A 144,179-nucleotide genomic window follows, 5' to 3' on the forward strand; every position below is an offset into this window, starting at 1 on the left:
TTAGGTCTTTGGGCAGCAGCATTATCTCGAACTTACACAGCGTCCCGAACAAAAGACCTAAGCCAATCTCCACAAAGGGCGGCAGCCCCTCCATCACACTGATCCACCCACAGAATTCTGCCCAGTTACCTTGGATCCACCAGCCACAACAAGCCTCGTGGTACACACCAAGATTCCACCTAGAATCCATCCGGTAACTGCCATCCCCAATGGTTGCTGAATATTGTCAGTGTTGGGGGAGGGGCTGCATCAAATGAGAGGTTCCTAAGTTAAATGTGACTCTATCCACTAGCGTGCCATTGTCCTTTTATCTTCCCTCTTTCCTTTGGTTCAGATCTGTATATACAGTACAAACGGAGGGAAGTGTGTCCATTTTTAGTTTATGGTTTCACACGTCTTGAAACTTTCTAACAGCTCACAGTACACAGAGACCCCACTAAAGGAAACTCATGTTTGTGTAATATCCATTCACCCAGAATACATATCCGTCTGTTGCTTTCTGCTGAAACACCCACGCTCTCAGAAAATGGATCCATTTGTTTCATGGGGGCTGAAATTCCGAGAAATGAAACCAATCCCAATGTGCACTTTACTGTCTGTCTCGTTTGCTCTTAGTACAGTTTTGCAGAGCTACTTGTCTTTGTTGTAGGCTTATGCCGTTTCTTCTCTACTTAGGGTAGAATATGGCATTCATTCTTGCTTTTGGAAGAATTGTAATTCTATATCACGGACTATGACCAAATCTTATTCAAAATCGGCATTTGGGTTAGGTCACAATATGCTCTTTTGAATCAATATTTATGAAGATTAATGCACGCGTCTGTGTTCTGAATACAAGTGTGTTGAGTACATTTAAGCTGCGATACTGGGTCGATGCATGCTGAATGATACTTGACATCAATTTGAGTATTTTGTTTTGAATACTCATGGTTTCTTTGGTATATGTCAGGCAACCGTACCCTTTTGGTGTCTGTCTGTTTGTTTGATTGTTTGTTTGTTTGCTTGTTGTTGATTTTGCAAACACATTAGGCCATGCATCACTCCGTTTGCTTCAATCAGAGAGTCATATATGTGAATCACTTAAGATAGTGCTTAAAATCACCTATGATTTCCTGCTACCCTCTCCCATCTTATGGCTTTGATGTCCTCCTTGCCTTCTTCTTGTTTCTTGTTTGTAACTCACGCTCTTCTTGCATTTCCAGTAATGGTTTTTCTTATTTCCATTTCATCTTGCTACTTTTCTATTCAGGGTAGAATTCTCAATCTTTCTTTTAGGATAAGTTTTGAACTGCTGAATTCTTTTAAGCTTTGCTGGTCTGTGAATTTCCCTAGCTCTGCCATTATTAGAAATGGCAGTCATGTGGCATAGGCTACCCATGATTACAGCTTTATCTCATTCAGGATATGGCCTATGTCCTTGCCCTCCTCCCTGTTCTGCAATATTTCGGCCGAGATACGAGCTGAAACCCCTCTGGAGGTTCTGTTGTGACTAAATTGCTTTCCTCTAGATGCATTTTAAATCACTGGGGTGATCATGAACTTTGTTGATTTGAATTATACAGCTGCAAGTAGGTCTATTGGGATTCCACCTCCTTTGGATGCTGTGTAGTTCCTGAATTCGTATAGATGATTCTTTCTTGTCTTTCAGCAAGTTTCAGTCTGACTTTTCTACAATTACATTTTCAGGCATTTTTTTTTTTGTTAATCTTGCTTTTCCATCTGGGGCTCTTACCAATCATACTCTTTCATGATTTGTCTTAGCCCAGGCTTCAACAGCAATGTTTGCATTGGTTTGCACTTCTTTTTCTATGTCTTCTTCTGATCGAGGGATTTCTGTTCCCCTGTCTTCACAGTCTTTCACGAGTCCGTCTGAATTTTCAAGACTGCTTTGGACTGACTTTAACCCTGGTATTGTCTCATCCTTGGGTTTTCTGATATTGTTTGGCTCGTTTTTAGAGTTTCTCTTCCCCTTTCCTGGTATACTGCCTTTTGTGATTCTGAGACACTGTTGTACTTCATGTTTTCCTCACCTCAGTTTTCAATACTTGCTCTGGTAGTGTTTTGCAGTCTAGATGTTTGAAAGCTTATTTTTTGGGCCTTCTAATTCTTTGGAACTGAAAATGGTACTTCCTGTTTCTTTTACTATACTTCTTTATCTCTACTGGTTAAGTAATATCAGGTATCTAATATAGATTTATAGGGCTTTGTTAAGTGAAAATTTTAGACCATTGTGTGTACAAAGTTCCATGATATTTCTGTGAGGACAATTTTCCCTAGGCATTGATGCCATGTCCTGTTCCTGTGTGTGTTGTCTGGTATATCTCTAATTGCTGGTGTTGCCTTTGTTGTGATGAGCACACCATATTATTTCAATTAGTAAAACTTCGTTTTATTGCACTTACCTCACCATTCTGAAAGTGCAGAGTACACTTCCTCTTCTGGAAATGAAGCTTAAAGGTTTTCAGCTCGGCATTCTGCTGTACGTCATATTGGAGTCTTTCCAAAGCAGAAAACTGAGAGTGCGCTTGTGCTTTCTATTGCCATGGGAATGTCCCAATGTTACCAGTTCTTCCCAGAGCTTCTCTGTCTACAGAAACACCAGTGGAAACATATGTATGGATGTCATACATCAGGGCCTGCTGGAATGATCCCGCAGACCGATCTTTGTTTCCTCTGGGCAGTACCATGTCAGTGCCATCCAAAATGTAGCATCTGCATTTGGGAGATAATGCTGAAGGGAATGCTTCAACTTCTCACGTCGTGGACTTTGACCACTCTTCCTTGATCCCTCATCCTTGGGTCATGGGTGCACGAATGCAACCACAGAGCTGTACCGAATTCTCTTCCTCAAACCAATCCGTAATCCCTGTCCAGGTTATGACTGTATCAGATCCTGAAGCTTTTAATACTGATTTCAAACCCAAGGGCCACTGAATCCCTCAGACCAGATGCACGGCTTCTGTAGTTGAGCCCCACACGTGCTCTATTGGCAAAATGCCAAATTGATCCTGGGCCTGCAAGATGCAGTGGATGTGGCCATGGCACATATCGAAAAACTCAACCTCACACGCCAATGTGGTTGCTTTCTTACTGGGGTAACAGGTCGGTTTGCTCTCTTGATAGAACCCACCACAACCCACAACACACTCCAGATCCCTGAGACTGAGCGTGTGCCATTATCTGTAGCTCTATACCTCATTTTCCGCTGCCTCTGCTAGCTCAAATTTGGCAGATCGGATCTTGGTCTCAGAATCAATTGTGGGGATATTTTGTGCTGATTTCTATGAGTTATGTCAGCCAAGCATCTGCTGTGCACTCTTCTAACACTCAGCGCATTACCTACAGTCCCATGTGTGCTGTCCGCTTGAGAGTGTGCGTCCAACTAAAACAGAGTTTCACCTTTGCTGCTCCATCAGCAGAGGTCAGATCCTGCACAGATTTCCATTCTCTACTTTGCCTTCTCCTGCTTCCAGGTTTCCTGAGGCCTCATCCTGTCTTTGGAAGTAACAGACCACTCTTCGGAAAGTGTCCTGTGCCAAGGGTTGGGTGAGTGGAAGTTTACATTGCTGTGTACATGGGAGGGAGTGAGCGCAATTTGCGCTGGTTCTCTGCCAACTGGGCATCGATAAATCAACACTTTCCAGATGTAATTCACAGAAATGTGATGTTTGTTTAGCTCTGTTTTCTATAAAGCCATGGTTGGAGGGATTGTCCGAAGACTCCAATTTTGACATTGTGTTGATAACACAGTTGCAGTTTTTAAGAAGGTTAATAGAATTGATTTACATGTTTTGGGATTTATATGAGAATGAAGTTAGTGTTTGAAACGTACTAAATTTACCTAGAAGTCAGACTTGTCAATTTTTGTAACATTATGTCAGCTCTAAGAAAAATGTAGACAGATAGAAAGTAAAATCGCAGTCCAAAATGTTGAAGGGGACATGTCAACTCTTTACTGTTGAAGCCTCCAACACCAACAGGAACCATGAAGTACCTATTGAAACCATGAAATAACCGAGAACCTGGGTTTCCGTTGTGCATGTGGTGCCCTATACTCCCAAAGACACATACTGGCCAATGTTGGCATTTCAAGGGGTAACATTCCTCTCTAGGAAAGTACAAGAAAAACCAAACAAAATATATACATTTAGGCTTGATTCCAAAAGCACATACAGGCATTTTAGCTATGAGAACCCTGCTGCAGCTATGCTAGGCTATTGAAAAGCAGGTGTTCTTCTATCAGTGATGAGAACGCTTAATCATCCGATCATGTTGGGTAAAGCAATTTAACACAACCAAGTCTGCACCCCCAATATATCGTGCACCCGGTGCTTGACTGAAGAGAAAGACGGTCCACCAAACCTGTGTCTTTAAAGCCTTTCACGACTTTTACAGTTCAGGTCACTATCTGACATAATATTTACCTATATATACTGTCTTGAAAAACTGAGGCCTAGTACATATTCAAGTTCAGTCAAAGATTCCTCTCACTTACCACACTCCCTTCACCCCAGACAAGACATAAACCCAGCATTTGCTGAATCTAGGGGAAGGTCATCATTTCTTTGTGTGAGCTAAGTATTCAATTCCTAACTATTTTAGGCGAGAGTATTTGACCTTTAAGGAGTTCACAGTTGTTCACAGAGTGTGAAGATGGAGGAACTCTGATTCTAGGAGGGGCTTGCTCTTCTCCTACTGGCTTCATTGCAGCTCAGGTTCTGATCATTTAAAATGGATGCCTGAGTGGAGGGGAGGGAAGAGCAAGTGCTTGATAGCAAGGCCCAAACCTGGGAAAAGGCTTACCTGGGCTTGGTGCATTTTGGTCTGAATGGTTTGTAAATGCCCCTTGGGACCTGTGGATTCTCATGACCTCTTCCAAGAACATGAGCGCTTTTATCATCTCTGCCATCTCTTCTCTTTTAGACGTCAGGAATCTTGGAGCCGTTCTTGGAGCAGAGAATGGAGTGACTTTCTCAAGTGCACGTTGACACTCCGAAAGTTTCTGCCAGTATCACAGAGGTTCAGTATGTCTCATGAATGTCTTTCGAGCCTGGTATTATCTAGAGATGTCTCCATGCCGGTATTCTCCATTGTAGCGGAACAACTCTCATCAATATGTTCGCATCTCTCCTCAATCAGTGCAGCCAGCTTTTCTGCCAGCTTCTCTTCATGTCTCCCATAAAGTCGACTTCAACAGGACTGGGCAAGTCTGAAAGTACCTCGGAGCCTCACCAGTAAGCTGATGACAGGCAGTTCTTCCACTGTCTGCCCTCTCAGATTCTGGAAATTTACCCGTGAACTTAGGTCTTTGGGCAGCAGCATTATCTCGAACTTACACAGCGTCCCGAACAAAAGACCTAAGCCAATCTCCACAAAGGGCGGCAGCCCCTCCATCACACTGATCCACCCACAGAATTCTGCCCAGTTACCTTGGATCCACCAGCCACAACAAGCCTCGTGGTACACACCAAGATTCCACCTAGAATCCAACCGGTAACTGCCATCCCCAATGGTTGCTGAATATTGTCAGTGTTGGGGGAGGGGCTGCATCAAATGAGAGGTTCCTAAGTTAAATGTGACTCTATCCACTAGCGTGCCATTGTCCTTTTATCTTCCCTCTTTCCTTTGGTTCAGATCTGTATATACAGTACAAACGGAGGGAAGTGTGTCCATTTTTAGTTTATGGTTTCACACGTCTTGAAACTTTCTAACAGCTCACAGTACACAGAGACCCCACTAAAGGAAACTCATGTTTGTGTAATATCCATTCACCCAGAATACATATCCGTCTGTTGCTTTCTGCTGAAACACCCACGCTCTCAGAAAATGGATCCATTTGTTTCATGGGGGCTGAAATTCCGAGAAATGAAACCAATCCCAATGTGCACTTTACTGTCTGTCTCGTTTGCTCTTAGTACAGTTTTGCAGAGCTACTTGTCTTTGTTGTAGGCTTATGCCGTTTCTTCTCTACTTAGGGTAGAATATGGCATTCATTCTTGCTTTTGGAAGAATTGTAATTCTATATCACGGACTATGACCAAATCTTATTCAAAATCGGCATTTGGGTTAGGTCACAATATGCTCTTTTGAATCAATATTTATGAAGATTAATGCACGCGTCTGTGTTCTGAATACAAGTGTGTTGAGTACATTTAAGCTGCGATACTGGGTCGATGCGTGCTGAATGATACTTGACATCAATTTGAGTATTTTGTTTTGAATACTCATGGTTTCTTTGGTATATGTCAGGCAACCGTACCCTTTTGGTGTCTGTCTGTTTGTTTGATTGTTTGTTTGCTTGTTGTTGGTTTTGCAAACACATTAGGCCATGCATCACTCCGTTTGCTTCAATCAGATAGTCATATATGTGAATCACTTAAGATAGTGCTTAAAATCACCTATGATTTCCTGCTACCCTCTCCCATCTTATGGCTTTGATGTCCTCCTTGCCTTCTTCTTGTTTCTTGTTTGTAACTCACGCTCTTCTTGCATTTCCAGTAATGGTTTTTCTTATTTCCATTTCATCTTGCTACTTTTCTATTCAGGGTAGAATTCTCAATCTTTCTTTTAGGATAAGTTTTGAACTGCTGAATTCTTTTAAGCTTTGCTGGTCTGTGAATTTCCCTAGCTCTGCCGTTATTAGAAATGGCAGTCATGTGGCATAGGCTACCCATGATTACAGCTTTATCTCATTCAGGATATGGCCTATGTCCTTGCACTCCTCCCTTTTCTGCAATATTTCGGCCGAGATACGAGCTGAAACCCCTCTGGAGGTTCTGTTGTGACTAAATTGCTTTCCTCTAGATGCATTTTAAATCACTGGGGTGATCATGAACTTTGTTGATTTGAATTATACAGCTGCAAGTAGGTCTATTGGGATTCCACCTCCTTTGGATGCTGTGTAGTTCCTGAATTCGTATAGATGATTCTTTCTTGTCTTTCAGCAAGTTTCAGTCTGACTTTTCTACAATTACATTTTCAGGCATTTTTTTTTTTGTTAATCTTGCTTTTCCATCTGGGGCTCTTACCAATCATACTCTTTCATGATTTGTCTTAGCCCAGGCTTCAACAGCAATGTTTGCATTGGTTTGCACTTCTTTTTCTATGTCTTCTTCTGATCGAGGGATTTCTGTTCCCCTGTCTTCACAGTCTTTCACGAGTCCGTCTGAATTTTCAAGTCTGCTTTGGACTGACTTTAACCCTGGTATTGTCTCATCCTTGGGTTTTCTGATATTGTTTGGCTGGTTTTTAGAGTTTCTCTTCCCCTTTCCTGGTATACTGCCTTTTGTGATTCTGAGACACTGTTGTACTTCATGTTTTCCTCACCTCAGTTTTCAATACTTGCTCTGGTAGTGTTTTGCAGTCTAGATGTTTGAAAGCTTATTTTTTGGGCCTTCTAATTCTTTGGAACTGAAAATGGTACTTCCTGTTTCTTTTACTATACTTCTTTATCTCTACTGGTTAAGTAATATCAGGTATCTAATATAGATTTATAGGGCTTTGTTAAGTGAAAATTTTTGACCATTGGGTGTACAAAGTTCCATGATATTTCTGTGAGGACAATTTTCCCTAGGCATTGATGCCATGTCCTGTTCCTGTGTGTGTTGTCTGGTATATCTCTAATTGCTGGTGTTGCCTTTGTTGTGATGAGCTCACCATATTATTTCAATTAGTAAAACTTCGTTTTATTGCACTTACCTCACCATTCTGAAAGTGCAGAGTACACTTCCTCTTCTGGAAATGAAGCTTAAAGGTTTTCAGCTCGGCATTCTGCTGTACGTCATATTGGAGTCTTTCCAAAACTGCAAACTGAGAGTGCGCTTATGCTTTCTATTGCCATGGGAATGTCCCAATGTTACCAGTTCTTCCCAGAGCTTCTCTGTCTACAGAAACACCAGTGGAAACATATGTATGGATGTCATACATCAGGGCCTGCTGGAATGATCCCGCAGACCGATCTTTGTTTCCTCTGGGCAGTACCATGTCAGTGCCATCCAAAATGTAGCATCTGCATTTGGGAGATAATGCTGAAGGGAATGCTTCAACTTCTCACGTCGTGGACTTTGACCACTCTTCCTTGATCCCTCATCCTTGGGTCATGGGTGCACGAATGCAACCACAGAGCTGTACCGAATTCTCTTCCTCAAACCAATCCGTAATCCCTGTCCAGGTTATGACTGTATCAGATCCTGAAGCTTTTAATACTGATTTCAAACCCAAGGGCCACTGAATCCCTCAGACCAGATGCACGGCTTCTGTAGTTGAGCCCCACACGTGCTCTATTGGCAAAATGCCAAATTGATCCTGGGCCTGCAAGATGCAGTGGATGTGGCCATGGCACATATCGAAAAACTCAACCTCACACGCCAATGTGGTTGCTTTCTTACTGGGGTAACAGGTCGGTTTGCTCTCTTGATAGAACCCACCACAACCCACAACACACTCCAGATCCCTGAGACTGAGCGTGTGCCATTATCTGTAGCTCTATACCTCATTTTCCGCTGCCTCTGCTAGCTCAAATTTGGCAGATCGGATCTTGGTCTCAGAATCAATTGTGGGGATATTTTGTGCTGATTTCTATGAGTTATGTCAGCCAAGCATCTGCTGTGCACTCTTCTAACACTCAGCGCATTACCTACAGTCCCATGTGTGCTGTCCGCTTGAGAGTGTGCGTCCAACTAAAACAGAGTTTCACCTTTGCTGCTCCATCAGCAGAGGTCAGATCCTGCACAGATTTCCATTCTCTACTTTGTCTTCTCCTGCTTCCAGGTTTCCTGAGGCCTCATCCTGTCTTTGGAAGTAACAGACCACTCTTCGGAAAGTGTCCTGTGCCAAGGGTTGGGTGAGTGGAAGTTTACATTGCTGTGTACATGGGAGGGAGTGAGCGCAATTTGCGCTGGTTCTCTGCCAACTGGGCATCGATAAATCAACACTTTCCAGATGTAATTCACAGAAATGTGATGTTTGTTTAGCTCTGTTTTCTATAAAGCCATGGTTGGAGGGATTGTCCGAAGACTCCAATTTTGACATTGTGTTGATAACACAGTTGCAGTTTTTAAGAAGGTTAATAGAATTGATTTACATGTTTTGGGATTTATATGAGAATGAAGTTAGTGTTTGAAACGTACTAAATTTACCTAGAAGTCAGACTTGTCAATTTTTGTAACATTATGTCAGCTCTAAGAAAAATGTAGACAGATAGAAAGTAAAATCGCAGTCCAAAATGTTGAAGGGGACATGTCAACTCTTTACTGTTGAAGCCTCCAACACCAACAGGAACCATGAAGTACCTATTGAAACCATGAAATAACCGAGAACCTGGGTTTCCGTTGTGCATGTGGTGCCCTATACTCCCAAAGACACATACTGGCCAATGTTGGCATTTCAAGGGGTAACATTCCTCTCTAGGAAAGTACAAGAAAAACCAAACAAAATATATACATTTAGGCTTGATTCCAAAAGCACATACAGGCATTTTAGCTATGAGAACCCTGCTGCAGCTATGCTAGGCTATTGAAAAGCAGGTGTTCTTCTATCAGTGATGAGAACGCTTAATCATCCGATCATGTTGGGTAAAGCAATTTAACACAACCAAGTCTGCACCCCCAATATATCGTGCACCCGGTGCTTGACTGAAGAGAAAGACGGTCCACCAAACCTGTGTCTTTAAAGCCTTTCACGACTTTTACAGTTCAGGTCACTATCTGACATAATATTTACCTATATATACTGTCTTGAAAAACTGAGGCCTAGTACATATTCAAGTTCAGTCAAAGATTCCTCTCACTTACCACACTCCCTTCACCCCAGACAAGACATAAACCCAGCATTTGCTGAATCTAGGGGAAGGTCATCATTTCTTTGTGTGAGCTAAGTATTCAATTCCTAACTATTTTAGGCGAGAGTATTTGACCTTTAAGGAGTTCACAGTTGTTCACAGAGTGTGAAGATGGAGGAACTCTGATTCTAGGAGGGGCTTGCTCTTCTCCTACTGGCTTCATTGCAGCTCAGGTTCTGATCATTTAAAATGGATGCCTGAGTGGAGGGGAGGGAAGAGCAAGTGCTTGATAGCAAGGCCCAAACCTGGGAAAAGGCTTACCTGGGCTTGGTGCATTTTGGTCTGAATGGTTTGTAAATGCCCCTTGGGACCTGTGGATTCTCATGACCTCTTCCAAGAACATGAGCGCTTTTATCATCTCTGCCATCTCTTCTCTTTTAGACGTCAGGAATCTTGGAGCCGTTCTTGGAGCAGAGAATGGAGTGACTTTCTCAAGTGCACGTTGACACTCCGAAAGTTTCTGCCAGTATCACAGAGGTTCAGTATGTCTCATGAATGTCTTTCGAGCCTGGTATTATCTAGAGATGTCTCCATGCCGGTATTCTCCATTGTAGCGGAACAACTCTCATCAATATGTTCGCATCTCTCCTCAATCAGTGCAGCCAGCTTTTCTGCCAGCTTCTCTTCATGTCTCCCATAAAGTCGACTTCAACAGGACTGGGCAAGTCTGAAAGTACCTCGGAGCCTCACCAGTAAGCTGATGACAGGCAGTTCTTCCACTGTCTGCCCTCTCAGATTCTGGAAATTTACCCGTGAACTTAGGTCTTTGGGCAGCAGCATTATCTCGAACTTACACAGCGTCCCGAACAAAAGACCTAAGCCAATCTCCACAAAGGGCGGCAGCCCCTCCATCACACTGATCCACCCACAGAATTCTGCCCAGTTACCTTGGATCCACCAGCCACAACAAGCCTCGTGGTACACACCAAGATTCCACCTAGAATCCAACCGGTAACTGCCATCCCCAATGGTTGCTGAATATTGTCAGTGTTGGGGGAGGGGCTGCATCAAATGAGAGGTTCCTAAGTTAAATGTGACTCTATCCACTAGCGTGCCATTGTCCTTTTATCTTCCCTCTTTCCTTTGGTTCAGATCTGTATATACAGTACAAACGGAGGGAAGTGTGTCCATTTTTAGTTTATGGTTTCACACGTCTTGAAACTTTCTAACAGCTCACAGTACACAGAGACCCCACTAAAGGAAACTCATGTTTGTGTAATATCCATTCACCCAGAATACATATCCGTCTGTTGCTTTCTGCTGAAACACCCACGCTCTCAGAAAATGGATCCATTTGTTTCATGGGGGCTGAAATTCCGAGAAATGAAACCAATCCCAATGTGCACTTTACTGTCTGTCTCGTTTGCTCTTAGTACAGTTTTGCAGAGCTACTTGTCTTTGTTGTAGGCTTATGCCGTTTCTTCTCTACTTAGGGTAGAATATGGCATTCATTCTTGCTGTTGGAAGAATTGTAATTCTATATCACGGACTATGACCAAATCTTATTCAAAATCGGCATTTGGGTTAGGTCACAATATGCTCTTTTGAATCAATATTTATGAAGATTAATGCACGCGTCTGTGTTCTGAATACAAGTGTGTTGAGTACATTTAAGCTGCGATACTGGGTCGATGCGTGCTGAATGATACTTGACATCAATTTGAGTATTTTGTTTTGAATACTCATGGTTTCTTTGGTATATGTCAGGCAACCGTACCCTTTTGGTGTCTGTCTGTTTGTTTGATTGTTTGTTTGCTTGTTGTTGGTTTTGCAAACACATTAGGCCATGCATCACTCCGTTTGCTTCAATCAGATAGTCATATATGTGAATCACTTAAGATAGTGCTTAAAATCACCTATGATTTCCTGCTACCCTCTCCCATCTTATGGCTTTGATGTCCTCCTTGCCTTCTTCTTGTTTCTTGTTTGTAACTCACGCTCTTCTTGCATTTCCAGTAATGGTTTTTCTTATTTCCATTTCATCTTGCTACTTTTCTATTCAGGGTAGAATTCTCAATCTTTCTTTTAGGATAAGTTTTGAACTGCTGAATTCTTTTAAGCTTTGCTGGTCTGTGAATTTCCCTAGCTCTGCCGTTATTAGAAATGGCAGTCATGTGGCATAGGCTACCCATGATTACAGCTTTATCTCATTCAGGATATGGCATATGTCCTTGCACTCCTCCCTTTTCTGCAATATTTCGGCCGAGATACGAGCTGAAACCCCTCTGGAGGTTCTGTTGTGACTAAATTGCTTTCCTCTAGATGCATTTTAAATCACTGGGGTGATCATGAACTTTGTTGATTTGAATTATACAGCTGCAAGTAGGTCTATTGGGATTCCACCTCCTTTGGATGCTGTGTAGTTCCTGAATTCGTATAGATGATTCTTTCTTGTCTTTCAGCAAGTTTCAGTCTGACTTTTCTACAATTACATTTTCAGGCATTTTTTTTTTTGTTAATCTTGCTTTTCCATCTGGGGCTCTTACCAATCATACTCTTTCATGATTTGTCTTAGCCCAGGCTTCAACAGCAATGTTTGCATTGGTTTGCACTTCTTTTTCTATGTCTTCTTCTGATCGAGGGATTTCTGTTCCCCTGTCTTCACAGTCTTTCACGAGTCCGTCTGAATTTTCAAGTCTGCTTTGGACTGACTTTAACCCTGGTATTGTCTCATCCTTGGGTTTTCTGATATTGTTTGGCTGGTTTTTAGAGTTTCTCTTCCCCTTTCCTGGTATACTGCCTTTTGTGATTCTGAGACACTGTTGTACTTCATGTTTTCCTCACCTCAGTTTTCAATACTTGCTCTGGTAGTGTTTTGCAGTCTAGATGTTTGAAAGCTTATTTTTTGGGCCTTCTAATTCTTTGGAACTGAAAATGGTACTTCCTGTTTCTTTTACTATACTTCTTTATCTCTACTGGTTAAGTAATATCAGGTATCTAATATAGATTTATAGGGCTTTGTTAAGTGAAAATTTTTGACCATTGGGTGTACAAAGTTCCATGATATTTCTGTGAGGACAATTTTCCCTAGGCATTGATGCCATGTCCTGTTCCTGTGTGTGTTGTCTGGTATATCTCTAATTGCTGGTGTTGCCTTTGTTGTGATGAGCTCACCATATTATTTCAATTAGTAAAACTTCGTTTTATTGCACTTACCTCACCATTCTGAAAGTGCAGAGTACACTTCCTCTTCTGGAAATGAAGCTTAAAGGTTTTCAGCTCGGCATTCTGCTGTACGTCATATTGGAGTCTTTCCAAAACTGCAAACTGAGAGTGCGCTTATGCTTTCTATTGCCATGGGAATGTCCCAATGTTACCAGTTCTTCCCAGAGCTTCTCTGTCTACAGAAACACCAGTGGAAACATATGTATGGATGTCATACATCAGGGCCTGCTGGAATGATCCCGCAGACCGATCTTTGTTTCCTCTGGGCAGTACCATGTCAGTGCCATCCAAAATGTAGCATCTGCATTTGGGAGATAATGCTGAAGGGAATGCTTCAACTTCTCACGTCGTGGACTTTGACCACTCTTCCTTGATCCCTCATCCTTGGGTCATGGGTGCACGAATGCAACCACAGAGCTGTACCGAATTCTCTTCCTCAAACCAATCCGTAATCCCTGTCCAGGTTATGACTGTATCAGATCCTGAAGCTTTTAATACTGATTTCAAACCCAAGGGCCACTGAATCCCTCAGACCAGATGCACGGCTTCTGTAGTTGAGCCCCACACGTGCTCTATTGGCAAAATGCCAAATTGATCCTGGGCCTGCAAGATGCAGTGGATGTGGCCATGGCACATATCGAAAAACTCAACCTCACACGCCAATGTGGTTGCTTTCTTACTGGGGTAACAGGTCGGTTTGCTCTCTTGATAGAACCCACCACAACCCACAACACACTCCAGATCCCTGAGACTGAGCGTGTGCCATTATCTGTAGCTCTATACCTCATTTTCCGCTGCCTCTGCTAGCTCAAATTTGGCAGATCGGATCTTGGTCTCAGAATCAATTGTGGGGATATTTTGTGCTGATTTCTATGAGTTATGTCAGCCAAGCATCTGCTGTGCACTCTTCTAACACTCAGCGCATTACCTACAGTCCCATGTGTGCTGTCCGCTTGAGAGTGTGCGTCCAACTAAAACAGAGTTTCACCTTTGCTGCTCCATCAGCAGAGGTCAGATCCTGCACAGATTTCCATTCTCTACTTTGCCTTCTCCTGCTTCCAGGTTTCCTGAGGCCTCATCCTGTCTTTGGAAGTAACAGACCACTCTTCGGAAAGTGTCCTGTGCCAAGGGTTGGGTGAGTGGAAGTTTACATTGCTGTGTACATGGGAGGGAGTGAGCGCAATTTGCGCTGGTTCTCTGCCAACTGGGCATCGATAAATCAACACTTTCCAGATGTAATTCACAGAAATGTGATGTTTGTTTAGCTCTGTTTTCTATAAAGCCATGGTTGGAGGGATTGTCCGAAGACTCCAATTTTGACATTGTGTTGATAACACAGTTGCAGTTTTTAAGAAGGTTAATAGAATTGATTTACATGTTTTGGGATTTATATGAGAATGAAGTTAGTGTTTGAAACGTACTAAATTTACCTAGAAGTCAGACTTGTCAATTTTTGTAACATTATGTCAGCTCTAAGAAAAATGTAGACAGATAGAAAGTAAAATCGCAGTCCAAAATGTTGAAGGGGACATGTCAACTCTTTACTGTTGAAGCCTCCAACACCAACAGGAACCATGAAGTACCTATTGAAACCATGAAATAACCGAGAACCTGGGTTTCCGTTGTGCATGTGGTGCCCTATACTCCCAAAGACACATACTGGCCAATGTTGGCATTTCAAGGGGTAACATTCCTCTCTAGGAAAGTACAAGAAAAACCAAACAAAATATATACATTTAGGCTTGATTCCAAAAGCACATACAGGCATTTTAGCTATGAGAACCCTGCTGCAGCTATGCTAGGCTATTGAAAAGCAGGTGTTCTTCTATCAGTGATGAGAACGCTTAATCATCCGATCATGTTGGGTAAAGCAATTTAACACAACCAAGTCTGCACCCCCAATATATCGTGCACCCGGTGCTTGACTGAAGAGAAAGACGGTCCACCAAACCTGTGTCTTTAAAGCCTTTCACGACTTTTACAGTTCAGGTCACTATCTGACATAATATTTACCTATATATACTGTCTTGAAAAACTGAGGCCTAGTACATATTCAAGTTCAGTCAAAGATTCCTCTCACTTACCACACTCCCTTCACCCCAGACAAGACATAAACCCAGCATTTGCTGAATCTAAGGGAAGGTCATCATTTCTTTGTGTGAGCTAAGTATTCAATTCCTAACTATTTTAGGCGAGAGTATTTGACCTTTAAGGAGTTCACAGTTGTTCACAGAGTGTGAAGATGGAGGAACTCTGATTCTAGGAGGGGCTTGCTCTTCTCCTACTGGCTTCATTGCAGCTCAGGTTCTGATCCTTTAAAATGGATGCCTGAGTGGAGGGGAGGGAAGAGCAAGTGCTTGATAGCAAGGCCCAAACCTGGGAAAAGGCTTACCTGGGCTTGGTGCATTTTGGTCTGAATGGTTTGTAAATGCCCCTTGGGACCTGTGGATTCTCATGACCTCTTCCAAGAACATGAGCGTTTTCATCATCTCTGCCATCTCTTCTCTTTTAGACGTCAGGAATCTTGGAGCCGTTCTTGGAGCAGAGAAAGGAGTGACTTTCTCAAGTGCACGTTGACACTCCGAATGTTTCTGCCAGTATCACAGAGGTTCAGTAGGTCTCATGAATGTCTTTCGAGCCTGGTATTCTCTAGAGATGTCTCCATGCCGGTATTCGCCATTGTAGCGGAACAACTCTCATCAATATGTTCGCATCTCTCCTCAATCCGTGCAGCCAGCTTTTCTGCCAGCTTCTCTTCGTGTCTCCCATAAAGTCGACTTCAACAGGACTGGGCAAGTCTCAAAGTACCTCGGAGCCTCACCAGTAAGCTGATGACAGGCAGTTCTTCCACTGTCTGCCCTCTCAGTTTCTGGAAACTTACCCGTGAACTTAGGTCTTTGGGCAGCAGCATTATCTCGAACTTACACAGCGTCCCGAACAAAAGACCTAAGCCAATCTCCACAAAGGGTGGCAGCCCCTCCATCACACTGATCCACCTACAGAATTCTGCCCAGTTACCTTGGATCCACCAGCCACAACAAGCCTCGTGGTACACACCAAGATTCCACCTAGAATCCAACCGGTAACTGCCATCCCCAATGGTTGCTGAATATTGTCAGTGTTGGGGGAGGGGCTGCATCAAATGAGAGGTTCCTAAGTTAAATGTGACTCTATCCACTAGCGTGCCATTGTCCTTTTATCTTCCCTCTTTCCTTTGGTTCAGATCTGTATATACAGTACAAACGGAGGGAAGTGTGTCCATTTTTAGTTTATGGTTTCACACGTCTTGAAACTTTCTAACAGCTCACAGTACACAGAGACCCCACTAAAGGAAACTCATGTTTGTGTAATATCCATTCACCCAGAATACATATCCGTCTGTTGCTTTCTGCTGAAACACCCACGCTCTCAGAAAATGGATCCATTTGTTTCATGGGGGCTGAAATTCCGAGAAATGAAACCAATCCCAATGTGCACTTTACTGTCTGTCTCGTTTGCTCTTAGTACAGTTTTGCAGAGCTACTTGTCTTTGTTGTAGGCTTATGCCGTTTCTTCTCTACTTAGGGTAGAATATGGCATTCATTCTTGCTGTTGGAAGAATTGTAATTCTATATCACGGACTATGACCAAATCTTATTCAAAATCGGCATTTGGGTTAGGTCACAATATGCTCTTTTGAATCAATATTTATGAAGATTAATGCACGCGTCTGTGTTCTGAATACAAGTGTGTTGAGTACATTTAAGCTGCGATACTGGGTCGATGCGTGCTGAATGATCCTTGACATCAATTTGAGTATTTTGTTTTGAATACTCATGGTTTCTTTGGTATATGTCAGCCAACCGTACCCTTTTGGTGTCTGTCTGTTTGTTTGATTGTTTGTTTGTTTGCTTGTTGTTGGTTTTGGAAACACATTAGGCCAGGCATCACTCCGTTTGCTTCAATCAGAGAGTCATATATGTGAATCACTTAAGATAGTGCTTAAAATCACCTATGATTTCCTGCTACCCTCTCCCATCTTATGGCTTTGATGTCCTCCTTGCCTTCTTCTTGTTTCTTGTTTGTAACTCACGCTCTTCTTGCATTTCCAGTAATGGTTTTTCTTATTTCCATTTCATCTTGCTACTTTTCTATTCAGGGTAGAATTCTCAATCTTTCTTTTAGGATAAGTTTTGAACTGCTGAATTCTTTTAAGCTTTGCTGGTCTGTGAATTTCCCTAGCTCTGCCGTTATTAGAAATGGCAGTCAGGTGGCATAGGCTACCCATGATTACAGCTTTATCTCATTCAGGATATGGCCTATGTCCTTGCACTCCTCCCTGTTCTGCAATATTTCGGCCGAGATACGAGCTGAAACCCCTCTGGAGGTTCTGTTGTGACTAAATTGCTTTCCTCTAGATGCATTTTAAATCACTGGGGTGATCATGAACTTTGTTGATTTGAATTATACAGCTGCAAGTAGGTCTATTGGGATTCCACCTCCTTTGGACGCTGTGTAGTTCCTGAATTCGTATAGATGATTCTTTCTTGTCTTTCAGCAAGTTTCAGTCTGACTTTTCTGCAATTACATTTTCAGGCATTTTTTTTTTTTGTTAATCTTGCTTTTCCATCTGGGGCTCTTACCAATCATACTCTTTCATGATTTGTCTTACCCCAGGCTTCAACAGCAATGTTTGCATTGGTTTACACTTCTTTTTCTATGTCTTCTTCTGATCGAGGGATTTCTGTTCCCCTGTCTTCACAGTCTTTCACGAGTCCGTCTGAATTATCAAGTCTGCTTTGGACTGACTTTAACCCTGGTATTGTCTCATCCTTGGGTTTTCTGATATTGTTTGGCTCGTTTTTAGAGTTTCTCTACCCCTTTCCTGGTATAATGCCTTTTGTGTTTCTGAGACACTGTTGTACTTCATGTTTTCCTCACCTCAGTTTTCAATACTTGCTCTGGTAGTGTTTTGCAGTCTAGATGTTTGAAAGCTTATTTTTTGGGCCTTCTAATTCTTTGGAACTGAAAATGGTACTTCCTGTTTCTTTAACTATACTTCTTTATCTCTACTGGTTAAGTAATATCAGGTATCTAATATAGATTTATAGGGCTTTGTTAAGTGAAAATTTTAGACCATTGGGTGTACAAAGTTCCATGATATTTCTGTGAGGACAATTTTCCCTAGGCATTGATGCCATGTCCTGTTCCTGTGTGTGTTGTCTGGTATATCTCTAATTGCTGGTGTTGCCTTTGTTGTGATGAGCACACCATATTATTTCAATTAGTAAAACTTCGTTTTATTGCACTTACCTCACCATTCTGAAAGTGCAGAGTACACTTCCTCTTCTGGAAATGAAGCTTAAAGGTTTTCAGCTCGGCATTCTGCTGTACGTCATATTGGAGTCTTTCCAAAACAGCAAACTGAGAGTGCGCTTGTGCTTTCTATTGCCATGGGAATGTCCCAATGTTACCAGTTCTTCCCAGAGCTTCTCTGTCTACAGAAACACCAGTGGAAACATATGTATGGATGTCATACATCAGGGCCTGCTGGAATGATCCCGCAGACCGATCTTTGTTTCCTCTGGGCAGTACCATGTCAGTGCCATCCAAAATGTAGCATCTGCATTTGGGAGATAATGCTGAAGGGAATGCTTCAACTTCTCACGTCGTGGACTTTGACCACTCTTCCTTGATCCCTCATCCTTGGGTCATGGGTGCACGAATGCAACCACAGAGCTGTACCGAATTCTCTTCCTCAAACCAATCCGTAATCCCTGTCCAGGTTATGACTGTATCAGATCCTGAAGCTTTTAATACTGATTTCAAACCCAAGGGCCACTGAATCCCTCAGACCAGATGCACGGCTTCTGTAGTTGAGCCCCACACGTGCTCTATTGGCAAAATGCCAAATTGATCCTGGGCCTGCAAGATGCAGTGGATGTGGCCATGGCACATATCGAAAAACTCAACCTCACACGCCAATGTGGTTGCTTTCTTACTGGGGTAACAGGTCGGTTTGCTCTCTTGATAGAACCCACCACAACCCACAACACACTCCAGATCCCTGAGACTGAGCGTGTGCCATTATCTGTAGCTCTATACCTCATTTTCCGCTGCCTCTGCTAGCTCAAATTTGGCAGATCGGATCTTGGTCTCAGAATCAATTGTGGGGATATTTTGTGCTGATTTCTATGAGTTATGTCAGCCAAGCATCTGCTGTGCACTCTTCTAACACTCAGCGCATTACCTACAGTCCCATGTGTGCTGTCCGCTTGAGAGTGTGCGTCCAACTAAAACAGAGTTTCACCTTTGCTGCTCCATCAGCAGAGGTCAGATCCTGCACAGATTTCCATTCTCTACTTTGCCTTCTCCTGCTTCCAGGTTTCCTGAGGCCTCATCCTGTCTTTGGAAGTAACAGACCACTCTTCGGAAAGTGTCCTGTGCCAAGGGTTGGGTGAGTGGAAGTTTACATTGCTGTGTACATGGGAGGGAGTGAGCGCAATTTGCGCTGGTTCTCTGCCAACTGGGCATCGATAAATCAACACTTTCCAGATGTAATTCACAGAAATGTGATGTTTGTATAGCTCTGTTTTCTATAAAGCCATGGTTGGAGGGATTGTCCGAAGACTCCAATTTTGACATTGTGTTGATAACACAGTTGCAGTTTTTAAGAAGGTTAATAGAATTGATTTACATGTTTTGGGATTTATATGAGAATGAAGTTAGTGTTTGAAACGTACTAAATTTACCTAGAAGTCAGACTTGTCAATTTTTGTAACATTATGTCAGCTCTAAGAAAAATGTAGACAGATAGAAAGTAAAATCGCAGTCCAAAATGTTGAAGGGGACATGTCAACTCTTTACTGTTGAAGCCTCCAACACCAACAGGAACCATGAAGTACCTATTGAAACCATGAAATAACCGAGAACCTGGGTTTCCGTTGTGCATGTGGTGCCCTATACTCCCAAAGACACATACTGGCCAATGTTGGCATTTCAAGGGGTAACATTCCACTCTAGGAAAGTACAAGAAAAACCAAACAAAATATATACATTTAGGCTTGATTCCAAAAGCACATACAGGCATTTTAGCTATGAGAACCCTGCTGCAGCTATGCTAGGCTATTGAAAAGCAGGTGTTCTTCTATCAGTGATGAGAACGCTTAATCATCCGATCATGTTGGGTAAAGCAATTTAACACAACCAAGTCTGCAACCCCAATATATCGTGCACCCGGTGCTTGACTGAAGAGAAAGACGGTCCACCAAACCTGTGTCTTTAAAGCCTTTCACGACTTTTACAGTTCAGGTCACTATCTGACATAATATTTACCTATATATACTGTCTTGAAAAACTGAGGCCTAGTACATATTCAAGTTCAGTCAAAGATTCCTCTCACTTACCACACTCCCTTCACCCCAGACAAGACATAAACCCAGCATTTGCTGAATCTAGGGGAAGGTCATCATTTCTTTGTGTGAGCTAAGTATTCAATTCCTAACTATTTTAGGCGAGAGTATTTGACCTTTAAGGAGTTCACAGTTGTTCACAGAGTGTGAAGATGGAGGAACTCTGATTCTAGGAGGGGCTTGCTCTTCTCCTACTGGCTTCATTGCAGCTCAGGTTCTGATCCTTTAAAATGGATGCCTGAGTGGAGGGGAGGGAAGAGCAAGTGCTTGATAGCAAGGCCCAAACCTGGGAAAAGGCTTACCTGGGCTTGGTGCATTTTGGTCTGAATGGTTTGTAAATGCCCCTTGGGACCTGTGGATTCTCATGACCTCTTCCAAGAACATGAGCGCTTTCATCATCTCTGCCATCTCTTCTCTTTTAGACGTCAGGAATCTTGGAGCCGTTCTTGGAGCAGAGAATGGAGTGACTTTCTCAAGTGCACGTTGACACTCCGAATGTTTCTGCCAGTATCACAGAGGTTCAGTAGGTCTCATGAATGTCTTTCGAGCCTGGTATTCTCTAGAGATGTCTCCATGCCGGTATTCTCCATTGTAGCGGAACAACTCTCATCAATATGTTCGCATCTCTCCTCAATCCGTGCAGCCAGCTTTTCTGCCAGCTTCTCTTCGTGTCTCCCATAAAGTCGACTTCAACAGGACTGGGCAATTCTCAAAGTACCTCGGAGCCTCACCAGTAAGCTGATGACAGGCAGTTCTTCCACTGTCTGCCCTCTCAGATTCTGGAAACTTACCCGTGAACTTAGGTCTTTGGGCAGCAGCATTATCTCGAACTTACACAGCGTCCCGAACAAAAGACCTAAGCCAATCTCCACAAAGGGCGGCAGCCCCTCCATCACACTGATCCACCCACAGAATTCTGCCCAGTTACCTTGGATCCACCAGCCACAACAAGCCTCGTGGTACACACCAAGATTCCACCTAGAATCCAACCGGTAACTGCCATCCCCAATGGTTGCTGAATATTGTCAGTGTTGGGGGAGGGGCTGCATCAAATGAGAGGTTCCTAAGTTAAATGTGACTCTATCCACTAGCGTGCCATTGTCCTTTTATCTTCCCTCTTTCCTTTGGTTCAGATCTGTATATACAGTACAAACGGAGGGAAGTGTGTCCATTTTTAGTTTATGGTTTCATACGTCTTGAAACTTTCTAACAGCTCACAGTACACAGAGACCCCACTAAAGGAAACTCATGTTTGTGTAATATCCATTCACCCAGAATACATATCCGTCTGTTGCTTTCTGCTGAAACACCCACGCTCTCAGAAAATGGATCCATTTGTTTCATGGGGGCTGAAATTCCGAGAAATGAAACCAATCCCAATGTGCACTTTACTGTCTGTCTCGTTTGCTCTTAGTACAGTTTTGCAGAGCTACTTGTCTTTGTTGTAGGCTTATGCCGTTTCTTCTCTACTTAGGGTAGAATATGGCATTCATTCTTGCTGTTGGAAGAATTGTAATTCTATATCACGGACTATGACCAAATCTTATTCAAAATCGGCATTTGGGTTAGGTCACAATATGCTCTTTTGAATCAATATTTATGAAGATTAATGCACGCGTCTGTGTTCTGAATACAAGTGTGTTGAGTACATTTAAGCTGCGATACTGTGTCGATGCGTGCTGAATGATCCTTGACATCAATTTGAGTATTTTGTTTTGAATACTCATGGTTTCTTTGGTATATGTCAGCCAACCGTACCCTTTTGGTGTCTGTCTGTTTGTTTGATTGTTTGTTTGTTTGCTTGTTGTTGGTTTTGGAAACACATTAGGCCAGGCATCACTCCGTTTGCTTCAATCAGAGAGTCATATATGTGAATCACTTAAGATAGTGCTTAAAATCACCTATGATTTCCTGCTACCCTCTCCCATCTTATGGCTTTGATGTCCTCCTTGCCTTCTTCTTGTTTCTTGTTTGTAACTCACGCTCTTCTTGCATTTCCAGTAATGGTTTTTCTTATTTCCATTTCATCTTGCTACTTTTCTATTCAGGGTAGAATTCTCAATCTTTCTTTTAGGATAAGTTTTGAACTGCTGAATTCTTTTAAGCTTTGCTGGTCTGTGAATTTCCCTAGCTCTGCCGTTATTAGAAATGGGAGTCAGGTGGCATAGGCTACCCATGATTACAGCTTTATCTCATTCAGGATATGGCCTATGTCCTTGCACTCCTCCCTGTTCTGCAATATTTCGGCCGAGATACGAGCTGAAACCCCTCTGGAGGTTCTGTTGTGACTAAATTGCTTTCCTCTAGATGCATTTTAAATCACTGGGGTGATCATGAACTTTGTTGATTTGAATTATACAGCTGCAAGTAGGTCTATTGGGATTCCACCTCCTTTGGACGCTGTGTAGTTCCTGAATTCGTATAGATGATTCTTTCTTGTCTTTCAGCAAGTTTCAGTCTGACTTTTCTACAATTACATTTTCAGGCATTTTTTTTTTTGTTAATCTTGCTTTTCCATCTGGGGCTCTTACCAATCATACTCTTTCATGATTTGTCTTACCCCAGGCTTCAACAGCAATGTTTGCATTGGTTTGCACTTCTTTTTCTATGTCTTCTTCTGATCGAGGGATTTCTGTTCCCCTGTCTTCACAGTCTTTCACGAGTCCGTCTGAATTATCAAGTCTGCTTTGGACTGACTTTAGCCCTGGTATTGTCTCATCCTTGGGTTTTCTGATATTGTTTGGCTCGTTTTTAGAGTTTCTCTTCCCCTTTCCTGGTATACTGCCTTTTGTGATTCTGAGACACTGTTTTACTTCATGTTTTCCTCACCTCAGTTTTCAATACTTGCTCTGGTAGTGTTTTGCAGTCTAGATGTTTGAAAGCTTATTTTTTGGGCCTTCTAATTCTTTGGAACTGAAAATGGTACTTCCTGTTTCTTTTACTATACTTCTTTATCTCTACTGGTTAAGTAATATCAGGTATCTAATATAGATTTATAGGGCTTTGTTAAGTGAAAATTTTAGACCATTGGGTGTACAAAGTTCCATGATATTTCTGTGAGGACAATTTTCCCTAGGCATTGATGCCATGTCCTGTTCCTGTGTGTGTTGTCTGGTATATCTCTAATTGCTGGTGTTGCCTTTGTTGTGATGAGCACACCATAATATTTCAATTAGTAAAACTTCGTTTTATTGCACTTACCTCACCATTCTGAAAGTGCAGAGTACACTTCCTCTTCTGGAAATGAAGCTTAAAGGTTTTCAGCTCGGCATTCTGCTGTACGTCATATTGGAGTCTTTCCAAAACAGCAAACTGAGAGTGCGCTTGTGCTTTCTATTGCCATGGGAATGTCCCAATGTTACCAGTTCTTCCCAGAGCTTCTCTGTCTACAGAAACACCAGTGGAAGCATATGTATTGATGTCATACATCAGGGCCTGCTGGAATGATCCCGCAGACCGATCTTTGTTTCCTCTGGGCAGTACCATGTCAGTGCCATCCAAAATGTAGCATCTGCATTTGGGAGACAATGCTGAAGGAAATGCTTCAACTTCTCACGTTGTTGACTCTGACCACTTTCACTTAATCTTTCATCTTTTTTGTCATGGGTGCACGAATGCAAACACAGAGCTGTACCGAATTCTCTACCTCAAACCAATCCGTAATCCCTGTCCAGATTATGACTGTAGCAGATCCAAAAGCTTTTAATACTGATTTCAAACCCAAGGTCCACTGAATAGCTCAGACCAGATGCATGGCTTCTCTATTTGAGCCCCACACGTGCTCTATTGGCAAATTACCAATTTGATCCTGGGCCTGCAAGATGCAGTGGATGTGGCCATGGCACATATCAAAAAACTCAACCTCACACGCCAATGTGGTTGAATTCTTACTGGGGTAACAGGTCGGGTTGCTCTCTTGATAGAACACACCACAACCCACAACGCACCCCAGATCCCTGAGACCCAGAATGTGCCATTATCTGTAGCTCTATACCTCATTTCCAAATGCCTCTGCTAGCTCAAATTTGGCACATCGGATATTGGTTTCAGAATCTATTGTGGGGATATTTTGTGCTGATTTCTAGGACTTATGTCAGCCAAGAATCTGCTGTGCACTCTTCTAACACTCAGCACATTACCTACACTCCCATGTGTGCTGTCCGCTTGAGAGTGTGCGTCCAAGTAAAACAGAGTTTCACCTTTGCTGCTCCATCAGCAGAGGTCAGGTCCTGCACTGATATCAATTCTCTACTTTGCCTTCTCCTGCTTCCAGGTTTTCTGAGGCCTCAGCCTGCCTTTGGAAGTAACAGACCACTCTTCAGAAAGTGTCCTGTGCCAAGGGCTGGGTGAGTGGAAGTTTACATTGCTGTGTACATGGGAGTGAGTGAGCGCAGTTTGCACTGGTTCTCTGCCAACTGGGTATCGATAAATCAACACTTTCCAGATGTAATTCACAGAAATGTATTGTTTGTTAGCTCTGTTTTCAATAAAGCCATGGTTGGAGGTAATCTCCGAAGACTACAATTTTGACATTGTGTTGATAACACAGTTGCAGTTTTTAAGAAGGTCAATAAAATTGATTTACATGTTTTGGGATTTATATGAAAATGAAGTTAGTGTTTGAAACGTACTAAATTTACCTAGAAGTCACACTTGTCAATTTTTGTAACATTATGTCAGCTCTAAGTAAAATGTAGACAGATAGAAAGTAAAATCACAGTCCAAATTGTTGAAGGGGACATGTCAACTCTTTACTGTTGAAGCCTCCAACACCAACAGGAACCATGAAGTACCTATTGAAACCATGAAATAACCGAGAACCTGGATTTCCATTGTGCATGTGGTACCCTATAGTCCCAATGAAACATACTGGTCAATGTTGGCATTTCAAGGGGTAACATTCCTCTCTAGGAAAGTACAAGAAAAAACAAACAAAATATATACATTTAGACTTGATTCCAAAAGCACATACAGGCATTTTAGCTATGAGAACCCTGCTGCAGCTATGCTAGGCTATTGAAAAGCAGGTGTTCTTCTATCAGTGATGAGAACGCTTAATCATCCGATCATGTTGGGTAAAGCAATTTAACACAACCAAGTCTGCACCCCCAATATATCGTGCACCCGGTGCTTGGCTGAAGACAAAGACTGTCCACCAAAACTGTGTCTTTAAAGGCTTTCACGACTTTTACAGTTCAGGTCACTATCTGGTATAATATTTACTTATACTGTCTTGAAACACTGAGCCCTAGTACATATTCAAGTTCAGTCAAAATTCCTCTCACTTACCACACTCCCTTCACCCCAGACAAGACATAAACCCAGCATTTGCTGAATCTAAGGGAAGGTCATCATTTCTTGGTGTGAGCTAAGTATTCAATTCCCAACTATTTTAGGCGAGAGTATTTGACCTTTCAGGAATTCACTGTTGTTCACAGAGTGTGAAGATGGAGAAACTCTGATTCTAGGAGGGGCTTGCTCTTCTCCTACTGGCTTCATTGCAGCTCAGGTTCTGATCCTTTAAAATGGATGCCTGAGTGGAGGGGTGGGAAGAGCAAGTGCTTGATAGCAAGGCCCAAACCTGGGAAAAGGCTTACCTGGGCTTGGTGCATTTTGGTCTGAATGGTTTGTAAATGCCCCTTGGGACCTGTGGATTCTCATGACCTCTTCCAAGAACATGAGCGCTTTTATCATCTCTGCCATGTCTTCTCTTTTAGACGTCAGGAATCTTGGAGCCGTTCTTGGAGAAGAGAATGGAGTGACTTTCTCAAGTTCACGTTGAAACTCTGAATGTTTCTGCCAGTATCACAGAAGTTCAGTAGGTCTCATAAATGTCTTTCGAGCCTGGTATTCTCTAGAGATGACTCCATGCCGGTATTCTCCATTGTAGCGGAACAACTCTCATCAATATGTTCGCATCTCTCCTCAATCCGTGCAGCCAGCTTTTCTGCCAGCTTCTCTTCGTGTCTCCCATAAAGTCGACTTCAACAGGCCTGGGCAAGTCTGAAGGTACCTCGGAGCCTCACCAGTAAGATGATGACAGGCCAATCTTCCACTGTCTGCCCTCTCAGTTTCTGGAAACTTACCCGTGAACTTAGGTCTTTGGGCAGCAACATAATCTCGAAATTATATAGCGTCCCGAACAAAATAATTAAGCCAATCTCCACAAAGGGCGGCAGCCCCTCCATCACACTGATCCACCCACAGAATTCTGCCCAGTTACCTTGGATCCACCAGCCACAACAAGCCTCGTGGTACACACCAAGATTCCAACTAGAATCCAACCGGTAACTGCCACCCCAATGGTTGCTGAATATTGTCATTGTTGGGGGAGGGGCTGCATCAAACGAGAGGTTCCTAAGTTAAATGTGATTCTATCCACTAGCGTGCCACTGTCCTTTTATCTTCCCTCTTCCCTTTGGTTCAGATCTGTATATACAATACAAAAGGAGGGAAGTGTGTCCATTTTTAGTTTATGGTTTCACACGTCTTGAAACTGTCTAACAGCTCACAGTACACAGAGACCCCACTAAATGAAACTCATGTTTGTGTAATATCCGTTCACTCAGAATACATATCCGTCTGTTGCTTTCTGCTGAAACACCCACGCTCTCAGTAAATGGATCCACTTTTTTCATGGGGGCTGAAATTCCGAGAAATGAAACCAATCCCAATGTGCACTTTACTGTTTGTCTCGTTTGCAGTTAGTACACTTTTGCAGAGCTACATGTCTTTGTTATATGCTTATGTCGTTTCTTCTCTACTTAGGGTAGAATATGGCATTCATTCTTGCTATTAGAAGAATTGTACGTCTTTATCAAGGACTATGATCAAATCTTATTCAAAATCGGCATTTGGGTTAGATCACGATATGCTCTTTTGAATCAATATTTATGAATATTAATGCACGCGTCTGTGTTTTGAATACAAGCGTGTTGAGTATATTTAAGTTGCTATAGTGGGTCGGTGACTGCTGAATGATCCTTGACATCACTTTGAGAAATTTGTTTTGAATACTCATGGTTTCTTTGGTATATGTCAGCCAACCGTACCCTTTTGGTGTCTGTTTGTTTGTTTGATTGTTTGTTTGTTTGCTTGTTGTTGGTTTTGCAATCACATTAGTCCATGCATCACTCCGTTTGCTTCAATCAGAGGGTCATATATGTGAATCACTTAAGATAGTGCTTAAAATCACCTATGATTTCCTGCTACCCTCTCCCATCTTATGGCTTTGATTTCCTCCTGGCCTTCTTCTTCTTTCTTGTTTGTAACTCACACTCTTCTTGCATTACCAATGATGTTTTTTCTTATTTCCATATCATCTTGCTACTTTTGTATTCAGGGTAGAATTCTCAATCTTATTTTAGGATAAGTTTTGCACTGCTGAATTCTTTTAAGCTTTGATGGTCTGTGAATTTCCCTAGCTCTGCCGTTATTAGAAATGGCAGTCATGAGGCAAAGGCTACCCATGATTACAGCTTTTTCCCATTCAGGATATGGCCTATGTCCTTGCACTCCTCCCTGTTCTGCAATATTTCTGCCGAGATATGAGCTGAAACCCCTCTGGAGGTTCTGTTGTGACTAAATTGTTTCCTCTAGATGCATTTTAAATCACTGGGGTGATCATGAACTTTGTTGATTTGAATTATAGAGCTGCAAGTAGGTCTATTGGGATTCCACCTCCTTTGGACGCTGTGTAGTTCCTGAAATCGTATAGATGATACTTTCTTCACTTTCAGCAAGTTTCAGTCTGACTTTTCTACAATTATCTTTTCAGACTTTTTTTTGTTAATCTTGCTTTTCCATCTGGGACACTTATTAATCATACTCTTTCATGATTTGTCTTATCCCAGGCTTCAACAGCAATGTTTGCATTGGTTTGCACTTCTTCTTCTATGACTTCTTCAGATCGAGGGATTTCTGTTCCCCTGTCTTCACAGTTTTTCAATAGTCCATCTGCATTATCAAGTCTGCTTTGGACTGACTTTAGTCCTGGTATTGTCTCATCCTTGTGTTTTCTGTTATTATTTGGCTCGTTTGTCGAGTTTCTCTTCCCATTTCCCGGTATACTGCCTTTTGTGATTCTGAGACACTGTTGTACTTCATGTTTCCCTCACCTCAGTTTTCAATACATGCTCTGGTAGCGTTTTGCAGTCTAGATGTTTGAAAGCTTATTTTTTGGGCCTTCAAACTCTTTGGAAGTGAAAATGGTACTTAATGTTTCTTTTACTATACTTCTTTATTTCTACTTGTCAAGTAATAGCAGGTATCTAATATAGATTTATAGGGGTTTGTAAAGTGAAAATTTTAGGCCATTTGGTGTACAAAGTTCCATGATATTTCTGTGAGGACAATTTTCCCTAGGCATTGATGCCATCTCCATTTCCTGTGTGTGTTGTCTGGTACATCTCTAATTGCTGGTGTTGCCTTTGTTGTGATGATCACACCATATTATTTCAATTAGTAAAACTTCGTTTTATTGCACTTAACTCACAATTCTGAAAGTGTAGAGTATACTTCGTCTTCTGGAAATGAAGCTTAAAGCTTTTCAGCTCGGCATTCTGCTGTATGTCATCTAGGAGTCTTTCCAAAACAGCAAACTGAGAGTGCGCTTGTGCTTTCTATTGCCATGGGAATGTCCCAATGTTACCAGTTCTTCCCAGAGCTTCTCTGTCTACAGAAACAGCAGTTGAAATATACGTATGGATGTCATACATCAGGGCCTACTGGAATGATCCCGCAGACCAATCTTTGTGTCCTCTGGGCAGTACCATGCCAGTACCAACCAAAATGTAGCATCTGCATTTGGGAGATAATGCTGAAGGAAATGCTTCAACTTCTCACATTGTGGACTTTGAACACTCTCCCTTGATCCCTCATCCTTGGGTCATGGGTGCACCAATGCAACCACAGAGCTGTAACGAATTCTCCTCCTCAAACCAATACGTAATCCCTGTCCAGGTTATGACATTAGCAGATCCTAAATCGTTTAATACAGATTTCAAACCCAATGGCCACTGAATCCCTCAGACCAGATGCAAGGCTTCTTCTAGTTGAGCCCCACATGTGCTATAATGGCAATTTGCCAAATTGATCCTGAGCCTGCAAGATGCAGTTGATGTGGCCATGGCACATATCGAAATACTCAACCTCACACGGCAATGTGTTTGCTTTCTTACTGGGGTATCAGGTCGTTTTGTTCTATTGATAGAACCCACCACAACCCACAACGCACTCCAGATCCCTGAGACCCAGCGTGTGCCATTTTCTGTAGCTCTATACCTAATTTTCCGCTGCCTCTGCTAGCTCAAATTTGGCAGATCGGATCTTGGTCTCAGAATCAATTGTGGGGATATTTTGTGCTGATTTCTAGGAGTTATGTCAGCCAAGCATCTGCTGTGCACTCTTCTAACACCCAGGGCAAAACCTACAGTCCCATGTGTGCTGTCCGCTTGAGAGTGTGCGTCCAAGTAAAACAGAGTTTCACCTTTGCTGCTCCATCAGCAGAGGTCAGATCCTGCACAGATTTCCATTCTCTACTTTGCCTTCTCCTGCTTCCAGGTTTTCTGAGGCCTCAGCCTGTCTTTGGAATTAACAGACCACACTTCGGAAAGTGTCGTGTTCCAAGGGCTGGGGGAGTGGAAGTTTACATTCCTGTGTACATGGGAGGGAGTGAGCGCAGGTTGCACTGGTTCTCTGCCAACTGGGCATCGATAAGTCATCACTTTCCAGATGTAATTTGCAGAAATGTGATGTTTGTTTAGCTCTGTTTTCTATAAAGCCATGGTTGGAGGGATTGTCCGAAGACTCAAATTTTGACATTGTGTTGATAACACAGTTCCAGTTTTTAAGAAGGTCAATAGAATAGATTTACATGTTTTGGGATTTATATGAAAATGAAGTTAGTGTTTGAAACGTACTATATTTACCTAGAAGTCAGACTTGTCAATTCTTGGAAAATTATGTCAGCTCTAAGAATAATGTAGACAGATAGAAAGTAAAATCGCAGTCCAAAATGTTGAAGGGGACATGTCAACTCTTTACGGTTGAAGCCTCCATCACCAACAGGAACCATGAAGTACATATTGAAACCATGAAATAACCGAGATCCTGGGTTTCCGTTGTGCCTGTGGTGCCCTATAGTCCCAATGACACATACTGGCTAATGTTGGCATTTCCAGGGGTAACATTCCTCTCTAGGAAAGTACAAGAAAAACCAAACAAAATATATACATTTAGGCTTGATTCCAAAAGCACATACAGGCATTTTAGCTATGAGAACCCTGCTGCAGCTATGCTAGGCTATTGAAAAGCAGGTGTTCTTCTATCAGAGATGAGAACGCTTAATCATCAGATCATGTTGGGTAAAGCAATTTAACACAACCAATTCTGCACCCCCAATATATCGTGCACCCAGTGCTTGGCTGAAGAGAAAGACTGTCCACCAAAACTGTGTCTTTAAAGGCTTTCACGACTTTTACAGTTCAGGTCACTATCTGACATAATATTTACCTATACTGTCTTGAAAAACTGAGGCCTAGTACATATTCAAGTTCAGTCAAAGTTTCCTCTCACTTACCATACTCCCTTCACCCCAGACAAGACATAAACCCAGCATTTGATGAATCTAGGGGAAGGTCATCATTTCTTGGTGTGAGCTAAGTATTCAATACCCAACTATTTTAGGCGAGAGTATTTGACCTTTCAGGGTTCACTGTTGTTCACAGAGTGTGAATATGGAGTAAATCTGATTCTAGGATGGGCTTGCTCTTCTCCTATTGGCTTCATTGCAGCTCAGGTTCTGATCTTTTAAAATGGATGCCTGAGTGGAGGGGAGGGATTAGCAAGTGCTTGATAGCAAGGCCCAAACCAGGGAAAAGGCTTACCTGGGCTTGGTGCATTTTGGTCTGAATAGTTTGTAAATGCCCCTTGGGACCTGTGGATTCTCATGACCTCTTCCAAGAACATGAGTTCTTTTATCATTTCTGCCATCTCTTCTCTTTTAGACGTCAGGAATCTTGGAGCCGTTCTTGGAGCAGAGAATGGAGTGACTTTCTCAAGTGCATGTTGACACTCCGAATGTTTCTGCCAGTATCACAGAGGTTCAGTAGGTCTCATGAATGTCTTTCGAGCCTGGTATTCTCTAGAGATGTCTCCATGCCGGTATTCTCCATTGTAGTGGAACAACTCTCATCAATATGTTCGCATCTCTCCTCAATCCGTGCAGCCAGCTTTTCTGCCAGCTTCTCTTCGTGTCTCCCATAAAGTCGACTTCAACAGGACTGGGCAAGTCTGAAGGTACCTCGGTGCCTCACCAGTAAGCTGATGACAGGCAGATCTTCCACTGTCTGCCATCTCAGGTTCTGGAAACTTACCCGTGAACTTAGGTCTTTGGGCAGCAGCATTATCTCGAAATTACACAGCGTCCCGAAAAAAAGAATTAAGCCAATCTCCACAAAGGGCGGCAGCCACTCCATCACACTGATCCACCCACAGAATTCTGCCCAGTTACCTTGGATCCACCAGCCACAACAAGCCTCGCGGTACACACCAAGTTTCCACCTAGAATTCAACCGGTATCTGCCATCCCCTATGGTTGCTGAATATTGTCTGTGTTGGGGAGGGGCTGCATCAAACGAGAGGTTCCTAAGTTAAACGTGATTCTATCCACTAGCGTGCCACTGTCCTTTTATCTTCCCTCTTACCTTTGGTTCAGATCTGTTTATACAGTACAAACGAAGGGAAGTGTGTCCATTTTTAGTTTATGGTTTCACACGTTTTGAAACTTTCTAACAGCTCAAAGTACACAGAGACCCCACTAAATGAAACTCATGTTTGTGTAATATCCATTCACCCAGAATACATATCCGTCTGTTGATTTCTGCTGAAAAACCCACGCTCTCAGTAAATGGATCCACTTTTTTCATAGGGTCTGAAATTCCTAGAAATGAAACCAATAACAATGTGCACTTTACTGTCTGTCTCGTTTGCTCTTAGTACAGTTTTGCAGAGCTACGTGTCTTTGTTATAAGCTTATGCTGTTTCTTCTCTACTTAGGGTAGGATATGGCATTCATTCTTGCTGTTGGAAGAATTGAAAGTCTATATCACGGACTATGACTAAATCTTATTCAAATTCGGCATTTGGGTTAGGTCACGATATGCTTTTTTGAATCAATATTTATGAATATTAATGCACACGTCTGTGTTCTGAATACAAGTTTGTTGAGAATATTTAAGCTGCGATACTGGTTCGGTGCATGCTGAATGATCCTTGACATCAATTTGTGTATTTTGTTTTGAAAAATCATGGAATCTTTGGTATATGTCAGCCAACTGTACCCTTCTGGTGTCTCTCTGTTTGTTTGATTGTTTGTTTGTTTGCTTGTTGTTGGTTTTGCCAACACATTAGGCCATGCATCCCTCCGTTTGCTTCAATCAGAGAGTCATATATGTGAATCACTTAAGATAGTGCTTTAATTCACCTATGATTTCCAGCTAACCTCTCCCATCTTTTGGCTTTGATGTCCTCCTTGCCTTCTTCTTGTTTCTTTTTTGTAACTCACGCTTTTCTTGCATTTCAAATGATGGTTTTTCTTATTTCCATTTCATCTTGCTACTTTTCTCTTCAGGGTATAATTCTCAATCTTTCTTTTAGGATAAGTTTTGAACTGCTGAATTCTTTTAAGCTTTGCTGCTCTGTGAATTTCCCTAGCTCTGCTGTTATTAGAAATGGCAGTCATGTGGCATAGGCTACCCATGATTACAGCGTTTTCTGATTCAGGATATGGCCTATATCCTTGCACTCCTTCCAGTTCTGCAATATTTCTGCCGAGATATGAGCAGAAACCCCTCTGGAGGTTCTGTTGTGACTAAGTTGCTTTCCTCTAGATGCATTTTAAATCACTGGGGTGATCATGAAATTTGTTGATTTGAATTATACAGCTGCAAGTAGGTCTATTGGGATTCCAACTCCTTTGGACACTGTGTAGTCCCTGAAATCGTATAGATGATTCTTTCTTGTCTTTCAGCATGTTTCAGTGTGACTTTTCTACAATTATCTTTGCAGGCTTTTTTTTGTTAATCTTGCATTTCCATCTGGGACACTTACGAATCATACTCTTTCATGTTTTGTCTTACCCCAGGCTTCAACAGCAATGTTTGCATTGGTTTGCACTTCTTTTTCTATGTCTTCTTCTAATCGACGGATTTCTGTTCCCCTGTCTTCACAGTCTTTCACGAGTCCGTCTGCATTATCAAGTCTGCTTTGGACTGACTTTAGCCCTGGTATTGTCTCATCCTTGTGTTTTCTGATAACATTTGGCTCGTTTTTAGAGTTTCTCTTCACCTTTCCCTGTTTAATGCCTTATGTAATTCTGAGACACTGTTGTACTTCATGTTTTCCTCACCTCAGTTTTCAATACTTGCTCTGGTAGATTTTTCTGTCTAGATGTTTGAAAGCTTATTTTATGGGCCTTCAAACTCTTTGGAAGTGAAAATGGTACTTCCTGTTTCTTTTTCTATACTTCTTTTTCTCTACTGGTCAAGTAATATCAGGTATCTAATATAGATGTATACGGCTTTGTTAAGTGAAAATTTTAGACCATTCGGTGTACAAAGTTCCATGATATTTCTGTGAGGACAATTTTCCCTAGGCATTGAAGCCAAGTCCTCTTCCTGTGTGTGTTGTCTGGTATATCTCTAATTGCTGGTGTTGCCTTTGTTGTGATGAGCACACAATATTATTTCAATTAGTAAAACTTCGTTTTATTGCACTTACCTCACAATTCTGAAAGTGCAGTGTACTCTTCCTCTTCTGGAAATGAAGCTTAAAGGTTTTCAGGTCGGCATTCTGCTGTACGTCACCTTGGAGTCTTTCCAAAACAGCAAACTGGGAGTGCGCTTGTGCTTTCTATTGCCATGGGAATGTCCCAATGTTACCAGTTCTTCCCAGAGATTCTCTGTATACAGGAACACCAGTGGAAAAATATGTATGGATGTCATACATCAGGGCCTGCTGGAATGATGCCGCAGACCGATCTTTGTGTCCTCTGGGCAGTACCATGTCAGTGCCATCCAAAATGAAGCATGTGCATTTGGGGGATAATGCTGAAGGAAATGCTTCAACTTCTCACGTTGTGGACTTTGAACACTCTCCCTTGATCCCTCATCCTTGGGTCATGGGTGCACCAATGCAACCACAGAGCTGTACCCAATTTTCCTCCTCAAACCAATCCGTAATCCCTGTCCAGGTTATGATGGTAGCAGATCCTAAAACTTTTAATACTGATTTCAAACCCAAGGGCCACTGAATCCCTCAGACCAGATGCACGGCTTCTCTAGTTGAGCCTCACACGTGATCTATTGGCAAAATGCCAAATTGATCCTGGGCCTGCAAGATGCAGTGGAAGTGACCATGGCAGATATCGAAAAACTCAATCTCAGACGCCAATGTGGTTGCTTGCTTACTGGGGTTACAGGTCGGTTTGCTCTCTTGATAGAACCCACCAGAACCCACAACGCACTCCAGATACCTGAGATTCAGCGTGTGCCATTTTCTGTAGCTCTATACCTCATTTTCCACTGCCTCTGCTAGCTCAAATTTTGCAGATCGGATCTTGGTCTCAGAATCAATTGTGGGGATATTTTGTGCTGATTTCTAGGAGTTATGTCAGCAAAGCATCTGCTGTGCACTCTTCTAACACTCAGCGCATTACCTACAGTCCCATGTGTGCTGTCCGCTTCAGAGTGTGCGTCCAAGTAAAACAGAGTTTCACCTTTGCTGCTCCAACAGCAGAGGTCAGATCCTGCACAGATTTCCATTCTCTACTTTGCCTTCTCCTGCTTCCAGGTTTTCTGAGGCCTCAGCCTGTCTTTGGAAGTAACAGACCACTCTTCGGAAATTGTCCTGTGGCAAGGACTGGGTGAGTGGAAGTTTACATTGCTGTGTACATGGAAGGGAGTGAGCGCAGGTTGCACTTGTTCTCTGCCAACTGGGCATCGATAAATCAACACTTTCCTGATGTAATTCACAGAAATGTGATGTTTGTTTAGCTCTGTTTTCTATAAAGCCATGGTTGGAGGGATTGTCCGAAGACTCCAATTTTGACATTGTGTTTATAACACAGTTGCAGATTTTAAGAACGTCAATAAAATTGATTTACACGTTTTGGGATTTATGTGAAAATGAAGTTAGTGTTTGAAACGTACTAAATTTACCTAAAAGTAAGACTTGTCAATTTATGTAACATTAAGTCAGCTTTAAGAAAAATGTAGACTGATAGAAACTAAAATCTCAGTCCAAAATGTTGAAGGGGACATTTCAAATCTTTACGGTTGAAGCCTCCAACACCAACAGGAACCATGAAGTACATATTGAAATCAAGAAATAACCGAGAACCTGGATTTCCGTTGTGCATGGTGCCCTATAATCCCAATGACACATACTGGCCTATGTTGGCATTTCAAGGGGAAACAATTCTCTCTAGGAAAGTACAAGAAAAACCAAACAAAATATATACATTTAGGCTTGATTCCAAAAGCACATAAAGGCATTTTAGCTATGAGAACCCAGCTGCAGCTATGTTAGGCAATTGAAAACAGGTGTTCTTCTATCAGAGATGAGAACGCTTAATCATCCGATCATGTTGGGTAAAGCAATTTAACACAACCAATTGTGAACCCCCAATATATCGTGCACCCGGTGCTTGGCTGAAATGAAATAGGGTCCACCAAACGTGTGTCTTTAAAGGCTTTCACGAATTTTACAGTTCAGGTGACTATCTGACATAATAATTGCCTATACTGTATTGAAACACTGAGGCCTAGTACATATTCAAGTTCACTCAAAGATACCTCTCACTTACCAAAATCCCTTCACCCCAGACAAGACATAAACCCAGCATTTGCTGAATCTAGGGGAAGGTCATCATTTCTTGGTGTGAGCTAAGTAATCAATTCCCAACTATTTTAGGCGAGAGTATTTGACCTTTCAGGGGTTGACTGTTGTTCATAGAGTGTGAAGATGGAGGAACTCTGATTCTAGGAGGGGCTTGCTCTTCTCCTACTGGCTTCATTTCAGCTCAGGTTCTGATCTTTTAAAATGGATGCCTGAGTGGAGGGTAAGGAAGAGCATGTGCTTGATAGCAAGGCCCAAACATGGGAAAAGGCTAACCTGGGCTTGGTGCATTTTGGTCTGAATGGATTGTAAATGCCCCTTGGGACCTGTGGATTCTCATGACCTCTTCCAAGAACATGAGCGCTTTTAACATCTCTGCCATCTCTTCTCTTTTAGACGTCAGGAATCTTGGAGCCGTTCTTGGAGCAGAGAATGGAGTGAATTTCTCAAGTGCACGTTTACACTCCGAATGTTTCTGCCAGTATCACAGAGGTTCAGTAAGTCTCATGAATGTCTTTCGAGCCTGGTATTCTCTAGAGATGTCTCCGTGCCGGTATTCTCCATTGTAGCAGAACAACACTCATCAATATATTCGCATCTCTCCTCAATACGTGCAGCCAGCTTTTCTGCCAGCTTCTCTTCGTGTCTCCCATAAAGTCGACTTCAACAGGACTGGGCAAATCTGAAAGTACCTCGGAGCCTCACCAGTAAGCTGATGACAGGCATATCGTCCACTGTCTGCCCTCTCAGGTTCTGGAAACTTACCCGTGAACTTAGGTCTTTGGGCAGCAGCATTATCTCGAACTTAAACAGCGTCCCGAACAAAAGACATAAGCCAATCTCCACAAAGGGCGGCAGCCCCTCCATCACACTGATCCACCCACAGAATTCTGCCCAATTACCTTGGATCCACCAGCCACAACAAGCCTCGCGGTACACACCAAGATTCCACCTAGAATCCAACCGGTAACTGCCATCCCCAAAGGTTGCTGAATATTGTCAGTTTTGGGGGAGGGGCTGCATCAAACGAGAGATTCCTAAGTTAAATGTGATTCTATCCACTAGCGTTCCATTGTCCTTTTGTCTTCCCTCTTTCCTTTGGTTCAGATCTGTGTATACTGTACAAACGGTGGGAAGTGTGTCCATTTTTATTTTATGGTTTCACACGTCTTGAAACTTTCTAACAGCACACAGTACACAGAGACCCCACTAAAGGAAACTCATGTTTGTGTAATATCCATTCACCCAGAATACATATCGGTCTGTTGGTTTCTGCTGAAACACCCACGCTCTCAGAAAATGGATCCACTTGTTTCATGGGGGCTGAAATTCCGAGAAATGAAACCAATCCCAGTGTGCACTTTACTGTCTGTCTCTTTTGCTCTTAGTACACTTTTGCAGAACTACTTGTTTTGTTATAGGCTTATGCAATTTCTTCTCTACTTAGGGTAGAATATGGCATTCATTCTTGCTGTTGGAAGAATTGTAAATCTATATCACGGACTATGACCAAATCTTATTCAAAATCGACAATTGGGTTAGGTCACGATATGCTCTTTTGGATCAATATTTATGAATATTAATGCACGTGTCTGTGTTCTGAATACAAGTGTGTTGAGTACATTTAAGCTGTGATACTGGGTCGGTGGGTGCTGAATGACCCTTGACATCACTTTGAGTATTTTGTTTTGAATACTCATGGTTTCTTTGGTATATGTCAGCCAACCGTAACCTTTTGGTGTCTCTCTGTTTGTTTGATTGTTTGTTTGTTTGCTTGTTTTTGTTTTTGCAAACACAATAGGACATTCATCAGTCCGTTTGCATCAATCAGAGAGTCATATATGTGAATCAGTTAAGATAGTGCTTAAAATCACCTATGATTTCCTGCTACCCTCTCCCATTTTATGGCTTTGATGTCCTCCTTGACTTCTTCTTGTTTCTTGTTTGTAACTCACGCTCTTTTTGCATTTCCAACAATGGTTTTTCTTATTTCCATTTCAGCCTGCTACTATTCTATTCAGGGTAGAATTCTCAATCTTTCTTTTAGGATCTGTTTTGTACTGCTGAATTCTTTAAGTTTTGTTGGTCTGTGAATTTCCCTAGCTCTACCGTTATTAGAAATTGCAGTCATGTGGCAAAGGCTACCCATGATTACAGCTGTTTCTCATTCAGGATATGGCCTATGTCCTTGCACTCCTCCCTGTTCTGCAACATTTCTGCCGAGATATGGGCTGAAACCCCTCTGGAGGTTCTGTTGTGACTAAATTGCTTTCTTCTCGATGCATTTTAAATCACTGGGGTGATCATGAACTTTGTTGATTTGAATTATACAGCTGCAAGTAGGTCTATTGGGATTCCAAATTTTTGGATGCTGTGTAGTTCCTGAATTCGTATAGATGATTCTTTCTTGTTTTTCAGCAAGTTTCAGTCTGACTTTTATACAATTATCTTTACAGGCTTTTCTTGTTAATCTTGCTTTTCCATCTGGGAATCTTAAGAATCATACTCTTTCATGCTTTGCCTTACCCCAGGCTTCAACATCAATGTTTGCATTGTTTTGCACTTCTTTTTCTATGTCTTCTTCTGATCGAGGGATTTCTGTTCCCTTGTCTTCACAGTCTTTCACGAGTCCGTCTGCATTATCAAGTCTGCTTTGGACTGACTTTAGCCCTGGTATTGTCCCATCCTTGGGTTTTCTGATATTGTATGGCTAGTTTTTACAGTTTCTCTTCCCCTTTCCTGGTATACTGCCTTTTGTGTTTCTGAGACAATGTTGTACTTCATGTTTTCCTCACCTCAGTTTTCAATACTTGCTCTGGTAGCGTTTTGCAGTCTAGATGTTTGAAAGCTTATTTTTTGTGTCTTCAAACTCTTTGGAACTGAAAATGGTGCTTCCTGTTTCTTTTACTATACTTCTTTATCTCTACTGGTCAAGTAATATCAGGTATCAAATATAGATTTATAGGGCTTAGTTAAGTGAATATTTTAGACCATTGGGTGTACAAAGTTCCATGATATTTCTGTGAGGACAATTTTCCCTAGGCATTGATGCCATGTCCTGTTCCTGTGTGTGTTGTCTGGTATATCTCTAATTGCTGGTGTTACCTTTGTTGTGATGAGCACACCATATTATTTCAATTAGTAAAACTTCGTTTTATTGCACTTACCTCACCATTCTGAAAGTGCAGAGTACACTTGCTCTTCTGGAAATGAAACTTAAAAGTTTTCAGCTCGGCATTCGGATGTACGTCTTATTGGAGTCTTTCCAAAACAGCAAACTGAGAGTGCGCTTGTGCTTTCTATTGCCATGTGAATGTCCCAATGTTACCAGTTCTTCCCAGAGTTTCTCTGTATACAGAAACACCAGTGGAAACATATGTATGGATGTCATACATCAGGGCCTGCTGGAATGATCCCGTGGACCGATCTTTGTGTCCTCAAGGCAGTACCAAGTCAGTGCCATCCAAAATGTAGCATCTGTATTTGGGAGATAATGCTGAAGGAAATGCTTGAACTTCTCACGTTGTGGACTTTGACCACTCTTCCTTGATCCCTCATCCTTGGGTCATGGTTGCACGAATGCAACCACAGAGCTCTTCCTCAAACCAATCCATAATCCCTGTCCAGGTTACGACTGTAGCAAATCCTGAAGCTTTTAATACTGAATTCAAACCCAAGGGCCACTGAATCCCTCAGACCAGATGCACAACTTCTCTAGTTGAGCCCCACACGTGCTCTATTGGCAAAATGCCAAATTGATCCTGGGCCTGCAAGATGCAGTGAATGTGGCCATGGCAAATATCGAAATACTCAACCTCACACGCCAATGTGGTTGCTTTCTTACTGGGGTATCAGGTCGGTTTGCTCTCTTGATTGAACCCACCACAAACGACAACACACTCCAGATCACTGAGACACAGCGTGTGCCATTATCTGTAGCTCTATACCTCATTTTCCGCTGCCTCTGCTTGCTCAAATTTGGCCGATCGGATATTGGTCACAGAATCAATTGTGGGGATATTTTGTGCTGATTTCTAGGAGTTATGTCAGCCAAGCATCTGCTGTGCACTCTTCTAACACTCAGCGCATTACCTACAGTCCCATGTGTGCTGTCCGCTTGAGAGTGTGCGTCCAAGTAAAACAGAATTACACATTTGCTGCTCCATCAGCAGAGGTCAGATCCTGCACAGATTTCCATTCTCTAATTTGCCTTCTCCTGCTTCCAGGTTTCCTGAGGCCTCAGCCTGTCTTTGGAAGTAACAGACCTCTCTTCAGATATTGTCCTGTGCCAAGGGCTGGGTGATTGGAAGTTTACATTGCTGTGAACATTGTAGGGAGTGAGCGCACTTTGCACTGGTTCTCTGCCAACTGGGCATCGATAAATCAACACTTTCCAGTTGTAATTCACAGAAATGTGATGTTTGTTTAGCTCTGTATTCTATAAAGCTATGGTTGGAGGGATTGTCCGAAGACTACAATTTTTACATTGTGTTAATAACAGAGTTGAAGTTTTTAAGAAGGTTAATAGAATTGATTTACATGTTTTGGGATTTATATGAAAATGAAGTTAGTGCTTGAAACGTACTAAATTTACCTAGAAGACCAACTTGTCAATTTTTGTAACATTATGTCAGCTCTAAGAAAAATGTACACTGATAGATAGTAAGATCGCAGCCCAAAATTTTGAAGGGGACATGTCAACTCCATACTTTTGAAGCCTCCAACACCAACAGGAACCATGAAGTACCTATTGAAACCATGAAATAACCGAGAACCTGGATTCCCGTTGTGCATATGGTGCCCTATTGTCCCAGTGACACATACTGGCCAATGTTGGCATTTCAAGGAGTAACATTCCTCTCTAGGAAAGTACAAGAAAAACCAAACAAAATATATACATTTAGGCTTGATTCCAAAAGCACATACAGGCATTTTAGCTATGAGAACCCTGCTGCAGCTATGCTAGGCTATTGAAAAGCAGGTGTTTTTCTATCAGTGATGAGAACGCTTAATCATCCGATCATGTTGGGTAAAGCAATTTAACACAACCAAGTCTGCACCCCCAATATATCGTGCACCCGGTGCTTGAATGAAGAGGAGCACGGTACTCAAAAACTGTGTCTTTAAAGGCTTTCACGACTTTTACAGTTCAGGTCACTATCTGACATGATATTTACCTATATATACTGTCTTGAAAAACTGAGGCCTAGTACATATTCAAGTTCAGTCAAAGATTCCTCTCACTTACCACACTCCCTTCACCCCAGACAAGACATAAACCCAGCATTTGCTGAATCTAGGGGAAGGTCATCATTTCTTATTGTGAGATTAGTATTCAATTCCCAACTATTTTAGGGGAGAGTATTTGACCTTTCAGGGTTTCACTGTTTTTCACAGAGTGTGAAGATGGAGGAACTCTGATTCTAGTAGGGACTTGCACTTCTCCTACCAGCTTCATTGCAGCTCAGGTTCTGATCCTTTAAAATGGCTGCCTGAGTGGTGGGGAGGGAAGAGCAAGTGCTTGATAGCAAGGCCCAAACCTGGGAAAAGGCTTACCTGGGCTTGGTGCATTTTGGTCTGAATGGTTTGTAAATGCCCCTTGGGACCTGTGGATTCTCATGACCTCTTCCAAGAACATGAGCGCTTTCATCATCTCTGCCATCTCTTCTCTTTTAGACGTCAGGAATCTTGGAGCCGTTCTTGGAGCAGAGAATTGAGTGACTTTCTCAAGTGCACGTTGACACTCCGAATGTTTCTGCCAGTATCACAGAGGTTCAGTAGGTCTCATGAATGTATTTCGAGCCTGGTATTCTCTAGAGATGTCTCCATGCAGGTATTCTCCATTGTAGCAGAACAAATCTCATCAATATGTTCGCATCTCCCCTCAATCCGTGCAGCCAGCTTTTCTGCCAGCTTCTCTTCGTGTCTCCCATAAAGTCGACTTCAACAGGACTGGGCAAGTCTGAAAGTACCTTGGAGCATCACCAGTAAAATGATGTCAGGCAGATCTTCCACTGTCTGCCCTCTCAGGTTCTGGAAACATACCCGTGAACTTAGGTCTTTGGGCAGCAGCATTATCTCGAAATTACACAGCGTCCTGAACAAAAGACCTAAGCCAATCTCCAAAAAGGGCGGAAGTCCCTCCATCACACTGATCCACCCACAGAATTCTGCCCAATTACCTTGGATCCACCAGCCACAACAAGCCTCACGGTACACACCAAGATTCCTCCTAGAATCCAACCGGTAACTGCCATCCCCAATGGTTGCTGAATAGTGTCACTGTTGGGGGAGGGGCTGCATCAATCAAGAGGTACCTAAGTTAAATGTGATTCTATCCACTAGCGTTCCATTGTCCTTTTGTCTTCCCTCTTTCCTTTGGTTCAGATCTGTTTATACAGTACAAACGGTGGGAAGTGTGTCCATTTTTATTTTATGGTTTCGCACGTCTTGAAACTTTCTAACAGCTCACAGTACAGAGAGACCCCACTAAAGGAAACTCATGTTTTTGAAATAACCATTCACCCAGAATACATATCGGTCTGTTGCTTTCTGCTGAAACACCCACGCTCTCAGAAAATGGATCCACTTTTTTCATGGGGGCTGAAATTCCGAGAAATGAAACCAATCCCAATGTGCACTTTACTGTCTGTCTCGTTTGCACTTTGTACAGTTTTGCAGAGCTACTTGTCTTTGTTATAGGCTTATGCCGTTTCTTCTTTACTTAGGGTAGAATATGGCATTCATTCTTGCTGTTGAAAGAATTGTAAGTCTATATCACGGACTATGACCAAATCTTATTCAAAATCGGCATTTGGGTTAGGTCACGATATGCACTTTTGAATCAATATTTATGAATTTTAATGCACGCGTCTGTGGTCTGAATACATGTTTGTTGAGTACATTTAAGCTGCGATTGTGGGTCGATTAGTGCTGAATGACCCTTGACATCTATTTGAGTATTTTGCTTTGAATACTCATGGTTTCTTTGGTATATGTCAGCCAACCATACACTTTAGGTTTCTCAGTGTTTGTTTGTTTGTTTGTTTGCTTGTTGTTGGTTTGCAGACACATTAGGCCATGCATCACTCCGTTTGCTTCAATCAGAGAGTCATATATGTGAATCACTTTAGATAGTGCTTAAAATCACCTATGATTTCCTGCTACCCTCTCCCATCTTATGGCTTTGATGTCCTCCTTGCCTTCTTCTTGTTTCTTGTTTGTAACTCACGCTCTTCTTGCATTTCCAATAATGGTTTTTCTTATTTCAATTTCATCTTGGTACTTTACTATTCAGGGTAGAATTCTCAATCTGTCTTTTAGGATAAGTTTTGAACTGCTGAATTCTTTTAAGATTTGCTGGTCTGTGAATTTCCCTAGCTCTGCCGTTATTAGAAATGGCAGTCATGTGGCATAGGCTACCCATGATTACAGCTGTATCTCATACAGGATATGGCCTATGTCCTTGCACTCCTGCCTGTTCTGCAATATTTCTGCCGAGATATGGGCTGAAACCCCTCTGGAGGTTCTGTTGTGACTAAATTGCTTTCCTCTAGATGCATTTTAAATCACTGGGGTTATCATGAACTTTGTTGATTTGAATTATACACCAGCAAGTAGGTCTATTTGGATTCCACCTCTTTTGGACGCTGTGTAGTTCCTGAATTCGTATAGATGATTCTTTCTTGTCTTTCAGCAAGTTTCAGTCTGACTTTTCTACAATTATCTTTTCAGGCTTTTTTTGTTAATCTTGCTTTTCCATCTGGGACTCTTACGATTCATACTCTTTCATGATTTATCTTACCCCAGGCTTCATCAGCAAAGTTTGCATTGGTTTGCACTTCTTTTTCAATGTCTTCTTCTCATAGAGGGATTTCTGTTCCCCTGTCTTCACAGTCTTTCACGAGTCCGTTTGCATTATCAAGTCTGCTTTGGATTGACTTTAGCCCTGGTATTGTCTCATCCTTAAGTTTTTTGATATTGTTTGTCTCGTTTATAGAATTTCTCTTCCCCTTTCCTGGTATACTGCCTTTGTGATTCTGAGACACTCTTGTACTTCATGTTTTCCTCACCTCAGTTTTCAATACTTGCTCTTTAACGTTTTAAATTCTAGATGTTTGAAAGCTTATTTTTTGGGGCTTCAAACTCTTTGGAACTGAAAATTGTTCTTCCTGTTTCTTTTTCTATACTTCTTTACCTCTTCTTGTTAAGTAATATCAGGTATCTAATATAGATATATAGGGCTTTGTTAAGTGAAAATTTTAGACCATTGGGTGTAAAAAGATCCATGATATTTCTGTGAGGACAATTTTCCCTAGGAATTGATGCCATGTCCTCTTCCTGTGTTTGTTGTCTGGTATATCTCTAATTGCAGGTGTTGCCTTTGTTGTGATGAGCACAACATATTATTTCAATTAGTAAAACTTCGTTTTATTGCACTTACCTCACAATTCTGAAAGTGCAGAGTACACTTCCTCTTCTGGAAATGAAACTTAAAAGTTTTCAGCTCGGCATTCGGCTGTACGTCATATTGGAGTCTTTCCAAAACAGCAAACTGAGAGTGCGCTTGTGCTTTCTCTTGCCATGGGAATGTCCCAATGTTACCAGTACTTCCCAGAGATTCTCTGTCTACAGAAACACCACTGGAAACTTATGTATGGATGTCATACATCAGGGCCTGCTGGAATGATCCCGCAGACCGATCTTTGTGTCCTCTGGGCAGTACCATGTCAGTGCCATCCAAAATGTAGCATCTGCATTTGGGAGATAATGCTGAAGGAAATTCTTCAACTTCTCACGTTGTGGACTTTGACCACTCTTCCTTGATCCCTCATCCTGGGGTCATGGGTGCATGAAAGCAACCACAGAGCTGTACTGAATTCTCTTCCTCAAACCAATCCGTAATCCCTGTCCAGGTTATGACTGTATCAGATCCTGAAGCTTTTAATACTGATTTCAAACCCAAGGGACACTGAATCCCTGAGACCAGATGCACGACTTCTCTAGTTGAGCCCCACACGTGCTCTAATGTCAAAATGCCAAATTGATCCTGGGCCTGCAAGATGCAGTTAATGTGGCCATGGCACATATCGAAAATCTCAACCTCACACGCCAATGTGGTTGCTTTCTTACTGGGGAAACAGGTCGGTTTGCTCTCTTGATAGAACACACCACAAACCACAGCACACTCCAGATCCCTGAGACACAGCGTGTGCCATTATCTGTAGCTCTATACCTCATTTTCCGCTGCCTCTGCTAGCTCAAATTTGGCGGAACGGATATTGGTCTCAGAATCAATTGTGGGGATATTTTGTGCTGATTTCTAGGAGTTATGTCAGCCAAGCATCTGCTCTGCACTCTTCAAACACTCAGCGCATTACCTACAGTCCCATGTGTGCTGTCCGCTTGAGAGTGTGCGTCCAAGTAAAACAGAAATTCACCTTTGCTGCTCCATCAGCAGAGGTCAGATCCTGCACAGATTTCCATTTTCTACTTTGCCTTCTCCTGCTTCCAGGTTTCCTGAGGCCTCAGCCTGTCTTTGGAAGTAACAGACCACTCTTCAGAAATTGTCCTGTGCCAAGGGCTGGGTGAGAGGAAGTTTACAATGCTGTGTTCATGGGAGGGAGTGAGCGCAGGTTGCACTGGTTCTCTGCCAACTGGGCATCGATAAATCAACACATTCCAGTTGTAATTCACAGAAATGTGATGTTTGTTTAGCTCTGTTTTCTATAAAGCCATGGTTGGAGGGATTGTCCGAAGACTCCATTTTTGACATTGTGTTGATAACACAGTTGCAGTTTTTAAGAAGGTTAATAGAATTGGTTTACATGTTTTGGGATTTATATGTAAATGAAGTTAGTGTTTGAAACGTACTAAATTTACCTAGAAGTCCGACTTGTCAATTTTTGTAACATTATGTCAGCCCTAAGAAAAATGTAGAGAGATAGAAAGTAAAATCGCAGTCCAAATTGTTGAAGGGGACATGTCAACTCTTTACTGTTGAAGCCTCCAACACCAACAGGAACCATGAAGTACCTATTGAAACCATGAAATAACCAAGAACCTGGGTTTCCGTTGTGCATGTGCAGCCCTAAACTCCCAATGACACATACTGGACAATGTTGGCATTTCCAGGGGTAACATTCCTCTCTAGGAAAGTACAAGAAAAACCAAACAAAATATATACATTTAGGCTTGATTCCAAAAGCACATACAGGCATTTTAGCTATGAGAACCCTGCTGCATCTATGCTAGGCTATTGAAAAGCAGGTGTTCTTCTATCAGAGATGAGAACGCTTAATCATCCGATCATGTTGGGTAAAGCAATTTAACACAACCAATTCTGCACCCCCAATATATCGTGCACCCAGTGCTTGGCTGAAGAGAAAGACTGTCCACCAAAACTGTGTCTTTAAAGGCTTTCACGACTTTTACAGTTCAGGTCACTATCTGACATAATATTTACCTATACTGTCTTGAAAAACTGAGGCCTAGTACATATTCAAGTTCAGTCAAAGATTCCTCTCACTTACCATACTCCCTTCACCCCAGACAAGACATAAACCCAGCATTTGATGAATCTAGGGGAAGGTCATCATTTCTTGGTGTGAGCTAAGTATTCAATACCCAACTATTTTAGGCGAGAGTATTTGACCTTTCAGGGTTCACTGTTGTTCACAGAGTGTGAATATGGAGTAAATCTGATTCTAGGATGGGCTTGGTCTTCTCCTATTGGCTTCATTGCAGCTCAGGTTCTGATCTTTTAAAATGGATGCCTGAGTGGAGGGGAGGGATTAGCAAGTGCTTGATAGCAAGGCCCAAACCAGGGAAAAGGCTTACCTGGGCTTGGTGCATTTTGGTCTGAATAGTTTGTAAATGCCCCTTGGGACCTGTGGATTCTCATGACCTCTTCCAAGAACATGAGTTCTTTTATCATTTCTGCCATCTCTTCTCTTTTAGACGTCAGGAATCTTGGAGCCGTTCTTGGAGCAGAGAATGGAGTGACTTTCTCAAGTGCATGTTGACACTCCGAATGTTTCTGCCAGTATCACAGAGGTTCAGTAGGTCTCATGAATGTCTTTCGAGCCTGGTATTCTCTAGAGATGTCTCCATGCCGGTATTCTCCATTGTAGTGGAACAACTCTCATCAATATGTTCGCATCTCTCCTCAATCCGTGCAGCCAGCTTTTCTGCCAGCTTCTCTTCGTGTCTCCCATAAAGTCGACTTCAACAGGACTGGGCAAGTCTGAAGGTACCTCGGTGCCTCACCAGTAAGCTGATGACAGGCAGATCTTCCACTGTCTGCCATCTCAGGTTCTGGAAACTTACCCGTGAACTTAGGTCTTTGGGCAGCAGCATTATCTCGAAATTACACAGCGTCCCGAAAAAAAGAATTAAGCCAATCTCCACAAAGGGCGGCAGCCACTCCATCACACTGATCCACCCACAGAATTCTGCCCAGTTACCTTGGATCCACCAGCCACAACAAGCCTCGCGGTACACACCAAGTTTCCACCTAGAATTCAACCGGTATCTGCCATCCCCTATGGTTGCTGAATATTGTCTGTGTTGGGGAGGGGCTGCATCAAACGAGAGGTTCCTAAGTTAAACGTGATTCTATCCACTAGCGTGCCACTGTCCTTTTATCTTCCCTCTTACCTTTGGTTCAGATCTGTTTATACAGTACAAACGAAGGGAAGTGTGTCCATTTTTAGTTTATGGTTTCACACGTTTTGAAACTTTCTAACAGCTCAAAGTACACAGAGACCCCACTAAATGAAACTCATGTTTGTGTAATATCCATTCACCCAGAATACATATCCGTCTGTTGATTTCTGCTGAAAAACCCACGCTCTCAGTAAATGGATCCACTTTTTTCATAGGGTCTGAAATTCCTAGAAATGAAACCAATAACAATGTGCACTTTACTGTCTGTCTCGTTTGCTCTTAGTACAGTTTTGCAGAGCTACGTGTCTTTGTTATAAGCTTATGCTGTTTCTTCTCTACTTAGGGTAGGATATGGCATTCATTCTTGCTGTTGGAAGAATTGAAAGTCTATATCACGGACTATGACTAAATCTTATTCAAATTCGGCATTTGGGTTAGGTCACGATATGCTTTTTTGAATCAATATTTATGAATATTAATGCACACGTCTGTGTTCTGAATACAAGTTTGTTGAGAATATTTAAGCTGCGATACTGGTTCGGTGCATGCTGAATGATCCTTGACATCAATTTGTGTATTTTGTTTTGAAAAATCATGGAATCTTTGGTATATGTCAGCCAACTGTACCCTTCTGGTGTCTCTCTGTTTGTTTGATTGTTTGTTTGTTTGCTTGTTGTTGGTTTTGCCAACACATTAGGCCATGCATCCCTCCGTTTGCTTCAATCAGAGAGTCATATATGTGAATCACTTAAGATAGTGCTTTAATTCACCTATGATTTCCAGCTAACCTCTCCCATCTTTTGGCTTTGATGTCCTCCTTGCCTTCTTCTTGTTTCTTTTTTGTAACTCACGCTTTTCTTGCATTTCAAATGATGGTTTTTCTTATTTCCATTTCATCTTGCTACTTTTCTCTTCAGGGTATAATTCTCAATCTTTCTTTTAGGATAAGTTTTGAACTGCTGAATTCTTTTAAGCTTTGCTGCTCTGTGAATTTCCCTAGCTCTGCTGTTATTAGAAATGGCAGTCATGTGGCATAGGCTACCCATGATTACAGCGTTTTCTGATTCAGGATATGGCCTATATCCTTGCACTCCTTCCAGTTCTGCAATATTTCTGCCGAGATATGAGCAGAAACCCCTCTGGAGGTTCTGTTGTGACTAAGTTGCTTTCCTCTAGATGCATTTTAAATCACTGGGGTGATCATGAAATTTGTTGATTTGAATTATACAGCTGCAAGTAGGTCTATTGGGATTCCAACTCCTTTGGACACTGTGTAGTCCCTGAAATCGTATAGATGATTCTTTCTTGTCTTTCAGCATGTTTCAGTGTGACTTTTCTACAATTATCTTTGCAGGCTTTTTTTTGTTAATCTTGCATTTCCATCTGGGACACTTACGAATCATACTCTTTCATGTTTTGTCTTACCCCAGGCTTCAACAGCAATGTTTGCATTGGTTTGCACTTCTTTTTCTATGTCTTCTTCTAATCGACGGATTTCTGTTCCCCTGTCTTCACAGTCTTTCACGAGTCCGTCTGCATTATCAAGTCTGCTTTGGACTGACTTTAGCCCTGGTATTGTCTCATCCTTGTGTTTTCTGATAATATTTGGCTCGTTTTTAGAGTTTCTCTTCACCTTTCCCTGTTTAATGCCTTATGTAATTCTGAGACACTGTTGTACTTCATGTTTTCCTCACCTCAGTTTTCAATACTTGCTCTGGTAGATTTTTCTGTCTAGATTTTTGAAAGCTTATTTTATGGGCCTTCAAACTCTTTGGAAGTGAAAATGGTACTTCCTGTTTCTTTTTCTATACTTCTTTTTCTCTACTGGTCAAGTAATATCAGGTATCTAATATAGATGTATACGGCTTTGTTAAGTGAAAATTTTAGACCATTCGGTGTACAAAGTTCCATGATATTTCTGTGAGGACAATTTTCCCTAGGCATTGAAGCCAAGTCCTCTTCCTGTGTGTGTTGTCTGGTATATCTCTAATTGCTGGTGTTGCCTTTGTTGTGATGAGCACACAATATTATTTCAATTAGTAAAACTTCGTTTTATTGCACTTACCTCACAATTCTGAAAGTGCAGTGTACTCTTCCTCTTCTGGAAATGAAGCTTAAAGGTTTTCAGGTCGGCATTCTGCTGTACGTCACCTTGGAGTCTTTCCAAAACAGCAAACTGGGAGTGCGCTTGTGCTTTCTATTGCCATGGGAATGTCCCAATGTTACCAGTTCTTCCCAGAGATTCTCTGTATACAGGAACACCAGTGGAAAAATATGTATGGATGTCATACATCAGGGCCTGCTGGAATGATGCCGCAGACCGATCTTTGTGTCCTCTGGGCAGTACCATGTCAGTGCCATCCAAAATGAAGCATGTGCATTTGGGGGATAATGCTGAAGGAAATGCTTCAACTTCTCACGTTGTGGACTTTGAACACTCTCCCTTGATCCCTCATCCTTGGGTCATGGGTGCACCAATGCAACCACAGAGCTGTACCCAATTTTCCTCCTCAAACCAATCCGTAATCCCTGTCCAGGTTATGATGGTAGCAGATCCTAAAACTTTTAATACTGATTTCAAACCCAAGGGCCACTGAATCCCTCAGACCAGATGCACGGCTTCTCTAGTTGAGCCTCACACGTGATCTATTGGCAAAATGCCAAATTGATCCTGGGCCTGCAAGATGCAGTGGAAGTGACCATGGCAGATATCGAAAAACTCAATCTCAGACGCCAATGTGGTTGCTTGCTTACTGGGGTTACAGGTCGGTTTGCTCTCTTGATAGAACCCACCAGAACCCACAACGCACTCCAGATACCTGAGATTCAGCGTGTGCCATTTTCTGTAGCTCTATACCTCATTTTCCACTGCCTCTGCTAGCTCAAATTTTGCAGATCGGATCTTGGTCTCAGAATCAATTGTGGGGATATTTTGTGCTGATTTCTAGGAGTTATGTCAGCAAAGCATCTGCTGTGCACTCTTCTAACACTCAGCGCATTACCTACAGTCCCATGTGTGCTGTCCGCTTCAGAGTGTGCGTCCAAGTAAAACAGAGTTTCACCTTTGCTGCTCCAACAGCAGAGGTCAGATCCTGCACAGATTTCCATTCTCTACTTTGCCTTCTCCTGCTTCCAGGTTTTCTGAGGCCTCAGCCTGTCTTTGGAAGTAACAGACCACTCTTCGGAAATTGTCCTGTGGCAAGGACTGGGTGAGTGGAAGTTTACATTGCTGTGTACATGGAAGGGAGTGAGCGCAGGTTGCACTTGTTCTCTGCCAACTGGGCATCGATAAATCAACACTTTCCTGATGTAATTCACAGAAATGTGATGTTTGTTTAGCTCTGTTTTCTATAAAGCCATGGTTGGAGGGATTGTCCGAAGACTCCAATTTTGACATTGTGTTGATAACACAGTTGCAGATTTTAAGAACGTCAATAAAATTGATTTACACGTTTTGGGATTTATGTGAAAATGAAGTTAGTGTTTGAAACGTACTAAATTTACCTAAAAGTAAGACTTGTCAATTTATGTAACATTAAGTCAGCTTTAAGAAAAATGTAGACTGATAGAAACTAAAATCTCAGTCCAAAATGTTGAAGGGGACATTTCAAATCTTTACGGTTGAAGCCTCCAACACCAACAGGAACCATGAAGTACATATTGAAATCAAGAAATAACCGAGAACCTGGATTTCCGTTGTGCATGGTGCCCTATAATCCCAATGACACATACTGGCCAATGTTGGCATTTCAAGGGGAAACAATTCTCTCTAGGAAAGTACAAGAAAAACCAAACAAAATATATACATTTAGGCTTGATTCCAAAAGCACATAAAGGCATTTTAGCTATGAGAACCCAGCTGCAGCTATGTTAGGCAATTGAAAACAGGTGTTCTTCTATCAGAGATGAGAACGCTTAATCATCCGATCATGTTGGGTAAAGCAATTTAACACAACCAATTGTGAACCCCCAATATATCGTGCACCCGGTGCTTGGCTGAAATGAAATAGGGTCAACCAAACGTGTGTCTTTAAAGGCTTTCACGAATTTTACAGTTCAGGTGACTATCTGACATAATAATTGCCTATACTGTATTGAAACACTGAGGCCTAGTACATATTCAAGTTCACTCAAAGATACCTCTCACTTACCACACTCCCTTCACCCCAGACAAGACATAAACCCAGCATTTGCTGAATCTAGGGGAAGGTCATCATTTCTTGGTGTGAGCTAAGTAATCAATTCCCAACTATTTTAGGCGAGAGTATTTGACCTTTCAGGGGTTGACTGTTGTTCATAGAGTGTGAAGATGGAGGAACTCTGATTCTAGGAGGGGCTTGCTCTTCTCCTACTGGCTTCATTTCAGCTCAGGTTCTGATCTTTTAAAATGGATGCCTGAGTGGAGGGTAAGGAAGAGCATGTGCTTGATAGCAAGGCCCAAACATGGGAAAAGGCTAACCTGGGCTTGGTGCATTTTGGTCTGAATGGATTGTAAATGCCCCTTGGGACCTGTGGATTCTCATGACCTCTTCCAAGAACATGAGCGCTTTTAACATCTCTGCCATCTCTTCTCTTTTAGACGTCAGGAATCTTGGAGCCGTTCTTGGAGCAGAGAATGGAGTGAATTTCTCAAGTGCACGTTTACACTCCGAATGTTTCTGCCAGTATCACAGAGGTTCAGTAAGTCTCATGAATGTCTTTCGAGCCTGGTATTCTCTAGAGATGTCTCCGTGCCGGTATTCTCCATTGTAGCAGAACAACACTCATCAATATATTCGCATCTCTCCTCAATACGTGCAGCCAGCTTTTCTGCCAGCTTCTCTTCGTGTCTCCCATAAAGTCGACTTCAACAGGACTGGGCAAATCTGAAAGTACCTCGGAGCCTCACCAGTAAGCTGATGACAGGCATATCGTCCACTGTCTGCCCTCTCAGGTTCTGGAAACTTACCCGTGAACTTAGGTCTTTGGGCAGCAGCATTATCTCGAACTTAAACAGCGTCCCGAACAAAAGACATAAGCCAATCTCCACAAAGGGCGGCAGCCCCTCCATCACACTGATCCACCCACAGAATTCTGCCCAATTACCTTGGATCCACCAGCCACAACAAGCCTCGCGGTACACACCAAGATTCCACCTAGAATCCAACCGGTAACTGCCATCCCCAAAGGTTGCTGAATATTGTCAGTTTTGGGGGAGGGGCTGCATCAAACGAGAGATTCCTAAGTTAAATGTGATTCTATCCACTAGCGTTCCATTGTCCTTTTGTCTTCCCTCTTTCCTTTGGTTCAGATCTGTGTATACTGTACAAACGGTGGGAAGTGTGTCCATTTTTATTTTATGGTTTCACACGTCTTGAAACTTTCTAACAGCACACAGTACACAGAGACCCCACTAAAGGAAACTCATGTTTGTGTAATATCCATTCACCCAGAATACATATCGGTCTGTTGGTTTCTGCTGAAACACCCACGCTCTCAGAAAATGGATCCACTTGTTTCATGGGGGCTGAAATTCCGAGAAATGAAACCAATCCCAGTGTGCACTTTACTGTCTGTCTCTTTTGCTCTTAGTACACTTTTGCAGAACTACTTGTTTTGTTATAGGCTTATGCAATTTCTTCTCTACTTAGGGTAGAATATGGCATTCATTCTTGCTGTTGGAAGAATTGTAAATCTATATCACGGACTATGACCAAATGTTATTCAAAATCGACAATTGGGTTAGGTCACGATATGCTCTTTTGGATCAATATTTATGAATATTAATGCACGTGTCTGTGTTCTGAATACAAGTGTGTTGAGTACATTTAAGCTGTGATACTGGGTCGGTGGGTGCTGAATGACCCTTGACATCACTTTGAGTATTTTGTTTTGAATACTCATGGTTTCTTTGGTATATGTCAGCCAACCGTAACCTTTTGGTGTCTCTCTGTTTGTTTGATTGTTTGTTTGTTTGCTTGTTTTTGTTTTTGCAAACACAATAGGACATTCATCAGTCCGTTTGCATCAATCAGAGAGTCATATATGTGAATCAGTTAAGATAGTGCTTAAAATCACCTATGATTTCCTGCTACCCTCTCCCATTTTATGGCTTTGATGTCCTCCTTGACTTCTTCTTGTTTCTTGTTTGTAACTCACGCTCTTTTTGCATTTCCAACAATGGTTTTTCTTATTTCCATTTCAGCCTGCTACTATTCTATTCAGGGTAGAATTCTCAATCTTTCTTTTAGGATCTGTTTTGTACTGCTGAATTCTTTAAGTTTTGTTGGTCTGTGAATTTCCCTAGCTCTACCGTTATTAGAAATTGCAGTCATGTGGCAAAGGCTACCCATGATTACAGCTGTTTCTCATTCAGGATATGGCCTATGTCCTTGCACTCCTCCCTGTTCTGCAACATTTCTGCCGAGATATGGGCTGAAACCCCTCTGGAGGTTCTGTTGTGACTAAATTGCTTTCTTCTCGATGCATTTTAAATCACTGGGGTGATCATGAACTTTGTTGATTTGAATTATACAGCTGCAAGTAGGTCTATTGGGATTCCAAATTTTTGGATGCTGTGTAGTTCCTGAATTCGTATAGATGATTCTTTCTTGTTTTTCAGCAAGTTTCAGTCTGACTTTTATACAATTATCTTTACAGGCTTTTCTTGTTAATCTTGCTTTTCCATCTGGGAATCTTAAGAATCATACTCTTTCATGCTTTGCCTTACCCCAGGCTTCAACATCAATGTTTGCATTGTTTTGCACTTCTTTTTCTATGTCTTCTTCTGATCGAGGGATTTCTGTTCCCTTGTCTTCACAGTCTTTCACGAGTCCGTCTGCATTATCAAGTCTGCTTTGGACTGACTTTAGCCCTGGTATTGTCCCATCCTTGGGTTTTCTGATATTGTATGGCTAGTTTTTACAGTTTCTCTTCCTCTTTCCTGGTATACTGCCTTTTGTGTTTCTGAGACAATGTTGTACTTCATGTTTTCCTCACCTCAGTTTTCAATACTTGCTCTGGTAGCGTTTTGCAGTCTAGATGTTTGAAAGCTTATTTTTTGTGTCTTCAAACTCTTTGGAACTGAAAATGGTGCTTCCTGTTTCTTTTACTATACTTCTTTATCTCTACTGGTCAAGTAATATCAGGTATCAAATATAGATTTATAGGGCTTAGTTAAGTGAATATTTTAGACCATTGGGTGTACAAAGTTCCATGATATTTCTGTGAGGACAATTTTCCCTAGGCATTGATACCAGGTCCTGTTCCTGTGTGTGTTGTCTGGTATATCTCTAATTGCTGGTGTTACCTTTGTTGTGATGAGCACACCATATTATTTCAATTAGTAAAACTTCGTTTTATTGCACTTACCTCACCATTCTGAAAGTGCAGAGTACACTTGCTCTTCTGGAAATGAAACTTAAAAGTTTTCAGCTCGGCATTCGGATGTACGTCTTATTGGAGTCTTTCCAAAACAGCAAACTGAGAGTGCGCTTGTGCTTTCTATTGCCATGTGAATGTCCCAATGTTACCAGTTCTTCCCAGAGTTTCTCTGTATACAGAAACACCAGTGGAAACATATGTATGGATGTCATACATCAGGGCCTGCTGGAATGATCCCGTGGACCGATCTTTGTGTCCTCAAGGCAGTACCAAGTCAGTGCCATCCAAAATGTAGCATCTGTATTTGGGAGATAATGCTGAAGGAAATGCTTGAACTTCTCACGTTGTGGACTTTGACCACTCTTCCTTGATCCCTCATCCTTGGGTCATGGTTGCACGAATGCAACCACAGAGCTCTTCATCAAACCAATCCATAATCCCTGTCCAGGTTACGACTGTAGCAAATCCTGAAGCTTTTAATACTGAATTCAAACCCAAGGGCCACTGAATCCCTCAGACCAGATGCACAACTTCTCTAGTTGAGCCCCACACGTGCTCTATTGGCAAAATGCCAAATTGATCCTGGGCCTGCAAGATGCAGTGAATGTGGCCATGGCAAATATCGAAATACTCAACCTCACACGCCAATGTGGTTGCTTTCTTACTGGGGTATCAGGTCGGTTTGCTCTCTTGATTGAACCCACCACAAACGACAACACACTCCAGATCACTGAGACACAGCGTGTGCCATTATCTGTAGCTCTATACCTCATTTTCCGCTGCCTCTGCTTGCTCAAATTTGGCCGATCGGATATTGGTCACAGAATCAATTGTGGGGATATTTTGTGCTGATTTCTAGGAGTTATGTCAGCCAAGCATCTGCTGTGCACTCTTCTAACACTCAGCGCATTACCTACAGTCCCATGTGTGCTGTCCGCTTGAGAGTGTGCGTCCAAGTAAAACAGAATTACACATTTGCTGCTCCATCAGCAGAGGTCAGATCCTGCACAGATTTCCATTCTCTAATTTGCCTTCTCCTGCTTCCAGGTTTCCTGAGGCCTCAGCCTGTCTTTGGAAGTAACAGACCTCTCTTCAGATATTGTCCTGTGCCAAGGGCTGGGTGATTGGAAGTTTACATTGCTGTGAACATTGTAGGGAGTGAGCGCACTTTGCACTGGTTCTCTGCCAACTGGGCATCGATAAATCAACACTTTCCAGTTGTAATTCACAGAAATGTGATGTTTGTTTAGCTCTGTATTCTATAAAGCTATGGTTGGAGGGATTGTCCGAAGACTACAATTTTTACATTGTGTTAATAACAGAGTTGAAGTTTTTAAGAAGGTTAATAGAATTGATTTACATGTTTTGGGATTTATATGAAAATGAAGTTAGTGCTTGAAACGTACTAAATTTACCTAGAAGAACAACTTGTCAATTTTTGTAACATTATGTCAGCTCTAAGAAAAATGTACACTGATAGATAGTAAGATCGCAGCCCAAAATTTTGAAGGGGACATGTCAACTCCATACTTTTGAAGCCTCCAACACCAACAGGAACCATGAAGTACCTATTGAAACCATGAAATAACCGAGAACCTGGATTCCCGTTGTGCATATGGTGCCCTATTGTCCCAGTGAAACATACTGGCCAATGTTGGCATTTCAAGGGGTAACATTCCTCTCTAGGAAAGTACAAGAAAAACCAAACAAAATATATACATTTAGGCTTGATTCCAAAAGCACATACAGGCATTTTACCTATGAGAACACTGCTGCAGTTACGCTAGGCTATTGAAAATCAGGTGTTCTTCTATCAGTGATGAGAACGCTTAATCATCCGATCATGTTGGGTAAAGCAATTTAACACAACCAAGTCTGCACCCCCAATATATCGTGCACACGGTGCTTGACTGAATATAAAGACGGTCCACAAAACTGTGTCTTTAAAGGCTTTCACGACTTTACAGTTCAGTTCACTATCTGACATAATATTTACCTATATATACTGTCTTGAAAAACTGAGGCCTAGTACATATTCAAGTTCAGTCAAAGATTCCTCTCACTTACCACACTCCCTTCACCCCAGACAAGACATAAACCCAGCATTTGCTGAATCTTAGGGAAGGTCATCATTTCTTTGTGTGAGATATATATTCAAATCCCAACTATTAATGGCGAGAGTATTTGACCTTTCAGGAGTTCACTGTTGTTCACAGAGTGTGAAGATGGAGGAAATCTGATTCTAGGAGGGGCTTGCTCTTCTCCTACTGGCTTCATTGCAGCTCAGGTTCTGATCCTTTAAAATGGATGCCTGAGTGGAGGGGAGGGAAGAGCAAGTGCTTGATAGCAAGGCCCAAACCTGGGAAAAGGCTTACCTGGGCTTGGTGCATTTTGGTCTGAATGGTTTGTAAATGCCCCTTGGGACCTGTGGATTCTCATGACCTCTTCCAAGAACATGAGCATTTTGTCATCTCTGCCATCTCTTCTATTTTAGACATCAGGAATCTTGGAGCCGTTCTTGGAGCAGAGAATTGAGTGACTTTCTCAAGTGCATGTTGACACTCCGAAAGTCTCTGCCAGTATCACAGAGGTTCAGTAGGTCCCATGAATGTCTTTCGAGCCTGGTATTCTCTAGAGATGTCTCCGTGCCGGTATTCTCCATTGTAGCGGAACAACTCTCATCAATATGTTCGCATCTCTCCTCAATCCGTGCAGCCAGCTTTTCTGCCAGCTTCTCTTCGTGTCTCCCATAAAGTCGACTTCAACAGGACTGGGCAAGTCTGAAAGTACCTCGGAGCCTCACCAGTAAGCTGATGACAGGCAGATCTTCCACTGCCTGCCCTCTCAGGTTCTGGAAAATTACCCGTGAACTTAGGTCTTTGGGCAGCTGCATTGTCTCGAAATTACACAACGTCCTGAACAAAAGACTTAAGCCAATCTCCACAGAGGGCGGCAGCCCCCCCATCACACTGATCCACCCACAGAATTCTGCCCAGTTACCTTGGATCCACCAGCCACAACAAGCCTCGTGGTACACACCAAGATTCCACCTAGAATCCAACCGGTATCTGACATCCCCAACGGTTGCTGAATATTGTCAGTTTTGGGGGAGGGGCTGCATCAAACGAGAGGTTCCTAAGTTAAATATGATTCTATCCACTAGCGTGCCACTCTCCTTTTATCTTCCCTCTTTCCTTTGGTTCAGATCTGTCTATACAGTACAAACGGTGGGAAGTATGTCCATTTTTAGTTAATGGTTTCACACGTCTTGATACTTTCTAACAGCTCACAGTACACAGAGACCCCTCTAAATGAAACTCATGTTTGTGTAATATCCATTCACCCAGAATACATATCGGTCTGTTGCTTTCTGCTGAAACACCCACGCTCTCAGAAATGGATCCATTTGTTTCATGGGGGCTGAAATTCCGAGAAATGAAACCAATCCCAATGTGCACTTTACTGTCTGTCTCGTTTGCTCTTAGTACAGTTTTGCAGAGCTACTTGTTTTTGTTATAGGCTTATGCCGTTTCTTCTCTACTTACGGTAGAATATGGCAGTCATTCTTGCTGTTGGAAAAATTGTAAGTCTATATCACGGACTATGACCAAACCTTATTCAAAATCGGCATTTGGGTTAGGTCACGATATGCTCTTTTGAATCAATATTTATGAATATTAATGCACACGTCTGTGTTCTGAATACAAGTGTGTTGAGTATATTTAAGCTGCGATTGTGGGTCGATTCGTGCTGAATGATACTTGACATCACTTTGAGTATTTTGTTTTGAATACTCATGGTTTCTTGGGTATATGTCAGCCAACCGTACCCTTTTGTTGTATCTCTGTTTGTTTGTTTGTTTGTTTGTTTGCTTGTTGTTGGTTTTGCAAACACATTAGGCCATGCATCACTCCGTTTGCTTCAATCAGAGATTCATATATGTGAATCACTTAAGATTGTGCTTAAAATCACCTATGATTTCCTGCTAACCTCTCCCATCTTATGGCTTTGATGTCCTCCTTGCCTTCTTCTTGTTTCTTGTTTGTAACTCACGCTCTTCTTGCATTTCCAATAATGGTTTTTCTTATTTCCAATTCATCTTGCTACTTTTCTATTCAGGGTAGAATTCTCAATCTTTCTTTTAGGATAAGTTTTGAACTGCTGAATTCTTTTAAGTTTTGCTGGTCTGTGAATTTCCCTAGCTCTGCCGTTATTAGAAATGGCAGTCATGTGGCATAGGCTACCCATGATTACAGCTTTTTCTCATTAAGGATATGGCCTATGTCCTTGCAGTCCTCCCTGTCCTGCAATATTTCTGCCGAGATATGAGCTGAAACCCCTCTGGAGGTTCTGTTGTGACTAAATTGCTTTCCTCTGGATGCATTTTAAATCACTGGGGTGATCTTGAAATTTGTTGATTTCAATTATATAGCTGCAAGTAGGTCTATTGGGTTTCCACCTCTTTTGGACACTGTGTAGTTCATGAATTCGTATAGATGATTCTTTCTTGTCTTTCAGCAAGTTTCAGTCAGACTTTTCTACAATTATCTTTTCAGGCTTTTTTTGTTAATCTTTCATTTCCATCTGGGACTCTTACGAATCATACTCTTTCATGCTTCGAATTACCCCAGGCTTCAACAGCAATGTTTGCATTGTTTTTCACTTCTTTTCCTATGCCTTCTTCTGATCGAGGGATTTCTGTTCCCCTGACTTCACAGACTTTCACGAGTCTGTCTGCATTATTAAGTTAGCTTTGGATTGACTTTAGCACTGGTATTGTCTCATCCTTGGGTTTTCTAATATTTTTTGGCTCGTGTTTAGGGTTTCTCTACAACTTTCCTGGTATACTGCCTTTTGTGATTCTGAGACATTGTTGTACTTCATGTTTTCCTCACCTCAGTTTTCAATACATGCTCTGTTAGCGTTTTGCAGTCTAGATGTTTGAAAGCTTAATTTTTGGGGCTTCAAACTCTTTGGAACTAAAAATGGTGCTTCCTGTTTCTTTTACTATACTTCTTTAAATCTACTCATCAAGTAATATCAGGTATCTAATATAGATTTATAGGGCTTTGTTAAGTGAAAATTTTAGACCATTATGTGTACAAAGTTCCATGATATATCTATGAGGACAATTATCCCTTGGCATTGATGCCATGTCCTTTTCCTGTGAGTGTTGTCTGGTATATATCTAATTGCTGGTGTTGCCTTTGTTGTGATGAGCACATCATATTATTTCAATTAGTAAAACTTCGTTTTATTGCACTTACCTCACAATTCTGAAAGTGCAGAGTACACTTCCTCTTCTGGAAATGAAGCTTAAAGCTTTTCAGCTCGGCATTCGGCTGTACGTCAGATTGGAGTCTTTCCAAAACAGCAAACTGAGAGTGCGCTTGTGCTTTCTATTGCCATGGGAATATCCCAATGTTACCAGTTCTTCCCAGAGTTCTCTGTCTACAGAAACACCAGTGGAAACATATGTATGGATGTCATACATCAGGGCCTGCTGGAATGATCCCGCAGACCGATCTTTGTGTCCTCTGGGCAGTACCATGCCAGTACCAAACAAAATGTAGCATCTGCATTTGGGAGATAATGCTGAAGGAAATGCTTCAACTTCTCACGTTGCGGACTTTGACCACTCTTCCTTGATCCCTCATACTTGGGTCTTGGGTACACGAATGCAACCACAGAGCTGTACCGAATTCTCTTCCTCAAACCAATCCATAATCCCTGTCCAGGTTATGACTGTAGAAGATCCTGAAACTTTTAATACTGATTTTTAACGCAAGGGCCACTGGATCCATCAGACCAGATGCAAGGCGTCTCTAGTTGAGCCCCACACGTGCTCTATTGGCAAAATGCCAAATTGATCCTGGGCCTGCAAGATGCAGTTAATGTGGCCATGGCACATATCGAAAAACTCAACCTCACACGCCAATGTGGTTGCTTTCTTACTGGGGAAACAGGTCGGTTTGCTCTCTTGATAGAACACACCACAAACCACAGCACACTCCAGATCCCTGAGATACAGCGTGTGCCATTATCTGTAGCTCTATACCTCATTTTCCGCTGCCTCTGCTAGCTCAAATTTGGCGGAACAGATATTGGTCTCAGAATCAATTGTGGGGATATTTTGTGCTGATTTCTAGGAGTTATGTCAGCCAAGCATCTGCTGTGCACTCTTCTAACACTCAGCGCATTACCTACAGTCCCATGTGTGCTGTCCGCTTGAGAGTGTGCGTCCAAGTAAAACAGAAATTCACCTTTGCTGCTCCATCAGCAGAGGTCAGATCCTGCACAGATTTCCATTTTCTACTTTGCCTTCTCCTGCTTCCAGGTTTCCTGAGGCCTCAGCCTGTCTTTGGAAGTAACAGACCACTCTTCAGAAATTGTCCTGTGCCAAGGGCTGGGTGAGAGGAAGTTTACAATGCTGTGTACATGGGAGGGAGTGAGCGCAGGTTGCACTGGTTCTCTGCCAACTGGGCATCGATAAATCATCACTTTCCAGTTGTAATTCACAGAAATGTGATGTTTGTTTAGCTCTGTTTTCTAAAAAGCCATGGTTGGAGGGATTGTCCGAAGACTCCATTTTTGACATTGTGTTGATAACACAGTTGCAGTTTTTAAGAAGGTTAATAGAATTGATTTACATGTTTTGGGATTTATATGAAAATGAAGTTAGTGTTTGAAACGTACTAAATTTACCTAGAAGTCCGACTTGTCAATTTTTGTAACATTATGTCAGCTCTAAGAAAAATGTAGACAGATAGAAAGTAAAATCGCAGTCCAAATTGTTGAAGGGGACATGTCAACTCTTTACTGTTGAAGCCTCCAACACCAACAGGAACCATGAAATACCTATTGAAACCATGAAATAACTGAGAACCTGGGTTTCCGTTGTGCATGTGGTGCCCTAAACTCCCAATGAGACATACTGGCCAATGTTGGCATTTCCAGGGGTAATATTCCTCTCTAGGAAAGTGCAAGAAAAACCAAACAAAATATATACATTTAGGATTGATTCCAATAGCACATACAGGCATATTAGCTATGAGAACCCTGCTGCAGGTATGCTAGGCTATTGAAAAGGAGGTGTTCTTCTATCAGTGATGAGAACGCTTAACCTTCCGAACATTTTGGGTAAAGCAATTTAACACAACCAAGTCTGCACCCCCAATATATCGTGCACCCGGTGCTTGGCTGAAGAGGAAGACGGTCCAACAAAACTTTGTCTTTAAAGGCTTTCACGACATTTACATTTCAGGTCACTATCTGACATATTATTTACCAATACTGTCTTGAAACACTGAGGCCTAGTACATATTCAAGTTCAGTTAAAGATTCCTCTCACTTACCACACTCCCTTCACCCCAGACAAGACATAAACCCAGCATTTGCTGAATCTAGGGGAAGGTCATCATTTCTAGGTGTGAGCTAAGTATTCAATTCCCAAATATTTTAGGCGAGAGTGTTTGACCTTTCAGGATTTCACTGTTTTTTACAGAGTGTGAAAATGGAGGAACTCTGATTCTAGGAGGGGCTTGCTCTTCTCCTACTGGCTTCATTGCAGCTCAGGTTCTGATCCTTTAAAATGGATTCAAGAGTGGAGGGGAGGGAAGAGCAAGTGATTGATAGCAAGGCCCAAACCTGGGAAAAGGCTTACCTGGGCTTGGTGCATTTTGGTCTGAATGGTTTGTAAATGTCCCTTGGGACCTGTGGATTCTCATGACCTCTTCCAAGAACATGAGCGCTTTTATCATCTCTGCCATCTCTTCTCTTTTAGACGTCAGGAATCGTGGAGCCGTTCTGGGAGCAGAGAATTGAGTGACTTTCTCAAGTGCACGTTGAAACTCTGAATGTTTCTGCCAGTATCACAGAGGTTCAGTAGGTCTCATGAATGTCTTTTGAGCCTGGTATTCTCTAGAGATGTCTCCATGCCGGTATTCTCCATTGTAGCGGAACAACTCTCATCAATATGTTCGCATCTCTCCTCAATCCGTGCAGCCAGCTTTTCTGCCAGCTTCTCTTCGTGTCTCCCATAATGTCGACTTCAACAAGACTGGGCAAGTCTGAAAGTACCTCGGAGCCTCACCAGTAAGCTGATGACAGACAGATATTCCACTGTCTGCCCTTTCAGATTTTGGAAACTTACCCGTGAACTTAGGTCTTTGGGCAGCAGCATTATCTCGAACTTACAAAGCGTCACGAACAAAAGACTTAAGCCAATCTCCACAAAGGGCAGCAGCCCCTCCATCACACTGATCCACCCACAGAATTCTGCCCAGTTACCTTGGATACACCAGCCACAACAAGCCTCGCGGTACACACCAAGATTCCACCTAGAATTCAACCGGTAACTGCCATCCCCAATGGTTGCTGAATATTGTCATTGTTGGGGGAGGGGCTGCATCAAACGAGAGTTTCCTAAGTTAATGTGATTCTATCTACTAGCGTTCCCCTGTCCCTTTATCTACCCTCTTCCCTTTGGTTCAGATCTGTATATACAGTACAAACGGAGGGAAGTGTGTCCATTTTTAGTTTAAGGTTTCACAGGTCTTGAAACTTTCTAACAGCTCACAGTACACAGAGACCCCACTAAAGGAAACTCATGTTTGTGTAATATCCATTCACTCAGAATACATATCAGTCTGTTGCTATCTGCTGTAACACCCACGCTCTCAGAAAATGGATCCAATTATTTCATGGGGGCTGAAATTCCGAGAAATGAAACCAATCCCAATGTGCACTTTACTATCTGTCTCGTTTGCTCTTACTACAGTTTTGCAGAGCTACTTGTCTTTGTTATAGGCTTATGCCGTTTCTTCTCTACTTAGGGTCGTATATGGCATTCATTCTTGCTGTTGGAAGAATTGTAAGACTATATCACGGACTGTGACCAAATCTTATTCAAAATCGGCATTTGGGTTAGGTCACGATATGCTCTTTTGAATCAATATTTATGAATATTAATGCACGCGTCTGTGTTCTGAATGCAAGTGTGTTTAGTACATTTAAGATGCGATACTGGGTTTGTGCGTGCTGAATGATCCTTGACATCACTTTGAGTATTTTGTTTTGAATACTCATGGTTTCTTTGGTATATGTCAGCCAACCGTAACATTTTGGTGTCTGTTTGTTTGTTTGATTGTTTGTTTGTTTGCTTGTTGTTGGTATTGCAAACACTTTAGGCCATGCATCACTCCGTTTGCTTCATTCAGAGAGTCATATATGTGAATCACTAAAGATAGTGCTTAAAATCACCTATGATTTCCTGCTACCCTCTCCCATATTATTGCTTTGATGTCCTCCTTGCCTTCTTCTTTTTTCTTGTTTGTAACTCACGCTCTTCTTGCATTTCCAATAATGGTTTTTCTTATTTCCATTTCATCTTGCTACTTTTCTATTCAGGGTAGAATTCTCAATATTTCCTTTAGGATAAGTTTTGAAGTGCTGAATTCTTTTAAGCTTTGCTGGTCTGTGAATTTCCCTTGCTCTGCCGTTATTAGAAATGGCAGTCATGTGGCATAGGCTACCCATGATTACAGCTTTTTCTCTTTCAGGATATGGCCTATGTCCTTGCACTCCTCCCTGTTCTGCAATATTTCTGCCAAGATATGAGCTGAAACCCCTCTGGAGGTTCTGTTGTGACTAAATTGCTTTCCTCTAGATGTATTTTAAATCACTGGGGTGATCATGAACTTTGTTGATTTGAATTATACAGCTGCAAGTAGGTCTATTGGAATTCCACCTCCTTTGGACGCTGTGTAGATCCTGAATTCGTATGGATGATTCTTTCTTGTCTTTCAGAAAGTTTCAGTATGACATTTCTACAAATATCTTTTCAGGCTTTTTTGTGTTAATCTTGCTTTCCATCTGGGACTCTTAAGAATCATACTCTTTCATGCTTTCTCTTACCCGAGGCTTCAACAGCAATGTTTGCATTGGTTTGCACTTCTTTTTCTACGTCTTCTTCTGATCGAGGGATTTCTGTTCCCCTGTCTTCACAGTCTTTCACGAGTCCGTCTGCATTATCAAGTCTGCTTTGGACTGACTTTAGCCCTGGTATTGTCTCATCCTTGGGTTTTCTGGTATTATTTGGCTCATTTTTAGAGTTTCTCTTCCCCTTTCCCTGTATACTGCCTTTTGTGATTCTAAGACACTCTTGTACTTCATGTTTTCCTCACCTCAGTTTTCAATAATTGCTCTGGTAGCGTTTTACAGTCTAGATATATGAAAGCTTATATTTCAGACCTTCAAACTCTTTGGAAGTGAAAATGGTACTTCCTGTTTCTTTTACTATACTTCTTTACATCTACTGGTCAAGTAATATCAGGTATCTAATATAGATTTCTAGGGCTTTGTTAAGTGAAAATTTTAGACCATTTTTTGTATAAAGTTCCATGATATTTCTGTGAGGACAATTTTCCCTAGGAATTGATGCCATCTCCTGATCCTGTGTGTGTTGTCTGGTACATCTCTAATTGCTGGTGTTGCCTTTGTTGTGATGAGCACACCATATTATTTCAATTAGTAAAACTTCGTTTTTTTGCACTTACCTCACAATTCTGAAAGTGCAGTGTACACTTCCTCTTCTGGAAATGAAGCTTAAATGTTTTCAGCTTGGCATTCTGCTGTACGTCATCTTGGAGTCTTTCCAAAACAGCAAACTGAGAGTGCGCTTGTGCTTTCTATTGCCATGGGAATGTCCCAATGTTACCAGTTCCTCCCAGAGCTTCTCTGTCTTCAGAAACAGCAGTGGAAACATATGTATGGATGTCATACATCAGGGCCTGCTGGAATGATCCCGCAGACCGATCTTTGTGTCCTCTGGGCAGTACCATGGCAGTGCCATCCAAAATGTAGCATCTGCATTTGGGAGATAATGCTGAAGGAAATGCTTCAACTTCTCACGTTGTGGACTTTGACCACTCTTCCTTGATCCCTCATCCTTGGGTCATGGGTGCACGAATGCAACCACAGAGCTGTACCGAATTCTCCTCCTCAAACCAAACGTTAATCCCTGTACAGGTTATGACTGTAGCAGATCCTAAACCTTTTAATACTGATTTCAAAACCAAGGGCCACTGAATCCCTCAGACCAGATGCACGGTATCTCTGTTTGAGACCCACACGTGCTCTATTGGCAAAATGCCAAATTGATCCTGGGCCTGCAAGATGCAGTGGATGTGGCCATGGCATATATCAAAAAACTCAACCTCACACGCCAATGTGGTTGCTTTATTACTGGGGTAACAGGTCGGTTTGCTCTCTTGATAGAACCCACCACAACCCACAACACACTCTAGAGCCCTGAGACTCAGCGTGTGCCATTATCTGTAGCTCTATACCTCATATTCCGCTGCATATGTTAGCTCAAATTTGGCAGATCGGATCTTGGTCTCAGAATCAATTGTGGGGATAATTTGTGCTGATTTCTAGGAGTTATGTCAGCCAAGCATCTGCTGTGCACTCTTCTAACACTCAGCGCATTACCTACAGTCCCATGTGTGCTGTCCGCTTGAGAGTGTGCGTCCAAGTAAAACAGAGTTTCACCTTTGCTGCTCCATCAGCAGAGGTCAGATTCTGCACAGATTTCCATTCTCTAATTTGCCTTCTCCTGATCCAGGTTTTCTGAAGCCTCAGGCTGTCTTTGGATGTAACAGACCACTCTTCGGATAGTGTCCTTTGCCAAGGGCTGGGTGAGTGGAAGTTTACATTGCTGTGTACATGGGAGGGAGTGAGCGCAGGTTGCACTGGTTCTCTGCCAACTGGGCATCGATAAATAAACACTTTCCAGATGTAATTCACAGAAATGTGATGTTTGTTTAGCTCTGTTTTCTATAAAGCCATGGTTGGAGGGATTGTCCGAAGACTCCAATTTTGACATTGTGTTGATAACACAGTTGCAGTTTTTAAGAAGGTCAATAGAATTGATTTACATGTTTTGGGATTTATATGAAAATGAAGTTAGTGTTTGAAAAGTAGTAAATTTACCTAGAATCCGACTTGTCAATTTTTGTAACTTTATGTCAGCTGTAAGAAAAATGTAGACAGATAGAAAGTAAAATTGCAGTCCAAAATATTGAAGGGGACATGTCAAATCTTTACTATTGAAGCCTCAAACACCAACAGGAACCATGAAGCACCTATTGAAAACATGAAATAACCGAGAACCTGGGTTTCCGTTGTGCATGTGGTGCCCTATACTCCCAATGACACATACTGGCCAATGTTGGCATTTCAAGGGGTAACATTCCTCTCTAGGAAAGTACAAGAAAAACCAAAAAAATATATACATTTAGGCTTGATTCCAATAGCACATACAGGCATTTTAGCTATGAGAACCCTGCTGCAGGTATGCTAGGCTATTGAAAAGGAGGTGTTCTTCTATCAGTGATGAGAACGCTTAATCATCCGAACATTTTGGGTAAAGCAATTTAACACAACCAAGTCTGCACCCCCAATATATCGTGCACCCGGTGCTTGGCTGAAGAGAAAAACTGTCCACCAAATCTGTGTCTTTAAAGGCTTTCACGACTTTCACAGTTAAGGTCACTATCTGACATAATATATACTTATACTGATTTGAAACACTGAGGCCTAGTACATATTCAAGTTCAGTCAAGATTCCTCTCACTTACCACACTCCCTTCACCCCAGACAAGACATAAACACAGCATTTGCTGAATCTAGGGGAAGGTCATCATTTCTTTGTGTGAGCTAAGTATTCAATTCCCAACTATTTTAGGCGAGAGTATTTGACCTTTCAGGAGTTCACTGTTGTTCACAGAGTGTGAAGATGGAGGAACTCTGATTCTAGGAGGGGCTTGCTCTTCTCCTACTGGCTTCATTGCAGCTCAGGTTCTGTTCATTTAAAATGGATGCCTGAGTGGAAGGGAGGGAAGAGCATGTGCTTGATACCAAGGCCCAAACCTGGGAAAAGGCTTACCTGGGCTTGGTGCATATTGGTCTGAATGGTTTGTAAATGCCCCTTGGGACCTGTGGATTCTCATGACCTCTCCAAGAACATGAGCGCTTTTATCATCTCTGCCATCTCTTCTCTTTTAGACGTCAGGAATCTTGGAGCCGTTCTTGGAGCAGAGAATTGAGTGACTTTCTCAAGTGCACGTTTACACTCCGAATGGTTCTGCCAGTATCAAAGAGTTTCAGTAGGTATCATGAATGTCTTTCGAGCATGGTATTCTCTAGAGATGTCTCCATGCCGGTATTCTCCATTGTAGCGGAACAACTCTCATTAATATGTTCGCATCTCTCCTCAATCTTTGCAGCCAGCTTTTCTGCCAGCTTCTCTTCGTGTCTCCCATAAAGTTGACTTCAATAGAACTGGGCAAGTCTGAAGGTACCTCGGAGCCTCACCAGTAAGCTGATGACAGGCAGATCTTCCACTGTCTGCCCTCTCAGGTTCTGGAAACTTACCCGTGAACTTAGGTCTTTGGGCAGCAAGATTATCTCGAACTTACACAGCGTCCCGAACAAAAGACCTAGCCAATCTCCACAAAGGGCGGCAGCCCATCCATCACACTGATCCACCCACAGAATTCTGCCCAGTTACCTTGGATCCACCAGCCAAAATAAGCCTCGTGGTACACACCAAGATTCCACCTAGAATCCAACCGGTAACTGCCATCCCCCATGGTTGCTGAATATTGTCAGTTTTGGGGGAGGGGCTGCATCAAACGAGAGTTTCCTAAGTTAAATGTGATTCTATCCACTAGCGTACCACTCTCCTTTTATCTTCCCTCTTCCCTTTGGTTCAGATCTGTATATACAGTACAAACGGAGGGAAGTGTGTCCATTTTAATTTATGGTTTCACACGTCTTGAAACTTTCTAACAGCTCAAAGTACACAGAGACCCCACTAAAGGAAACTCATGTTTGTGTAATATCCATTCACTCAGAATACATATCCGTCTGTTGATTTCTGCTGAAACACCCACGCTCTCAATAAATGGATCCACTTGTTTCATGGGGGCTGAAATTCCGAGAAATGAAACCAATCCCAATGTGCACTTTAATGTCTGTCTCGTTTGCTCTTACTACAGTTTTGCAGAACTACTTGTCTTTGTTATAGGCTTATGCCATTTCTTCTCTACTTAGAGTAGAATATGGCATTCATTCTTGCTGTTGGAAGAATTGTAAGTCTCTGGCACGGACTATGACCAAATCTTATTCAAAATTGGCATTTGGGTTAGGTCACGATATGCTCTTTTGAATCAATATTTATGAATATTTATGCACACGTCTGTGTTCTGAATACAAGTGTGTTGAGTATATTTAAGCTGCGATACTGGGTCGGTGCGTGCTGAATGATCCTTGATATCACTTTGAGTATTTTGTTTTGAACACTGATGGTTTCTTTGGTATATGTCAGCCAACCGTACCCTTTTGGTGTCTGTTTGTTTGTTTGATTGTTTGTTTCCTTGTTGTTGCTTTTGCAAACACTTTAGGCCATGCATCACTCCGTTTGCTTCAATCAGAGTCATATATGTGAATCACTTAAGATAGTGCTTGAAATCACCTATGATTTCCTGCTACCCTCTCCCATCTTATGGCTTTGATGTCCTCCTTGCATTCTTCTTGTTTCTTGTTTGTAACTCACGCTCTTCTTGCATTTCCAATAATGGTTTTTCTTATTTCCATTTCATCTTGCTACTTTTCTATTCAGGGTAGAATTCTCAATCTTTCTTTTAGGATATGTTTTGAACTGCTGAATTCTTTTAAGCTTTGCTGGTCTGTGAATTTCCCTAGCTCTGCCGTTATTAGAAATGGCAGTCATGTGGCATAGGCTACCCATGATTACAGCTTTTTCTCATTCAGGATATGGACTATGTCCTTGCACTCCTCCGTGTTCTGCAATATTTCTGCCAAGATATGAGCTGAAACCCCTCTGGAGGTTGTGTTGTGACTAAATTGCTTTCCTTTAGATGCATTTTAAATCACTGGGGTTATCATGAACTTTGTTGATTTGAATTATACAGCTGCAAGTAGGTCTATTGGGATTCCACCTCCTTTGGACGCTGTGTAGTTCCTGAATTCGTATAGATGATTCTTTCTTGTCTTTCAGCAAGTTTCAGTCTGACTTTTCTACAAATATCTTTTCAGGCTTTTTTTTGTTAATCTTGCTTTTCCATCTGGGACTCTTACGAATCATAGTCTTCCATGCTTTGTCTTACCCCAGGCTTCAACAGCAATGTTTGCATTGGTTTGCACTTCTTTTTCTATGTCTTCTTCTGATCGAGGGATTTCTGTAACCCTGTCTTCACAGTATTTCACGAGTCCGTCTGCATTATCAAGTCAGCTTTGGACTGAATTTAGCCGTGGTATTGTCCCATCCTTGGGTTTTCTGGTATTATTTGGCTCGTTTATAGAGTTTGTCTTCCCCTTTCCTGGTATACTGCCTTTTGTGATTCTTAGACACTGTTGTACTTCATGTTTTCCTCACCTCAGTTTTCAATAATTGCTCTGGTAGCGTTTTACTGTCTAGATATGTGAAAGCATATTTTTCAGACCTTCAAACTCTTTGGAAGTGAAAATGGTACTTCCTGTTTCTTTTACTTATTTACATCTACTGGTCAAGTAATATCAGTTATCAAATATAGATTTCTAGGGCTTTGTTAAGTGAAAATTTTAGAACATTGTGTGTACAAAGTTCCATGATATTTCTGTGAGGACAATTTTCCCTAGGCATTGATGCCATCTCCTGATCCTGTGTGTGTTGTCTGGTACATCTCTAATTGCTGGTGTTGCCTTTGTTGTGATGAGCACACCATACTACTTCAATTAGTAAATCTTCGTTTTATTGCACTTACCTCACTATTCTGAAAGTGCAGAGTACACTTCCTCTCTGGAAATGAAGTTTAAAGCTTTTCAGCTCGGTATTCTGCTGTACGTCAGATTGGAGTCCTTCCAAAACAACAAACAGAGAGTGCGCTTGTGCTTTCTATTGCCATGGGATTGTCCCAATGTTACCAGTATTTCCCAGAGTTTCTCTGTCTACAGAAACAGCAGTGGAAACATATGTATGGATGTCATACATCAGGGCCTGCTGGAATGATCCCGCAGACCGAACTTTGTGTCCTCTGGGCAGTACCATGTCAGTGCCATCCAAAATGTAGCATCTGCATTTGGGAGATAATGCTGAAGGAAATGCTTCAACTTCTCACGTTGTGGACTTTGACCACTCTTCCTTGATCCCTCATCCTTGGGTCATGGGTGCACGAATGCAACCACAGTGCTGTACCGAATTCTCCTCCTCAAACCAATCCGTAATCCCTGTCCAGGTTATGACCGTAGCAGATCCTAAAGCTTTTAATACTGATTTCAAACCCAAGGGCCACTGAATCCCTCACACCAGATGAACGGCTTCTTCTAGTTGAACCCCACACGTGCTCTAATGGCAAATTGCCAAATTGATCCTGGGCCTGCAAGATGCATTGGATGTGGCCATGGCACATATCGAAAACTCAACCTCACACGCCAATGTTGTTGCTTTATTACTGGCGTAACAGGTCGGTTTGCTCTCTTCATAGAACCCACCACAACCCACAACGCACTCCAGATCCCTGAGACTCAGCGTGTGCCATTATCTGTATCTCTATACCACATTTTCCGCTGCCTCTGCTAACTCAAATTTGGCAGATAGTATCTTAGTCTCAGAAGCAATTGTGGGATATTTTGTGCTGATTTCTAGGAGTTATGTCAGCCAAGAATCTGCTGTGCAATCTTCTAACACTCAGCGCATTACCTACAGTCCCATGTGTGCTTTCCGCTTGAGAGTGTGCGTCCAAGTAAAACAGAGTTTCACCTTTGCTGCTCCATCAGCAGAGGTCAGATCCTGCACATATTTCCATTCTCTACTTTGCCTTCTCCTGCTTCCAGGTTTTCTGAGGCCTCAGCCTTTCTGACCACTATTCGGAAAGTGTCCTGTGCCAAGGGCTGGGTGAGTGGAAGTTTACATTGCTTTGAACATGGGAGGGAGTGAGCGCAGGTTGCACTGGTACTCTGCCAACTGGGCATCGATAAATCAACACTTTCCAGATGTAATTCACAGAAATGTGATGTTTGATTAGCACTGTTTTCTATAAAGCCATGGTTGGAGGGATTGTCCGAAGACTCCAATTTTGACATTGTGTTGATAACACAGTTGCAGTTTTTAAGAAGGTCAATAGAATTGATTTACATGCTTTGGGATTTATATGAAAATGAAGTTAGTGTTTGAAACGTAGTAAATTTACCTAGAATCCGACTTGTCAATTTTTATAACTTTATGTTAGCTCTAAGAAAATGTAGACAGATAGAAAGTAAAATTGCAGTCCAAAATGTTGAAGGGGACATGTCAACATTTTACTATTGAAGCCTCAAACTCCAACAGGAACCATGAAGTACCTATTGAAACCATGAAATAACCGAGAACCTGGGTTTCCGTTGTGCATGTGGTGCACTATACTCCCAATGACACATACTGGCCAATGTTGGCATTTCAATGGGTAATATTCCTCTCTAGGAAAGTACAAGACAAACCAAACAAAATATATACATTTAGGCTTGATTCCAAAAGCACATACAGGCATTTTACCTGTGAGAACCCTGCTGCAGCTATGCTAGGCTATTGAAAAGCAGGTGTTATTCTATCAGTGATGAGAACGCTTAATCATTCGATCATGTTGGGTAAAGCAATTTAACACAACCAAGTCTGCACCCCCAATATATCGTGCACCTGGTGCTTGGCTGATGAGACTGTGGGTCCACCAAACCTGTGTTTTTAAAGGCTTTCACGACTTTTACTGTCCAGGTCACTATCTGACATAATATTTACATATACTGTCTTAAAACACTGAGGCCTAGTACAAATTCAAGTTCAGTCAAGATTCCTCTCACTTACCACACTCCCTTCACCCCAGACAAGACATAAACCCAGCATTTGCTGAATCTAGGGGAATGTCATCATTTCCTTGTGTGAGCTAAGTATTCAATTCCCAACTATTTTAGGCGATAGTATTTGACCTTTCAGGAGTTCACTGTTGTTCACAGAGTGTGAAGTTGGAGGAACTCTGATTCTAGGATGGGCTTGCTCTTCTCCTACTGGCTTCATTGCAGCTCAGGTTCTGATCCTTTAAAATGGATGACTGAGTGGAGGGGAGGTAAGAGCAAGTGCTTGATAGCAAGGCCCAAACCTGGGAAAAGGCTTACCTGGGCTTGGTGCATTTTGGTCTGAATGGTTTGTAAATGCCCCTTGGGACCTGTGGATTCTCATGACCTCTTCCAAGAACATGAGCACTATTATCATCTCTGCCATCTCTTCTCTTTTAGACGTCAGGAATCTTGGAGCCGTTCTTGGAGCAGAGAATTGAGTGACTTTCTCAAGTTCACGTTGACAATCCGAATGGTTCTGCCAGTATCACAGAGGTTCTGTAGGTCTCATGAATGTCTTTCGAGCCTGGTATTCTCCAGAGATGTCTCCATGCCGGTATTCTCCATTGTAGTGGATCAACTCTCATCAATATGTTCGCATCTCTCCTCAATCTGTGCAGCCAGCTTTTCTGAAAGCTTCTCTTCTTGTCTCCCATAAAGTCGAATTCAACAGGACTGGGCAAGTCTGAAAGTACCTCGGAGCCTCACCAGTAAGCTGATGACAGGCAGATCTTCCACTGTCTGCCCTCTCAGGTTCTGGAAACTTACCCGTGAAGTTAGGTCTTTAGGCAGCAGCATTATCTCGAACTTACACAGCATCCCGAACAAAAGACATAAGCCAATATCCACAAAGGGCGGCAGCCCCTCCATCACACTGATCCACCCACAGAATTCTGCCCAGTTACTTTGGATCCACAAGCCACAACAAGCCTCGCGGTACACACCAAGATTCCACCTAGAATCCAACCGGTAACTGCCATCCCAAATGGTTGCTGAATATTTTCAGTGTTGGGGGAGGGGATGCATCAAACGAGAGGTTCCTAAGTTAAATGTGATTCTGTCCACTAGCGTGCCACTGCCCTTTTTTCTTCCTTCTTCCCTTTGGTTCCGATCTGTATAAACAGTTCAAACAGAGGGAATTGTGTCAATTTTTATTTTATGTTTTCACACGTCTTGAAACTTTCTAGCAGCTCACAGTACACAGAGACCCCACTAAAGGAAACTCATGTTTGTGTAATATCCATTCACTCAGAATACATATCCGTCTGTTGATTTCTGCTGAAACACCCACGCTCTCAGAAAATGGATCCACTTGTTTCATGGGGGCTGAAATTCCGAGAAATGAAACCAATCCCAATGTGACTTTAATGTCTGTCTCGTTTGCTCTTAGTACAATTTTGCAGAGCTACTTGTCTTTGTTATAGGCTTATGCCGTTTCTTCTCTACTTAGGGAAGAATATGGCATTGATTCTTGCTTTTGGAAGAATTGTAAGTCTATATCACGGACTATGACCAAATCTTATTCAAAATCGACATTTGGGTTAGGTCAAGATATGCTCTTTTGAATCAATATTTATGAATATTAATGCACACGTCTGTGTTCTGAATACAAGTGTGTTGAGTACATTTAAGCTGCGATACTGGGTCGGTGCGTGCTGAAAGATCCTTGACATCACTTTGAGTATTTTGTTTTGAATACTCATGGTTTCTTTGGTATATGTCAGCCAACCGTACCCTTTTGGTGTCTGTTTGTTTGTTTGATTGTTTGTTTGCTTGTTGTTGGTTTTGCAAACACATTAGTCCATGCATCACTCCGTTTGCTTCATTCAGAGAGTCATATATGTGAATCACTTAAGATAGTGCTTAAAATCACCTATGATTTCCTGCTACCCTCTCCCATCTTATGGCTTTGATGTCCTCCTTGCCTTCTTCTTGTTTCTTGTTTGTAACTCACGCTCTTCTTGCATTTCCAATAATGGTTTTTCTTATTTCCATTTCATCTTGCTAGTTTTCTATTCAGGGTAGAATTCTCAATCTTTCTTTTAGGATAAGTTTTGCACTGCTGAATTCTTTTAAGCTTTGCTGGTCTGTGAATTTCCCTAGCTCTGCCGTTATTAGAAATGGCAGTCATGTGGCATAGGCTACCCATTGTTACAGCTTTTTCTCATTCAGGATATGGCCTATGTCCTTGCACTCCTCCCTGTTCTGCCATATTTCTGCCGAGAAATGAGCTGAAAACCCTCTGGATGTTCTGTTGTGACTAAGTTGCTTTCCTCTAGATGCATTTTAAATCACTGGGGTGATCATGAACTTTGTTGATTTGAATTATAGAGCTGCAAATAGGTCTATTGGGATTCCACCTCCTTTGGACGCTGTGTAGTCCTTGAAATCTTATAGATGATCCTTTCTTGTCTTTCAGCAAGTTTCAGTCTGAATTTTCTACAATTATCTTTTCAGGCTTTTTTGTGTTAATCTTGCTTTTCCATCTGGGACTCTTAGGAATCATACTCTTCCATGCTATGTCTTAACCCAGGCTTCAACAGCAATGTTTGCTTTTGTTTGCACTTCTTTTTCTATGTCTTCTTCTGATTGAGGGATTTCTGTTCCCCTGTCTTCACAGTATTTCACGAGTCCGTCTGCATTATCAAGTCAGCTTTGGACTGACTTTAGCCCTGGTATTGTCTCATCCTTGGGTTTTCTGGTATTATTTGTTTCGTTTTTAGAGTTTCTCTTCCCCTTTCCTGGTATAATGCCTTTTGTGATTCTGAGACACTTTTGTACTTCATGTTTTCCTCACCTCAGTTTTCAATACTTGCTCTGGTAGCTTTTTGCAGTCTAGATGTTGGAAAGCTTATTTTTTGGGCCTTCAATCTCTTTGGAAGTGAAAATGTTACTTCCTGTTTCTTTTACTATACTTCTTTATCTCTACATGTCAAGTAATATCAGGTATCTAATATAGATTTATAGGGCTTTTTTAAGTGAAAATTTTAGAACATTGGGTGTACAAAGTTCCATGATATTTCTGTGAGGACAATTTTCCCTAGGCATTGATGCCATGTCCTGTTCCTAAGTGTGTTGTCTTGTATATCTCTAATTGCTGGTGTTGCCTTTGTTGTGATGAGCACACCATATTATTTCAATTAGTAAAACTTCGTTTTATTGCACTTACCTCATAATTCCGAAAGTGCAGATTACACTTCCTCTTCTGGAAATGAAGCTTAAAGATTTTCAGCTCGGCATTCTGCTGTACTTCATCTTGGACTCTTTCCAAATAGCAAACTGAGAGTGCGCTTGTGCTTTCTATTGCCATGGGAATGTCCCAATGTTACCAGTTCTTCCCAGAGCTTCTCTGTCTACAGAAAGCCCAGTGGAAACATATGTATGGGTGTCATACATCAGGGCCTGCTGGAATGATCCTGCAGACCGATGTTTGTGTGCTCTGGGCATTACCATGTCAGTGCCATCCAAAATGTAGCATCTGCATTTGGGAGACAATGCTGAAGGAAATGCTTCAACTTCTCACGTTGTTGACTCTGACCACTTTCACTTAATCTTTCATCGTTTTTGTCATGGGTGCACGAATGCAAACACAGAGCTGTACCGAATTCTCTACCTCAAACCAATCCGTAATCCCTGTCCAGATTATGACTGTAGCAGATCTAAAAGCTTTTAATACTGATTTCAAACCCAAGTTCCACTGAATAGCTCAGACCAGATGCATGGCTTCTCTATTTGAGCCCCACACGTGCTCTATTGGCAAATTACCAATTTGATCCTGGGCCTGCAAGATGCAGTGGATGTGGCCATGGCACATATCAAAAAACTCAACCTCACACGCCAATGTGGTTGAATTCTTACTGGGGTAACAGGTCGGGTTGCTCTCTTGATAGAACACACCACAACCCACAACGCACCCCAGATCCCTGAGACCCAGAATGTGCCATTATCTGTAGCTCTATACCTCATTTCCAAATGCCTCTGCTAGCTCAAATTTGGCACATCGGATATTGGTTTCAGAATCTATTGTGGGGATATTTTGTGCTGATTTCTAGGACTTATGTCAGCCAAGAATCTGCTGTGCACTCTTCTAACACTCAGCACATTACCTACACTCCCATGTGTGCTGTCCGCTTGAGAGTGTGCGTCCAAGTAAAACAGAGTTTCACCTTTGCTGCTCCATCAGCAGAGGTCAGGTCCTGCACTGATATCAATTCTCTACTTTGCCTTCTCCTGCTTCCAGGTTTTCTGAGGCCTCAGCCTGCCTTTGGAAGTAACAGACCACTCTTCAGAAAGTGTCCTGTGCCAAGGGCTGGGTGAGTGGAAGTTTACATTGCTGTGTACATGGGAGTGAGTGAGCGCAGTTTGCACTGGTTCTCTGCCAACTGGGTATCGATAAATCAACACTTTCCAGATGTAATTCACAGAAATGTATTGTTTGTTAGCTCTGTTTTCAATAAAGCCATGGTTGGAGGTAATCTCCGAAGACTACAATTTTGACATTGTGTTGATAACACAGTTGCAGTTTTTAAGAAGGTCAATAAAATTGATTTACATGTTTTGGGATTTATATGAAAATGAAGTTAGTGTTTGAAACGTACTAAATTTACCTAGAAGTCACACTTGTCAATTTTTGTAACATTATGTCAGCTCTAAGTAAAATGTAGACAGATAGAAAGTAAAATCACAGTCCAAATTGTTGAAGGGGACATGTCAACTCTTTACTGTTGAAGCCTCCAACACCAACAGGAACCATGAAGTACCTATTGAAACCATGAAATAACCGAGAACCTGGATTTCCATTGTGCATGTGGTACCCTATAGTCCCAATGAAACATACTGGTCAATGTTGGCATTTCAAGGGGTAACATTCCTCTCTAGGAAAGTACAAGAAAAAACAAACAAAATATATACATTTAGGCTTGATTCCAAAAGCACATACAGGCATTTTAGCTATGAGAACCCTGCTGCAGCTATGCTAGGCTATTGAAAAGCAGGTGTTCTTCTATCAGTGATGAGAACGCTTAATCATCCGATCATGTTGGGTAAAGCAATTTAACACAACCAAGTCTGCACCCCCAATATATCGTGCACCCGGTGCTTGGCTGAAGACAAAGACTGTCCACCAAAACTGTGTCTTTAAAGGCTTTCACGACTTTTACAGTTCAGGTCACTATCTGGTATAATATTTACTTATACTGTCTTGAAACACTGAGCCCTAGTACATATTCAAGTTCAGTCAAAATTCCTCTCACTTACCACACTCCCTTCACCCCAGACAAGACATAAACCCAGCATTTGCTGAATCTAAGGGAAGGTCATCATTTCTTGGTGTGAGCTAAGTATTCAATTCCCAACTATTTTAGGCGAGAGTATTTGACCTTTCAGGAATTCACTGTTGTTCACAGAGTGTGAAGATGGAGAAACTCTGATTCTAGGAGGGGCTTGCTCTTCTCCTACTGGCTTCATTGCAGCTCAGGTTCTGATCCTTTAAAATGGATGCCTGAGTGGAGGGGTGGGAAGAGCAAGTGCTTGATAGCAAGGCCCAAACCTGGGAAAAGGCTTACCTGGGCTTGGTGCATTTTGGTCTGAATGGTTTGTAAATGCCCCTTGGGACCTGTGGATTCTCATGACCTCTTCCAAGAACATGAGCGCTTTTATCATCTCTGCCATCTCTTCTCTTTTAGACGTCAGGAATCTTGGAGCCGTTCTTGGAGAAGAGAATGGAGTGACTTTCTCAAGTGCACGTTGAAACTCTGAATGTTTCTGCCAGTATCACAGAAGTTCAGTAGGTCTCATAAATGTCTTTCGAGCCTGGTATTCTCTAGAGATGACTCCATGCCGGTATTCTCCATTGTAGCGGAACAACTCTCATCAATATGTTCGCATCTCTCCTCAATCCGTGCAGCCAGCTTTTCTGCCAGCTTCTCTTCGTGTCTCCCATAAAGTCGACTTCAACAGGCCTGGGCAAGTCTGAAGGTACCTCGGAGCCTCACCAGTAAGATGATGACAGGCCAATCTTCCACTGTCTGCCCTCTCAGTTTCTGGAAACTTACCCGTGAACTTAGGTCTTTGGGCAGCAACATAATCTCGAAATTATATAGCGTCCCGAACAAAATAATTAAGCCAATCTCCACAAAGGGCGGCAGCCCCTCCATCACACTGATCCACCCACAGAATTCTGCCCAGTTACCTTGGATCCACCAGCCACAACAAGCCTGTGGTACACACCAAGATTCCAACTAGAATCCAACCGGTAACTGCCACCCCAATGGTTGCTGAATATTGTCATTGTTGGGGGAGGGGCTGCATCAAACGAGAGGTTCCTAAGTTAAATGTGATTCTATCCACTAGCGTGCCACTGTCCTTTTATCTTCCCTCTTCCCTTTGGTTCAGATCTGTATATACAATACAAAAGGAGGGAAGTGTGTCCATTTTTAGTTTATGGTTTCACACGTCTTGAAACTGTCTAACAGCTCACAGTACACAGAGACCCCACTAAATGAAACTCATGTTTGTGTAATATCCGTTCACTCAGAATACATATCCGTCTGTTGCTTTCTGCTGAAACACCCACGCTCTCAGTAAATGGATCCACTTTTTTCATGGGGGCTGAAATTCCGAGAAATGAAACCAATCCCAATGTGCACTTTACTGTTTGTCTCGTTTGCAGTTAGTACACTTTTGCAGAGCTACATGTCTTTGTTATATGCTTATGTCGTTTCTTCTCTACTTAGGGTAGAATATGGCATTCATTCTTGCTATTAGAAGAATTGTACGTCTTTATCAAGGACTATGATCAAATCTTATTCAAAATCGGCATTTGGGTTAGATCACGATATGCTCTTTTGAATCAATATTTATGAATATTAATGCACGCGTCTGTGTTTTGAATACAAGCGTGTTGAGTATATTTAAGTTGCTATAGTGGGTCGGTGACTGCTGAATGATCCTTGACATCACTTTGAGAAATTTGTTTTGAATACTCATGGTTTCTTTGGTATATGTCAGCCAACCGTACCCTTTTGGTGTCTGTTTGTTTGTTTGATTGTTTGTTTGTTTGCTTGTTGTTGGTTTTGCAATCACATTAGTCCATGCATCACTCCGTTTGCTTCAATCAGAGGGTCATATATGTGAATCACTTAAGATAGTGCTTAAAATCACCTATGATTTCCTGCTACCCTCTCCCATCTTATGGCTTTGATTTCCTCCTGGCCTTCTTCTTCTTTCTTGTTTGTAACTCACACACTTCTTGCATTACCAATGATGTTTTTTCTTATTTCCATATCATCTTGCTACTTTTGTATTCAGGGTAGAATTCTCAATCTTATTTTAGGATAAGTTTTGCAATGCTGAATTCTTTTAAGCTTTGATGGTCTGTGAATTTCCCTAGCTCTGCCGTTATTAGAAATGGCAGTCATGAGGCAAAGGCTACCCATGATTACAGCTTTTTCCCATTCAGGATATGGCCTATGTCCTTGCACTCCTCCCTGTTCTGCAATATTTCTGCCGAGATATGAGCTGAAACCCCTCTGGAGGTTCTGTTGTGACTAAATTGTTTCCTCTAGATGCATTTTAAATCACTGGGGTGATCATGAACTTTGTTGATTTGAATTATAGAGCTGCAAGTAGGTCTATTGGGATTCCACCTCCTTTGGACGCTGTGTAGTTCCTGAAATCGTATAGATGATACTTTCTTCACTTTCAGCAAGTTTCAGTCTGACTTTTCTACAATTATCTTTTCAGACTTTTTTTTGTTAATCTTGCTTTTCCATCTGGGACACTTATTAATCATACTCTTTCATGATTTGTCTTATCCCAGGCTTCAACAGCAATGTTTGCATTGGTTTGCACTTCTTCTTCTATGACTTCTTCAGATCGAGGGATTTCTGTTCCCCTGTCTTCACAGTTTTTCAATAGTCCATCTGCATTATCAAGTCTGCTTTGGACTGACTTTAGTCCTGGTATTGTCTCATCCTTGTGTTTTCTGTTATTATTTGGCTCGTTTGTCGAGTTTCTCTTCCCATTTCCCGGTATACTGCCTTTTGTGATTCTGAGACACTGTTGTACTTCATGTTTCCCTCACCTCAGTTTTCAATACATGCTCTGGTAGCGTTTTGCAGTCTAGATGTTTGAAAGCTTATTTTTTGGGCCTTCAAACTCTTTGGAAGTGAAAATGGTACTTAATGTTTCTTTTACTATACTTCTTTATTTCTACTTGTCAAGTAATAGCAGGTATCTAATATAGATTTATAGGGGTTTGTAAAGTGAAAATTTTAGGCCATTTGGTGTACAAAGTTCCATGATATTTCTGTGAGGACAATTTTCCCTAGGCATTGATGCCATCTCCATTTCCTGTGTGTGTTGTCTGGTACATCTCTAATTGCTGGTGTTGCCTTTGTTGTGATGATCACACCATATTATTTCAATTAGTAAAACTTCGTTTTATTGCACTTAACTCACAATTCTGAAAGTGTAGAGTATACTTCGTCTTCTGGAAATGAAGCTTAAAGCTTTTCAGCTCGGCATTCTGCTGTATGTCATCTAGGAGTCTTTCCAAAACAGCAAACTGAGAGTGCGCTTGTGCTTTCTATTGCCATGGGAATGTCCCAATGTTACCAGTTCTTCCCAGAGCTTCTCTGTCTACAGAAACAGCAGTTGAAACATACGTATGGATGTCATACATCAGGGCCTGCTGGAATGATCCCGCAGACCGATCTTTGTGTCCTCTGGGCAGTACCATGCCAGTACCAACCAAAATGTAGCATCTGCATTTGGGAGATAATGCTGAAGGAAATGCTTCAACTTCTCACATTGTGGACTTTGAACACTCTCCCTTGATCCCTCATCCTTGGGTCATGGGTGCACCAATGCAACCACAGAGCTGTAACGAATTCTCCTCCTCAAACCAATACGTAATCCCTGTCCAGGTTATGACATTAGCAGATCCTAAATCGTTTAATACAGATTTCAAACCCAATGGCCACTGAATCCCTCAGACCAGATGCAAGGCTTCTTCTAGTTGAGCCCCACATGTGCTATAATGGCAATTTGCCAAATTGATCCTGAGCCTGCAAGATGCAGTTGATGTGGCCATGGCACATATCGAAATACTCAACCTCACACGCCAATGTGTTTGCTTTCTTACTGGGGTATCAGGTCGGTTTGTTCTATTGATAGAACCCTCCACAACCCACAATGCACTCCAGATCCCTGAGACCCAGCGTGTGCCATTTTCTGTAGCTCTATACCTAATTTTCCGCTGCCTCTGCTAGCTCAAATTTGGCAGATCGGATCTTGGTCTCAGAATCAATTGTGGGGATATTTTGTGCTGATTTCTAGGAGTTATGTCAGCCAAGCATCTGCTGTGCACTCTTCTAACACCCAGGGCAAAACCTACAGTCCCATGTGTGCTGTCCGCTTGAGAGTGTGCGTCCAAGTAAAACAGAGTTTCACCTTTGCTGCTCCATCAGCAGAGGTCAGATCCTGCACAGATTTCCATTCTCTACTTTGCCTTCTCTTGCTTCCAGGTTTTCTGAGGCCTCAGCCTGTCTTTGGAATTAACAGACCACACTTCGGAAAGTGTCGTGTTCCAAGGGCTGGGGGAGTGGAAGTTTACATTGCTGTGTACATGGGAGGGAGTGAGCGCAGGTTGCACTGGTTCTCTGCCAACTGGGCATCGATAAGTCATCACTTTCCAGATGTAATTTGCAGAAATGTGATGTTTGTTTAGCTCTGTTTTCTATAAAGCCATGGTTGGAGGGATTGTCCGAAGACTCCAATTTTGACATTGTGTTGATAACACAGTTGCAGTTTTTAAGAAGGTCAATAGAATAGATTTACATGTTTTGGGATTTATATGAAAATGAAGTTAGTGTTTGAAACGTACTATATTTACCTAGAAGTCAGACTTGTCAATTCTTGGAAAATTATGTCAGCTCTAAGAATAATGTAGACAGATAGAAAGTAAAATCGCAGTCCAAAATGTTGAAGGGGACATGTCAACTCTTTACGGTTGAAGCCTCCATCACCAACAGGAACCATGAAGTACATATTGAAACCATGAAATAACCGAGATCCTGGGTTTCCGTTGTGCCTGTGGTGCCCTATAGTCCCAATGACACATACTGGCTAATGTTGGCATTTCCAGGGGTAACATTCCTCTCTAGGAAAGTACAAGAAAAACCAAACAAAATATATACATTTAGGCTTGATTCCAAAAGCACATACAGGCATTTTAGCTATGAGAACCCTGCTGCATCTATGCTAGGCTATTGAAAAGCAGGTGTTCTTCTATCAGAGATGAGAACGCTTAATCATCCGATCATGTTGGGTAAAGCAATTTAACACAACCAATTCTGCACCCCCAATATATCGTGCACCCAGTGCTTGGCTGAAGAGAAAGACTGTCCACCAAAACTGTGTCTTTAAAGGCTTTCACGACTTTTACAGTTCAGGTCACTATCTGACATAATATTTACCTATACTGTCTTGAAAAACTGAGGCCTAGTACATATTCAAGTTCAGTCAAAGATTCCTCTCACTTACCATACTCCCTTCACCCCAGACAAGACATAAACCCAGCATTTGATGAATCTAGGGGAAGGTCATCATTTCTTGGTGTGAGCTAAGTATTCAATACCCAACTATTTTAGGCGAGAGTATTTGACCTTTCAGGGTTCACTGTTGTTCACAGAGTGTGAATATGGAGTAAATCTGATTCTAGGATGGGCTTGCTCTTCTCCTATTGGCTTCATTGCAGCTCAGGTTCTGATCTTTTAAAATGGATGCCTGAGTGGAGGGGAGGGATTAGCAAGTGCTTGATAGCAAGGCCCAAACCAGGGAAAAGGCTTACCTGGGCTTGGTGCATTTTGGTCTGAATAGTTTGTAAATGCCCCTTGGGACCTGTGGATTCTCATGACCTCTTCCAAGAACATGAGTTCTTTTATCATTTCTGCCATCTCTTCTCTTTTAGACGTCAGGAATCTTGGAGCCGTTCTTGGAGCAGAGAATGGAGTGACTTTCTCAAGTGCATGTTGACACTCCGAATGTTTCTGCCAGTATCACAGAGGTTCAGTAGGTCTCATGAATGTCTTTCGAGCCTGGTATTCTCTAGAGATGTCTCCATGCCGGTATTCTCCATTGTAGTGGAACAACTCTCATCAATATGTTCGCATCTCTCCTCAATCCGTGCAGCCAGCTTTTCTGCCAGCTTCTCTTCGTGTCTCCCATAAAGTCGACTTCAACAGGACTGGGCAAGTCTGAAGGTACCTCGGTGCCTCACCAGTAAGCTGATGACAGGCAGATCTTCCACTGTCTGCCATCTCAGGTTCTGGAAACTTACCCGTGAACTTAGGTCTTTGGGCAGCAACATTATCTCGAAATTACACAGCGTCCCGAAAAAAAGAATTAAGCCAATCTCCACAAAGGGCGGCAGCCACTCCATCACACTGATCCACCCACAGAATTCTGCCCAGTTACCTTGGATCCACCAGCCACAACAAGCCTCGCGGTACACACCAAGTTTCCACCTAGAATTCAACCGGTATCTGCCATCCCCTATGGTTGCTGAATATTGTCTGTGTTGGGGAGGGGCTGCATCAAACGAGAGGTTCCTAAGTTAAACGTGATTCTATCCACTAGCGTGCCACTGTCCTTTTATCTTCCCTCTTACCTTTGGTTCAGATCTGTTTATACAGTACAAACGAAGGGAAGTGTGTCCATTTTTAGTTTATGGTTTCACACGTTTTGAAACTTTCTAACAGCTCAAAGTACACAGAGACCCCACTAAATGAAACTCATGTTTGTGTAATATCCATTCACCCAGAATACATATCCGTCTGTTGATTTCTGCTGAAAAACCCACGCTCTCAGTAAATGGATCCACTTTTTTCATAGGGTCTGAAATTCCTAGAAATGAAACCAATAACAATGTGCACTTTACTGTCTGTCTCGTTTGCTCTTAGTACAGTTTTGCAGAGCTACGTGTCTTTGTTATAAGCTTATGCTGTTTCTTCTCTACTTAGGGTAGGATATGGCATTCATTCTTGCTGTTGGAAGAATTGAAAGTCTATATCACGGACTATGACTAAATCTTATTCAAATTCGGCATTTGGGTTAGGTCACGATATGCTTTTTTGAATCAATATTTATGAATATTAATGCACACGTCTGTGTTCTGAATACATGTTTGTTGAGAATATTTAAGCTGCGATACTGTTTCGGTGCATGCTGAATGATCCTTGACATCAATTTGTGTATTTTGTTTTGAAAAATCATGGAATCTTTGGTATATGTCAGCCAACTGTACCCTTCTGGTGTCTCTCTGTTTGTTTGATTGTTTGTTTGTTTGCTTGTTGTTGGTTTTGCCAACACATTAGGCCATGCATCCCTCCGTTTGCTTCAATCAGAGAGTCATATATGTGAATCACTTAAGATAGTGCTTTAATTCACCTATGATTTCCAGCTAACCTCTCCCATCTTTTGGCTTTGATGTCCTCCTTGCCTTCTTCTTGTTTCTTTTTTGTAACTCACGCTTTTCTTGCATTTCAAATGATGGTTTTTCTTATTTCCATTTCATCTTGCTACTTTTCTCTTCAGGGTATAATTCTCAATCTTTCTTTTAGGATAAGTTTTGAACTGCTGAATTCTTTTAAGCTTTGCTGCTCTGTAAATTTCCCTAGCTCTGCTGTTATTAGAAATGGCAGTCATGTGGCATAGGCTACCCATGATTACAGCGTTTTCTGATTCAGGATATGGCCTATATCCTTGCACTCCTTCCAGTTCTGCAATATTTCTGCCGAGATATGAGCAGAAACCCCTCTGGAGGTTCTGTTGTGACTAAGTTGCTTTCCTCTAGATGCATTTTAAATCACTGGGGTGATCATGAAATTTGTTGATTTGAATTATACAGCTGCAAGTAGGTCTATTGGGATTCCAACTCCTTTGGACACTGTGTAGTCCCTGAAATCGTATAGATGATTCTTTCTTGTCTTTCAGCATGTTTCAGTGTGACTTTTCTACAATTATCTTTGCAGGCTTTTTTTTGTTAATCTTGCATTTCCATCTGGGACACTTACGAATCATACTCTTTCATGTTTTGTCTTACCCCAGGCTTCAACAGCAATGTTTGCATTGGTTTGCACTTCTTTTTCTATGTCTTCTTCTAATCGACGGATTTCTGTTCCCCTGTCTTCACAGTCTTTCAGGAGTCCGTCTGCATTATCAAGTCTGCTTTGGACTGACTTTAGCCCTGGTATTGTCTCATCCTTGTGTTTTCTGATAACATTTGGCTCGTTTTTAGAGTTTCTCTTCACCTTTCCCTGTTTAATGCCTTATGTAATTCTGAGACACTGTTGTACTTCATGTTTTCCTCACCTCAGTTTTCAATACTTGCTCTGGTAGATTTTTCTGTCTAGATGTTTGAAAGCTTATTTTATGGGCCTTCAAACTCTTTGGAAGTGAAAATGGTACTTCCTGTTTCTTTTTCTATACTTCTTTTTCTCTACTGGTCAAGTAATATCAGGTATCTAATACAGATGTATACGGCTTTGTTAAGTGAAAATTTTAGACCGTTCGGTGTACAAAGTTCCACGATATTTCTGTGAGGACAATTTTCCCTAGGCATTGATGCCAAGTCCTCTTCCTGTGTGTGTTGTCTGGTATATCTCTAATTGCTGGTGTTGCCTTTGTTGTGATGAGCACACAATATTATTTCAATTAGTAAAACTTCGTTTTATTGCACTTACCTCACAATTCTGAAAGTGCAGTGTACTCTTCCTCTTCTGGAAATGAAGCTTAAAGGTTTTCAGGTCGGCATTCTGCTGTAAGTCACCTTGGAGTCTTTCCAAAACAGCAAACTGGGAGTGCGCTTGTGCTTTCTATTGCCATGGGAATGTCCCAATGTTACCAGTTCTTCCCAGAGATTCTCTGTATACAGGAACACCAGTGGAAAAATATGTATGGATGTCATACATCAGGGCCTGCTGGAATGATGCCGCAGACCGATCTTTGTGTCCTCTGGGCAGTACCATGTCAGTGCCATCCAAAATGAAGCATGTGCATTTGGGGGATAATGCTGAAGGAAATGCTTCAACTTCTCACGTTGTGGACATTGAACACTCTCCCTTGATCCCTCATCCTTGGGTCATGGGTGCACCAATGCAACCACAGAGCTGTACCCAATTTTCCTCCTCAAACCAATCCGTAATCCCTGTCCAGGTTATGATGGTAGCAGATCCTAAAACTTTTAATACTGATTTCAAACCCAAAGGCCACTGAATCCCTCAGACCAGATGCACGGCTTCTCTAGTTGAGCCTCACACGTGATCTATTGGCAAAATGCCAAATTGATCCTGGGCCTGCAAGATGCAGTGGAAGTGACCATGGCAGATATCGAAAAACTCAATCTCAGACGCCAATGTGGTTGCTTGCTTACTGGGGTTACAGGTCGGTTTGCTCTCTTGATAGAACCCACCAGAACCCACAACGCACTCCAGATACCTGAGATTCAGCGTGTGCCATTTTCTGTAGCTCTATACCTCATTTTCCACTGCCTCTGCTAGCTCAAATTTTGCAGATCGGATCTTGGTCTCAGAATCAATTGTGGGGATATTTTGTGCTGATTTCTAGGAGTTATGTCAGCAAAGCATCTGCTGTGCACTCTTCTAACACTCAGCGCATTACCTACAGTCCCATGTGTGCTGTCCGCTTGAGAGTGTGCGTCCAAGTAAAACAGAGTTTCACCTTTGCTGCTCCAACAGCAGAGGTCAGATCCTGCACAGATTTCCATTCTCTACTTTGCCTTCTCCTGCTTCCAGGTTTTCTGAGGCCTCAGCCTGTCTTTGGAAGTAACAGACCACTCTTCGGAAATTGTCCTGTGGCAAGGACTGGGTGAGTGGAAGTTTACATTGCTGTGTACATGGAAGGGAGTGAGCGCAGGTTGCACTTGTTCTCTGCCAACTGGGCATCGATAAATCAACACTTTCCTGATGTAATTCACAGAAATGTGATGTTTGTTTAGCTCTGTTTTCTATAAAGCCATGGTTGGAGGGATTGTCCGAAGACTCCAATTTTGACATTGTGTTGATAACACAGTTGCAGATTTTAAGAACGTCAATAAAATTGATTTACACGTTTTGGGATTTATGCGAAAATGAAGTTAGTGTTTGAAACGTACTAAATTTACCTAAAAGTAAGACTTGTCAATTTATGTAACATTAAGTCAGCTTTAAGAAAAATGTAGACTGATAGAAACTAAAATCTCAGTCCAAAATGTTGAAGGGGACATTTCAAATCTTTACGGTTGAAGCCTCCAACACCAACAGGAACCATGAAGTACATATTGAAATCAAGAAATAACCGAGAACCTGGATTTCCGTTGTGCATGGTGCCCTATAATCCCAATGACACATACTGGCCAATGTTGGCATTTCAAGGGGAAACAATTCTCTCTAGGAAAGTACAAGAAAAACCAAACAAAATATATACATTTAGGCTTGATTCCAAAAGCACATAAAGGAATTTTAGCTATGAGAACCCAGCTGCAGCTATGTTAGGCAATTGAAAACAGGTGTTCTTCTATCAGAAATGAGAACGCTTAATCATCCGATCATGTTGGGTAAAGCAATTTAACACAACCAATTGTGAACCCCCAATATATCGTGCACCCGGTGCTTGGCTGAAATGAAATAGGGTCCACCAAACGTGTGTCTTTAAAGGCTTTCACGAATTTTACAGTTCAGGTGACTATCTGACATAATAATTGCCTATACTGTATTGAAACACTGAGGCCTAGTACATATTCAAGTTCACTCAAAGATACCTCTCACTTACCAAAATCCCTTCACCCCAGACAAGACATAAACCCAGCATTTGCTGAATCTAGGGGAAGGTCATCATTTCTTGGTGTGAGCTAAGTAATCAATTCCCAACTATTTTAGGCGAGAGTATTTGACCTTTCAGGGGTTGACTGTTGTTCATAGAGTGTGAAGATGGAGGAACTCTGATTCTAGGAGGGGCTTGCTCTTCTCCTACTGGCTTCATTTCAGCTCAGGTTCTGATCTTTTAAAATGGATGCCTGAGTGGAGGGTAAGGAAGAGCATGTGCTTGATAGCAAGGCCCAAACATGGGAAAAGGCTAACCTGGGCTTGGTGCATTTTGGTCTGAATGGATTGTAAATGCCCCTTGGGACCTGTGGATTCTCATGACCTCTTCCAAGAACATGAGCGCTTTTAACATCTCTGCCATCTCTTCTCTTTTAGACGTCAGGAATCTTGGAGCCGTTCTTGGAGCAGAGAATGGAGTGAATTTCTCAAGTGCACGTTTACACTCCGAATGTTTCTGCCAGTATCACAGAGGTTCAGTAAGTCTCATGAATGTCTTTCGAGCCTGGTATTCTCTAGAGATGTCTCCGTGCCGGTATTCTCCATTGTAGCAGAACAACACTCATCAATATATTCGCATCTCTCCTCAATACGTGCAGCCAGCTTTTCTGCCAGCTTCTCTTCGTGTCTCCCATAAAGTCGACTTCAACAGGACTGGGCAAATCTGAAAGTACCTCGGAGCCTCACCAGTAAGCTGATGACAGGCATATCGTCCACTGTCTGCCCTCTCAGGTTCTGGAAACTTACCCGTGAACTTAGGTCTTTGGGCAGCAGCATTATCTCGAACTTAAACAGCGTCCCGAACAAAAGACATAAGCCAATCTCCACAAAGGGCGGCAGCCCCTCCATCACACTGATCCACCCACAGAATTCTGCCCAATTACCTTGGATCCACCAGCCACAACAAGCCTCGCGGTACACACCAAGATTCCACCTAGAATCCAACCGGTAACTGCCATCCCCAAAGGTTGCTGAATATTGTCAGTTTTGGGGGAGGGGCTGCATCAAACGAGAGATTCCTAAGTTAAATGTGATTCTATCCACTAGCGTTCCATTGTCCTTTTGTCTTCCCTCTTTCCTTTGGTTCAGATCTGTGTATACTGTACAAACGGTGGGAAGTGTGTCCATTTTTATTTTATGGTTTCACACGTCTTGAAACTTTCTAACAGCACACAGTACACAGAGACCCCACTAAAGGAAACTCATGTTTGTGTAATATCCATTCACCCAGAATACATATCGGTCTGTTGGTTTCTGCTGAAACACCCACGCTCTCAGAAAATGGATCCACTTGTTTCATGGGGGCTGAAATTCCGAGAAATGAAACCAATCCCAGTGTGCACTTTACTGTCTGTCTCTTTTGCTCTTAGTACACTTTTGCAGAACTACTTGTTTTGTTATAGGCTTATGCAATTTCTTCTCTACTTAGGGTAGAATATGGCATTCATTCTTGCTGTTGGAAGAATTGTAAATCTATATCACGGACTATGACCAAATCTTATTCAAAATCGACAATTGGGTTAGGTCACGATATGCTCTTTTGGATCAATATTTATGAATATTAATGCACGTGTCTGTGTTCTGAATACAAGTGTGTTGAGTACATTTAAGCTGTGATACTGGGTCGGTGGGTGCTGAATGACCCTTGACATCACTTTGAGTATTTTGTTTTGAATACTCATGGTTTCTTTGGTATATGTCAGCCAACCGTAACCTTTTGGTGTCTCTCTGTTTGTTTGATTGTTTGTTTGTTTGCTTGTTTTTGTTTTTGCAAACACAATAGGACATTCATCAGTCCGTTTGCATCAATCAGAGAGTCATATATGTGAATCAGTTAAGATAGTGCTTAAAATCACCTATGATTTCCTGCTACCCTCTCCCATTTTATGGCTTTGATGTCCTCCTTGACTTCTTCTTGTTTCTTGTTTGTAACTCACGCTCTTTTTGCATTTCCAACAATGGTTTTTCTTATTTCCATTTCAGCCTGCTACTATTCTATTCAGGGTAGAATTCTCAATCTTTCTTTTAGGATCTGTTTTGTACTGCTGAATTCTTTAAGTTTTGTTGGTCTGTGAATTTCCCTAGCTCTACCGTTATTAGAAATTGCAGTCATGTGGCAAAGGCTACCCATGATTACAGCTGTTTCTCATTCAGGATATGGCCTATGTCCTTGCACTCCTCCCTGTTCTGCAACATTTCTGCCGAGATATGGGCTGAAACCCCTCTGGAGGTTCTGTTGTGACTAAATTGCTTTCTTCTCGATGCATTTTAAATCACTGGGGTGATCATGAACTTTGTTGATTTGAATTATACAGCTGCAAGTAGGTCTATTGGGATTCCAAATTTTTGGATGCTGTGTAGTTCCTGAATTCGTATAGATGATTCTTTCTTGTTTTTCAGCAAGTTTCAGTCTGACTTTTATACAATTATCTTTACAGGCTTTTCTTGTTAATCTTGCTTTTCCATCTGGGAATCTTAAGAATCATACTCTTTCATGCTTTGCCTTACCCCAGGCTTCAACATCAATGTTTGCATTGTTTTGCACTTCTTTTTCTATGTCTTCTTCTGATCGAGGGATTTCTGTTCCCTTGTCTTCACAGTCTTTCACGAGTCCGTCTGCATTATCAAGTCTGCTTTGGACTGACTTTAGCCCTGGTATTGTCCCATCCTTGGGTTTTCTGATATTGTATGGCTAGTTTTTACAGTTTCTCTTCCCCTTTCCTGGTATACTGCCTTTTGTGTTTCTGAGACAATGTTGTACTTCATGTTTTCCTCACCTCAGTTTTCAATACTTGCTCTGGTAGCGTTTTGCAGTCTAGATGTTTGAAAGCTTATTTTTTGTGTCTTCAAACTCTTTGGAACTGAAAATGGTGCTTCCTGTTTCTTTTACTATACTTCTTTATCTCTACTGGTCAAGTAATATCAGGTATCAAATATAGATTTATAGGGCTTAGTTAAGTGAATATTTTAGACCATTGGGTGTACAAAGTTCCATGATATTTCTGTGAGGACAATTTTCCCTAGGCATTGATGCCATGTCCTGTTCCTGTGTGTGTTGTCTGGTATATCTCTAATTGCTGGTGTTACCTTTGTTGTGATGAGCACACCATATTATTTCAATTAGTAAAACTTCGTTTTATTGCACTTACCTCACCATTCTGAAAGTGCAGAGTACACTTGCTCTTCTGGAAATGAAACTTAAAAGTTTTCAGCTCGGCATTCGGATGTACGTCTTATTGGAGTCTTTCCAAAACAGCAAACTGAGAGTGCGCTTGTGCTTTCTATTGCCATGTGAATGTCCCAATGTTACCAGTTCTTCCCAGAGTTTCTCTGTATACAGAAACACCAGTGGAAACATATGTATGGATGTCATACATCAGGGCCTGCTGGAATGATCCCGTGGACCGATCTTTGTGTCCTCAAGGCAGTACCAAGTCAGTGCCATCCAAAATGTAGCATCTGTATTTGGGAGATAATGCTGAAGGAAATGCTTGAACTTCTCACGTTGTGGACTTTGACCACTCTTCCTTGATCCCTCATCCTTGGGTCATGGTTGCACGAATGCAACCACAGAGCTCTTCCTCAAACCAATCCATAATCCCTGTCCAGGTTACGACTGTAGCAAATCCTGAAGCTTTTAATACTGAATTCAAACCCAAGAGCCACTGAATCCCTCAGACCAGATGCACAACTTCTCTAGTTGAGCCCCACACGTGCTCTATTGGCAAAATGCCAAATTGATCCTGGGCCTGCAAGATGCAGTGAATGTGGCCATGGCAAATATCGAAATACTCAACCTCACACGCCAATGTGGTTGCTTTCTTACTGGGGTATCAGGTCGGTTTGCTCTCTTGATTGAACCCACCACAAACCACAACACACTCCAGATCACTGAGACACAGCGTGTGCCATTATCTGTAGCTCTATACCTCATTTTCCACTGCCTCTGCTTGCTCAAATTTGGCCGATCGGATATTGGTCACAGAATCAATTGTGGGGATATTTTGTGCTGATTTCTAGGAGTTATGTCAGCCAAGCATCTGCTGTGCACTCTTCTAACACTCAGCGCATTACCTACAGTCCCATGTGTGCTGTCCGCTTGAGAGAGTGCGTCCAAGTAAAACAGAGTTTCACATTTGCTGCTCCATCAGCAGAGGTCAGATCCTGCACTGATATCAATTCTCTACTTTGCCTTCTCCTGCTTCCAGGTTTTCTGAGGCCTCAGCCTGTCTTTGGAAGTAACCGACCACTCTTCGGAAATTGTCCTGTGCCAAGGGCTGGGTGAGTGGAAGTTTACATTGCTGTGTACATGGGAGTGAGTGAGCGCAGGTTGCACTGGTTCTCTGCCAACTGGGTATCGATAAATCAACACTTTCCAGATGTAATTCACAGAAATGTATTGTTTGTTAGCTCTGTTTTCAATAAAGCCATTGTTGGAGGTAATCTCCGAAGACTACAATTTTGACATTGTGTTGATAACACAGTTGCAGTTTTTAAGAAGGTCAATAAAATTGATTTACATGTTTTGGGATTTATATGAAAATGAAGTTAGTGTTTGAAACGTACTAAATTTACCTAGAAGTCACACTTGTCAATTTTTGTAACATTATGTCAGCTCTAAGTAAAATGTAGACAGATAGAAAGTAAAATCACAGTCCAAATTGTTGAAGGGGACATGTCAACTCTTTACTGTTGAAGCCTCCAACACCAACAGGAACCATGAAGTACCTATTGAAACCATGAAATAACCGAGAACCTGGATTTCCATTGTGCATGTGGTGCCCTATAGTCCCAATGTAACATACTGGCCAATGTTGGCATTTCAAGGGGTAACATTCCTCTCTAGGAAATTACAAGAAAAAACAAACAAAATATATACATTTAGACTTGATTCCAAAAGCACATACAGGCATTTTAGCTATGAGAACCCTGCTGCAGCTATGCTAGGCTATTGAAAAGCAGGTGTTCTTCTATCAGTGATGAGAACGCTTAATCATCCGATCATGTTGGGTAAAGCAATTAAACACAACCAAGTCTGCACCCCCAATATATCGTGCACCCGGTGCTTGGCTGAAGACAAAGACTGTCCACCAAAACTGTGTCTTTAAAGGCTTTCACGACTTTTACAGTTCAGGTCACTATCTGGTATAATATTTACTTATTCTGTCTTGAAACACTGAGCCCTAGTACATATTCAAGTTCAGTCAAAATTCCTCTCACTTACCACACTCCCTTCACCCCAGACAAGACATAAACCCAGCATTTGCTGAATCTAAGGGAAGGTCATCATTTCTTGGTGTGAGCTAAGTATTCAATTCCCAACTATTTTAGGCGAGAGTATTTGACCTTTCAGGAATTCACTGTTGTTCACAGAGTGTGAAGATGGAGAAACTCTGATTCTAGGAGGGGCTTGCTCTTCTCCTACTGGCTTCATTGCAGCTCAGGTTCTGATCCTTTAAAATGGATGCCTGAGTGGAGGGGTGGGAAGAGCAAGTGCTTGATAGCAAGGCCCAAACCTGGGAAAAGGCTTACCTGGGCTTGGTGCATTTTGGTCTGAATGGTTTGTAAATGCCCCTTGGGACCTGTGGATTCTCATGACCTCTTCCAAGAACATGAGCGCTTTTATCATCTCTGCCATCTCTTCTCTTTTAGACGTCAGGAATCTTGGAGGCGTTCTTGGAGAAGAGAATGGAGTGACTTTCTCAAGTGCACGTTGAAACTCTGAATGTTTCTGACAGTATCACAGAGGTTCAGTAGGTCTCATAAATGTCTTTCGAGCCTGGTATTCTCTAGAGATGACTCCATGCCGGTATTCTCCATTGTAGCGGAACAACTCTCATGAATATGTTCGCATCTCTCCTCAATCCTTGCAGCCAGCTTTTCTGCCAGCTTCTCTTCGTGTCTCCCATAAAGTCGACTTCAACAGGCCTGGGCAAGACTGAAGGTACCTCGGAGCCTCACCAGTAAGATGATGACAGGCCAATCTTCCACTGTCTGCCCTCTCAGTTTCTGGAAACTTACCCGTGAACTTAGGTCTTTGGGCAGCAACATAATCTCGAAATTATATAGCGTCCCGAACAAAATAATTAAGCCAATCTCCACAAAGTGCGGCAGCCCCTCCATCACAATGATCCACCCACAGAATTCTGCCCAGTTACCTTGGATCCACCAGCCACAACAAGCCTCGTGGTATAGACCAAGATTCCAACTAGAATCCAACCGGTAACTGCCACCCCAATGGTTGCTGAATATTGTCATTGTTGGGGGAGGGGCTGCAACAAACGAGAGGTTCCTAAGTTAAATGTGATTCTATCCACTAGCGTGCCACTGTCCTTTTATCTTCCCTCTTCCCTTTGGTTCAGATCTGTATATACAATACAAAAGGAGGGAAGTGTGTCCATTTTTAGTTTATGGTTTCACACGTCTTGAAACTGTCTAACAGCTCACAGTACATAGAGACCCCACTAAATGAAACTCATGTTTGTGTAATATCCGTTCACTCAGAATACATATCCGTCTGTTGCTTTCTGCTGAAACACCCACGCTCTCAGTAAATGGATCCACTTTTTTCATGGGGGCTGAAATTCCGAGAAATGAAACCAATCCCAATGTGCACTTTACTGTTTGTCTCGTTTGCAGTTAGTACACTTTTGCAGAGCTACATGTCTTTGTTATATGCTTATGTCGTTTCTTCTCTACTTAGGGTAGAATATGGCATTCATTCTTGCTATTAGAAGAATTGTACGTCTTTATCAAGGACTATGATCAAATCTTATTCAAAATCGGCATTTGGGTTAGATCACGATATGCTCTTTTGAATCAATATTTATGAATATTAATGCACGCGTCTGTGTTTTGAATACAAGTGTGTTGAGTATATTTAAGTTGCTATAGTGGGTCGGTGACTGCTGAATGATCCTTGACATCACTTTGAGAAATTTGTTTTGAATACTCATGGTTTCTTTGGTATATGTCAGCCAACCGTACCATTTTGGTGTCTGTTTGTTTGTTTGATTGTTTGTTTGTTTGCTTGTTGTTGGTTTTGCAATCACATTAGTCCATGCATCACTCCGTTTGCTTCAATCAGAGGGTCATATATGTGAATCACTTAAGATAGTGCTTAAAATCACCTATGATTTCCTGCTACCCTCTCCCATCTTATGGCTTTGATTTCCTCCTGGCCTTCTTCTTCTTTCTTGTTTGTAACTCACACTCTTCTTGCATTACCAATGATGTTTTTTCTTATTTCCATATCATCTTGCTACTTTTGTATTCAGGGTAGAATTCTCAATCTTATTTTAGGATAAGATTTGCACTGCTGAATTCTTTTAAGCTTTGATGGTCTGTGAATTTCCCTAGCTCTGCCGTTATTAGAAATGGCAGTCATGAGGCAAAGGCTACCCATGATTACAGCTTTTTCCCATTCAGGATATGGCCTATGTCCTTGCACTCCTCCCTGTTCTGCAATATTTCTGCCGAGATATGAGCTGAAACCCCTCTGGAGGTTCTGTTGTGACTAAATTGTTTCCTCTAGATGCATTTTAAATCACTGGGGTGATCATGAACTTTGTTGATTTGAATTATACAGCTGCAAGTAGGTCTATTGGGATTCCACCTCCTTTGGACGCTGTGTAGTTCCTGAAATCGTATAGATGATACTTTCTTCACTTTCAGCAAGTTTCAGTCTGACTTTTCTACAATTATCTTTTCAGACTTTTTTTTGTTAATCTTGCTTTTCCATCTGGGACACTTATTAATCATACTCTTTCATGATTTGTCTTATCCCAGGCTTCAACAGCAATGTTTGCATTGGTTTGCACTTCTTCTTCTATGACTTCTTCAGATCGAGGGATTTCTGTTCCCCTGTCTTCACAGTTTTTCAATAGTCCATCTGCATTATCAAGTCTGCTTTGGACTGACTTTAGTCCTGGTATTGTCTCATCCTTGTGTTTTCTGTTATTATTTGGCTCGTTTGTCGAGTTTCTCTTCCCATTTCCCGGTATAATGCCTTTTGTGATTCTGAGACACTGTTGTACTTCATGTTTCCCTCACCTCAGTTTTCAATACATGCTCTGGTAGCGTTTTGCAGTCTAGATGTTTGAAAGCTTATTTTTTGGGCCTTCAAACTCTTTGGAAGTGAAAATGGTACTTAATGTTTCTTTTACTATACTTCTTTATTTCTACTTGTCAAGTAATAGCAGGTATCTAATATAGATTTATAGGGGTTTGTAAAGTGAAAATTTTAGGCCATTTGGTGTACAAAGTTCCATGATATTTCTGTGAGGACAATTTTCCCTAGGCATTGATGCCATCTCCATTTCCTGTGTGTGTTGTCTGGTACATCTCTAATTGCTGGTGTTGCCTTTGTTGTGATGATCACACCATATTATTTCAATTAGTAAAACTTCGTTTTATTGCACTTAACTCACAATTCTGAAAGTGTAGAGTATACTTCGTCTTCTGGAAATGAAGCTTAAAGCTTTTCAGCTCGGCATTCTGCTGTATGTCATCTAGGAGTCTTTCCAAAACAGCAAACTGAGAGTGCGCTTGTGCTTTCTATTGCCATGGGAATGTCCCAATGTTACCAGTTCTTCCCAGAGCTTCTCTGTCTACAGAAACAGCAGTTGAAACATACGTATGGATGTCATACATCAGGGCCTGCTGGAATGATCCCGCAGACCGATCTTTGTGTCCTCTGGGCAGTACCATGCCAGTACCAACCAAAATGTAGCATCTGCATTTGGGAGATAATGCTGAAGGAAATGCTTCAACTTCTCACGTTGTGGACTTTGAACACTCTCCCTTGATCCCTCATCCTTGGGTCATGGGTGCACCAATGCAACCACAGAGCTGTACCGAATTCTCCTCCTCAAACCAATACGTAATCCCTGTCCAGGTTATGACATTAGCAGATCCTAAATCGTTTAATACAGATTTCAATCCCAATGGCCACTGAATCCCTCAGACCAGATGCAAGGCTTCTTCTAGTTGAGCCCCACACGTGCTCTAATGGCAAATTGCCAAATTGATCCTGAGCCTGCAAGATGCAGTTGATGTGGCCATGGCACATATCGAAATACTCAACCTCACACGCCAATGTGTTTGCTTTCTTACTGGGGTATCAGGTCGGTTTGTTCTATTGATAGAACCCACCACAACCCACAACGCACTCCAGATCCCTGAGACTCAGCGTGTGCCATTTTCTGTAGCTCTATACATAATTTTCCGCTGCCTCTGCTAGCTCAAATTTGGCAGATCGGATCTTGGTCTCAGAATCAATTGTGGGGATATTTTGTGCTGATTTCTAGGAGTTATGTCAGCCAAGCATCTGCTGTGCACTCTTCTAACACCCAGGGCAAAACCTACAGTCCCATGTGTGCTGTCCGCTTGAGAGTGTGCGTCCAACTAAAACAGAGTTTCACCTTTGCTGCTCCATCAGCAGAGGTCAGATCCTGCACAGATTTCCATTCTCTACTTTGCCTTCTCCTGCTTCCAGGTTTTCTGAGGCCTCAGCCTGTCTTTGGAATTAACAGACCACACTTCGGAAAGTGTCGTGTTCCAAGGGCTGGGGGAGTGTAAGTTTACATTGCTGTGTACATGGGAGGGAGTGAGCGCAGGTTGCACTGGTTCTCTGCCAACTGGGCATCGATAAGTCATCACTTTCCAGATGTAATTTGCAGAAATGTGATGTTTGTTTAGCTCTGTTTTCTATAAAGCCATGGTTGGAGGGATTGTCCGAAGACTCCAATTTTGACATTGTGTTGATAACACAGTTGCAGTTTTTAAGAAGGTCAATAGAATAGATTTACATGTTTTGGGATTTATATGAAAATGAAGTTAGTGTTTGAAACGTACTATATTTACCTAGAAGTCAGACTTGTCAATTCTTGGAAAATTATGTCAGCTCTAAGAATAATGTAGACAGATAGAAAGTAAAATCGCAGTACAAAATGTTGAAGGGGACATGTCAACTCTTTACGGTTGAAGCCTCCATCACCAACAGGAACCATGAAGTACATATTGAAACCATGAAATAACCGAGATCCTGGGTTTCCGTTGTGCCTGTGATGCCCTATAGTCCCAATGACACATACTGGCTAATGTTGGCATTTCCAGGGGTAACATTCCTCTCTAGGAAAGTACAAGAAAAACCAAACAAAATATATACATTTAGGCTTGATTCCAAAAGCACATACAGGCATTTTAGCTATGAGAACCCTGCTGCATCTATGCTAGGCTATTGAAAAGCAGGTGTTCTTCTATCAGAGATGAGAACGCTTAATCATCCGATCATGTTGGGTAAAGCAATTTAACACAACCAATTCTGCACCCCCAATATATCGTGCACCCAGTGCTTGGCTGAAGAGAAAGACTGTCCACCAAAACTGTGTCTTTAAAGGCTTTCACGACTTTTACAGTTCAGGTCACTATCTGACATAATATTTACCTATACTGTCTTGAAAAACTGAGGCCTAGTACATATTCAAGTTCAGTCAAAGATTCCTCTCACTTACCATACTCCCTTCACCCCAGACAAGACATAAACCCAGCATTTGATGAATCTAGGGGAAGGTCATCATTTCTTGGTGTGAGCTAAGTATTCAATACCCAACTATTTTAGGCGAGAGTATTTGACCTTTCAGGGTTCACTGTTGTTCACAGAGTGTGAATATGGAGTAAATCTGATTCTAGGATGGGCTTGCTCTTCTCCTATTGGCTTCATTGCAGCTCAGGTTCTGATCTTTTAAAATGGATGCCTGAGTGGAGGGGAGGGATTAGCAAGTGCTTGATAGCAAGGCCCAAACCAGGGAAAAGGCTTACCTGGGCTTGGTGCATTTTGGTCTGAATAGTTTGTAAATGCCCCTTGGGACCTGTGGATTCTCATGACCTCTTCCAAGAACATGAGTTCTTTTATCATTTCTGCCATCTCTTCTCTTTTAGACGTCAGGAATCTTGGAGCCGTTCTTGGAGCAGAGAATGGAGTGACTTTCTCAAGTGCATGTTGACACTCCGAATGTTTCTGCCAGTATCACAGAGGTTCAGTAGGTCTCATGAATGTCTTTCGAGCCTGGTATTCTCTAGAGATGTCTCCATGCCGGTATTCTCCATTGTAGTGGAACAACTCTCATCAATATGTTCGCATCTCTCCTCAATCCGTGCAGCCAGCTTTTCTGCCAGCTTCTCTTCGTGTCTCCCATAAAGTCGACTTCAACAGGACTGGGCAAGTCTGAAGGTACCTCGGTGCCTCACCAGTAAGCTGATGACAGGCAGATCTTCCACTGTCTGCCATCTCAGGTTCTGGAAACTTACCCGTGAACTTAGGTCTTTGGGCAGCAGCATTATCTCGAAATTACACAGCGTCCCGAAAAAAAGAATTAAGCCAATCTCCACAAAGGGCGGCAGCCACTCCATCACACTGATCCACCCACAGAATTCTGCCCAGTTACCTTGGATCCACCAGCCACAACAAGCCTCGCGGTACACACCAAGTTTCCACCTAGAATTCAACCGGTATCTGCCATCCCCTATGGTTGCTGAATATTGTCTGTGTTGGGGAGGGGCTGCATCAAACGAGAGGTTCCTAAGTTAAACGTGATTCTATCCACTAGCGTGCCACTGTCCTTTTATCTTCCCTCTTACCTTTGGTTCAGATCTGTTTATACAGTACAAACGAAGGGAAGTGTGTCCATTTTTAGTTTATGGTTTCACACGTTTTGAAACTTTCTAACAGCTCAAAGTACACAGAGACCCCACTAAATGAAACTCATGTTTGTGTAATATCCATTCACCCAGAATACATATCCGTCTGTTGATTTCTGCTGAAAAACCCACGCTCTCAGTAAATGGATCCACTTTTTTCATAGGGTCTGAAATTCCTAGAAATGAAACCAATAACAATGTGCACTTTACTGTCTGTCTCGTTTGCTCTTAGTACAGTTTTGCAGAGCTACGTGTCTTTGTTATAAGCTTATGCTGTTTCTTCTCTACTTAGGGTAGGATATGGCATTCATTCTTGCTGTTGGAAGAATTGAAAGTCTATATCACGGACTATGACTAAATCTTATTCAAATTCGGCATTTGGGTTAGGTCACGATATGCTTTTTTGAATCAATATTTATGAATATTAATGCACACGTCTGTGTTCTGAATACAAGTTTGTTGAGAATATTTAAGCTGCGATACTGGTTCGGTGCATGCTGAATGATCCTTGACATCAATTTGTGTATTTTGTTTTGAAAAATCATGGAATCTTTGGTATATGTCAGCCAACTGTACCCTTCTGGTGTCTCTCTGTTTGTTTGATTGTTTGTTTGTTTGCTTGTTGTTGGTTTTGCCAACACATTAGGCCATGCATCCCTCCGTTTGCTTCAATCAGAGAGTCATATATGTGAATCACTTAAGATAGTGCTTTAATTCACCTATGATTTCCAGCTAACCTCTCCCATCTTTTGGCTTTGATGTCCTCCTTGCCTTCTTCTTGTTTCTTTTTTGTAACTCACGCTTTTCTTGCATTTCAAATGATGGTTTTTCTTATTTCCATTTCATCTTGCTACTTTTCTCTTCAGGGTATAATTCTCAATCTTTCTTTTAGGATAAGTTTTGAACTGCTGAATTCTTTTAAGCTTTGCTGCTCTGTGAATTTCCCTAGCTCTGCTGTTATTAGAAATGGCAGTCATGTGGCATAGGCTACCCATGATTACAGCGTTTTCTGATTCAGGATATGGCCTATATCCTTGCACTCCTTCCAGTTCTGCAATATTTCTGCCGAGATATGAGCAGAAACCCCTCTGGAGGTTCTGTTGTGACTAAGTTGCTTTCCTCTAGATGCATTTTAAATCACTGGGGTGATCATGAAATTTGTTGATTTGAATTATACAGCTGCAAGTAGGTCTATTGGGATTCCAACTCCTTTGGACACTGTGTAGTCCCTGAAATCGTATAGATGATTCTTTCTTGTCTTTCAGCATGTTTCAGTGTGACTTTTCTACAATTATCTTTGCAGGCTTTTTTTTGTTAATCTTGCATTTCCATCTGGGACACTTACGAATCATACTCTTTCATGTTTTGTCTTACCCCAGGCTTCAACAGCAATGTTTGCATTGGTTTGCACTTCTTTTTCTATGTCTTCTTCTAATCGACGGATTTCTGTTCCCCTGTCTTCACAGTCTTTCACGAGTCCGTCTGCATTATCAAGTCTGCTTTGGACTGACTTTAGCCCTGGTATTGTCTCATCCTTGTGTTTTCTGATAATATTTGGCTCGTTTTTAGAGTTTCTCTTCACCTTTCCCTGTTTAATGCCTTATGTAATTCTGAGACACTGTTGTACTTCATGTTTTCCTCACCTCAGTTTTCAATACTTGCTCTGGTAGATTTTTCTGTCTAGATGTTTGAAAGCTTATTTTATGGGCCTTCAAACTCTTTGGAAGTGAAAATGGTACTTCCTGTTTCTTTTTCTATACTTCTTTTTCTCTACTGGTCAAGTAATATCAGGTATCTAATATAGATGTATACGGCTTTGTTAAGTGAAAATTTTAGACCATTCGGTGTACAAAGTTCCATGATATTTCTGTGAGGACAATTTTCCCTAGGCATTGAAGCCAAGTCCTCTTCCTGTGTGTGTTGTCTGGTATATCTCTAATTGCTGGTGTTGCCTTTGTTGTGATGAGCACACAATATTATTTCAATTAGTAAAACTTCGTTTTATTGCACTTACCTCACAATTCTGAAAGTGCAGTGTACTCTTCCTCTTCTGGAAATGAAGCTTAAAGGTTTTCAGGTCGGCATTCTGCTGTACGTCACCTTGGAGTCTTTCCAAAACAGCAAACTGGGAGTGCGCTTGTGCTTTCTATTGCCATGGGAATGTCCCAATGTTACCAGTTCTTCCCAGAGATTCTCTGTATACAGGAACACCAGTGGAAAAATATGTATGGATGTCATACATCAGGGCCTGCTGGAATGATGCCGCAGACCGATCTTTGTGTCCTCTGGGCAGTACCATGTCAGTGCCATCCAAAATGAAGCATGTGCATTTGGGGGATAATGCTGAAGGAAATGCTTCAACTTCTCACGTTGTGGACTTTGAACACTCTCCCTTGATCCCTCATCCTTGGGTCATGGGTGCACCAATGCAACCACAGAGCTGTACCCAATTTTCCTCCTCAAACCAATCCGTAATCCCTGTCCAGGTTATGATGGTAGCAGATCCTAAAACTTTTAATACTGATTTCAAACCCAAGGGCCACTGAATCCCTCAGACCAGATGCACGGCTTCTCTAGTTGAGCCTCACACGTGATCTATTGGCAAAATGCCAAATTGATCCTGGGCCTGCAAGATGCAGTGGAAGTGACCATGGCAGATATCGAAAAACTCAATCTCAGACGCCAATGTGGTTGCTTGCTTACTGGGGTTACAGGTCGGTTTGCTCTCTTGATAGAACCCACCAGAACCCACAACGCACTCCAGATACCTGAGATTCAGCGTGTGCCATTTTCTGTAGCTCTATACCTCATTTTCCACTGCCTCTGCTAGCTCAAATTTTGCAGATCGGATCTTGGTCTCAGAATCAATTGTGGGGATATTTTGTGCTGATTTCTAGGAGTTATGTCAGCAAAGCATCTGCTGTGCACTCTTCTAACACTCAGCGCATTACCTACAGTCCCATGTGTGCTGTCCGCTTCAGAGTGTGCGTCCAAGTAAAACAGAGTTTCACCTTTGCTGCTCCAACAGCAGAGGTCAGATCCTGCACAGATTTCCATTCTCTACTTTGCCTTCTCCTGCTTCCAGGTTTTCTGAGGCCTCAGCCTGTCTTTGGAAGTAACAGACCACTCTTCGGAAATTGTCCTGTGGCAAGGACTGGGTGAGTGGAAGTTTACATTGCTGTGTACATGGAAGGGAGTGAGCGCAGGTTGCACTTGTTCTCTGCCAACTGGGCATCGATAAATCAACACTTTCCTGATGTAATTCACAGAAATGTGATGTTTGTTTAGCTCTGTTTTCTATAAAGCCATGGTTGGAGGGATTGTCCGAAGACTCCAATTTTGACATTGTGTTGATAACACAGTTGCAGATTTTAAGAACGTCAATAAAATTGATTTACACGTTTTGGGATTTATGTGAAAATGAAGTTAGTGTTTGAAACGTACTAAATTTACCTAAAAGTAAGACTTGTCAATTTATGTAACATTAAGTCAGCTTTAAGAAAAATGTAGACTGATAGAAACTAAAATCTCAGTCCAAAATGTTGAAGGGGACATTTCAAATCTTTACGGTTGAAGCCTCCAACACCAACAGGAACCATGAAGTACATATTGAAATCAAGAAATAACCGAGAACCTGGATTTCCGTTGTGCATGGTGCCCTATAATCCCAATGACACATACTGGCCAATGTTGGCATTTCAAGGGGAAACAATTCTCTCTAGGAAAGTACAAGAAAAACCAAACAAAATATATACATTTAGGCTTGATTCCAAAAGCACATAAAGGCATTTTAGCTATGAGAACCCAGCTGCAGCTATGTTAGGCAATTGAAAACAGGTGTTCTTCTATCAGAGATGAGAACGCTTAATCATCCGATCATGTTGGGTAAAGCAATTTAACACAACCAATTGTGAACCCCCAATATATCGTGCACCCGGTGCTTGGCTGAAATGAAATAGGGTCAACCAAACGTGTGTCTTTAAAGGCTTTCACGAATTTTACAGTTCAGGTGACTATCTGACATAATAATTGCCTATACTGTATTGAAACACTGAGGCCTAGTACATATTCAAGTTCACTCAAAGATACCTCTCACTTACCACACTCCCTTCACCCCAGACAAGACATAAACCCAGCATTTGCTGAATCTAGGGGAAGGTCATCATTTCTTGGTGTGAGCTAAGTAATCAATTCCCAACTATTTTAGGCGAGAGTATTTGACCTTTCAGGGGTTGACTGTTGTTCATAGAGTGTGAAGATGGAGGAACTCTGATTCTAGGAGGGGCTTGCTCTTCTCCTACTGGCTTCATTTCAGCTCAGGTTCTGATCTTTTAAAATGGATGCCTGAGTGGAGGGTAAGGAAGAGCATGTGCTTGATAGCAAGGCCCAAACATGGGAAAAGGCTAACCTGGGCTTGGTGCATTTTGGTCTGAATGGATTGTAAATGCCCCTTGGGACCTGTGGATTCTCATGACCTCTTCCAAGAACATGAGCGCTTTTAACATCTCTGCCATCTCTTCTCTTTTAGACGTCAGGAATCTTGGAGCCGTTCTTGGAGCAGAGAATGGAGTGAATTTCTCAAGTGCACGTTTACACTCCGAATGTTTCTGCCAGTATCACAGAGGTTCAGTAAGTCTCATGAATGTCTTTCGAGCCTGGTATTCTCTAGAGATGTCTCCGTGCCGGTATTCTCCATTGTAGCAGAACAACACTCATCAATATATTCGCATCTCTCCTCAATACGTGCAGCCAGCTTTTCTGCCAGCTTCTCTTCGTGTCTCCCATAAAGTCGACTTCAACAGGACTGGGCAAATCTGAAAGTACCTCGGAGCCTCACCAGTAAGCTGATGACAGGCATATCGTCCACTGTCTGCCCTCTCAGGTTCTGGAAACTTACCCGTGAACTTAGGTCTTTGGGCAGCAGCATTATCTCGAACTTAAACAGCGTCCCGAACAAAAGACATAAGCCAATCTCCACAAAGGGCGGCAGCCCCTCCATCACACTGATCCACCCACAGAATTCTGCCCAATTACCTTGGATCCACCAGCCACAACAAGCCTCGCGGTACACACCAAGATTCCACCTAGAATCCAACCGGTAACTGCCATCCCCAAAGGTTGCTGAATATTGTCAGTTTTGGGGGAGGGGCTGCATCAAACGAGAGATTCCTAAGTTAAATGTGATTCTATCCACTAGCGTTCCATTGTCCTTTTGTCTTCCCTCTTTCCTTTGGTTCAGATCTGTGTATACTGTACAAACGGTGGGAAGTGTGTCCATTTTTATTTTATGGTTTCACACGTCTTGAAACTTTCTAACAGCACACAGTACACAGAGACCCCACTAAAGGAAACTCATGTTTGTGTAATATCCATTCACCCAGAATACATATCGGTCTGTTGGTTTCTGCTGAAACACCCACGCTCTCAGAAAATGGATCCACTTGTTTCATGGGGGCTGAAATTCCGAGAAATGAAACCAATCCCAGTGTGCACTTTACTGTCTGTCTCTTTTGCTCTTAGTACACTTTTGCAGAACTACTTGTTTTGTTATAGGCTTATGCAATTTCTTCTCTACTTAGGGTAGAATATGGCATTCATTCTTGCTGTTGGAAGAATTGTAAATCTATATCACGGACTATGACCAAATGTTATTCAAAATCGACAATTGGGTTAGGTCACGATATGCTCTTTTGGATCAATATTTATGAATATTAATGCACGTGTCTGTGTTCTGAATACAAGTGTGTTGAGTACATTTAAGCTGTGATACTGGGTCGGTGGGTGCTGAATGACCCTTGACATCACTTTGAGTATTTTGTTTTGAATACTCATGGTTTCTTTGGTATATGTCAGCCAACCGTAACCTTTTGGTGTCTCTCTGTTTGTTTGATTGTTTGTTTGTTTGCTTGTTTTTGTTTTTGCAAACACAATAGGACATTCATCAGTCCGTTTGCATCAATCAGAGAGTCATATATGTGAATCAGTTAAGATAGTGCTTAAAATCACCTATGATTTCCTGCTACCCTCTCCCATTTTATGGCTTTGATGTCCTCCTTGACTTCTTCTTGTTTCTTGTTTGTAACTCACGCTCTTTTTGCATTTCCAACAATGGTTTTTCTTATTTCCATTTCAGCCTGCTACTATTCTATTCAGGGTAGAATTCTCAATCTTTCTTTTAGGATCTGTTTTGTACTGCTGAATTCTTTAAGTTTTGTTGGTCTGTGAATTTCCCTAGCTCTACCGTTATTAGAAATTGCAGTCATGTGGCAAAGGCTACCCATGATTACAGCTGTTTCTCATTCAGGATATGGCCTATGTCCTTGCACTCCTCCCTGTTCTGCAACATTTCTGCCGAGATATGGGCTGAAACCCCTCTGGAGGTTCTGTTGTGACTAAATTGCTTTCTTCTCGATGCATTTTAAATCACTGGGGTGATCATGAACTTTGTTGATTTGAATTATACAGCTGCAAGTAGGTCTATTGGGATTCCAAATTTTTGGATGCTGTGTAGTTCCTGAATTCGTATAGATGATTCTTTCTTGTTTTTCAGCAAGTTTCAGTCTGACTTTTATACAATTATCTTTACAGGCTTTTCTTGTTAATCTTGCTTTTCCATCTGGGAATCTTAAGAATCATACTCTTTCATGCTTTGCCTTACCCCAGGCTTCAACATCAATGTTTGCATTGTTTTGCACTTCTTTTTCTATGTCTTCTTCTGATCGAGGGATTTCTGTTCCCTTGTCTTCACAGTCTTTCACGAGTCCGTCTGCATTATCAAGTCTGCTTTGGACTGACTTTAGCCCTGGTATTGTCCCATCCTTGGGTTTTCTGATATTGTATGGCTAGTTTTTACAGTTTCTCTTCCTCTTTCCTGGTATACTGCCTTTTGTGTTTCTGAGACAATGTTGTACTTCATGTTTTCCTCACCTCAGTTTTCAATACTTGCTCTGGTAGCGTTTTGCAGTCTAGATGTTTGAAAGCTTATTTTTTGTGTCTTCAAACTCTTTGGAACTGAAAATGGTGCTTCCTGTTTCTTTTACTATACTTCTTTATCTCTACTGGTCAAGTAATATCAGGTATCAAATATAGATTTATAGGGCTTAGTTAAGTGAATATTTTAGACCATTGGGTGTACAAAGTTCCATGATATTTCTGTGAGGACAATTTTCCCTAGGCATTGATACCATGTCCTGTTCCTGTGTGTGTTGTCTGGTATATCTCTAATTGCTGGTGTTACCTTTGTTGTGATGAGCACACCATATTATTTCAATTAGTAAAACTTCGTTTTATTGCACTTACCTCACCATTCTGAAAGTGCAGAGTACACTTGCTCTTCTGGAAATGAAACTTAAAAGTTTTCAGCTCGGCATTCGGATGTACGTCTTATTGGAGTCTTTCCAAAACAGCAAACTGAGAGTGCGCTTGTGCTTTCTATTGCCATGTGAATGTCCCAATGTTACCAGTTCTTCCCAGAGTTTCTCTGTATACAGAAACACCAGTGGAAACATATGTATGGATGTCATACATCAGGGCCTGCTGGAATGATCCCGTGGACCGATCTTTGTGTCCTCAAGGCAGTACCAAGTCAGTGCCATCCAAAATGTAGCATCTGTATTTGGGAGATAATGCTGAAGGAAATGCTTGAACTTCTCACGTTGTGGACTTTGACCACTCTTCCTTGATCCCTCATCCTTGGGTCATGGTTGCACGAATGCAACCACAGAGCTCTTCATCAAACCAATCCATAATCCCTGTCCAGGTTACGACTGTAGCAAATCCTGAAGCTTTTAATACTGAATTCAAACCCAAGGGCCACTGAATCCCTCAGACCAGATGCACAACTTCTCTAGTTGAGCCCCACACGTGCTCTATTGGCAAAATGCCAAATTGATCCTGGGCCTGCAAGATGCAGTGAATGTGGCCATGGCAAATATCGAAATACTCAACCTCACACGCCAATGTGGTTGCTTTCTTACTGGGGTATCAGGTCGGTTTGCTCTCTTGATTGAACCCACCACAAACCACAACACACTCCAGATCACTGAGACACAGCGTGTGCCATTATCTGTAGCTCTATACCTCATTTTCCGCTGCCTCTGCTTGCTCAAATTTGGCCGATCGGATATTGGTCACAGAATCAATTGTGGGGATATTTTGTGCTGATTTCTAGGAGTTATGTCAGCCAAGCATCTGCTGTGCACTCTTCTAACACTCAGCGCATTACCTACAGTCCCATGTGTGCTGTCCGCTTGAGAGTGTGCGTCCAAGTAAAACAGAATTACACATTTGCTGCTCCATCAGCAGAGGTCAGATCCTGCACAGATTTCCATTCTCTAATTTGCCTTCTCCTGCTTCCAGGTTTCCTGAGGCCTCAGCCTGTCTTTGGAAGTAACAGACCTCTCTTCAGATATTGTCCTCTGCCAAGGGCTGGGTGATTGGAAGTTTACATTGCTGTGAACATTGTAGGGAGTGAGCGCACTTTGCACTGGTTCTCTGCCAACTGGGCATCGATAAATCAACACTTTCCAGTTGTAATTCACAGAAATGTGATGTTTGTTTAGCTCTGTATTCTATAAAGCTATGGTTGGAGGGATTGTCCGAAGACTACAATTTTTACATTGTGTTAATAACAGAGTTGAAGTTTTTAAGAAGGTTAATAGAATTGATTTACATGTTTTGGGATTTATATGAAAATGAAGTTAGTGCTTGAAACGTACTAAATTTACCTAGAAGAACAACTTGTCAATTTTTGTAACATTATGTCAGCTCTAAGAAAAATGTACACTGATAGATAGTAAGATCGCAGCCCAAAATTTTGAAGGGGACATGTCAACTCCATACTTTTGAAGCCTCCAACACCAACAGGAACCATGAAGTACCTATTGAAACCATGAAATAACCGAGAACCTGGATTCCCGTTGTGCATATGGTGCCCTATTGTCCCAGTGAAACATACTGGCCAATGTTGGCATTTCAAGGGGTAACATTCCTCTCTAGGAAAGTACAAGAAAAACCAAACAAAATATATACATTTAGGCTTGATTCCAAAAGCACATACAGGCATTTTACCTATGAGAACACTGCTGCAGTTACGCTAGGCTATTGAAAATCAGGTGTTCTTCTATCAGTGATGAGAACGCTTAATCATCCGATCATGTTGGGTAAAGCAATTTAACACAACCAAGTCTGCACCCCCAATATATCGTGCACACGGTGCTTGACTGAATATAAAGACGGTCCACAAAACTGTGTCTTTAAAGGCTTTCACGACTTTACAGTTCAGTTCACTATCTGACATAATATTTACCTATATATACTGTCTTGAAAAACTGAGGCCTAGTACATATTCAAGTTCAGTCAAAGATTCCTCTCACTTACCACACTCCCTTCACCCCAGACAAGACATAAACCCAGCATTTGCTGAATCTTAGGGAAGGTCATCATTTCTTTGTGTGAGATATATATTCAAATCCCAACTATTAATGGCGAGAGTATTTGACCTTTCAGGAGTTCACTGTTGTTCACAGAGTGTGAAGATGGAGGAAATCTGATTCTAGGAGGGGCTTGCTCTTCTCCTACTGGCTTCATTGCAGCTCAGGTTCTGATCCTTTAAAATGGATGCCTGAGTGGAGGGGAGGGAAGAGCAAGTGCTTGATAGCAAGGCCCAAACCTGGGAAAAGGCTTACCTGGGCTTGGTGCATTTTGGTCTGAATGGTTTGTAAATGCCCCTTGGGACCTGTGGATTCTCATGACCTCTTCCAAGAACATGAGCATTTTGTCATCTCTGCCATCTCTTCTATTTTAGACATCAGGAATCTTGGAGCCGTTCTTGGAGCAGAGAATTGAGTGACTTTCTCAAGTGCATGTTGACACTCCGAAAGTCTCTGCCAGTATCACAGAGGTTCAGTAGGTCCCATGAATGTCTTTCGAGCCTGGTATTCTCTAGAGATGTCTCCGTGCCGGTATTCTCCATTGTAGCGGAACAACTCTCATCAATATGTTCGCATCTCTCCTCAATCCGTGCAGCCAGCTTTTCTGCCAGCTTCTCTTCGTGTCTCCCATAAAGTCGACTTCAACAGGACTGGGCAAGTCTGAAAGTACCTCGGAGCCTCACCAGTAAGCTGATGACAGGCAGATCTTCCACTGCCTGCCCTCTCAGGTTCTGGAAAATTACCCGTGAACTTAGGTCTTTGGGCAGCTGCATTGTCTCGAAATTACACAACGTCCTGAACAAAAGACTTAAGCCAATCTCCACAGAGGGCGGCAGCCCCCCCATCACACTGATCCACCCACAGAATTCTGCCCAGTTACCTTGGATCCACCAGCCACAACAAGCCTCGTGGTACACACCAAGATTCCACCTAGAATCCAACCGGTATCTAACATCCCCAACGGTTGCTGAATATTGTCAGTTTTGGGGGAGGGGCTGCATCAAACGAGAGGTTCCTAAGTTAAATATGATTCTATCCACTAGCGTGCCACTCTCCTTTTATCTTCCCTCTTTCCTTTGGTTCAGATCTGTCTATACAGTACAAACGGTGGGAAGTATGTCCATTTTTAGTTAATGGTTTCACACGTCTTGATACTTTCTAACAGCTCACAGTACACAGAGACCCCTCTAAATGAAACTCATGTTTGTGTAATATCCATTCACCCAGAATACATATCGGTCTGTTGCTTTCTGCTGAAACACCCACGCTCTCAGAAATGGATCCATTTGTTTCATGGGGGCTGAAATTCCGAGAAATGAAACCAATCCCAATGTGCACTTTACTGTCTGTCTCGTTTGCTCTTAGTACAGTTTTGCAGAGCTACTTGTTTTTGTTATAGGCTTATGCCGTTTCTTCTCTACTTACGGTAGAATATGGCAGTCATTCTTGCTGTTGGAAAAATTGTAAGTCTATATCACGGACTATGACCAAACCTTATTCAAAATCGGCATTTGGGTTAGGTCACGATATGCTCTTTTGAATCAATATTTATGAATATTAATGCACACGTCTGTGTTCTGAATACAAGTGTGTTGAGTATATTTAAGCTGCGATTGTGGGTCGATTCGTGCTGAATGATACTTGACATCACTTTGAGTATTTTGTTTTGAATACTCATGGTTTCTTGGGTATATGTCAGCCAACCGTACCCTTTTGTTGTATCTCTGTTTGTTTGTTTGTTTGTTTGTTTGCTTGTTGTTGGTTTTGCAAACACATTAGGCCATGCATCACTCCGTTTGCTTCAATCAGAGATTCATATATGTGAATCACTTAAGATTGTGCTTAAAATCACCTATGATTTCCTGCTACCCTCTCCCATCTTATGGCTTTGATGTCCTCCTTGCCTTCTTCTTGTTTCTTGTTTGTAACTCACGCTCTTCTTGCATTTCCAATAATGGTTTTTCTTATTTCCAATTCATCTTGCTACTTTTCTATTCAGGGTAGAATTCTCAATCTTTCTTTTAGGATAAGTTTTGAACTGCTGAATTCTTTTAAGTTTTGCTGGTCTGTGAATTTCCCTAGCTCTGCCGTTATTAGAAATGGCAGTCATGTGGCATAGGCTACCCATGATTACAGCTTTTTCTCATTAAGGATATGGCCTATGTCCTTGCAGTCCTCCCTGTCCTGCAATATTTCTGCCGAGATATGAGCTGAAACCCCTCTGGAGGTTCTGTTGTGACTAAATTGCTTTCCTCTGGATGCATTTTAAATCACTGGGGTGATCTTGAAATTTGTTGATTTCAATTATATAGCTGCAAGTAGGTCTATTGGGTTTCCACCTCTTTTGGACACTGTGTAGTTCATGAATTCGTATAGATGATTCTTTCTTGTCTTTCAGCAAGTTTCAGTCAGACTTTTCTACAATTATCTTTTCAGGCTTTTTTTGTTAATCTTTCATTTCCATCTGGGACTCTTACGAATCATACTCTTTCATGCTTCGAATTACCCCAGGCTTCAACAGCAATGTTTGCATTGTTTTTCACTTCTTTTCCTATGCCTTCTTCTGATCGAGGGATTTCTGTTCCCCTGACTTCACAGACTTTCACGAGTCTGTCTGCATTATTAAGTTAGCTTTGGATTGACTTTAGCACTGGTATTGTCTCATCCTTGGGTTTTCTAATATTTTTTGGCTCGTGTTTAGGGTTTCTCTACAACTTTCCTGGTATACTGCCTTTTGTGATTCTGAGACATTGTTGTACTTCATGTTTTCCTCACCTCAGTTTTCAATACATGCTCTGTTAGCGTTTTGCAGTCTAGATGTTTGAAAGCTTAATTTTTGGGGCTTCAAACTCTTTGGAACTAAAAATGGTGCTTCCTGTTTCTTTTACTATACTTCTTTAAATCTACTCATCAAGTAATATCAGGTATCTAATATAGATTTATAGGGCTTTGTTAAGTGAAAATTTTAGACCATTATGTGTACAAAGTTCCATGATATATCTGTGAGGACAATTATCCCTTGGCATTGATGCCATGTCCTTTTCCTGTGAGTGTTGTCTGGTATATATCTAATTGCTGGTGTTGCCTTTGTTGTGATGAGCACATCATATTATTTCAATTAGTAAAACTTCGTTTTATTGCACTTACCTCACAATTCTGAAAGTGCAGAGTACACTTCCTCTTCTGGAAATGAAGCTTAAAGCTTTTCAGCTCGGCATTCGGCTGTACGTCAGATTGGAGTCTTTCCAAAACAGCAAACTGAGAGTGCGCTTGTGCTTTCTATTGCCATGGGAATATCCCAATGTTACCAGTTCTTCCCAGAGTTCTCTGTCTACAGAAACACCAGTGGAAACATATGTATGGATGTCATACATCAGGGCCTGCTGGAATGATCCCGCAGACCGATCTTTGTGTCCTCTGGGCAGTACCATGCCAGTACCAAACAAAATGTAGCATCTGCATTTGGGAGATAATGCTGAAGGAAATGCTTCAACTTCTCACGTTGCGGACTTTGACCACTCTTCCTTGATCCCTCATACTTGGGTCTTGGGTACACGAATGCAACCACAGAGCTGTACCGAATTCTCTTCCTCAAACCAATCCATAATCCCTGTCCAGGTTATGACTGTAGAAGATCCTGAAACTTTTAATACTGATTTTTAACGCAAGGGCCACTGGATCCATCAGACCAGATGCAAGGCGTCTCTAGTTGAGCCCCACACGTGCTCTATTGGCAAAATGCCAAATTGATCCTGGGCCTGCAAGATGCAGTTAATGTGGCCATGGCACATATCGAAAAACTCAACCTCACACGCCAATGTGGTTGCTTTCTTACTGGGGAAACAGGTCGGTTTGCTCTCTTGATAGAACACACCACAAACCACAGCACACTCCAGATCCCTGAGATACAGCGTGTGCCATTATCTGTAGCTCTATACCTCATTTTCCGCTGCCTCTGCTAGCTCAAATTTGGCGGAACAGATATTGGTCTCAGAATCAATTGTGGGGATATTTTGTGCTGATTTCTAGGAGTTATGTCAGCCAAGCATCTGCTGTGCACTCTTCTAACACTCAGCGCATTACCTACAGTCCCATGTGTGCTGTCCGCTTGAGAGTGTGCGTCCAAGTAAAACAGAAATTCACCTTTGCTGCTCCATCAGCAGAGGTCAGATCCTGCACAGATTTCCATTCTCTAATTTGCCTTCTCCTGCTTCCAGGTTTCCTGAGGCCTCAGCCTGTCTTTGGAAGTAACAGACCACTCTTCAGAAATTGTCCTGTGCCAAGGGCTGGGTGAGAGGAAGTTTACAATGCTGTGTACATGGGAGGGAGTGAGCGCAGGTTGCACTGGTTCTCTGCCAACTGGGCATCGATAAATCAACACTTTCCAGTTGTAATTCACAGAAATGTGATGTTTGTTTAGCTCTGTTTTCTAAAAAGCCATGGTTGGAGGGATTGTCCGAAGACTCCATTTTTGACATTGTGTTGATAACACAGTTGCAGTTTTTAAGAAGGTTAATAGAATTGATTTACATGTTTTGGGATTTATATGAAAATGAAGTTAGTGTTTGAAACGTACTAAATTTACCTAGAAGTCCGACTTGTCAATTTTTGTAACATTATGTCAGCTCTAAGAAAAATGTAGACAGATAGAAAGTAAAATCGCAGTCCAAATTGTTGAAGGGGACATGTCAACTCTTTACTGTTGAAGCCTCCAACACCAACAGGAACCATGAAATACCTATTGAAACCATGAAATAACCGAGAACCTGGGTTTCCGTTGTGCATGTGGTGCCCTAAACTCCCAATGAGACATACTGGCCAATGTTGGCATTTCCAGGGGTAATATTCCTCTCTAGGAAAGTGCAAGAAAAACCAAACAAAATATATACATTTAGGATTGATTCCAATAGCACATACAGGCATATTAGCTATGAGAACCCTGCTGCAGGTATGCTGGGCTATTGAAAAGGAGGTGTTCTTCTATCAGTGATGAGAACGCTTAACCTTCCGAAAATTTTGGGTAAAGCAATTTAACACAACCAAGTCTGCACCCCCAATATATCGTGCACCCGGTGCTTGACTGACGAGAAAGACGGTCCACAATACCTGTGTCTTTAAATGCTTTCATGAATTTACAATTCAGGTCACTATCTGACATAATATTTACCTATATATACTGTCTAGAAAAACTGAGGCCTAGTACATATTCAAGTTCAGTCAAAGATTCCTCTCACTTACCACACCCCCTTCACCCCAGACAAGACATAAACCCAGCATTTGCAGAATCTAGGGGAAGGTCATCATTTCTTGGTTTGAGCTAAGTATTCAATCCCCAACTATTTAAGGCGAGAGTATTTGACCTTTCAGGAGTTCACTGTTGTTCACAGAGTGTGAAGATGGAGGAACTCTGATTCTAGGAGGGGCTTGCTCTTCTCCTACTGGCTTCATTGCAGCTCAGGTTCTGTTCATTTAAAATGGATGCCTGAGTGGAGGGGAGGGATTAGCAAGTGCTTGATAGCAAGGACCAAACCTGGGAAAAGGCTTACCTGGGCTTGGTGCATTTTGGTCTGAATGGTTTGTAAATGCCCCTTGGGACCTGTGGATTCTCATGACCTCTTCCAAGAACATGAGCGCTTTTATCATCTCTGCCATCTCTTCTCTTTTAGACGTCAGGAATCATGGAGCCGTTCTTGGAGCAGAGAATGGAGTAACTTTCTCAAGTGCACGTTGACACTCCGAATGTTTCTGCCAGTATCACAGAGGTTCAGTATGTCTCATGAATGTCTTTCGTGCCTGGTATTCTCTAGAGATGTCTCCATGCCGGTATTCTCCATTGTAGCGGAACAACTCTCATCAATATGTTCGCATCTCTCCTCAATCCGTGCAGCCAGCTTTTCTGCCAGCTTCTCTTCGTGTCTCCCATAAAGTCGACTTCAACAGAACTGGGCAAGTCTGAAAGTACCTCGGAGCCTCACCAGTAAGCTGATGACAGGCAGATCTTCCACTGTCTGCCCTCTCAGGTTCTGGAAACTTACCCGTGAACTTAGGTCTTTGGGCAGCAGCATTATCTCGAACTTACACAGCGTCCAGAACAAAAGACTTAAGCCAATCTCCACAAAGGGCGGCAGCCCCTCCATCACACTGATCCACCCACAGAATTCTGCCCAATTACCTTGGATCCACCAGCCACAACAAGCCTCGCAGTACACACCAAGATTCCACCTAGAATCCAACCGGTAACTGCCATCCCCAGTGGTTGCTGAATAGTGTCAGTGTTGGGGGATGGGCTGCATCAAACAAGAGGTTCCTAAGTTAAATGTGATTCTATCCACTAGCGTTCCATTGTCCTTTTGTCTTCCCTCTATCCTTTGGTTCAGATCTGTTTATACAGTACAAACGGTGGGAAGTGTGTCCATTTTTAGTTTATGGTTTCACACGTCTTGAAACTTTCTAACAGCTCACAGTACAGAGAGACCCCACTAAAGGAAACTCATGTTTGTGAAATATCCATTCACCCAGAATACATATCGGTCTGTTGCTTTCTGCTGAAACACCCACGCTCTCAGAAAATGGATCCACTTGTTTCATGGGGGCTGAAATTCTGAGAAATGAAACCAATCCCAATGTGCACTTTACTGTCTGTCTCGTTTGCTCTTAGTACAGTTTTGCAGAGCTACTTGTCTTTGTTGTAGGCTTATGCCGTTTCTTCTCTACTTAGGGTAGAATATGGCATTCATTCTTGCTGTTGGAAGAATTGTAATTCTATATCACGGACTATGACCAAATCTTATTCAAAATCGGCATTTGGGTTAGGTCACAATATGCTCTTTTGAATCAATATTTATGAAGATTAATGCACGCGTCTGTGTTCTGAATACAAGTGTGTTGAGTACATTTAAGCTGCGATACTGGGTCGATGCGTGCTGAATGATCCTTGACATCAATTTGAGTATTTTGTTTTGAATACTCATGGTTTCTTTGGTATATGTCAGCCAACCGTACCCTTTTGGTGTCTGTCTGTTTGTTTGATTGTTTGTTTGTTTGCTTGTTGTTGGTTTTGGAAACACATTAGGCCAGGCATCACTCCGTTTGCTTCAATCAGAGAGTCATATATGTGAATCACTTAAGATAGTGCTTAAAATCACCTATGATTTCCTGCTACCCTCTCCCATCTTATGGCTTTGATGTCCTCCTTGCCTTCTTCTTGTTTCTTGTTTGTAACTCACGCTCTTCTTGCATTTCCAGTAATGGTTTTTCTTATTTCCATTTCATCTTGCTACTTTTCTATTCAGGGTAGAATTCTCAATCTTTCTTTTAGGATAAGTTTTGAACTGCTGAATTCTTTTAAGCTTTGCTGGTCTGTGAATTTCCCTAGCTCTGCCGTTATTAGAAATGGCAGTCAGGTGGCATAGGCTACCCATGATTACAGCTTTATCTCATTCAGGATATGGCCTATGTCCTTGCACTCCTCCCTGTTCTGCAATATTTCGGCCGAGATACGAGCTGAAACCCCTCTGGAGGTTCTGTTGTGACTAAATTGCTTTCCTCTAGATGCATTTTAAATCACTGGGGTGATCATGAACTTTGTTGATTTGAATTATACAGCTGCAAGTAGGTCTATTGGGATTCCACCTCCTTTGGACGCTGTGTAGTTCCTGAATTCGTATAGATGATTCTTTCTTGTCTTTCAGCAAGTTTCAGTCTGACTTTTCTGCAATTACATTTTCAGGCATTTTTTTTTTTTGTTAATCTTGCTTTTCCATCTGGGGCTCTTACCAATCATACTCTTTCATGATTTGTCTTACCCCAGGCTTCAACAGCAATGTTTGCATTGGTTTACACTTCTTTTTCTATGTCTTCTTCTGATCGAGGGATTTCTGTTCCCCTGTCTTCACAGTCTTTCACGAGTCCGTCTGAATTATCAAGTCTGCTTTGGACTGACTTTAACCCTGGTATTGTCTCATCCTTGGGTTTTCTGATATTGTTTGGCTCGTTTTTAGAGTTTCTCTTCCCCTTTCCTGGTATAATGCCTTTTGTGTTTCTGAGACACTGTTGTACTTCATGTTTTCCTCACCTCAGTTTTCAATACTTGCTCTGGTAGTGTTTTGCAGTCTAGATGTTTGAAAGCTTATTTTTTGGGCCTTCTAATTCTTTGGAACTGAAAATGGTACTTCCTGTTTCTTTTACTATACTTCTTTATCTCTACTGGTTAAGTAATATCAGGTATCTAATATAGATTTATAGGGCTTTGTTAAGTGAAAATTTTAGACCATTGGGTGTACAAAGTTCCATGATATTTCTGTGAGGACAATTTTCCCTAGGCATTGATGCCATGTCCTGTTCCTGTGTGTGTTGTCTGGTATATCTCTAATTGCTGGTGTTGCCTTTGTTGTGATGAGCACACCATATTATTTCAATTAGTAAAACTTCGTTTTATTGCACTTACCTCACCATTCTGAAAGTGCAGAGTACACTTCCTCTTCTGGAAATGAAGCTTAAAGGTTTTCAGCTCGGCATTCTGCTGTACGTCATATTGGAGTCTTTCCAAAACAGCAAACTGAGAGTGCGCTTGTGCTTTCTATTGCCATGGGAATGTCCCAATGTTACCAGTTCTTCCCAGAGCTTCTCTGTCTACAGAAACACCAGTGGAAACATATGTATGGATGTCATACATCAGGGCCTGCTGGAATGATCCCGCAGACCGATCTTTGTTTCCTCTGGGCAGTACCATGTCAGTGCCATCCAAAATGTAGCATCTGCATTTGGGAGATAATGCTGAAGGGAATGCTTCAACTTCTCACGTCGTGGACTTTGACCACTCTTCCTTGATCCCTCATCCTTGGGTCATGGGTGCACGAATGCAACCACAGAGCTGTACCGAATTCTCTTCCTCAAACCAATCCGTAATCCCTGTCCAGGTTATGACTGTATCAGATCCTGAAGCTTTTAATACTGATTTCAAACCCAAGGGCCACTGAATCCCTCAGACCAGATGCACGGCTTCTGTAGTTGAGCCCCACACGTGCTCTATTGGCAAAATGCCAAATTGATCCTGGGCCTGCAAGATGCAGTGGATGTGGCCATGGCACATATCGAAAAACTCAACCTCACACGCCAATGTGGTTGCTTTCTTACTGGGGTAACAGGTCGGTTTGCTCTCTTGATAGAACCCACCACAACCCACAACACACTCCAGATCCCTGAGACTGAGCGTGTGCCATTATCTGTAGCTCTATACCTCATTTTCCGCTGCCTCTGCTAGCTCAAATTTGGCAGATCGGATCTTGGTCTCAGAATCAATTGTGGGGATATTTTGTGCTGATTTCTAGGAGTTATGTCAGCCAAGCATCTGCTGTGCACTCTTCTAACACTCAGCGCATTACCTACAGTCCCATGTGTGCTGTCCGCTTGAGAGTGTGCGTCCAACTAAAACAGAGTTTCACCTTTGCTGCTCCATCAGCAGAGGTCAGATCCTGCACAGATTTCCATTCTCTACTTTGCCTTCTCCTGCTTCCAGGTTTCCTGAGGCCTCATCCTGTCTTTGGAAGTAACAGACCACTCTTCGGAAAGTGTCCTGTGCCAAGGGTTGGGTGAGTGGAAGTTTACATTGCTGTGTACATGGGAGGGAGTGAGCGCAATTTGCGCTGGTTCTCTGCCAAATGGGCATCGATAAATCAACACTTTCCAGATGTAATTCACAGAAATGTGATGTTTGTATAGCTCTGTTTTCTATAAAGCCATGGTTGGAGGGATTGTCCGAAGACTCCAATTTTGACATTGTGTTGATAACACAGTTGCAGTTTTTAAGAAGGTTAATAGAATTGATTTACATGTTTTGGGATTTATATGAGAATGAAGTTAGTGTTTGAAACGTACTAAATTTACCTAGAAGTCAGACTTGTCAATTTTTGTAACATTATGTCAGCTCTAAGAAAAATGTAGACAGATAGAAAGTAAAATCGCAGTCCAAAATGTTGAAGGGGACATGTCAACTCTTTACTGTTGAAGCCTCCAACACCAACAGGAACCATGAAGTACCTATTGAAACCATGAAATAACCGAGAACCTGGGTTTCCGTTGTGCATGTGGTGCCCTATACTCCCAAAGACACATACTGGCCAATGTTGGCATTTCAAGGGGTAACATTCCACTCTAGGAAAGTACAAGAAAAACCAAACAAAATATATACATTTAGGCTTGATTCCAAAAGCACATACAGGCATTTTAGCTATGAGAACCCTGCTGCAGCTATGCTAGGCTATTGAAAAGCAGGTGTTCTTCTATCAGTGATGAGAACGCTTAATCATCCGATCATGTTGGGTAAAGCAATTTAACACAACCAAGTCTGCAACCCCAATATATCGTGCACCCGGTGCTTGACTGAAGAGAAAGACGGTCCACCAAACCTGTGTCTTTAAAGCCTTTCACGACTTTTACAGTTCAGGTCACTATCTGACATAATATTTACCTATATATACTGTCTTGAAAAACTGAGGCCTAGTACATATTCAAGTTCAGTCAAAGATTCCTCTCACTTACCACACTCCCTTCACCCCAGACAAGACATAAACCCAGCATTTGCTGAATCTAGGGGAAGGTCATCATTTCTTTGTGTGAGCTAAGTATTCAATTCCTAACTATTTTAGGCGAGAGTATTTGACCTTTAAGGAGTTCACAGTTGTTCACAGAGTGTGAAGATGGAGGAACTCTGATTCTAGGAGGGGCTTGCTCTTCTCCTACTGGCTTCATTGCAGCTCAGGTTCTGATCCTTTAAAATGGATGCCTGAGTGGAGGGGAGGGAAGAGCAAGTGCTTGATAGCAAGGCCCAAACCTGGGAAAAGGCTTACCTGGGCTTGGTGCATTTTGGTCTGAATGGTTTGTAAATGCCCCTTGGGACCTGTGGATTCTCATGACCTCTTCCAAGAACATGAGCGCTTTCATCATCTCTGCCATCTCTTCTCTTTTAGACGTCAGGAATCTTGGAGCCGTTCTTGGATCAGAGAATGGAGTGACTTTCTCAAGTGCACGTTGACACTCTGAATGTTTCTGCCAGTATCACAGAGGTTCAGTAGGTCTCATGAATGTCTTTCGAGCCTGGTATTCTCTAGAGATGTCTCCATGCCGGTATTCGCCATTGTAGCGGAACAACTCTCATCAATATGTTCGCATCTCTCCTCAATCCGTGCAGCCAGCTTTTCTGCCAGCTTCTCTTCGTGTCTCCCATAAAGTCGACTTCAACAGGACTGGGCAAGTCTGAAAGTACCTCGGAGCCTCACCAGTAAGCTGATGACAGGCAGTTCTTCCACTGTCTGCCCTCTCAGATTCTGGAAACTTACCCGTGAACTTAGGTCTTTGGGCAGCAGCATTATCTCGAACTTACACAGCGTCCCGAACAAAAGACCTAAGCCAATCTCCACAAAGGGCGGCAGCCCCTCCATCACACTGATCCACCCACAGAATTCTGCCCAGTTACCTTGGATCCACCAGCCACAACAAGCCTCGTGGTACACACCAAGATTCCACCTAGAATCCAACCGGTAACTGCCATCCCCAATGGTTGCTGAATATTGTCAGTGTTGGGGGAGGGGCTGCATCAAATGAGAGGTTCCTAAGTTAAATGTGACTCTATCCACTAGCGTGCCATTGTCCTTTTATCTTCCCTCTTTCCTTTGGTTCAGATCTGTATATACAGTACAAACGGAGGGAAGTGTGTCCATTTTTAGTTTATGGTTTCACACGTCTTGAAACTTTCTAACAGCTCACAGTACACAGAGACCCCACTAAAGGAAACTCATGTTTGTGTAATATCCATTCACCCAGAATACATATCCGTCTGTTGCTTTCTGCTGAAACACCCACGCTCTCAGAAAATGGATCCATTTGTTTCATGGGGGCTGAAATTCCGAGAAATGAAACCAATCCCAATGTGCACTTTACTGTCTGTCTCGTTTGCTCTTAGTACAGTTTTGCAGAGCTACTTGTCTTTGTTGTAGGCTTATGCCGTTTCTTCTCTACTTAGGGTAGAATATGGCATTCATTCTTGCTGTTGGAAGAATTGTAATTCTATATCACGGACTATGACCAAATCTTATTCAAAATCGGCATTTGGGTTAGGTCACAATATGCTCTTTTGAATCAATATTTATGAAGATTAATGCACGCGTCTGTGTTCTGAATACAAGTGTGTTGAGTACATTTAAGCTGCGATACTGTGTCGATGCGTGCTGAATGATCCTTGACATCAATTTGAGTATTTTGTTTTGAATACTCATGGTTTCTTTGGTATATGTCAGCCAACCGTACCCTTTTGGTGTCTGTCTGTTTGTTTGATTGTTTGTTTGTTTGCTTGTTGTTGGTTTTGGAAACACATTAGGCCAGGCATCACTCCGTTTGCTTCAATCAGAGAGTCATATATGTGAATCACTTAAGATAGTGCTTAAAATCACCTATGATTTCCTGCTACCCTCTCCCATCTTATGGCTTTGATGTCCTCCTTGCCTTCTTCTTGTTTCTTGTTTGTAACTCACGCTCTTCTTGCATTTCCAGTAATGGTTTTTCTTATTTCCATTTCATCTTGCTACTTTTCTATTCAGGGTAGAATTCTCAATCTTTCTTTTAGGATAAGTTTTGAACTGCTGAATTCTTTTAAGCTTTGCTGGTCTGTGAATTTCCCTAGCTCTGCCGTTATTAGAAATGGGAGTCAGGTGGCATAGGCTACCCATGATTACAGCTTTATCTCATTCAGGATATGGCCTATGTCCTTGCACTCCTCCCTGTTCTGCAATATTTCGGCCGAGATACGAGCTGAAACCCCTCTGGAGGTTCTGTTGTGACTAAATTGCTTTCCTCTAGATGCATTTTAAATCACTGGGGTGATCATGAACTTTGTTGATTTGAATTATACAGCTGCAAGTAGGTCTATTGGGATTCCACCTCCTTTGGACGCTGTGTAGTTCCTGAATTCGTATAGATGATTCTTTCTTGTCTTTCAGCAAGTTTCAGTCTGACTTTTCTACAATTACATTTTCAGGCATTTTTTTTTTTGTTAATCTTGCTTTTCCATCTGGGGCTCTTACCAATCATACTCTTTCATGATTTGTCTTACCCCAGGCTTCAACAGCAATGTTTGCATTGGTTTGCACTTCTTTTTCTATGTCTTCTTCTGATCGAGGGATTTCTGTTCCCCTGTCTTCACAGTCTTTCACGAGTCCGTCTGAATTATCAAGTCTGCTTTGGACTGACTTTAGCCCTGGTATTGTCTCATCCTTGGGTTTTCTGATATTTTTTGGCTCGTTTTTAGAGTTTCTCTTCCCCTTTCCTGGTATACTGCCTTTTGTGATTCTGAGACACTGTTTTACTTCATGTTTTCCTCACCTCAGTTTTCAATACTTGCTCTGGTAGTGTTTTGCAGTCTAGATGTTTGAAAGCTTATTTTTTGGGCCTTCTAATTCTTTGGAACTGAAAATGGTACTTCCTGTTTCTTTTACTATACTTCTTTATCTCTACTGGTTAAGTAATATCAGGTATCTAATATAGATTTATAGGGCTTTGTTAAGTGAAAATTTTAGACCATTGGGTGTACAAAGTTCCATGATATTTCTGTGAGGACAATTTTCCCTAGGCATTGATGCCATGTCCTGTTCCTGTGTGTGTTGTCTGGTATATCTCTAATTGCTGGTGTTGCCTTTGTTGTGATGAGCACACCATAATATTTCAATTAGTAAAACTTCGTTTTATTGCACTTACCTCACCATTCTGAAAGTGCAGAGTACACTTCCTCTTCTGGAAATGAAGCTTAAAGGTTTTCAGCTCGGCATTCTGCTGTACGTCATATTGGAGTCTTTCCAAAACAGCAAACTGAGAGTGCGCTTGTGCTTTCTATTGCCATGGGAATGTCCCAATGTTACCAGTTCTTCCCAGAGCTTCTCTGTCTACAGAAACACCAGTGGAAACATATGTATGGATGTCATACATCAGGGCCTGCTGGAATGATCCCGCAGAGCGATCTTTGTTTCCTCTGGGCAGTACCATGTCAGTGCCATCCAAAATGTAGCATCTGCATTTGGGAGATAATGCTGAAGGGAATGCTTCAACTTCTCACGTCGTGGACTTTGACCACTCTTCCTTGATCCCTCATCCTTGGGTCATGGGTGCACGAATGCAACCACAGAGCTGTACCGAATTCTCTTCCTCAAACCAATCCGTAATCCCTGTCCAGGTTATGACTGTATCAGATCCTGAAGCTTTTAATACTGATTTCAAACCCAAGGGCCACTGAATCCCTCAGACCAGATGCACGGCTTCTCTAGTTGAGCCCCACACGTGCTCTATTGGCAAAATGCCAAATTGATCCTGGGCCTGCAAGATGCAGTGGATGTGGCCATGGCACATATCGAAAAACTCAACCTCACACGCCAATGTGGTTGCTTTCTTACTGGGGTAACAGGTCGGTTTGCTCTCTTGATAGAACCCACCACAACCCACAACACACTCCAGATCCCTGAGACTGAGCGTGTGCCATTATCTGTAGCTCTATACCTCATTTTCCGCTGCCTCTGCTAGCTCAAATTTGGCAGATCGGATCTTGGTCTCAGAATCAATTGTGGGGATATTTTGTGCTGATTTCTAGGAGTTATGTCAGCCAAGCATCTGCTGTGCACTCTTCTAACACTCAGCGCATTACCTACAGTCCCATGTGTGCTGTCCGCTTGAGAGTGTGCGTCCAAGTAAAACAGAGTTTCACCTTTGCTGCTCCATCAGCAGAGGTCAGATCCTGCACAGATTTCCATTCTCTACTTTGCCTTCTCCTGCTTCCAGGTTTCCTGAGGCCTCATCCTGTCTTTGGAAGTAACAGACCACTCTTCGGAAAGTGTCCTGTGCCAAGGGTTGGGTGAGTGGAAGTTTACATTGCTGTGTACATGGGAGGGAGTGAGCGCAATTTGCGCTGGTTCTCTGCCAACTGGGCATCGATAAATCAACACTTTCCAGATGTAATTCACAGAAATGTGATGTTTGTTTAGCTCTGTTTTCTATAAAGCCATGGTTGGAGGGATTGTCCGAAGACTCCAATTTTGACATTGTGTTGATAACACAGTTGCAGTTTTTAAGAAGGTTAATAGAATTGATTTACATGTTTTGGGATTTATATGAGAATGAAGTTAGTGTTTGAAACGTACTAAATTTACCTAGAAGTCAGACTTGTCAATTTTTGTAACATTATGTCAGCTCTAAGAAAAATGTAGACAGATAGAAAGTAAAATCGCAGTCCAAAATGTTGAAGGGGACATGTCAACTCTTTACTGTTGAAGCCTCCAACACCAACAGGAACCATGAAGTACCTATTGAAACCATGAAATAACCGAGAACCTGGGTTTCCGTTGTGCATGTGGTGCCCTATACTCCCAAAGACACATACTGGCCAATGTTGGCATTTCAAGGGGTAACATTCCTCTCTAGGAAAGTACAAGAAAAACCAAACAAAATATATACATTTAGGCTTGATTCCAAAAGCACATACAGGCATTTTAGCTATGAGAACCCTGCTGCAGCTATGCTAGGCTATTGAAAAGGAGGTGTTCTTCTATCAGTGATGAGAACGCTTAATCATCCGATCATGTGGGGTAAAGCAATTTAACACAACCAAGTCTGCACCCCCAATATATCGTGCACCCGGTGCTTGACTGAAGAGAAAGACGGTCCACCAAACCTGTGTCTTTAAAGTCTTTCACGACTTTTACAGTTCAGGTCACTATCTGACATAATATTTACCTATATATACTGTCTTGAAAAACTGAGGCCTAGTCCATATTCAAGTTCAGTCAAAGATTCCTCTCACTTACCACACTCCCTTCACCCCAGACAAGACATAAACCCAGCATTTGCTGAATCTAGGGGAAGGTCATCATTTCTTTGTGTGAGCTAAGTATTCAATTCCTAACTATTTTAGGCGAGAGTATTTGACCTTTAAGGAGTTCACAGTTGTTCACAGAGAGTGAAGATGGAGGAACTCTGATTCTAGGAGGGGCTTGCTCTTCTCCTACTGGCTTCATTGCAGCTCAGGTTCTGATCCTTTAAAATGGATGCCTGAGTGGAGGGGAGGGAAGAGCAAGTGCTTGATAGCAAGGCCCAAACCTGGGAAAAGGCTTACCTGGGCTTGGTGCATTTTGGTCTGAATGGTTTGTAAATGCCCCTTGGGACCTTTGGATTCTCATGACCTCTTCCAAGAACATGAGCGCTTTCATCATCTCTGCCATCTCTTCTCTTTTAGACGTCAGGAATCTTGGAGCCGTTCTTGGAGCAGAGAATGGAGTGACTTTCTCAAGTGCACGTTGACACTCCGAATGTTTCTGCCAGTATCACAGAGGTTCAGTAGGTCTCATGAATGTCTTTCGAGCCTGGTATTCTCTAGAGATGTCTCCATGCCGGTATTCGCCATTGTAGCGGAACAACTCTCATCAATATGTTCGCATCTCTCCTCAATCCGTGCAGCCAGCTTTTCTGCCAGCTTCTCTTCGTGTCTCCCATAAAGTCGACTTCAACAGGACTGGGCAAGTCTCAAAGTACCTCGGAGCCTCACCAGTAAGCTGATGACAGGCAGTTCTTCCACTGTCTGCCCTCTCAGATTCTGGAAACTTACCCGTGAACTTAGGTCTTAGGGCAGCAGCATTATCTCGAACTTACACAGCGTCCCGAACAAAAGACCTAAGCCAATCTCCACAAAGGGCGGCAGCCCCTCCATCACACTGATCCACCCACAGAATTCTGCCCAGTTACCTTGGATCCACCAGCCACAACAAGCCTCGTGGTACACACCAAGATTCCACCTAGAATCCAACCGGTAACTGCCATCCCCAATGGTTGCTGAATATTGTCAGTGTTGGGGGAGGGGCTGCATCAAATGAGAGGTTCCTAAGTTAAATGTGACTCTATCCACTAGCGTGCCATTGTCCTTTTATCTTCCCTCTTTCCTTTGGTTCAGATCTGTATATACAGTACAAACGGAGGGAAGTGTGTCCATTTTTAGTTTATGGTTTCACACGTCTTGAAACTTTCTAACAGCTCACAGTACACAGAGACCCCACTAAAGGAAACTCATGTTTGTGTAATATCCATTCACCCAGAATACATATCCGTCTGTTGCTTTCTGCTGAAACACCCACGCTCTCAGAAAATGGATCCATTTGTTTCATGGGGGCTGAAATTCCGAGAAATGAAACCAATCACAATGTGCACTTTACTGTCTGTCTCGTTTGCTCTTAGTACAGTTTTGCAGAGCTACTTGTCTTTGTTGTAGGCTTATGCCGTTTCTTCTCTACTTAGGTTAGAATATGGCATTCATTCTTGCTGTTGGAATAATTGTAATTCTATATCACGGACTATGACCAAATCTTATTCAAAATCGGCATTTGGGTTAGGTCACAATATGCTCTTTTGAATCAATATTTATGAAGATTAATGCACGCGTCTGTGTTCTGAATACAAGTGTGTTGAGTACATTTAAGCTGCGATACTGGGTCGATGCGTGCTGAATGATCCTTGACATCAATTTGAGTATTTTGTTTTGAATACTCATGGTTTCTTTGGTATATGTCAGGCAACCGTACCCTTTTGGTGTCTGTCTGTTTGTTTGATTGTTTGTTTGTTTGCTTGTTGTTGGTTTTGGAAACACATTAGGCCAGGCATCACTCCGTTTGCTTCAATCAGAGAGTCATATATGTGAATCACTTAAGATAGTGCTTAAAATCACCTATGATTTCCTGCTAACCTCTCCCATCTTATGGCTTTGATGTCCTCCTTGCCTTCTTCTTGTTTCTTGTTTGTAACTCACGCTCTTCTTGCATTTCCATTAATGGTTTTTCTTATTTCCATTTCATCTTGCTACTTTTCTATTCAGGGTAGAATTCTCAATCTTTCTTTTAGGATAAGTTTTGAACTGCTGAATTCTTTTAAGCTTTGCTGGTCTGTGAATTTCCCTAGCTCTGCCGTTATTAGAAATGGCAGTCATGTGGCATAGGCTACCCATGATTACAGCTTTATCTCATTCAGGTTATGGCCTATGACCTTGCTCTCCTCCCTGTTCTGCAATATTTCGGCCGAGATATGAGCTGAAACCCCTCTGGAGGTTCTGTTGTGACTAAATTGCTTTCCTCTAGATGCATTTTAAATCACTGGGGTGATCATGAACTTTGTTGATTTGAATTATACAGCTGCAAGTAGGTCTATTGGGATTCCACCTCCTTTGGACGCTGTGTAGTTCCTGAATTCGTATAGATGATTCTTTCTTGTCTTTCAGCAAGTTTCAGTCTGACTTTTCTACAATTACATTTTCAGGCATTTTTTTTTTTTGTTAATCTTGCTTTTCCATCTGGGGCTCTTACCAATCATACTCTTTCATGATTTGTCTTATCCCAGGCTTCAACAGCAATGTTTGCATTGGTTTGCACTTCTTTTACTATGTCTTCTTCTGATCGAGGGATTTCTGTTCCCCTGTCTTCACAGTCTTTCACGAGTCCGTCTGAATTATCAAGTCTTCTTTGGACTGACTTTAGCCCTGGTATTGTCTCATCCTTGGGTTTTCTGATATTGTTTGGCTCGTTTTTAGAGTTTCTCTTCCCCTTTCCTGGTATACTGCCTTTTGTGATTCTGAGACACTGTTGTACTTCATGTTTTCCTCACCTCAGTTTTCAATACTTGCTCTGGTACTGTTTTGCAGTCTTGATGTTTGAAAGCTTATTTTTTGGGCCTTCTAATTCTTTGGAACTGAAAATGGTACTTCCTGTTTCTTTTACTATACTTCTTTATCTCTACTGGTTAAGTAATATTAGGTATCTAATATAGATTTATAGGGCTTTGTTAAGTGAAAATTTTAGGCCATTTTGTGTACTAAGTTCCATGATTTTTCTGTGAGGACAATTTTCCCTAGGCATTGATGCCATGTCCTGTTCCTGTGTGTGTTGTCTGGTATATCTCTAATTGCTGGTGTTGCCTTTGTTGTGATGAGCACACCATATTATTTCAATTAGTAAAACTTCGTTTTATTGCACTTACCTCACCATTCTGAAAGTGCAGAGTACACTTCCTCTTCTGGAAATGAAGCTTAAAGGTTTTCAGCTCGGCATTCTGCTGTACGTCATATTGGAGTCTTTCCAAAACAGCAAACTGAGAGTGCGCTTGTGCTTTCTATTGCCATGGGAATGTCCCAATGTTACCAGTTCTTCCCAGAGCTTCTCTGTCTACAGAAACACCAGTGGAAACATATGTATGGATGTCATACATCAGGGCCTGCTGGAATGATCCCGCAGACCGTTCTTTGTTTCCTCTGGGCAGTACCATGTCAGTGCCATCCAAAATGTAGCATCTGCATTTGGGAGATAATGCTGAAGGGAATGCTTCAACTTCTCACGTCGTGGACTTTGACCACTCTTCCTTGATCCCTCATCCTTGGGTCATGGGTGCACGAATGCAACGACAGAGCTGTACCGAATTCTCTTCCTCAAACCAATCCGTAATCCCTGTCCAGGTTATGACTGTATCAGATCCTGAAGCTTTTAATACTGATTTCAAACCCAAGGGCCACTGAATCCCTCAGACCAGATGCACGGCTTCTCTAGTTGAGCCCCACACGTGCTCTATTGGCAAAATGCCAAATTGATCCTGGGCCTGCAAGATGCAGTGGATGTGGCCATGGCACATATCGAAAAACTCAACCTCACACGCCAATGTGGTTGCTTTCTTACTGGGGTAACAGTTCGGTTTGCTCTCTTGATAGAACCCACCACAACCCACAACACACTCCAGATCCCTGAGACTGAGCGTGTGCCATAATCTGTAGCTCTATACCTCATTTTCCGCTGCCTCTGCTAGCTCAAATTTGGCAGATCGGATCTTGGTCTCAGAATCAATTGTGGGGATATTTTGTGCTGATTTCTAGGAGTTATGTCAGCCAAGCATCTGCTGTGCACTCTTCTAACACTCAGCGCATTACCTACAGTCCCATGTGTGCTGTCCGCTTGAGAGTGTGCGTCCAAGTAAAACAGAGTTTCACCTTTGCTGCTCCATCAGCAGAGGTCAGATCCTGCACAGATTTCCATTCTCTACTTTGCCTTCTCCTGCTTCCAGGTTTCCTGAGGCCTCATCCTGTCTTTGGAAGTAACAGACCACTCTTCGGAAAGTGTCCTGTGCCAAGGGTTGGGTGAGTGGAAGTTTACATTGCTGTGTACATGGGAGGGAGTGAGCGCAATTTGCGCTGGTTCTCTGCCAACTGGGCATCGATAAATCAACACTTTCCAGATGTAATTCACAGAAATGTGATGTTTGTTTAGCTCTGTTTTCTATAAAGCCATGGTTGGAGGGATTGTCTGAAGACTCCAATTTTGACATTGTGTTGATAACACAGTTGCAGTTTTTAAGAAGGTTAATAGAATTGATTTACATGTTTTGGGATTTATATGAGAATGAAGTTAGTGTTTGAAACGTACTAAATTTACCTAGAAGTCAGACTTGTCAATTTTTGTAACATTATGTCAGCTCTAAGAAAAATGTAGACAGATAGAAAGTAAAATCGCAGTCCAAAATGTTGAAGGGGACATGTCAACTCTTTACTGTTGAAGCCTCCAACACCAACAGGAACCATGAAGTACCTATTGAAACCATGAAATAACCGAGAACCTGGGTTTCCGTTGTGCATGTGGTGCCCTATACTCCCAAAGACACATACTGGCCAATGTTGGCATTTCAAGGGGTAACATTCCTCTCTAGGAAAGTACAAGAAAAACCAAACAAAATATATACATTTAGGCTTGATTCCAAAAGCACATACAGGCATTTTAGCTATGAGAACCCTGCTGCAGCTATGCTAGGCTATTGAAAAGCAGGTGTTCTTCTATCAGTGATGAGAACGCTTAATCATCCGATCATGTGGGGTAAAGCAATTTAACACAACCAAGTCTGCACCCCCAATATATCGTGCACCCGGTGCTTGACTGAAGAGAAAGACGGTCCACCAAACCTGTGTCTTTAAAGTCTTTCACGACTTTTACAGTTCAGGTCACTATCTGACATAATATTTACCTATATATACTGTCTTGAAAAACTGAGGCCTAGTCCATATTCAAGTTCAGTCAAAGATTCCTCTCACTTACCACACTCCCTTCACCCCAGACAAGACATAAACCCAGCATTTGCTGAATCTAGGGGAAGGTCATCATTTCTTTGTGTGAGCTAAGTATTCAATTCCTAACTATTTTAGGCGAGAGTATTTGACCTTTAAGGAGTTCACAGTTGTTCACAGAGTGTGAAGATGGAGGAACTCTGATTCTAGGAGGGGCTTGCTCTTCTCCTACTGGCTTCATTGCAGCTCAGGTTCTGATCCTTTAAAATGGATGCCTGAGTGGAGGGGAGGGAAGAGCAAGTGCTTGATAGCAAGGCCCAAACCTGGGAAAAGGCTTACCTGGGCTTGGTGCATTTTGGTCTGAATGGTTTGTAAATGCCCCTTGGGACCTGTGGATTCTCATGACCTCTTCCAAGAACATGAGCGCTTTCATCATCTCTGCCATCTCTTCTCTTTTAGACGTCAGGAATCTTGGAGCCGTTCTTGGAGCAGAGAATGGAGTGACTTTCTCAAGTGCACGTTGACACTCCGAATGTTTCTGCCAGTATCACAGAGGTTCAGTAGGTCTCATGAATGTCTTTCGAGCCTGGTATTCTCTAGAGATGTCTCCATGCCGGTATTCGCCATTGTAGCGGAACAACTCTCATCAATATGTTCGCATCTCTCCTCAATCCGTGCAGCCAGCTTTTCTGCCAGCTTCTCTTCGTGTCTCCCATAAAGTCGACTTCAACAGGACTGGGCAAGTCTGAAAGTACCTCGGAGCCTCACCAGTAAGCTGATGACAGGCAGTTCTTCCACTGTCTGCCCTCTCAGATTCTGGAAACTTACCCGTGAACTTAGGTCTTTGGGCAGCAGCATTATCTCGAACTTACACAGCGTCCCGAACAAAAGACCTAAGCCAATCACCACAAAGGGCGGCAGCCCCTCCATCACACTGATCCACCCACAGAATTCTGCCCAGTTACCTTGGATCCACCAGCCACAACAAGCCTCGTGGTACACACCAAGATTCCACCTAGAATCCAACCGGTAACTGCCATCCCCAATGGTTGCTGAATATTGTCAGTGTTGGGGGAGGGGCTGCATCAAATGAGAGGTTCCTAAGTTAAATGTGACTCTATCCACTAGCGTGCCATTGTCCTTTTATCTTCCCTCTTTCCTTTGGTTCAGATCTGTATATACAGTACAAACGGAGGGAAGTGTGTCCATTTTTAGTTTATGGTTTCACACGTCTTGAAACTTTCTAACAGCTCACAGTACACAGAGACCCCACTAAAGGAAACTCATGTTTGTGTAATATCCATTCACCCAGAATACATATCCGTCTGTTGCTTTCTGCTGAAACACCCACGCTCTCAGAAAATGGATCCATTTGTTTCATGGGGGCTGAAATTCCGAGAAATGAAACCAATCCCAATGTGCACTTTACTGTCTGTCTCGTTTGCTCTTAGTACAGTTTTGCAGAGCTACTTGTCTTTGTTGTAGGCTTATGCCGTTTCTTCTCTACTTAGGGTAGAATATGGCATTCATTCTTGCTGTTGGAAGAATTGTAATTCTATATCACGGACTATGACCAAATCTTATTCAAAATCGGCATTTGGGTTAGGTCACAATATGCTCTTTTGAATCAATATTTATGAAGATTAATGCACGCGTCTGTGTTCTGAATACAAGTGTGTTGAGTACATTTAAGCTGCGATACTGGGTCGATGCGTGCTGAATGATCCTTGACATCAATTTGAGTATTTTGTTTTGAATACTCATGGTTTCTTTGGTATATGTCAGGCAACCGTACCATTTTGGTGTCTGTCTGTTTGTTTGATTGTTTGTTTGTTTGCTTGTTGTTGGTTTTGGAAACACATTAGGCCAGGCATCACTCCGTTTGCTTCAATCAGAGAGTCATATATGTGAATCACTTAAGATAGTGCTTAAAATCACCTATGATTTCCTGCTACCCTCTCCCATCTTATGGCTTTGATGTCCTCCTTGCCTTCTTCTTGTTTCTTGTTTGTAACTCACGCTCTTCTTGCATTTCCAGTAATGGTTTTTCTTATTTCCATTTCATCTTGCTACTTTTCTATTCAGGGTAGAATTCTCAATCTTTCTTTTAGGATAAGTTTTGAACTGCTGAATTCTTTTAAGCTTTGCTGGTCTGTGAATTTCCCTAGCTCTGCCGTTATTAGAAATGGCTGTCATGTGGCATAGGCTACCCATGATTACAGCTTTATCTCATTCAGGATATGGCCTATGTCCTTGCACTCCTCCCTGTTCTGCAATATTTCGGCCGAGATACGAGCTGAAACCCCTCTGGAGGTTCTGTTGTGACTAAATTGCTTTCCTCTAGATGCATTTTAAATCACTGGGGTGATCATGAACTTTGTTGATTTGAATTATACAGCTGCAAGTAGGTCTATTGGGATTCCACCTCCTTTGGACGCTGTGTAGTTCCTGAATTCGTATAGATGATTCTTTCTTGTCTTTCAGCAAGTTTCAGTCTGACTTTTCTACAAATATCTTTTCAGGCTTTTATTTTGTTAATCTTGCTTTTCCATCTGGGGCTCTTACCAATCATACTCTTTCATGATTTGTCTTACACCAGGCTTCAACAGCAATGTTTGCATTGGTTTACACTTCTTTTTCTATGTCTTCTTCTGATCGAGGGATTTCTGTTCCCCTGTCTTCACAGTCTTTCACGAGTCCGTCTGAATTATCAAGTCTGCTTTGGACTGACTTTAGCCCTGGTATTGTCTCATCCTTGGGTTTTCTGATATTGTTTGGCTCGTTTTTAGAGTTTCTCTTCCCCTTTCCTGGTATACTGCCTTTTGTGATTCTGAGACACTGTTGTACTTCATGTTTTCCTCACCTCAGTTTTCAATACTTGCTCTGGTACTGTTTTGCAGTCTTGATGTTTGAAAGCTTATTTTTTGGGCCTTCTAATTCTTTGGAACTGAAAATGGTACTTCCTGTTTCTTTTGCTATACTTCTTTATCTCTACTGGTTAAGTAATATTAGGTATCTAATATAGATTTATAGGGCTTTGTTAAGTGAAAATTTTAGGCCATTTTGTGTACTAAGTTCCATGATTTTTCTGTGAGGACAATTTTCCCTAGGCATTGATGCCATGTCCTGTTCCTGTGTGTGTTGTCTGGTATATCTCTAATTGCTGGTGTTGCCTTTGTTGTGATGAGCACACCATATTATTTCAATTAGTAAAACTTCGTTTTATTGCACTTACCTCACCATTCTGAAAGTGCAGAGTACACTTCCTCTTCTGGAAATGAAGCTTAAAGGTTTTCAGCTCGGCATTCTGCTGTACGTCATATTGGAGTCTTTCCAAAACAGCAAACTGAGAGTGCGCTTGTGCTTTCTATTGCCATGGGAATGTCCCAATGTTACCAGTTCTTCCCAGAGCTTCTCTGTCTACAGAAACACCAGTGGAAACATATGTATGGATGTCATACATCAGGGCCTGCTGGAATGATCCCGCAGACCGTTCTTTGTTTCCTCTGGGCAGTACCATGTCAGTGCCATCCAAAATGTAGCATCTGCATTTGGGAGATAATGCTGAAGGGAATGCTTCAACTTCTCACGTCGTGGACTTTGACCACTCTTCCTTGATCCCTCATCCTTGGGTCATGGGTGCACGAATGCAACGACAGAGCTGTACCGAATTCTCTTCCTCAAACCAATCCGTAATCCCTGTCCAGGTTATGACTGTATCAGATCCTGAAGCTTTTAATACTGATTTCAAACCCAAGGGCCACTGAATCCCTCAGACCAGATGCACGGCTTCTCTAGTTGAGCCCCACACGTGCTCTATTGGCAAAATGCCAAATTGATCCTGGGCCTGCAAGATGCAGTGGATGTGGCCATGGCACATATCGAAAAACTCAACCTCACACGCCAATGTGGTTGCTTTCTTACTGGGGTAACAGTTCGGTTTGCTCTCTTGATAGAACCCACCACAACCCACAACACACTCCAGATCCCTGAGACTGAGCGTGTGCCATAATCTGTAGCTCTATACCTCATTTTCCGCTGCCTCTGCTAGCTCAAATTTGGCAGATCGGATCTTGGTCTCAGAATCAATTGTGGGGATATTTTGTGCTGATTTCTAGGAGTTATGTCAGCCAAGCATCTGCTGTGCACTCTTCTAACACTCAGCGCATTACCTACAGTCCCATGTGTGCTGTCCGCTTGAGAGTGTGCGTCCAAGTAAAACAGAGTTTCACCTTTGCTGCTCCATCAGCAGAGGTCAGATCCTGCACAGATTTCCATTCTCTACTTTGCCTTCTCCTGCTTCCAGGTTTCCTGAGGCCTCATCCTGTCTTTGGAAGTAACAGACCACTCTTCGGAAAGTGTCCTGTGCCAAGGGTTGGGTGAGTGGAAGTTTACATTGCTGTGTACATGGGAGGGAGTGAGCGCAATTTGCGCTGGTTCTCTGCCAACTGGGCATCGATAAATCAACACTTTCCAGATGTAATTCACAGAAATGTGATGTTTGTTTAGCTCTGTTTTCTATAAAGCCATGGTTGGAGGGATTGTCTGAAGACTCCAATTTTGACATTGTGTTGATAACACAGTTGCAGTTTTTAAGAAGGTTAATAGAATTGATTTACATGTTTTGGGATTTATATGAGAATGAAGTTAGTGTTTGAAACGTACTAAATTTACCTAGAAGTCAGACTTGTCAATTTTTGTAACATTATGTCAGCTCTAAGAAAAATGTAGACAGATAGAAAGTAAAATCGCAGTCCAAAATGTTGAAGGGGACATGTCAACTCTTTACTGTTGAAGCCTCCAACACCAACAGGAACCATGAAGTACCTATTGAAACCATGAAATAACCGAGAACCTGGGTTTCCGTTGTGCATGTGGTGCCCTATACTCCCAAAGACACATACTGGCCAATGTTGGCATTTCAAGGGGTAACATTCCTCTCTAGGAAAGTACAAGAAAAACCAAACAAAATATATACATTTAGGCTTGATTCCAAAAGCACATACAGGCATTTTAGCTATGAGAACCCTGCTGCAGCTATGCTAGGCTATTGAAAAGCAGGTGTTCTTCTATCAGTGATGAGAACGCTTAATCATCCGATCATGTGGGGTAAAGCAATTTAACACAACCAAGTCTGCACCCCCAATATATCGTGCACCCGGTGCTTGACTGAAGAGAAAGACGGTCCACCAAACCTGTGTCTTTAAAGTCTTTCACGACTTTTACAGTTCAGGTCACTATCTGACATAATATTTACCTATATATACTGTCTTGAAAAACTGAGGCCTAGTCCATATTCAAGTTCAGTCAAAGATTCCTCTCACTTACCACACTCCCTTCACCCCAGACAAGACATAAACCCAGCATTTGCTGAATCTAGGGGAAGGTCATCATTTCTTGGTGTGAGCTAAGTATTCAATTCCTAACTATTTTAGGCGAGAGTATTTGACCTTTAAGGAGTTCACAGTTGTTCACAGAGTGTGAAGATGGAGGAACTCTGATTCTAGGAGGGGCTTGCTCTTCTCCTACTGGCTTCATTGCAGCTCAGGTTCTGATCCTTTAAAATGGATGCCTGAGTGGAGGGGAGGGAAGAGCAAGTGCTTGATAGCAAGGCCCAAACCTGGGAAAAGGCTTACCTGGGCTTGGTGCATTTTGGTCTGAATGGTTTGTAAATGCCCCTTGGGACCTGTGGATTCTCATGACCTCTTCCAAGAACATGAGCGCTTTCATCATCTCTGCCATCTCTTCTCTTTTAGACGTCAGGAATCTTGGAGCCGTTCTTGGAGCAGAGAATGGAGTGACTTTCTCAAGTGCACGTTGACACTCCGAATGTTTCTGCCAGTATCACAGAGGTTCAGTAGGTCTCATGAATGTCTTTCGAGCCTGGTATTCTCTAGAGATGTCTCCATGCCGGTATTCGCCATTGTAGCGGAACAACTCTCATCAATATGTTCGCATCTCTCCTCAATCCGTGCAGCCAGCTTTTCTGCCAGCTTCTCTTCGTGTCTCCCATAAAGTCGACTTCAACAGGACTGGGCAAGTCTGAAAGTACCTCGGAGCCTCACCAGTAAGCTGATGACAGGCAGTTCTTCCACTGTCTGCCCTCTCAGATTCTGGAAACTTACCCGTGAACTTAGGTCTTTGGGCAGCAGCATTATCTCGAACTTACACAGCGTCCCGAACAAAAGACCTAAGCCAATCACCACAAAGGGCGGCAGCCCCTCCATCACACTGATCCACCCACAGAATTCTGCCCAGTTACCTTGGATCCACCAGCCACAACAAGCCTCGTGGTACACACCAAGATTCCACCTAGAATCCAACCGGTAACTGCCATCCCCAATGGTTGCTGAATATTGTCAGTGTTGGGGGAGGGGCTGCATCAAATGAGAGGTTCCTAAGTTAAATGTGACTCTATCCACTAGCGTGCCATTGTCCTTTTATCTTCCCTCTTTCCTTTGGTTCAGATCTGTATATACAGTACAAACGGAGGGAAGTGTGTCCATTTTTAGTTTATGGTTTCACACGTCTTGAAACTTTCTAACAGCTCACAGTACACAGAGACCCCACTAAAGGAAACTCATGTTTGTGTAATATCCATTCACCCAGAATACATATCCGTCTGTTGCTTTCTGCTGAAACACCCACGCTCTCAGAAAATGGATCCATTTGTTTCATGGGGGCTGAAATTCCGAGAAATGAAACCAATCCCAATGTGCACTTTACTGTCTGTCTCGTTTGCTCTTAGTACAGTTTTGCAGAGCTACTTGTCTTTGTTGTAGGCTTATGCCGTTTCTTCTCTACTTAGGGTAGAATATGGCATTCATTCTTGCTGTTGGAAGAATTGTAATTCTATATCACGGACTATGACCAAATCTTATTCAAAATCGGCATTTGGGTTAGGTCACAATATGCTCTTTTGAATCAATATTTATGAAGATTAATGCACGCGTCTGTGTTCTGAATACAAGTGTGTTGAGTACATTTAAGCTGCGATACTGGGTCGATGCGTGCTGAATGATCCTTGACATCAATTTGAGTATTTTGTTTTGAATACTCATGGTTTCTTTGGTATATGTCAGGCAACCGTACCATTTTGGTGTCTGTCTGTTTGTTTGATTGTTTGTTTGTTTGCTTGTTGTTGGTTTTGGAAACACATTAGGCCAGGCATCACTCCGTTTGCTTCAATCAGAGAGTCATATATGTGAATCACTTAAGATAGTGCTTAAAATCACCTATGATTTCCTGCTACCCTCTCCCATCTTATGGCTTTGATGTCCTCCTTGCCTTCTTCTTGTTTCTTGTTTGTAACTCACGCTCTTCTTGCATTTCCAGTAATGGTTTTTCTTATTTCCATTTCATCTTGCTACTTTTCTATTCAGGGTAGAATTCTCAATCTTTCTTTTAGGATAAGTTTTGAACTGCTGAATTCTTTTAAGCTTTGCTGGTCTGTGAATTTCCCTAGCTCTGCCGTTATTAGAAATGGCAGTCATGTGGCATAGGCTACCCATGATTACAGCTTTATCTCATTCAGGATATGGCCTATGTCCTTGCACTCCTCCCTGTTCTGCAATATTTCGGCCGAGATACGAGCTGAAACCCCTCTGGAGGTTCTGTTGTGACTAAATTGCTTTCCTCTAGATGCATTTTAAATCACTGGGGTGATCATGAACTTTGTTGATTTGAATTATACAGCTGCAAGTAGGTCTATTGGGATTCCACCTCCTTTGGACGCTGTGTAGTTCCTGAATTCGTATAGATGATTCTTTCTTGTCTTTCAGCAAGTTTCAGTCTGACTTTTCTACAAATATCTTTTCAGGCTTTTATTTTGTTAATCTTGCTTTTCCATCTGGGGCTCTTACCAATCATACTCTTTCATGATTTGTCTTACACCAGGCTTCAACAGCAATGTTTGCATTGGTTTACACTTCTTTTTCTATGTCTTCTTCTGATCGAGGGATTTCTGTTCCCCTGTCTTCACAGTCTTTCACGAGTCCGTCTGAATTATCAAGTCTGCTTTGGACTGACTTTAGCCCTGGTATTGTCTCATCCTTGGGTTTTCTGATATTGTTTGGCTCGTTTTTAGAGTTTCTCTTCCCCTTTCCTGGTATACTGCCTTTTGTGATTCTGAGACACTGTTGTACTTCATGTTTTCCTCACCTCAGTTTTCAATACTTGCTCTGGTACTGTTTTGCAGTCTTGATGTTTGAAAGCTTATTTTTTGGGCCTTCTAATTCTTTGGAACTGAAAATGGTACTTCCTGTTTCTTTTGCTATACTTCTTTATCTCTACTGGTTAAGTAATATTAGGTATCTAATATAGATTTATAGGGCTTTGTTAAGTGAAAATTTTAGGCCATTTTGTGTACTAAGTTCCATGATTTTTCTGTGAGGACAATTTTCCCTAGGCATTGATGCCATGTCCTGTTCCTGTGTGTGTTGTCTGGTATATCTCTAATTGCTGGTGTTGCCTTTGTTGTGATGAGCACACCATATTATTTCAATTAGTAAAACTTCGTTTTATTGCACTTACCTCACCATTCTGAAAGTGCAGAGTACACTTCCTCTTCTGGAAATGAAGCTTAAAGGTTTTCAGCTCGGCATTCTGCTGTACGTCATATTGGAGTCTTTCCAAAACAGCAAACTGAGAGTGCGCTTGTGCTTTCTATTGCCATGGGAATGTCCCAATGTTACCAGTTCTTCCCAGAGCTTCTCTGTCTACAGAAACACCAGTGGAAACATATGTATGGATGTCATACATCAGGGCCTGCTGGAATGATCCCGCAGACCGTTCTTTGTTTCCTCTGGGCAGTACCATGTCAGTGCCATCCAAAATGTAGCATCTGCATTTGGGAGATAATGCTGAAGGGAATGCTTCAACTTCTCACGTCGTGGACTTTGACCACTCTTCCTTGATCCCTCATCCTTGGGTCATGGGTGCACGAATGCAACCACAGAGCTGTACCGAATTCTCTTCCTCAAACCAATCCGTAATCCCTGTCCAGGTTATGACTGTATCAGATCCTGAAGCTTTTAATACTGATTTCAAACCCAAGGGCCACTGAATCCCTCAGACCAGATGCACGGCTTCTCTAGTTGAGCCCCACACGTGCTCTATTGGCAAAATGCCAAATTGATCCTGGGCCTGCAAGATGCAGTGGATGTGGCCATGGCACATATCGAAAAACTCAACCTCACACGCCAATGTGGTTGCTTTCTTACTGGGGTAACAGTTCGGTTTGCTCTCTTGATAGAACCCACCACAACCCACAACACACTCCAGATCCCTGAGACTGAGCGTGTGCCATAATCTGTAGCTCTATACCTCATTTTCCGCTGCCTCTGCTAGCTCAAATTTGGCAGATCGGATCTTGGTCTCAGAATCAATTGTGGGGATATTTTGTGCTGATTTCTAGGAGTTATGTCAGCCAAGCATCTGCTGTGCACTCTTCTAACACTCAGCGCATTACCTACAGTCCCATGTGTGCTGTCCGCTTGAGAGTGTGCGTCCAAGTAAAACAGAGTTTCACCTTTGCTGCTCCATCAGCAGAGGTCAGATCCTGCACAGATTTCCATTCTCTACTTTGCCTTCTCCTGCTTCCAGGTTTCCTGAGGCCTCATCCTGTCTTTGGAAGTAACAGACCACTCTTCGGAAAGTGTCCTGTGCCAAGGGTTGGGTGAGTGGAAGTTTACATTGCTGTGTACATGGGAGGGAGTGAGCGCAATTTGCGCTGGTTCTCTGCCAACTGGGCATCGATAAATCAACACTTTCCAGATGTAATTCACAGAAATGTGATGTTTGTTTAGCTCTGTTTTCTATAAAGCCATGGTTGGAGGGATTGTCTGAAGACTCCAATTTTGACATTGTGTTGATAACACAGTTGCAGTTTTTAAGAAGGTTAATAGAATTGATTTACATGTTTTGGGATTTATATGAGAATGAAGTTAGTGTTTGAAACGTACTAAATTTACCTAGAAGTCAGACTTGTCAATTTTTGTAACATTATGTCAGCTCTAAGAAAAATGTAGACAGATAGAAAGTAAAATCGCAGTCCAAAATGTTGAAGGGGACATGTCAACTCTTTACTGTTGAAGCCTCCAACACCAACAGGAACCATGAAGTACCTATTGAAACCATGAAATAACCGAGAACCTGGGTTTCCGTTGTGCATGTGGTGCCCTATACTCCCAAAGACACATACTGGCCAATGTTGGCATTTCAAGGGGTAACATTCCTCTCTAGGAAAGTACAAGAAAAACCAAACAAAATATATACATTTAGGCTTGATTCCAAAAGCACATACAGGCATTTTAGCTATGAGAACCCTGCTGCAGCTATGCTAGGCTATTGAAAAGCAGGTGTTCTTCTATCAGTGATGAGAACGCTTAATCATCCGATCATGTGGGGTAAAGCAATTTAACACAACCAAGTCTGCACCCCCAATATATCGTGCACCCGGTGCTTGACTGAAGAGAAAGACGGTCCACCAAACCTGTGTCTTTAAAGTCTTTCACGACTTTTACAGTTCAGGTCACTATCTGACATAATATTTACCTATATATACTGTCTTGAAAAACTGAGGCCTAGTCCATATTCAAGTTCAGTCAAAGATTCCTCTCACTTACCACACTCCCTTCACCCCAGACAAGACATAAACCCAGCATTTGCTGAATCTAGGGGAAGGTCATCATTTCTTGGTGTGAGCTAAGTATTCAATTCCTAACTATTTTAGGCGAGAGTATTTGACCTTTAAGGAGTTCACAGTTGTTCACAGAGTGTGAAGATGGAGGAACTCTGATTCTAGGAGGGGCTTGCTCTTCTCCTACTGGCTTCATTGCAGCTCAGGTTCTGATCCTTTAAAATGGATGCCTGAGTGGAGGGGAGGGAAGAGCAAGTGCTTGATAGCAAGGCCCAAACCTGGGAAAAGGCTTACCTGGGCTTGGTGCATTTTGGTCTGAATGGTTTGTAAATGCCCCTTGGGACCTGTGGATTCTCATGACCTCTTCCAAGAACATGAGCGCTTTCATCATCTCTGCCATCTCTTCTCTTTTAGACGTCAGGAATCTTGGAGCCGTTCTTGGAGCAGAGAATGGAGTGACTTTCTCAAGTGCACGTTGACACTCCGAATGTTTCTGCCAGTATCACAGAGGTTCAGTAGGTCTCATGAATGTCTTTCGAGCCTGGTATTCTCTAGAGATGTCTCCATGCCGGTATTCGCCATTGTAGCGGAACAACTCTCATCAATATGTTCGCATCTCTCCTCAATCCGTGCAGCCAGCTTTTCTGCCAGCTTCTCTTCGTGTCTCCCATAAAGTCGACTTCAACAGGACTGGGCAAGTCTGAAAGTACCTCGGAGCCTCACCAGTAAGCTGATGACAGGCAGTTCTTCCACTGTCTGCCCTCTCAGATTCTGGAAACTTACCCGTGAACTTAGGTCTTTGGGCAGCAGCATTATCTCGAACTTACACAGCGTCCCGAACAAAAGACCTAAGCCAATCACCACAAAGGGCGGCAGCCCCTCCATCACACTGATCCACCCACAGAATTCTGCCCAGTTACCTTGGATCCACCAGCCACAACAAGCCTCGTGGTACACACCAAGATTCCACCTAGAATCCAACCGGTAACTGCCATCCCCAATGGTTGCTGAATATTGTCAGTGTTGGGGGAGGGGCTGCATCAAATGAGAGGTTCCTAAGTTAAATGTGACTCTATCCACTAGCGTGCCATTGTCCTTTTATCTTCCCTCTTTCCTTTGGTTCAGATCTGTATATACAGTACAAACGGAGGGAAGTGTGTCCATTTTTAGTTTATGGTTTCACACGTCTTGAAACTTTCTAACAGCTCACAGTACACAGAGACCCCACTAAAGGAAACTCATGTTTGTGTAATATCCATTCACCCAGAATACATATCCGTCTGTTGCTTTCTGCTGAAACACCCACGCTCTCAGAAAATGGATCCATTTGTTTCATGGGGGCTGAAATTCCGAGAAATGAAACCAATCCCAATGTGCACTTTACTGTCTGTCTCGTTTGCTCTTAGTACAGTTTTGCAGAGCTACTTGTCTTTGTTGTAGGCTTATGCCGTTTCTTCTCTACTTAGGGTAGAATATGGCATTCATTCTTGCTGTTGGAAGAATTGTAATTCTATATCACGGACTATGACCAAATCTTATTCAAAATCGGCATTTGGGTTAGGTCACAATATGCTCTTTTGAATCAATATTTATGAAGATTAATGCACGCGTCTGTGTTCTGAATACAAGTGTGTTGAGTACATTTAAGCTGCGATACTGGGTCGATGCGTGCTGAATGATCCTTGACATCAATTTGAGTATTTTGTTTTGAATACTCATGGTTTCTTTGATATATGTCAGGCAACCGTACCATTTTGGTGTCTGTCTGTTTGTTTGATTGTTTGTTTGTTTGCTTGTTGTTGGTTTTGGAAACACATTAGGCCAGGCATCACTCCGTTTGCTTCAATCAGAGAGTCATATATGTGAATCACTTAAGATAGTGCTTAAAATCACCTATGATTTCCTGCTACCCTCTCCCATCTTATGGCTTTGATGTCCTCCTTGCCTTCTTCTTGTTTCTTGTTTGTAACTCACGCTCTTCTTGCATTTCCAGTAATGGTTTTTCTTATTTCCATTTCATCTTGCTACTTTTCTATTCAGGGTAGAATTCTCAATCTTTCTTTTAGGATAAGTTTTGAACTGCTGAATTCTTTTAAGCTTTGCTGGTCTGTGAATTTCCCTAGCTCTGCCGTTATTAGAAATGGCAGTCATGTGGCATAGGCTACCCA

Source organism: Camelus dromedarius, unplaced genomic scaffold (assembly GCF_036321535.1).
Source record: "Camelus dromedarius isolate mCamDro1 unplaced genomic scaffold, mCamDro1.pat HAP1_SCAFFOLD_117, whole genome shotgun sequence".
Lineage (NCBI taxonomy): Eukaryota > Metazoa > Chordata > Mammalia > Artiodactyla > Camelidae > Camelus > Camelus dromedarius.